We start from the raw sequence: 105,861 nt of genomic DNA on the forward strand, positions 1-105,861 counted from the left end.
AAACAGCCAAAAAGAAAAAAAAGACAAAATAAAGATACAATAAAAAAAAACCAACCTTAATATAATTCCCTTTCTTAACTTATTTCCTTGACCTCCTCACACCTCCCCTCTTTGTATTCTACTTCAAATAGATATTTCAGCAAATCCTTCATCCTTGTTTTTATCCTTATAACTTATCTTAATATACTGTAATTTTCCATTCTCTCTTTTACCAATTAGCCATCCACTTTTACTTTATTTAATCTTATTTCTCATTTAAAACCTATATATCTGAACTTATTCTCTTAAGACGTTTCCCCTGAGATCTAAAATGTCTCTATATGTAAACCATTTTCTTTTATTATTATTATTTTTTATTGATACTGCTTCTATTGGCGACAACCACAACAGAGTTTTCTGTTCTAGTTAATCTTTATATCTTTCCCAGACTGTTAGAAATGATCTCCTAATTATATGGTTATCCTTTGTGCACTTTCCCTTTGTCATACCACAAGTACGCATGCCATCCCAATCTATTATCATGTCCTTCAAGGTTTAGCAAATCTGTATTTTCTAATTTAATCCAGTCCCGAATCAAAGCAATACAGGCAGCCTCATAATATAGTTTCAGGCTGCTTCAGGGGGGATCTCGACTCCCTGACGCGAGTGCGATCCTTCTGCTCATCTGAAGGGGCGCTACTCTGAGCTGCGACTGAGCGAGGGCAGGCTCTTCCTCTGAACATGGTGGGATTGTAGCTTCCAGGTTGCCAGGGTCACCTTAGAGAACAAAGAGATGTTGGTCATTGTGAGAGATTAAAAAAACCAGGATCCTTTAAATAAAATGATCTGGACAAAATTGGTGAAATAGGAAAATTTTATTGATACACACTTGCATAGAGCAAGCAGAGTTTACAGCATATCTCATGGGTAGGCAAACTAAGGCCTGGGGGGCGGATCCGGCTCAATTGCCTTCTCAATCCTGCCTGTGGACTGTCCAGGAATCAGTGTGTTTTTACACGAGTAGAATGTGTCCTTTTATTTAAAATGCATCTCTGGGTTATTTGTGGAGCATAGGGATTTGTTCACCCCCCCCCCCAGATATAGTCCTGCCCCCCACAAGGTCTGAGGGACAGCGGAATGGCCCACTGCCGAAAAAGTTTGCTGACCCCTAGCATATCGCATTTACCTTAATAACATATTATCATTCCACTTCCTATGTTACTCATTGTGCAAATATGGCCAAAAGCTGCCCCCCATATAAATTTATTGATGTATAAGCACTATATTTTTATTGCAAGATTGTCCTAATTACATACATGTTGACCGCAGGCTGTCTTACTTATCACATGTTAACCATTTGTTCCTAATGTGCTGGACTGAACGCTGTGGAGGCCCCTAGGCAGTCAAAATCTCAGTGGCCCCCTTGCAAATTATCTCCTAATACGTTTCTGTAATTTTCTTGCAAGCTCAAATCAATATCATTTTAATCTGTTGGCGCGTGCCTATAGACCAATACCTATTTGGTAAACTGGCACTGCCAAGTCCCTCAGGCGACTCACAGCATCTTGACACCTTTCACCAACAACTGGCAAAAGTAAGGAGGAGCCAGGGACAGCTATTTTGCCGGGGACGGGGCTCCTTGTTCCTTCCTGGCTGACGAGGGCAGCTGGGACTCAGCTCTACAGCTGCAAATAAAACATTTTAAATGTGTTGTAAAGTGCATTATACAAATGCAACACTAGAAGGCGATGCTGAGTCATGGGAAATTCGATATATTTTTCAAAACGTTTTTTTAAAAAAGTATTTTCACGTTTCTTAAATATGTGTCTAGATTCCACCCCGGTTTCAGCAAGAAGCTTGCCCACCTGTTGGACTTTTGCCAAGATCCCCAGAGCTCTTTGTGGAAGGATGTGGGTCTGTAGCAGAGAGGACACCCGCCCTGGCCTCCCGAACTCCAACGGACGTTGTCAGGGGTTCAGGAGCAGAGGCACAGGGAAGAGAGGAGATGGAGAGCGAAGGGGAAGGATCCGAGGGGAGCGTAGGAGAAGAGGACAGTGGACCGAGGGATTCCATGAGCCTCTCCAGCGAATCGGAAGATTCACAGAAGGGGGCGCCAGTGGCCAGGGGTAGGGGGTTCCCAAGGGGAACGCCCCAGGAGCAAGGGGGCAGCAGGGACTCCCAGAGCAGCAGTTGGAAATCAGGACCAGCTTCCCCACCAGAGCAGAGTGGGGGGGGGAAGAGTCCCAAGGATCGGGGCCAGTGCATTCCCCACCAGGGAGAGAAGATAAGGCAGGGCTGACCACAGCTCCATCGGAGAGTCAGACAACGGAGGGGAGGTCAGATCCGGCCAGTATCCCGGAAGAGGGAAGCAGTGACAGAAGTAGTGTAACGGTTAGGAGAAAGGTCACTGGGTTGGCGCGAGAGGCAAGTTCAAATGTACAGGAGCGCGGGACAGCAGAGAATGAGGATTGGGAACCGGGTCCTAAAGCCTGCCGGAGGGAGGGGGAGGAGCTAAGCGACTCAGCGTCGGAAGAGTCCAGAAAGGGCAATGCCCCAGCGGGCAGGAGGACCCAGAGGAGGAGAGAGCAGCGTAAAAGGTGGAGCCGGGCTAGGATCTTAAACTGGTGTCATAGGGGAGGAGACTCAGACGGTACTTCGCCGGTCTAGGCTTTAAGACGTAGAGCTGCGCGCTGCGGCTTTGAAATGGAAACTGAACCTCAATAAAGACTTTTGTACATAACGGCAGCCTGGCGTTGGTCCTCTGTGAGCTGGGACCTAGAGGCAGCTCTGACAGACGTGATGTGTTTTGTGGTCACGACAGGTTGCAGTTGTGGGGACTTGGCCCTGTGCTGGGCAGTCAACCATCCGGCGACGTCTCTGCAGGATGGACTCCAGCTGGTTGTCTGTGAGCTTCCTCTGGCTGCCTTGACGTCGGCTTGATCTCCGCACCGGATTCCTGGTGCGGCTCTGAGCCTGAGAAGGTCGGAATTAATTAAGAAAATGGGCGCAGGATCAAGGAACAACATCAACTCCTGATAGCTGGAACATGGGAAGTTATCAAAAAATGTTTAATTTGGAACTGTTTAATTGGCTCTTTTGATTGTATTGTGATTTGGTATTGTATTAGTGTGGCCTCCATTGGATTGTTATTAATGAAAAATTGGGTAAAGGTAAAGGGACCCCTGACCATTAGGTCCAGTTGCGGACAACTCTTGGGTTGTGGCGCTCATCTTGCTTTATTGGCTGAGGGAGCCGGCGTACAGCTTCCGGGTCATGTGGCCAGCATGACTAAGCCGCTTCTGGTGAACCAAAGCAGTGCATGGAAACGCCGTTTACCTTCCCGCTGGAGCAGTACCTATTTATCTACTTGCACTTTGATGTGCTTTCAAACTGCTAGGTTGGCAGGAGCAGGGACCAAGCAATGGGAGCTCACCCCGTCACAGGGATTCGAACCACTGACCTTCTGATTGGCAAGTCCTAGGCTCTGTGGTTTAACCCACAGCGCCACCCACGTCCCTTATTTAAGAATATAGGTAAAGGTAAAGGTAAAGGTACCCCTGCCCGTACGGGCCAGTCTTGACAGACTCTGGGGTTGTGCGCCCATCTCACTTAAGAGGCCAGGGGCCAGCGCTGTCCGGAGACACTTCTGGGTCACGTGGCCAGCGTGACATCGCTGCTCTGGCGAGCCAGAGCCGCACACGGAAACGCCGTTTACCTTCCCGCTGGTAAGCGGTCCCTATTTATCTACTTGCACCCGGAGGTGCTTTCGAACTGCTAGGTTGGCAGGCGCTGGGACCGAGCAGCGGGAGCGCACCCCGCCGCAGGGATTCGAACCGCCGACCTTTCGATCGGCAAGCCCTAGGCGCTGAGGCTTTAACCCACAGCGCCACCTGCGTCCCATTTAAGAATATATATAGCCCTTATTCTCAACAATAATGGAACTCACAGGTAGCAATTACTTCTATTTTTTTATATATATATCCTTATGATTAGGGAATCCTTGTATTAGTAAATACTTGATGAACTGCCTTCTCAGTAGTTGTGCCCACCCTATGGAACGCCTTCCTGTCAGATGTCAAGGAAATTAACCACTATCTGTATGGGGAAGTTTTTAATGTGTGATGTTTTATAATTTGTTGGATGCCACCCAGAGTGACTGGGGCAACCCAGTCAGATGAGTCCCCCACCCAATTATTATTATTATGATTACTATTATGATTACTATTATGATTGCTATTATGATTACTATTATTATTATTACTATTATTATTATTATTATTATAGTTCTTTGTCCTTCCAGCCTTTGATGCTTTATGGTTTGAATTTTTGATTCTTTTTTTTAAAAAATAAATTTTTATTAAGATTTTAAAGGTTACAGAAAAAAAGGGAAAAGAAAAAAGAGCAAATATATATATATATACATAACAATAGAAAAAACAATACATATAGCATCAAAAAACAGAAAAAAAGAAATAAGAAATAAGAAACAAGTCAAACCTTTAAATCACTTACTTACATTCACTTATTTCCTTGACTTCCTCACGCCTCCCATTTTTGTATTCTAATTCAGTTAGATATTCCAGCAAATCCTTCCAACTTTGTTTTTTATCCTAATAATTTATCTTAATATACTATAATTTTACATTCTCTCTTTCACCAAATCATTTTTACTTAATCCTTTATATCTTTTCTGCCAAAACCACATAATTTCCCCCCCAACATCTTTCTAACATTCCTTAATTTTACAATATTTCTGAAGATAAACTTTAAATTTCTTCCACTCTTCTTCCACCGACTCCTCTCCCTGGTCTCGGATTCTGAATTTTTGATTCTTTGTCTCTGTCTCCCTCCCTTTTCTATGTTTGCTCTTTGTTGTTGTTAATAAAGAGCAAATCAATGGCCAAATGTATTTGGTTAATTATTAAATGACCCAAGGCACCCCCCCCCCGCCAGCTTTGCTGCTGCAGTGCTGGACCCCATCCATTACTATTATTATGATTATGATTATGATTATGATCCACACACAGAGGCAATTCTTACCAGGAGACCCTGCAGCTCCATCGTGGTGCTCCGGCGCTTGTTCACGACGGCTGCCTGCAGGTGGAGAAGACATGGATGAGGAGCCCGTTAGGAAATAACTTGTTCCCATCTCCTCCTCCAAGGAGAGAGGCAGTGTGGAGTAGCAGCTAGAGCATCCCTTGAGGACAGGGGAGACCAGGGTTCAGATCCTCACTCAGCAAGGAAGCTGATGGAGTGGACTTGGGCCAGCCATTGTCTCCTCTCACACTTAGGTGAGGAATCATATGATTATATGCTGCCTCAGAGTATTTAATTTGATTCAACACATGTAATTATTATTAATATTCATTATTTTCAGTTGTTATCTCTGAGAAATGTAGAAAATAACAGGATATATTTATACAAATTCTTCAAACTTACACGACGCCTTAAAAATTAGGTAAGGAAACAAATGTTGTATAATACTGTCTTATGATTTATGACTGTTTTATAATTTATGATAATTTGGAATTTAAATGTATTTTCATGTAATATTTGATACTTCCAGCTGATGAAGGTGAATACATCGAAACAGGGCCCTGTCCTGGTTTCTGATCCATAATTGACTTCTGGATTGAAACTCAGATCTTCATGTAGAATCTGACTATAGACTAATATGAATTTATCTCTACTCATAAACTCTTATCTTTAATTCTGTAAGAAATTATTGTGTTATACATATCCTTATGAGTTTGAGTTTGTAATCTCTGTTTGAGTTTGTAATCTCTGTTTGTGTTTGTGATCCTTGTCAGAATACATACTTTTGAATGGATTAGTTTTTGTTACAACTGACTATTGATTTACGAGTAGGGACCACTCCCACTACTGAAACTTATATTGGTCTGAGTTCTTGGTGTGCTTTCTTTTTGGTATATTTAATAACAAGAAATCCGAATTATTTAACGCTGTCTCCTCTCAGCCTAGCCTACCTGGCAGGGCCGTTGTGAGGAGAAAGAGGAGAAGAACCACGGGCCGTGGGATGTGATCCATGAGAGGCGGTCAAGTACAACATTTCTTGTAATGCTAGAGAAGACATGCGAGGGAATGTTTGGTCCAGCCATTCGAAACTTCCTGTTCCTCCTGGCTGGAGCATCCTTCCTTTTGCATGTGATAGAAGGTGGGCTTGACCTTACCTGTCCAGGTAACAAAAGGACGAGTCACGCAGCACACCTCTCTCTTTTTGACTTCCTTCTTCGTTTGACCAGTTTCTAGCTAGGACTGCTCTGCTAGCTCTCAACTTGCAGAAGCACTGGGATTATTCCCCCATAAGGGGTAGATCCACATGTACATATTTGTAACTAAGTCTGCCTTCAGGAATCCAACTGTGAACTGATGTAAGTAAACTTCTTTTATTGGCTTTGAATAAGATTGTGGAGTCTTTATTCTTTTAAGAGAGATTCAAGGGAACTTACAAGGAACATACAAGACAGATTGAATTGTATAATAGTCAGAGGCTCACACAAAAAACCTGGGATTGCTGCTGCCAATCTAGGTAGACAGCATTGAGTTAGATGCGCCAATGACTCTGATTAAGGCAGATTTTTATGTTCTGCGCTCCCACTCTGCTTCTTTACCTTGAAGAAGTCCCCAGTGCCCTTTCTGGCTGGCCTCAGGACCACACCGCTTTTGATCCTGGCCATCATTTCTTCCACCGCTTTCGATTTCACATCATCGGTGCAGGAATTTGCTGCTGCCCAGAGGGAAAAGGGATATTTATTTTTCATGGGGTGAAAGGTAAAAACCCAGCAATAAAGTCTTTTCCCCATCCCATGGAGCCTGGATGCATCCGAAAGGGTCTCCTTCAAAGGGCCTCCTTCCCCATCACCAGTTTGAGACTTGTACCGCAAGCAGGGGGTGGCGCTGTGGGTTAAACCACAGAGCCTGGGACTTGCCAATCAGAAGGAAGGCGGTTTGAATCCCCACGATGGGGTGAGCTTCCATTGCTCGGTCCCTGCTCCAGCCAACCTAGCAGTTCAAAAGCAGGTCAAAGTGCAAGTAGATAAATAGGTACCACTCCGGCGGGAAGGTAAACGCCATTTCTGTGCGCGGCTCTGGTTCGCCAGAAGCGACTTAGCCATGCTGGCCACATGACCCGGAATCTGTACGCTGGCTCCCTCGGCCAGTAAAGCGAGATGAGCGCTGCAACCCCAGAGTCAGTCACGACTGGACCTAATGGTCAGGGGTCCCTTTACCTTTACCTCAAGCAGGAGGGCTTGGCTTAGAATCTGGGATTGTAGAGTCGGAAGGGACCCCCCAAAGTAATCTAGTCCAACCCCCTGCAATGGGGGAATCACAGCCCTGACAGATGTCTTCTAAAAGTATGGTAGTTGTTTTTCTCTTTGACATCTGGTGGGAGGGCGTTCCACAGGGTGGGTGCCACCACCGAGAAGGCCCTCTGCCTGGTTCCCTGTAACTTGACTTATCGCAGCGAGGGAACCTCCAGAAGGCCCTCGGCGCTGGACCTCAGTGTCCGGGCAGAATGATGGGGGTGGAGACGCTCCTTCAGATATACTGGACCGAGGCCGTTTAGGGCTTTAAAGGTCAGCACCAACACTTTGAATTGTGCTCGGAAATGTACTGGGAGCCAGTGTAGGTCTTTCAAGACCGTTGTTATGTGGTCTTGCCGGCCACTCCCGGTCACCAGTCTAGCTGCCGCATTCTGGATTAGTTGGTTTCCGGGTCACCTTCAAAGGTAGCCCCATGTAGAGCACATTGCAGTAGTCCAAGCGGGAGATAACCAGAGCATGCACCACTCTGGCGAGACAGTCCGTGGGCAGGTAGGGTCTCATCCTGCGTACCAGATGGAGCTGGGAGACAGCTGCCCTGGACACAGAATTGACCTGTGCCTTCATGGACAGCTGTGAATCCAAAATGACTCCCAGGCTGCGCACCTGGTCCTTCGGGGGCACAGTTATCCCATTCAGGACCAGGGAGTCCTCCACACCCGCCCGCTTCCTGTCCCCCCAAAACAGTACTTCTGTCTTGTCAGGATTCAACCTCAGTCCGTTTCCTTGGTCGCATCCAGACACCTTCTGGCTACGGGGCCACTGCCCTGCAGCTGAGCTCGGTGCAGGTAAGTGCTTGAGGAGGACGCACCCAAAAACCTACCTCCCTCCCTGATCCGCTTACCGCATTTCGCTTGCTGCCTTCCCTTCCTCTGCCTGAGGGCCATCAGGGGGCTAAAGAGATGGAAGAACGGAAGAAGAAAAGTCAAGACCGGCCCAGGTACATCAGAAGAGCCCTGCAGGATCAGGCCCATAGTCCGTGTCACCCAGCATCCTGGTCTTACCGTGGCCAATGTGATAGGAATTTTGAGGTCTTAGATATATGTTAAATGTTCATAAGTGTACCAACCAAGCACATACATAGATCAGCACAGGAAGACCGACCTGAAACCATTTTTGATTCCCAAACTGACCTCAATTATTTCTCTGCAAGGTCAAAGTGGGAAACTTCCCCGTTGTCTCTTTCCTCACAAATCCTGTCTTAAGGGCACATTTAAGATATGAATAGGGTGTGAGCCTGACCTGGCTCATTACAAAAGACTGGCCAGGCTCCCCAGGCAATCCAATCAAGTGACCATTAAACAGGTAACCTGGCAAACAGGAGGTGAACAAGGCACTCAGATTTCTGCTGTAGACCACCCTTTCTGTGATGTAGGTATGATGTGTCCGGGGGGTGGTCTTGATCTACAGGGTGGCAATTTCAAAAGTCTATATAAGGGCTTGCACACTTTGGTTCCGGGTTCCTCCTGCGTGTGGTGAGGGGAGCACCCTGTTGCAACAGATCACTAAAGATCAGGCTTACTAGCTGCTTTGCTTCTCAATATTCTCTGGTTGGCCTCTGTTATTTTCTCCTACCAATGGGGAACCCATGTAAGGACTCTATATGGGCTCTTGGATACCCCATAAGGGAAAAGGGCAGACTTTGTTTACAACACCAACCAGGTGCCCACCATGGGAAACCAGAACATGAGCACGAGAGCAGGACTCTCCTGTCCCGTAGTTCCCAGCAACTGGGATTCAGAAGAATCGCTGCTTCCAACTGTGGAATCATAGAATTGCATGATTGGAGAGTTGAAAGGGACACCCAGGGGCCATCTAGTCCAACCCCCATAACAGGTAGAACAATGATGCTGTTGGTCTCCCCACTCTGCCATCTGCTGGCCACCTGCCATGGAGAGGGTTGCCATATTCCCCAAACTGAAAATCCAGACACAGAGTTGTTGAACTTTTCTTTTGGGGAGTTTTATTTTTGGGGAACATCTCCACCCCCTTAAAAAAAAAACCATTTGGGGCTTTTCTTTGATTTTCAAAATGATTTTTAAAGATGTCCATGTTTTCCAGGACATTTTGCCCATTCAGCAAAAATCCGCCCGGATGCCAATTTTCTGAGCGATTCCCAGACATTTCCAGGAAAACCCAGACATATGGCAGCCCTAGTCATGGATGCTTAAGCTGAGATTTCTGCCTTGAAGCGGGTTGGACTAGATGACCCTCGGGTCGCCTTGTTGTTGAGAAGAGCCTGTCCAGACATGCAGAATTTTGATCTGTGCTTCAATTGATTTCAGTTAAAGCACAGATCAAAATTCTGCATATCTGGACAGGCTCATCTCATCAGCCTGGATTGGAATGGAGCCACAGGAAGCTGCGCTGGCAAAAAGACAGTTGAAAAAAGATATATATACAAATAAAGCTGTACTCGATGGATGCAAGGATATATGATGACTGACATGACTGAGAACCGGAGAACATGACTGAAATGACACGGAGAGGTAGGATCGAGATTTGGAGCTACGCTTGAAGGTCCAGACTATGGGAAGCCCCCCAAAATTAATGATTATAATTTGGATGATAATTTGGTCTTTGTTATTTTAGTTTTTTATTTTAATTGGATTATGATTTGATATATTAATTGGATGTTTTTTATTGGAAAATTAATAAAAACAATTTAACAAAAAACATTGTTTTCAAGTGTTTAGAACAGTTGCTTTTATCTGTGTTCATTGATAAGCTTATGGTTTCGCTCTCCATTTCAACTGCTTTGATGGTTTTTATTATATTCAAGCAGCATATCAAGTTTATGAATAATAATAATAATAATAATAATAATAATAATAATAATAATATTTTATTTATATCCCGCCCTCCCCAGCCGAAGCCGGGCTCAGAGTGGCTAACAACAGTAAAATGATATAACATTCTAAAATCATTTCATTAATAATAATAATAATAATAACAATAACAATAATATATGGCAAATGATACTTACTCCACTGGGACATGACATGCTGGAGGGAGAGGAGGGGGAGGAGGAGGAGGAAGGGGAGCCTCAGGACATGTTTTGGGAGACGGGGTCCCAGTCGCCTTCGCCTCTTCTTCCAGGGATTTCACTGCAATGAGAAAGGCAGGGTCTCAGGCCCCCACAAAGAAGGTGGCCTTTGTTTTGTTTTTCTGCAGGGTAGCAGCCCTTGATAAGGATGTGCGTGGCTGCGCATAGCACTGATTGGCCAGTCCTTGTGCGTCACCCACCCACCCACCGCAATCCTTGCAACGGTTTTGCACTTTTGCAGCAGTTTGAAGAACGGAAAAGGGAAAATAAGGGGTCATCTCCCTCCAGAAAGACACACTGAGAGAGGCCGGCTGCACGGCAGAATGACGCAGTACAGCAATACAGGGAAAGTGGCTTTGGAAGTTCTTTAAGCAAAATGACATCTTCATTTAGGAACTGATGCTTTATAAATGCTCCTTTTAAAAAATGGATGTACCTGTTATTTCCTGATACCGAGGTGAGAGTAATGATTAATGTTATTTTTTTCTTTATTATTGGAATGGCTTAAACACTTTGTCTATTTTATTTTGTGGAAAATGAGTTTTAAGTAATATGTTGATCTTTTTTGGATCCTGAGGTTCTGAAGTCGTAGAATCACAGAATGACAGAAGAGTAAATTTGGAGGGCACCTCCGAAGGTCATCCAGTCTGACCCCTGCCATGCCATCATTGCAGCGAAAGAATCTCTGAGAGGCTGTATCTATACCATAGCCTATCCTGCGTTTCTAATCTATGCAACCGAAAATGCCGTACCTCTCTCTTCCAGAGCCGTGTTCCTCTCCTCCGCTCGGCGAAGCCTCTCCCCCAGGCGGACCTTCTCTTCCTCTGCTGCCGCCAGGGCAGCCAGGAGCCTGTGGAGTTCTTCCGCCTGCGGCCGTCCCAGCAGCTGGGCCTCCAGGTCCTTCACCTGGAGAGCAAGGAGCAACGTGAGCAGACTGGGAGCCCAAAGCCAAGCCCCTTCCCCCAGGACATCAGAGGGACGTGGGCCAGGAAAGAGGCTTTCCTCTTGGCAACACTTGAACTCAGGACTCACCCCCCCCATTAGGCAAGGTGAGGCAAGCTGAGATGCTGAGAGGGGCAACAGGGATAGAGCCCCCTCTAAGGATGCTGCCCCATCACCACTTCTGAAAAAGCATTCCTTGCCTTGCAGGGGTTTGGGCTAGATGACTTTGGGGTTCCCTTCCAACTCTACAATTCTATGATTGTTGGGTTGGGTTTTGCCCAGGCAGCGAAATGTCCTGTGCCAGCTCACCATACCTCACCATACCTCTGCGGATGGGCAGGAGATTCAGGAAAGACAAGACACAGTCCTTCCTTCGCATGCTGCAGAGTTGACCTCTGGAACTCCCTGCCACATTCCAGTCTAAACCGATAAGGTTGAGGAAGGGAGTCTGCCTCTCTCAATATTCACATTTAGGCATAATTTTAAAACATTTCCTGTTCAGTCATTTGATGGCTGAAAGATTCTGCTCCCGGCAACCTTCATATCATGAGCTGTGAGGCTGTGTGTCTGTTTTTAAACAGTTTTAGGCAGTGGGTTTTTTTTCCTAAAAAAAACCACACCGTTTAGGGGTACTCTCCTTTTGACTCAAGAAAATCACCATTTTGTAGTTCAAATCAGAAAAAATAAATACAGTAAATGGACCAAAGTATGAAGATTCACAAAATGTTTAGGGGTATGCGTACCCCGGCGTACCACCCCAGAAAAAAGCACTGGTTTTAAGGGTTCTTAAGGGTTTTACACGTTTTAGATTTTCTTAATTGTTTTAAAGAATGTTTTAATTTTAATTATATGTGTATGGGGTTTTTTTAAAAAGTGTAATGGTTTTTAATTGTTTTAATATGTGCAACTATTTTAATGGTTTTTACATATACAACTGATCTATGCACTTTTAAAGATGCATTATGAGATTGCTTTGAGATGCGTTATATTCATATCATTATGATTTCTTAAATTTCTACACCACCCTTCATCCGAGGATAACAGGGTGGTTTGCAATATAAAAACACAAAAATGTACACCATGGTAACAAACGAAAACATTGCCCGCCCCCAGTTTAAAATGCCCTAGATTGCTTAACTAGCCCAAAGCCTGGGAGAAGTGGAATGTTTTTCCTGGAGCCTAAAGATATATGTGCTGGAGGAGACTCTTGAGAGTCCCATGGACTGCAAGAAGATCAAACCCATCCATTCTTAAGGAAATCAGCCCTGAGTGCTCACTGGAAGGACAGATCCTGAAGCTGAGGCTCCAAGACTTTGGCCACCTCATGAGAAGAGAAGACTCCCTGGAAAAGACCCTGATGCTGGGAAAGATGGAGGGCGCAAGGAGAAGGGGACGACGGAGGACGAGATGGTTGGATAGTGTTCTCAAAGCTACCAGCATGAGTTTGACCAAATTGCGGGAGGCAGTGGAAGACAGGAGTGCCTGGCGTGCTCTGGTCCAGAGAGTCACGAAGAGTCGGACACGACTAAACGACTAAACAACAACAACAACAAAGATATATAATGAAGAAGTCAGATGAGCCTTCCTGGGCACTCTTCAAGCCATTACAGGAAGTGATCCATAAATGAAATCAATTAATTCATTAATATTTTTTAATTGCAATGTTTTTGCAGCTCTGGTGTTTGATGTCCTGGGCTTCTTTGCGAAACAGGCAGGCTGGACAGAAAATGAATGGATGCTGGAAATGTAAGGAAAAAGAAGGCACCTTTTATCATATGTGGTGGAAATGTAAGGTAGTAAAAGAATTTTGGGAAATAATATATAATGAGTTGAAAAAAAATGTTTAAAACATTTTTTAATTGTTGTTAAAAAGCCTGAAGCCTTCCTTTTAGGAATTCTAGGTGCCGAAATCCGAAAGGAACAGAAAAGACTATTTATGTATGCGACCACGGCTGCATGGATGTTACTGGCCCAGAGATGGAAAGAAGATCAGGTCCCTACCAGAGAAGAATGGAAGATCAAGTTGATGGACTATGCTGAAATGGCTATAATGACTGGAAGAATCAGAAATAAGGAAGAAAAGAATTTTAATAAGGAATGGGGGAAATTTATAACTTATCTTAAAGAGCATTGCAAACAGTTAAAATCGTTAGTAGGATTGGAATAGCACTTGTAGTTTAAGGTTGAATTCTAGACATAATGGAAGAGGTGAAGGATTTGGAGTATCATAAAAGATGCGGGAGGAAAGGATTAATTAATTAATTAATAGGACCCACAAAGGGGAGGATGGAAATCCAGGAGATTCCTTGGAATCTCGTTTTTTATGATTTATGTTTGGTATATCTCTGTAAAAATTTAAGCTGGAAAACCAAATGAATAAATTTGTAAACAAAGAAAGTGGATGGATGGATGGATTGAAAGGGCAGGAACCAGTCTCTGCTGAGGTCCTTGGGCAAGTGGAGCCCCAAACCCACCTTAGCCTGGTGCTCTTGCTGGGCTTCTTCCAGTTCCCGGGTCATCTTGGCCACCTCCTCCATGGCTTGGAGAAGCTGGGTCTCTGGCCCAATATTCTGCATCAGGATCATGCTCTGCCGGTTGGCTTCCTTCTGCTTCACCAGCATCTGTGACATGAGAAAAGGGGGTGGGAGTTAAGTGGTTAGAGCAGGAGCTGCAATTTAGAACCAGTCACTTCCAGAGTTGAACCCTTATCTCAAATAAGCCATGAGGAACATTGAGTGACTGCCGGTCAGCTTCCTGAAGTCCAGAGTACCAAATCATAGAATAGGAGTGATGGAAGGGACCCCCAAGGGACATCTGGTCCAACCCCTGCAATGGAAGAATCTCAGCTAAAGTACCCATGGCAGATGGCCACCCAACCTCTGCTTGAAAACCTCCAAGAAAGGAGAGTCTACCACCTTCCAAGGGAGTCCGTTCCACTGTTGAACAGCTCTTACTGTCAGAAAGTTCTTCTTATGTTTCGTTGGAATCTCCTTCCTTGTAACTTGAAGCCATGGGTTCGAGTCCTACCCTCCAGAGCAGGAGAAAACAAACATGCTCCATCTTCAACGTGGCAGCCCTTCAGATATTTGAAGATGGCTCTCCTATCTCCTCTCAGTCTCTTCTTTTCCAGGCTAAACGTACCCAGCTCCTTCAACCGTTCCTCATCAGGCTCGGTTTCCAGACCCTTGATCATCTTGGTCGCCCTCCTCTGCACACTTTCCAGCTTGTCAACATCCTTCTTAAATTGTGGTGTCCAGAACTGGACACAGTATTCCAGGTGTGGTTTGACCAAGGCAGAATAGAGTGGTACTATGACTTCCCTTCATCAGGACTGAAATATACTCAGAGTCGCAAAGTGATTTCATGCTCTTTATTCAGCTCATAGTGGTGAGGAGGAATGAATGAAAGTCCCCTCAAAGTATCTGCTTTATATAAATTATTTACACAATGGGCTGCACATGATTGGCTAATTCTGGAATTCTACTGTAAGCCAATCAGGTTGTGAATTCACTTATATCTGGAGCATGATTGGGTGGTTCCTGCCAACCAATCATACTGCTGCATTGTTCTAGGACCAATCAGACTGCTGCAATTTGGATCCTATTGTTCTAGGACCAATCAGACTGCTGCAGTTTGGATCCTATTCAACTCAGTACATAACAAGGACACTAGCCTTCTATTGATGCAGCCTGGAATAGCAGCAGCTTTTTTTGCTGCTGTATCACGTGGTTGGCTCTGTAAGGAGCTCAGCCTACACTCGAGTAGGACCCTGGCAGAGACACATGCCCGACTGGCATGTTCTCTCCCTCCTGGTCGATCGTTCGGGAGCTTCAAAAGCTTTCTTCAGCCCGAACATCACAGCGACCGATACCAACCGACACCGGCACACATAGGGATCCACAGAGTTTGTGCAACTTGCGTGTGACAGACCTCAGCAACTCAGCATTTTGGCTAATCTACTTTATTTACACATAAACACACACGGAGCACTGCAACGTGGCTCCCTCTCTCTCTAGCATCAGACAGCAAAGAGAAAAAAACAAAGGACAATAGTCCCACTTCACGGAACACAGGAACACAAACATCCTGTCTCCATCACATCCCACTCTGTGGAGTCAAAACATACACCGTCATGTGAAAGACAATAATCCCATGACTGCAATCACGGAGCAGGAATTCTAACAGGCTCATGGTTGCCAGAGGAAAATGAAGCATGATATTGTGGAGAAAGGCTTGCCGCTTGAATTCCTACCTGGTGGGCAAAGGTCTCTGCTTGCTGCCTCAGTTCCTCCTCCAGGTCCAGCTGTTGGGACACCTTGCCGTACTCCTCAGTGAGTAGCCGGGACACTGGGAGAGAGAGGGCAGAAGAAACATCAATCACCTGCGAATCAAATGAAGGTTGGGGAGGGAAAGGCGTGTGTATCCCTGGAGCGAGCAGAGGCTGAGATGCCCCTTCCTAGCTCCCACTTTACTTTGGCTTGAGTGACATTTGCTTGGGTGCAACTTCCTCTATCCTCCCCACAAACAAATGGGAATGAATGCAAGTTCAAAGAGCCAACGTCGTTTAATCTCCCTGCAAAGAGATCAGCTCATCTGGAAGCTCTGCCTCCACAGTTGGGGGCAGCCATGCTTCTGAATACCAGGAAACCACAGGAGGGGAGCGTGGCTTTCGCACTCGGATCCTGCTCGTGGGTTTCCCATAATGGGCACCTGGCTGGCTGCTGCGAGAAGAGGGTGCTGGACCAGGTGGGGAAAAGGAAGTCAATGCCTGCTCAAGAAGGGAGGGAGCTCTGGGTGCAAGAATAGGCTCTTCCTGTGACCTTTCCCCACAACTCACCTCGTTTGACCCTCTTCAAAGCCCTCTGGCGTTCCACCACCAGAGCCTGCAGAGATTGCTTCTCAAACTGCTCTTCTTCCACCTTTGCACAAAGGAGATATTGCTTCTGTTTCATTTTTATTTATGATTTTCAGTTATATACATTTCAACAGTTCTACAATCATTCTAACATTTCGAAACTTGACTTCGAGTTGACTGGGGGGGTCAAAAGAAAGCAACTTAATTGGGCCAGAGATTTTGGCTATAACATACAATTTGAGGATTGGGAAAAATTATGGAAAGAAAATTTAAAATTTACAGCATGTATGATGTTAAAAGAAAATGTTATGAAAATGTTTTACAAATGGTATATAACACCGGTAAGATTAGCGAAAATGTATAAGACATGTAACAAATGTTGGAAATGTAGAGATAAGGAAGGTTCTTTTTATCATATGTGGTGGGAATGTAAGAAAGTGAAAGGCTTCTGGGAAAGGATATATAACGAATTGAAGACGATTCTAAAATATACTTTTACAAAGAAACCAGAGGCCTTTCTGTTAGGAATACTAGGAAATGAGATAAAGAGAAAGAATTGTAAATTCTTCCAATATGCAGTGACAGCTGCAAGAGTGTTACTGGCCCAGAAATGGAAACAACAGGAAATACCAACGGTGGAAGAATGGAGAATGAAGCTGTTAGACTATGCTGAGCTGGATAAATTGACTGGGAAGATTAGATATTTAAGAGACCAAAAGTTCATCGAGGACTGGGGGAAATTTGTGGAATATCTGGAAAGTATAAGTGAGGGACAGATAACACTAGAGGGATTTAAAGAAGCACTGTGAAAAATTGAGAAGTATTGTTTAAAGGGAATAGAAAAGAAGGGTATAAACAATGACAATACAAACCTAAGGAATGGGTAACTTAAATAATGACTATGGATGATTTACGGAAAAGCTGAAGGAAGTCCAGAAAAGAAACAATTTGTGAAAAATTGGATGTGAAATTAGTATGTCTTTTTGTTTTTGTTGTAAACTAATAAAAATTATTTCCAAAAAAAAAAGAAAGCAACTTAAAACAGCTGCTCTTGAGGCATTTCATTCCGGATCTGCTAGACAGAGCCAGACAGAGGATGCTGACAGGTGGTTGTCTTGTCCCTGCTAACATAAATCCTGGCTGTGCCCATGGAGTAAGCCACAATACCTGTTCCTGGAGCTGCTGGACCCGACCCTGGAGCCCCATCACTTGCACGGCCAGTTCCTTCTTTTCATCCAGCAGCAGGGAAACCTTCGCTTGAAGGTCTGGATAAAAAAGAAGGAGAAAGGGAAAGGTGAATTTGAGCTCCTTAGAGGAGAGACTGTTGCCAATGAAATATACTCGGAGTCGAGAGTGGATTTCATGCTCTTTATTCAGCTCATAGTGGTGAGGAGGAATGGAAGTTCCCCCAGAATGTCTGCTTTATATACATTATTTACACAATGGGCCCCACGTGACTGGCTAATTCCGGGATTCTCCTGTAGGCCAATCTGGTTGCAGATTCATTTCCACCTGGAGTTGGATTGGGTGGCTCCTGTGGACCAATCAGACTGCTGCATTCTGAACCCTATTGTTCTAGGACCAATCAGACTGCTGAATTCTGGACCCTATTGTTCTAGGACCAATCAGACTGCTGCCTTTTGGATCCTATTCAACTCAGTACATAACAGCCAGCTTAGCAGCCAGACCACAGGACAGACTCTTGGGACTCAGCCATACAGCTGAAAATAAAACATTTAAAGTGCATTATACAAATGTGACACTAGATGGTGATGGTGAGCTTATGGCAAATTCAATATATTTTTCAAAAAGCATTTTTATATGTGTCTAGAGTCCACCTCGACTTCACCTCCTGGCAGCTGAAAGTTGGAAAAGTCGGGACAGGTAAAAGAAAGTTCTTCACACATTGCGTGGTTAAACAGGGGAACTCCCTGACACAGGAGGCAGCGAGGGCCACCAACGTGGATGGCCTTGAAAGTACAACCCACTGCAATGCAGGAATAAACACACACACACAGTTGCATGTGCAGAACAGAAGGCAAGAGGAAGGGGGCACCAAATTTGCTGAAATTTGAAAGACCTGAGTTCTGCCCTGTAGGTGTCAGGAGTTCAGCCTACACTCGAGTAGGATCCTGGCAGAGACACATGCACGACTGACATGTTCTCTCCCTCCTGGTCGATCGTTTGGGAACTTCAAAAGCTTTCTTCAGCCCGAACATCACAGCAACTGATGCCAACAGATATCGGCACACTTAGGGATCCACAGAGTTTGTGCAACTTGCGTGTGACAGACCTCAGCATTTTGGCTAATCTACTTTTATTTACATATAAACACACATGGAGCACTGCAATATGGCTCCCTCTCTCTCTGCATCAGACAGCAAAGAGAAAAAGAACAAAGGACAATAGTCCCACTTCACGGAACACAGGAACACAAACATCCTGTCTCCGTCACTTCCCACTCTGTGGAGTCAAAACATACATGGTCATGTGAAAGACAACAGTCCCATGACTGCAATCACGGAGCAGGAATTCTAACAGTAGATCCCCTCCCATCTGGCAATGCTGGAGCAAGTGGGAGGGGAGTGGCAGCAACTATCAGAACCTCGGACAGCACTGCAGAGCTGTTGTGTTGCAGCTGGGCACTGAAGGGGGTATGAGATCTAGTACAGTGGTATCTCAGGTTACATACGCTTCAGGTTACATATGCTTCAGGTTACACACTCTGCTAACCCAGAAATAGTGCTTCAGGTTAAGAACTTTGCTTCAGGATAAGAACAGAAATTGGGCTCCGGCGGCGCGGCAGCAGCAGGAGACCTCATTAGCTAAAGTGGTGCTTCAGGTTAAGAACAGTTTCAGGTTAAGTACGGACCTCCAGAACGAATTAAGTACTTAACCTGAGGTACCACTGTATACCTGAAGGTCCTGTAAACCTAAAGGAGCATCTCCACCCCCATCATTCTACCCGGACACGGAGGTCCAGCGTCGAGGGCCTTCTGGCGGTTCCCTCACTGCAAGAAGTCAAGTTACAGGGAACAAGGCAGAGGGCCTTCTCAGTGGTGGCGCCCGCCCTGTGGAACACCTTCCCACCAGATGTCAAAGAGAACACAACTACCAGACTTTTAGAAGACATCTGAAGGCAGCCCTGTTTAGGGAAGCTTTTAATGTTTAATAGGTTATTGTATTTTAGTGTTCTGTTGGAAGCCGCCCAGAGTGGCTGGGGAAACCCAGCCAGATGGGTGGGGTATAAATAATAAATTATTGTAATAAATTATTATGAGAAGCATCTCTTGAACGCCGCCTCTCCATCCTTAAGGAAGCTGCCTCTCTTCCTCCAAGGTTGGCCTTCTCCACTGCTGCAGGATCAGTGCATTTTGCAAAGTCCCTGCCCAGACCTCTCCCTGCAGCAGCAGCTTCCCTTGGTGGCCTTTGAGCCAGAGGGGAAGTGACAACATGGCTCACCTTTGATTTGCTGCAGGTATTGGCCCACTGGATCCAGGACTTGCTCGGTGGGGATCTCCTCCTCGTTGCCTGGGTCAATGAGGTCCCCCGGGAGGTGGGTGAGCATGGGCAGCAAAGCCGCGCTGATGCGCTTCAGCTTCTTGTTCTCTCTGCTCACCTGCAGGAGTCGATATGCAATGGCAAAGGTAAGCCCAGGATGATCACAGTGGAAGGGTGGCTCAGAAACTGGGCTGCAAACCAAGGTGTCTTGCAGGACAGATAAAAGAAAGGGTTCAACTATGGAACTCACTTCTGCAGGAGACACAGGGCCAGATTTAGGTTTGATGAGGCTCTCAGCTACTGAAGGTAATGGGGCCCTTTATATGTCCAGCTGTCCTTTGTCAACAACAAATTGTCCCTGTTTTTTGTGTTGAATATATGCTATATGGTAGTTTGTGGACCTAATAGGTATCTAAAGTCATTTGCTGTATGTGAGATTGGAACAGGGATTCTTTGCATGCAACGCAAGGGCTAGACTCCTGAGTTACAGCTGTTCCCCAGGTTAGACGCCTTGCTACGTCCACCAGCTCGCCTGTCTCACCTGGGCTGCGTAGGCTTCTGCCTGCTCTCGGCACGACTTCTCGATTTCATACTCTGCTTCCAGGGTGGACAGCTCAGCGAGCAAAGCCTGTGAAGCTGGGAATGAAAGGAGGGGGAAGGCTGAAGATCATCTGTTTCCCCAGACTTTCCCCACTTGGTGACATAAATTCATCCTCAATGCCCGTGAGCCTACCCTGCAAAAAGCATCCTTCAGAATGGCAGTTTGCACGACCCACTAAGGAAGATAACTGAAGTGTAGGTGGGTTCCCACGAGCCAAGAACCTTTATTGAACTACATAACTGGGAAGCAGGCAAAGCAACTGCTTATATACATTTCTGAAAGCCTGGGCCGCTCCCACTCTCAACGTGATTGGCTGTCTAAACTTCCAAGCTGCGAATCACGACTCAGAGTTCAAGGGCCAATGGCAGAGGCCCAAATCCGGAAATGTTCTGTGATTGGACATCATGTATTGAATCAGAACACAGGAGCTCAGATTCCTTAGTGGAGATTCAAGCTCAGGCCAACACAGGCCATTGAATACATAACAATAATAATACACAATCAAATTCAAAACAGAAACCATTAATTGCACATTTATTTAAACTATTCAGGTGTTGTGAACCACCCTGAGATCTGCGGATGAAAGGCGGTATACAAATTCAATTAACAACAACAACAACCAAGCAAACAAACAAACCATATTAATTTACACATTAAAACTATTCTGTTTAATCCATTGGACAAAACTGGTGAACTTGATCCAATGATACCAGCTTTCCAAAGTTTGATAGTCTTGCCTCTTATTGCCCCAATAATAATAATAATAATAATAATAATAATAATAATAATAATAAAATAATTTTATTTATTCCCCACTCTCCCCGGCCAGAGCCGGGCTCAGGGCGGCTAACACCAGTAAAACTACAGTAAAAGCATACCAGTAATGGGGGGGGGGGACCAATTTAAAACACCGGTTAAAATGCAATTTAAAATGCAGCCTCATTTTAAAAGTAGCCCATAGATCAAAACCATAAGGGGAGGGAAACATGAGGGTCAGACTGAGTCCAAACCAAAGGCCAGGCGGAACAGCCCTGTCTTGCAGGCCCTGCGGAAAGATGTCAAGTCCCGCAGGGCCCTAGTCTCTTGTGCCAGAGCGTTCCACCAAGTTGGGGCCAGTACTGAAAAGGCCCTGGTCCTAGTTGAGAGCAATCTAACCACCTTGCGACCTGGGACCTCCAAAGTGTTGTCATGAGTCATGTTGTTGTGAGTCCCAGGCTGCATAGGGAATCCTGAAGCCCTTTCAGGGGTTGCTACTGCCCACTGTCCGCTGCCAACAACGGAAGTGTCCTGAGCACATCCACAAATCCCATATGCCTGGGACTTGGTTCTGCACCCGGTTCCAAAAACGCCCGATCAGAGTCCTCTGAGATGCCCACAAGCCGGACACGGGTGCAATCGCCCCCTCTCATCCTGAGGTTCACCACTGTGAATAGTCGGGAGCAGGAAATGCAGGACACAGCTAGGCGCCCCCCCAACCTCCGAGCAGTCAGAGGCTCCAGGCCAGGGGTCAGCAAACTTACCACACCTCGGGCTGGTGTCTCCAGTGCTGATCACGTGGCGGGCCGGAGGGCCTGGGAGCGTGTGCCCATACGTGTGCACACACGCTATTTCCGGCGCGTTTTGGGGTCGGAGGAGCACCGGAAATAGCTTGTGTGCATGTGCACGGGCCTTCTCCAACCCGGATGTGCACCAGAAATAACACTTGCGCATGCGCAAATAATGCTTGTGCATGTGCACAAGTTATTTCCGGTGCTCCTCCGACCCAGAAGTAGGCAGCTGCACAGTGCAGCGCCGGTAAAAGCAGGCGGCGGGGGTTGCCGCGGGCAGGATAAACAAGTCCCTCGGGCCTTATCCTGCCCACGGGCCTTAGTTTGGGGTCCCCTGCTCCAGGCGTTCAGCAGGTTTTGTTTCCTTGGAATGAGAATCAGCAGAGACTGTGGCATCTTCGGGATTTAGAGTTTGATTTCTACATCTATGCAATCTGAGCATAAGGGGCTCGGAGCATTAACACCCCAGCAGATCATGCTTACCATACTCAAATTCGGCTAGCTTTTTCTTGGCTTCATCCCTTTCCTGACAAGCAGCTGCTTCCTGGAAGATGGAAGGGAACAAATGTTTCTGGGTCACTGATGTTTCCGATTCCAATCCTGCCAGCAGAGTTGCTTTTGCTAAGCAATCATTCCCACCATCCCTATCCTCAGCACAGCTGCTCATGCAGACTTCAAAATTGTTGTCCCCCCCGAATTTAGAATAATAGAATTCTGCAAGGGACCCCTAAAGGTCATCCAGTCCAACCCCTGCAATGAAGAAATCACAACTAAAGCAACCCTGACAGAGGGTTGCCCAACCTCGGCTTAAAAACCTCCAAGGAAGGAGGTGGTCTATTCCACTGTTGGACAGCTCTTACTGTCAAAAAGTTCTCCTTTCTAATCATCTGAATGCACGGGTTCGAGTGCTGCCCTCTGAAGTAAAACAGTGGGAGTGATTAGAAAGCCACAGTGAATGGTTGTGAGAACAGGACTTTCTTTGAGTCACGATTTGCTGGGGCTTCACTCCAGAACCAGACCCTGACACCTATTTCCCATTCTTTCCCCATGAGGACCAGAAGCTTATTTTTTTATTTTTTTAAAAAACCTTTTGTGTGCTTTTTATTGTATGGTTTTTCGTTTTCATGCTTGAAACTGCATCAAATATACAAATATTTTAAAAATGAATTTTAAAAAATGAAAGGACCCACATACCTCGGCGTCTTCATCTTTCTCCGAATCGGAGTCACTGTCAGATTCCAAAATGGCTGCAGAAGAACAGAAAGAGAACGTCGCCACGAAATGCCCAGGGGCAGCACTGAGGCTCTGCTAGACTCCCCCAACCTGGCACCCTCCAGATGTTCTGGACTACAACTCCCATCAGCCCATCAATCCATCTGTCCTTGATCGTCATATCGCTAGTTAGAAATCTCCTCTCTCCTTCTGAAACATTCAGTTCTTGCAGCTCTCTCCCTCTCCACGTTGGGCCTCACCGGCCCAAAGTCATACAGTGGATTTCCTTCAGTTGCGATGCTTAAGACCACATAAACACTTGGGGCCAAGTGGCGTCCGAAGCAGGGACCCTCCAAAGTGGAGTCCGCAGGTGGATAAATTGCACGGGCTCCTACAGAGGCATTCCCCCACCCAGTAGCGTAGCGTGGGGGGTGCAGGGGGGGCCGGCCACACCGGGCGCAACATCTGGGGGTTAGGGTTAGGGGGCGGAAATCCACGGGTTAGGGGGCGCAAATCCACGGGTTAGGGGGCGCAAATTACTTGCCTTGCCCCGGGTGCTGACAACCCATGCTACGCCACTGCCCCCACCTTAGCTTTGCACATGTGTGGAAATTAAGTCTTGCAACAAGCAGAATTGTAACCAAGCCTTATTGCACAAATCAAAAGGCAACATCCCAGACAGGGAGTGAGGGAGACCAAGGCCACGGGTTCATTTATTGGTGCCTGCAAATTCCTTCACACATCTTCACGGCCATCTCGACTTTATACCTTTACAACCTCCTTTCGGCAACATTCTTTTCATTCTTTCCTTCACTGCCTTAGCATCTTAGGTTATCCATCAAGGCAGAAATCATAACTTGCCCACTGCAGTTAGGGCTGCCTGGATTCGACCCTTGTAAACATTGCCCAGGCGGAAATAGCTTGGATGCCTGGGAAAATAGCTCAAAACCTCTTCTCTTTTTTTGAGATTTTGCAGAATAAGCTCAACAACTCTGCCAACGGCCTCTGCCCAGTAGACCTGAAGGAGCATCTCCACCCCCATCATCCAGCCCGAACACTGAGGTCCAGCTCCAAGGGTCTTCTGGCAGTTCCCTCATTGCAAGAAGTGAGGTTACAGGGAACCAGGCAGAGGGCCTTCTCGGTAGTGGCACCCGCCCTGTGGAACGCCCTCCCATCAGATGTCAAGGAAATAGACAACTGTCTGACTAGAAGACATCTGAAGGCAGCCCTGTATAGGGAAGCTTTTAAGGTTTAATGTTTTACTGTGTTTTTATATATGCTGGAAGCTGCCCAGAGTGGCTGGGGAAACCCAGTCAGATGGATGGGGTATAACAACAACAACAACAACAACAACAACAACAACAACAACAACGATGATTATTTTATTTTATGTGTCTGGATTGTCACATGAAAAATGGCAAACCTAAGAACTTTGAGGCCGCGGGAGGATTTGAATCCGTGTCTGCCAGGACCCAGCCTGACACTCTAACTCAGGGGTCAGCAACCTTTTTCAGCTGTGGACCGGTCCACTGTCCCTCAGACCTTGTGTGGGGCTGGACTATATTTTGAAAAAAAATATGAATGAATTCCTATGCCCCCAAATAACCCAGAGATGCATTTTAAATAAAAGGACACATTCTGCTCATGTAAAAACACGCTGATTCCCAGACCATCCGAGGGCTGGATTGAGAAGGTGATTGGGCTGCATCCGGCCCATAGGCCTTAGGTTGCCTACCCCTGCTCTAACCACTATGCCACAGTGTTTACCATGCTTACCCTTTCAGCCTGCTTTTGGGGCAGGCAGATTTCCCATCCTTACCTGCCAGCTGGCTGAGATCCTCCACCAAAGGCTCCATTCTGGTCCGGACTGTCTGTGCTCAGCCAGGATCTGCCTGCTCTGCCCCTTCTCTCCACAGTTGCATGAAAGGGATGAGGTTTCCCCATAGAATTGGGAAGCGAAACCTCTCCTCCTCCTCCTCCTCCAGCATGAGACAAGTCACAAGAAGCCACAGGGCTTTTTATTTTTTTTAAAAAAATCTGCTAGGTTTTTCTTTTTACTGACCTGGTAATTGCATTTGCAACAGCCGCCAGGAGCTCTCTTTTGCAGAAGCTAGCTAGAGGCCAACAGATTTCAGTGCTCATCGAAACTCTGGTGAGAAGATATACGATTTACCGCCTCATATACAATCAAATCAAAAGGCACCTGCTTCTTGGGAGAAAAGCAATGACAAACCTAGACAGCATCTTCAAAAGCAGAGACATCACCTTGCCAACAAAGGTCCGTATAGTTCAAGCTCTGGTTTTCCCAGTAGCGGTGTATGGAAGTGAGAGCTGGACCATCAAGAAGGTTGATCGCCAAAGAATGGATGCTTTTGAATTCTGGTGCTGGAGGAGACTCCTGAGAGTCCCATGGACTGCAAGAAGATCAAACCTATCAAACCGATCCATTCTGAAGGAAATCAGCCCTGAGTGCTCACTGGAAGGACAGATCCTGAAGCTGAGGCTCCAAGACATTGGCCACCTCATGAGAAGAGAAGACTCCCTGGAAAAGACCCTGATGCTGGGAAAGATGGAGGGCGCAAGGAGAAGGGGACGACAGAGGACGAGATGGTGGGACAGTGTTCTCAAAGCTACCAGCATGAGTTTTACCAAACTGCGGGAGGCAGAGGAAGACAGGAGGGCCTGGCGTGCTCTGGTCCAGGGGGTCACGAATATTAGGAGGATATTGTGGATATTAGGAGTACCTAATATTAGGAGTCTGGCACTGCTATCCAGCAGCGTTTGCCAATGGCTTCTGCCTCAGAGTTGCAACTTGGGTGTTTCAGGAAAACCAGGAACTGGGTGCTTTTCTTTATGACTTCTGTCATGGGCACACCCGCCCCCCAACGCCTACCCGTTATCTCCCTGCAATGTCTCATTTCCTCCAAGGAGACTCCATTTCCTCTTTAGACTTCCCCTAAGAGGTCAGGCTTAAGGATTTCTGAGATTTAGCCCCCTCTCCCTCTCTCTCATTTTATTACATTTATCGCCCACCATTCTCCCAAGAAGCTGAAGGTGGAAATGCTTTTCTCTCCTGTCCTGTCTTCACAACAACCCTGTGAGGTAGGTTGGGCTGAGAGGGACTGGTTGGCCCCAGGTCACTCCCAGCGGGGTCTTGGCTGAGTGTGGATTCGAACCCTCCTCTCTCCCAGGTCCTAGTCTGACGCTCTAACCACTACACCACACTGCAGTTTTGATTTTGAGGAAGCAACCTGAGAAAGGCTTCTAAAAATAAAAATTTCAAGATTTGGGTAGACACTTTTATTTTGAATCAGGACAGCAATGACAACTGATTATTTCACGGCAATAAAAGGGTGTGAGTACATCCAGGCTCATATTCCATTTTCTGGAGGTGATGTGTGAATGTCCCCAAAGCCTTGGACCAGGCACCCCACCCACCGCCATGTCAGTTAAGTGGGTTGCGCCCCACCATGGACAAGCCCTGAGGCTCAGAGGGCTGTGTTGGAGGAGCCCTCGGCCCCTCTGGCCTCCCGGGGGTAGTACTCTGCCAGGATATTCTCCGGGATCCGTTTCAGCAGCTCTTTGGGGAAGATCCGCAGTAGCTGCCAGCCAATGTCGAGCGACTCAAATACGGTCCTGTTTTCGTAGGCGCCTGGGAGAAAACCAACATCGCTGGTGGGTTAAGGACAGGAGCCAGCCAGCAGTAAATTGCCAGCAAGCAAGCTGGAATTAACTCTTGATGAGCAAAAGCACCAGAGAGTCAGGCCTAATGAGCACAGCCCCTCATCTCCAGCAGGTCTTGCCCCCATGAGACTTCCCACAGTCATCTTAGTCTCCTCCTCTCCAGGGTTTCCCCCAGGCAATCAGAGACTGTGCCTGCCTGCAGCTAACCTCTCCTTCACCCTTTTCATGCCTCTTCTGGTCCTGGGAGACCAGCAGGGATGGGAGCTGGTCTCAGCAGGAGGGGGAGACACCCGTGAGTCTTCCTCAGCCAGACTCCTCTCTGCCTCTCGGTCTCCCTCCTCTCCTGCTTCAGCTTCTGCCTCTGAGTCTGGACTGTTCTCTGCCACCGACTCTCCCTGCTCACAGAGCGCTGTTACCTCTCCAGCTTTTGACACCTCCTCTTCCCAATCTTCTCCCTCTTCTCCCTCTGACCACTCACTGTTGTCCCACCACCAATCCCTGGGCTCTGAGCCTTCTTCCCTTGGGCAGGGGCGAAACTAGGCTTTATTTCACCTGGGTCAAAGACCCAGTTTGGCACGCAAACCCATGTGCATTTGCACCCACACACAAAGGATGGGAGCCTCAATGGGACCCCTTGGGGGGCTTCATCTGGGGTTCCTCAGCTGGTGCCTCCTACGTTCTTCTGCATCCAGCCAGTCCAAGACATTTAATATTGCACATTCAAAACAAGGAAAAGAAAAAGGTGATGGTTTAGAGGCAACACTACACATTTAAGATCTGAGTGAGGCAGAGAAGGGCTCCAGGTGCATTTACTGTACAGGATGTACGTGGCCTGGTTATAACCTGTCCTCTTGATCATCCCATAAGCTACAGATAAGCCACATTTCCTTCTGAGTAGCCTCCCAGGGGCTGCATGGCAGTGGTGGTCGGGACCAGAGGAAAAAGTGGGAGGAGCAACAGATGTTTAGGGAAGTTTTTAATGTTTAAGTTCTATTCTGTTTTTAATGTTCTGTTCAAAGCCGCCCAGAGTAGCTGGGGAATCAATCAATCAATCAATCAATCATGCTACTTTTTGCACAGTAAGGTTGCTTAAACACCTGGGACTCAGCTATATAGCTACAAATATAACGTTTTAAGTGTGTTTTAAGCGTGTTATACAAATGTGACAGGGACGCGGGTTAAACCACTGAGTTAAACCACTGAGCCTAGGACTTGCCGATCAGAAGGTTGGCGGTTCAAATCACCGCGACGGGGTGAGCTCCCGTTGCCCGGTCCCTGCTCCTGCCAACCTAGCAGTTCAAAAGAACCTCAAAGTGCAAGTAGATAAATAGGTACCGCTCTGGGGGGAAGGTAAACAGCGTTTCCGTGCGCTGCTCTGGTTCGCCAGAAGTGGCTTAGTCATGCTGGTCACATGACCCGAAAAAAACTGTCTGCGGACAAACGCTGGCTCCCTCGGCCAATAAAGCGAGATGAGTGCGCAACCCCAGAGTCGTTCGTGACTGGACCTAATGGCCAGGGGTACCTTTCCCTTTACAAATGTGACACTAGATGGCAATGATGAGTTTAGGGCAAATTCAATATATTTTTCAAAACGCTTTTTAAGAAAAGCATTTTCACAACATTTTTTATATGTGTCTAGATTCCAACGCACGAGAGAGAGAGAGAGAGAGAGAGAGAGAGAGAGAGAGAGAGCTAGCTTCTTTCTCCTTCCAGACAAGCAAGAGGCATTAACCAAGTCCAGAGGCACGTTCCAGCTCTGCAGAAACTTTCAAGGAGGATGCAAAGCAGGGGCAACAGGGGCTTCATCCTGGGGGAAGGGAAATGGCCTGGGGCCAGCTGGAGATACCTGGAGGACCCCATTTGTCCTGAGTTCCCCTCTGCCTGCTCTAAGGCCACAGTGCTTTTTCCTGCCTCTGTGCCGAGCGAGGACAAACTTTGTCCCTCCCAGGTCAGCGCTTCCCGGCCACCTCCATCCCCCGCCTACCTTGTGCAATGAACTGCTTCTCGAACTTCTGCAGAAACTCCAAGAAGAGGAGGTCATCAGCTGACAGGGCTTCCTCACCGACCACGGCCTTCATGGCTTGCACATCCTTGCCGATGGCATAGCAGGCGTACTGTGCGGGAAACCACACGGAGGGCATGAGTCAGGGTCCTGCCCGAGACAAGCGCCCTGACTCCGAGGCAGCCAGGAAAACCCCAGAACCACCCTCAAAAAGAAGCTCTGAAGTCTTAGCTATAAAGGTGTGTGGTTTTTTTTAAAAAAACATGGGCATCGTAGATGCACGAAATCCACCCTCTGCATCAAGGCATCTTGTGAATTTAGTCACGGGGTTCTTATTTGTGGGGTTTTCTACATGTTTGTGGGGTGCCTGGACTGCCCTTCTTAATGCCTGCGTGCCAGACACTGGATTTAGCATATTAAAATCAAGCAAGTCTGGATTTCTGTGTTCAGGAGATCACTTGGGGTGGACTATTAAGGAGAACGACCAGCAATTAGGAATCTCACCAGGGAGATGGACCTTTCCTTCAGCTCAGAGTTAGATTAGGTCAGAGTTTCAGAGATAATTTAGGACTGGGTTTCTGCAGAAAGGTTCCCGTCTGTAAAAGTCAGCAAGTTGGAGAAAAGCTCAGAAGTTTTGGAGCCTGTTTTGAATCCTGGGCTGCGGCGATGGGAAAAGCAAGACTATTTGGGGGTGTCAATGATGTGAGCCCCTCCATCAGGTTGTATATATGCATAAATATGGATATGGATATGTGTATATCATAAAGACTCCACAGTCTCTGCTGTGCCTTGTGATAAGACTTTTAAGGTCTTAAATATATAATAAATGTTCATAAATGTACCAAGCAAACACGTACATAAATATATAACCCACATGTCTGAAGCAGCACAGGAAAACAGCCATTAAGCCATTTTGACTCCCAAACTGACCAAATGTTTTCTCTGCAAAGTTAAAGGAAAATGGAAAAGACTCCCCATTGTCTTTTCCTTCACAAATCCTGTCTTAAGGATATGCCTGTGTATGAATAGGGTGAGCCTGTGAGCTGGCTCAGGAACTAAGTATTTGTCATTACAAAAGACTGGCCAGGCTCCCCAGGGTATCCAATCGAGTAAGCATTAACAGGTGACCTGCCAGACAGGAGGTAAACAACGCACTCAGATTTCTGTTGTAGACCACCCCTTTCTGTGATGTATGTATGATGTATGGAGGGGTGGTCTTGAGCTCCAGAGCAGGGAATTTAAAATGTCTATATAAGGGGGGGCACACCTTTGTTCTGGGTCCTCCTCCTTTCCTGCGTGTGGTGAGGGGAGCACCCTGTTGCAACAGATCACTAAAGATCAGGCTTACTAGCTGCTTTGCTTCTCAATATTCTCTGGTTGGCCTCTGTTATTTTCTCCTACCAATAGGGAACCTACGTAAGGACTCTATGTGGGCTCTTGGATACCCCATAAGGGGAAAAGGGTAGATTTTTGTTTACAACAGCCTCATTTCTGAAAGAAAACACGGACTCCAGGTAAGAGCCTGGAACCTCGGGTGGCAACAATATTTGTCGCTCTCGATGGCTATGCGCTATCACACTCTGCCGTTTGAGGCAGGAATGCTTCTGAATCCCAGTTGCTAGAAACCACAGGAGGGGAGAGGTGGTCTTGTGTTCGAATCCTGCTTGTAGCTTTCCAGCAGGCATAGAATCATAGAAGTTTAGTGCTGGGTTCCCACGGGTCACCTAACCCCAAACCCTGGCAGTTGAGGGGTCCAAAAGACTCCTGAAATGGAAGACCCTTTTCCGCGGAGGCTCAAACACTCACCAGCTGATTGGAGACGTCTCCGTGGTCCTTCCTGGTCATGCCTTCCCCGATGGCCGACTTCATCAGACGGGAGAGGGACGGGAGGACATTGATGGGAGGGTAGATCTGTGGCAAGAGAAAGCAGGCGGGCATCTCTGGTTTTTGGAAATACACTCTGTGTGTGTGTGTGTGTGTGTGTGTGTGTGTGTGTGTGTTTAGCCTAAGGGCCCTCCCATTTCTTGGCTTAAGGGTAGATCCCAGGACCCCCTGTGCCTCCTTGAATTCCTCCTTGCCTGTGCGGCGTACTTCTCCAGCTCTTCTGCCCCACACATTCTCCTCCTTAAATCTGGAAATTCTCTATTTATTTGCATTTATGACCCACCTTTGCTGCAAGGGGTTCAAATTGGTGTACGTGGTCCTCCTCCTGATTAATCCCCACCAGGGCCGTCTTACCCATAAGTGCTAGGGGTGCAGGGCACTCTGGCACCAGGCTCTCAGGGGCGCCGGGCCGAGAGTCTAGGGCCCGAGAGTTGAGTCCGGGGAAGAGCCCGTCTGTTGGTCAGAGTGCCACAGCGGGTTCTTCTGCTGCAGGCGGCTCTGCGCCACGAGTTCGGGGGACGACTGAGCCAGCAAGATGCTGAGGTGGCTGGCCGGCTCCGCCCTCCTGCACACCTAGGACTGGGCAACCTGGGGGGGGCGGCACCGGGCAGATCTTTGCACCCCGGTGCCGCATATGCTTGACAGCCCTGATCTCCATCACAACCCTATGAGGTAGGCCAACTTTGCGGCCACATACACCTGGACAACACCATTGCTGGCCCCAACAACATCAAATGCCAACAGTGCCCTTCAGCTCTCTATATTGGACAAACTGGCCAAACCCTATGCCAAAGGATAGGTAAAGGTAAAGGGACCCCTTACCATTAGGTCCAGTCGTGGCCGACTCTGGGGTTGCAGCGCTCATCTGGCTTTACTGGCCGAGGGAGCCGGCGTACAGCTTCCGGGTCATGTGGCCAGCATGACTAAGCCGCTTCTGGCGAACCAGAGCAGCACACGGAAACGCCGTTTACCTTCCTGCCGGAGCGGTACCTATTTATCTACTTGCACTTTGAGGTGCTTTTGAACTGCTAGGTTGGCAGGAGCAGGGACCGAGCAACAGGAGCTCACCCTGTCGCGGGGATTCGAACCGCCGACCTTCTGATCGGCAAGTCCTAGGCACTGTGGTTTAACCCACAGTGCCACCCGTGTCCCACGGCAAAGGATAAATGGACATAAATCTCACATCAGGAATCACAACATGGAGAAACCAGTAGGAAAGCACTTCAATTTCCCAGGACATTCAATACAAGATCTCAAAGCAGCTGTCTTATTACAAAAGAATTTCAGAAATAGACTGGAAAGAGAAGTTGCTGAATTGCAACTTATTACCAAACTTAAAACCATGGAGAGACCTGGTCTGAATAGAGATAATGGATTCTTATCTCATTAAACATGATAAAGCGATTTTTAGCCACCCCTTGCTTTTCCCTGTAAGACCAATTGTAGTTAACAGTCGTCAACAGGCTCATCACAGCTATCTGCCAATCACCCATTCCCACCACCCTTCTGAGTAATACCCCTCCCCACCCTCTCACTATATATAAGGGTCTGGTGACTTCTGTTTCAGTGTATCTGAAGAAGTGTGCATGCACATGAAAGCTCATACCAAGAACAAACTTAGTTGGTCTCTAAGGTGCTTTTTATTTTGTTCCTGTGAAGTAGGTTAGGCTGAGGGGCAGCAACCAGCCCGAAGTCACACCCGGTGACCTTTCCTGGCTGACTGTGGATTTGAACGCAGATCCTAGTCTGACACCATGGGCTTAGCTAGGGTTTTTGTTAGGGGAGGGGGCAAAACCTCACTGTACCACCACTGGCTCGCAGGGAATCTTGCCGACAATCAATGTAACTCTCTTGTTCGGAATTTATGGAAGGAAGCAGTAATTCCGATAACAAGCAGAGTTCGAGACCAAGAGAAGGAGATTTTTAAGAAAGAACGGGAAGTGGAATACATGAATAATTCCTGTAAACATCATAAAATGCTAGGAGGACTAGAATAACCAAAGCATAGAAAGTTTAAGAAAATGAAACAAGATGAAAATAAAATTGTAAAGGAGCATTTTGCATATGCAGTTGAACAGGGGAAATATTAACGAAACACAGAAAGTGTGGAAGGGAAGTCATGGATAGTGAGATGATTTCAGTAACCATGTATTTGTTGTAAAATGGAAAACTAAAAATTATTTTTTAATATTTTTTTTAAGAAACAAAATTAAAGAGGACAGGGGTTTTCTGGATTCAGGGAGGAGACAGCATGGGAAAACAGGAGGTGAACAACGCATGGGCTGAGGGTTCAAAATCCACAAAGGGTCCCAAATCCACATTAAACCGAGGTGTGGAAGAGCCCTTAGCTGAAACAGCAGGAGAAAAAGTTCTTTAGGAAGACATTATTATTATTATTATTATTAACTGAAAATTTATACTGCCCTATACCTGGAGGTCTCAGAGCAGTTCCCAGAAACTCGCAGGGAGTTTCCTAGAGTGGCTGGGGAAACCCAGCCAGATGGGCGGGGTATAAATAATAAATTATTATTATTATTATTATTAGTGACTCCTTAGCAGGGGAAGCAATGCCCTATGTTCAATATGTTCACTTCAAAGGAAAGGACTTACTTTATAGCCACATTTATCCACATACTCAAGAAAAAGACTTGAGAAAAAATTGTAGTCCTGAAAAGCCTTAATATCCTTGTATTGTCTACCCAATCCGACCGCCCATCCTTGAAGATTACCTGAAGGCTTATAGGATTGAGAGGCCAAGTTACATTGCCCACTCACCTATCCAGTCTTCTACCACACTGAGCCCCTCAGCAAGAAGTAAAGGTAAAGGTAAAGGTAAAGGTAAAGGTAAAGGGACCCCTGACCATTAGGTCCAGTCGTGACCGACTCTGGGGTTGCAGTGCTCATCTCGCTTTCTTGGTCGAGGGAGCCGGCGTACAGCTTCTGGGTCATGTGGCTAAGCCACTTCTGGTGAACAAGAGCAGCGCACGGAAACACCGTTTACCTTCCCGCCGGAGCGGTACCTATTTATCTACTTGCACTTTGACGTGCTTTCGAACTGCTAGGTTGGCAGGAGCGGGGACCGAAAGACGGGAGCTCACCCTGTCGCGGGGATTCGAACCGCCGTCCTTCTGATCGGCAAGTCCTAGGCTCTGTGGTTTAACCCACAGCGCCCCCCGCGTCAGCAAGAAGTAGTCCAGACCAAAGTTTGAAAAGCTCAAGCCCTCACAGCAGCCCAGTTACAGTCTCACCCCTAGACTAGTCAAGAGCACAGAGAACCTTCTCCTTCTCCTTACTTGAATGGACTCTATAACTCAGAAGGATTAGGGGCATATTCTGGGTCTGCACCTTCAAGACATCTCCCACAAGCCTTTCCCTACCGCTAATTTTTGTTACCACTATATGGCATGAGCATCAACAATGTCAACCTCTTTCCAAGGAGGTGTCCTTTCTACAGCAGCCGACTCAGTGGAGGAAGCATCCCCAATATGTCCACTTCCTTTTCCTTTGCAAGGATGGAACCACAGGCAGAGGTGAGGATCAAAGGGGAAAGGGAAGCCCCAGGTAAACCTACCTGTCTATTGTGGAGCTGCCTGTCCACATAAATCTGCCCTTCGGTGATGAATCCGGTCAAGTCAGGAATGGGGTGAGTGATATCTGTAAGGGGGGGAAGCAGGTAGATTAGCCGCTGGCCCTGCTAACATTGCAAGTGAATTCTCCGTTCCCTGGGCTAATCTGGTTTCTCACTAGGGGTCCCTTCAGGCATGTGTGATGCTGTTTTTTTTGCAAGTGCAACTGATGCAACATAAAACATGCAACATGGAACTGATGCAACAGCAGCGCATAGGCATTGGGTTTTGCCCTGAACCATCCACACACCCTTCTGCTTTGTCAGTTCTGCAAGGCTCCTCCAGGGATCACTGCATGATTGCCATCTGGAGGGGCACTGAGAATCACAGAATAGCAGAGTTTGAAGGGAACCCCGAGGGTCATCTAGTCCAACCCCCTGCTGTGCAGGAATCTCAGCTAAAGCATACAGGACAGATGGCCGTCCAACCTCTGCTTAGAAACCTCCAAGGAAGGAGAGACCTTATGAGTGTGGGATGTGAAACACAAGAGCTGTCAAGTACAACATTCCTAGAGCGAACATGTTTACACATGGGGAGGAATGTTTGTCCAGCCAGTAGGTCAACTTCCTGTTTCCTTCTGGGCCCGGACAAACTTCCTCTGCATGTGACTAGAGGTGGGCGTGGCCTCACCTGTGCAGGTAACAAAAGCATAGGACTGGCCGCCATCTCACTCTCTTTTTGACTACATGAGTCGAATAAGCAACATCTGCTTAGCTGAAGATGCTCTCTTGACCTCCAGCCAAGAGAGGACAAAGGGACTGTCTCCTTATGAGATAGTTTCCAGGTGTATGTTACTTTTCTAAGCTAAGTCTGCCTTCTGGGATCCGACTGTGAACAGAATGTGAGTAAACTCTTTTTATACTTTTATAGAAGACTGTGTCGTGTCTTATCTTTTATGAGGGAATAAGGGGAAAATACCAGAACAGTTATTATAGAGGCTTTAGCGAGCCTGAGCAAACGCATCCGCTGTGAGCTTAAAAAGGGGGAATGTTACTCTGCTAAATTGTGAACTTGTTTACACAAGTTGGAAAGGCTATAATCAGACAATATATCCTCTCCTCCATCCCTGAACATTCCCACAATGAGGGCGTCTGTTCCAGTTTCAAACAGCTCTGACTGTTTTACTTGTGCGTTCTGGCACAACCAAAGCAGAACAAAGAAACATGGCATTTGTGGTAGAAAAAGGTATGGGATCTTCGTATGGGATTCGTGTATTGCAGGGTGTTGGACTAGATGACCCCTGGGGAACCCCTCCCAATTCTATGATTTTATGAAACCATCATGAATGCACAATTAAAAAAAGACACCTAGAATCATAGAATCATAGAGTTGGAAGAGACCACAAGGGCCATCGAGTCCAACCCCCTGCCAAGCAGGAAACACCATCAGAGCACTCCTGACATGTGGTTGTCAAGCCTCTGCTTAAAGACCTCCAAAGAAGGAGACTCCACCACACTCCTTGGCAGCAAATTCCACTGTCAAACAGCTCTTACTGTCAGGAAGTTCTTCCTAATGTTTAGGTGGAATCTTCTTTCTTGTAGTTTGGAGCCATTGCTCCGTGTCCGCTTCTCTGGAGCAGCAGAAAACAACCTTTCTCCCTCCTCTACCTGGAGGGTCTCTATGCCATTCTCCCCTTCCCAGTGCCCCCAAAATAAATCCCCATCTTGCATATCCACCTGAATTAGGAAACTTCCCCACAACTGACAAGTCCAAGGAGAGCTCTGTATTCCTCAAGGATACCTGAGCCTTAACTTACCTCTGTTTGCAAATACTTACCTCATATTTTAAGACTCTTAACATCATCCCCAACATTCAGAAACACCTCCCACCCGCTATATTTTACAAGGGTGTGTGTGACTTTTAGAAACACTCATCTCTATCTTATCCTCCCACATCTTCCCCATTATTTCAAATGCCCCTCCCTGTCTCACTTCTTCCCCTGCAGAAATAAATACCTACAGATTTCATCCTAAGGTACCTTTCAACCCCGATGATGACTGATTTCACCAAAGGAACCGAGAGGATGTGTGGAAGACTGTATGAGGAACTAAAATTTGCTTTTTATCGCTTGCTTCTCCTTGATCCCTGCTCAAATTGAAACAGTTCCCTTTCCTTTAAAAAGCTAAGGCAGCCGCTGAGCTGTGGCCAGGAAGGTGGTCTAAACTTGAATGGGCTGAGACAGTTGAAGTGTTTGGCGAGGCTGTGGTTTCTCAGCCAGCAGTGCCTTGAACTGGGAAGTTTGTTTGCAGGAGGCTTTCAAGCAACGCTCCACAATCCAACCGACCCCACTGGACCACTTGAAAAATGCTGAGGGTCTCAGCAAACCACCAAATGATTTTTCACTCTGCAGTGGCAACTGTAATCAACTGTGCTGCATGGTTTTAATCCTGTTTCTGTTGCTTCTTGTGTCCCTTACATCACATTTCATCCTACTGCAATTTGCATCCCACAGACTTCAGGTTGCAATGCAATAAAATTCCATGCAAGGAATACAGGAAGCAGTGCAGAAGGCCTTTGAGATTCAGCGTCGACTTTTGATGCAGAGATGTTGTGGGCCACCTCCTGAGCGAAGATCACAGAAAACTTTCTAAAAGTTTAAACAACAATAGGCTAAAAACGGATTTAAACTTGTACCAGCTTTCTAAACATCTAAAGCTCCCCAAAAAGCTTTTTGTTGTTGTTGTTGTTTAGTTGTTTAGTCGTGTCCGACTCTTCGTGACCCCCTGGACCAGAGCACACCAGGCACTCCTGTCTTCCACTGCCTCCTGCAGTTTGGTCAAACTCATGCTGGTAGCTTTGAGAATGTTGTCCAACCATCTCGTCCTCTGTCGTCCCTTTCTCCTAGTGCCCTCCATCTTTCCCAACATCAGGGTCTTTTCCAGGGTGTCTTCTCTTCTCATGAGGTGGCCAAAGTCTTGGAGCCTCAGCTTCAGGATCTGTCCTTCCAGTGAGCACTCAGGGCTGATTCCCTTAAGAATGGAGAGGTTGGATCTTCTTGCAGTCCATGGGACTCTCAAGAGTCTCCTCCAGCACCAGAATTCAAAAGCATAAAAAAGCACCAAAAAAGCTTTTAGCAGGTGCCAAAAAGAGTACAGCAAAGACATCTGCCTAATGTCAATCAGCAGGGAGTTCCAAAGTGCAGGTGCTGCCACATTAAAAGGTTGATTTCTTACCAACGTGGAGCAGGTGTTGCGTGGCACCTGTAACATTTCCAGTTCTGCCGATCGAAGCAGACCAGCGGGCATATATGGGATTGGGCAATCTTGCAGATCAACTGATCTCAAGTTGGAGTGTATGTGGGATGTGAACACAGAGCAGTCAAATACAACATTCCTAGCATGGACATAAAAAGGGGGTGTCTGGACCAGCCAGTCAGAACTTCCTGTTTCCTCCTGGGCTGGGACAGACTTCCTCTGCATGTGACCAGAGGTGGGCATGACCTTACCTGTGCAGGTAACAAAATACCTCAGTGGAGGCACCCATATCTCTTTCTAAGTTCATTCCTTGAAGAAGCAACATCTCCTTAGCCTGAGATGCTCTCTTAGCTTCCAGCCAAGAGAGGACAAAGGGACTATCTCCTTATGGGATAGATTCAAGGTGTATATATTTTGTAACCCCCATTGTTCTGCCCGGACACTGAGGTCCAGTGCTGAGGGCCTTTTGGCTGTTCCCTCGCTGCAAGGAGGCAAGTTACATGGAACCAGGCAGAGGGCCTTCTCAGTAGTGGTGCCCGACCTGTGGAACACCCTCCCACCAGATGTCAAAGAGAAGAACAACTACCAGACTTTTAGAAGACATCAGAAGGCATCTGTTTAGGGAAGCTTTTAATGTTTAACAGACCACTGTATTTTAATACTTTGTTGGAAGCCGCCCAGGGTGGCTGGGGAATAAATAATAAATTATTATTATTAATATTATAACTTAAGTCTGCCTTCTGGGATCCATTTGTGAACAGAATGTGAGTAAACTATTTCATATACTTTTATACAAGACTGTGCCGTGTCTATCTTTTTATGAGGGAATAAAGGGGAATTACCATGGAAACTTATTTTAGAGGCTTACACAAGCCTGGCAAAGACGTTATCCGCTGTACAAGTTTAAAAAGGGGGATGTTACTCTGCTAAATTGTAGAACTTGTTAACACAAGTTGGGAAGGATATAATTAAGCAATATATCCTCTCCTACCTCCTTGAACATTCCCACAGTGTGTGTGTGCTTTTTTTGGGGGGGGGCATAGACTCCCAGTAAAATTTGCCTTCCTCCCTTCCCCCTTGTCAGCCACTCCTCACTCCCAGCTGCTGTTGCTGCTGGACTTTTTCCCCAAACCACTTTCCCCATAGAAGTCAGTGGCCCAGGCTTTCCCTGAGCCTTTTCCCAGTGCCCCCTCCCCGCTCACCATCATTGGGCATGGTCAGAATGGGGATCTGAGTGATGGAGCCGTTCCTGCCCTCCACGCGCCCGGCTCTCTCGTAGATGGTCGCCAGGTCAGTATACATGTATCCTGGGAAGCCTCTGCGCCCGGGGACTTCCTCCCTGGCAGCCGAGACCTGTGGGGAAAAAGGGGTGAATTATGGGGCACAGAGAGGGGGTCCATTCCCTGCCATGTTAGGTGCCACAGCCCACACCCTCTCTGAGCCGCGGGGTGCCCCTCTGACCTCGCGCAGCGCCTCAGCGTAGGAGCTCATGTCCGTCAAGATCACAAGGACGTGCTTCTCGCATTGGTAGGCGAGGAACTCGGCCGTGGTCAGGGCCAGGCGTGGGGTGATGATGCGCTCAATCCTGTGGGAATGAGGGAGGTGTCAGCACGGGGGTCTGGAGTGCTGAGCCTTGCAAGCCGAACATCCAGTCTTGCCCAAGTCTTCTCCTTACTACATACCCCCCAACAGTTCTCTGATGAAAATAGGACATCGCAACATTTCTCCAATGAAAATAAGGGTGTGCTATTCCATACCCTGAAGGGACGCGGGTGGTGCTGTGGGTTAAACCACAGAGCCTAGGACTTGCTGATCAGAAGGTTAAAGATGTTCTATTCCATACCCTCCTACCTTTCTCAAATGAAAATAAAGATGTTCTATTCCATACCCTCCAACATTTCTCCAATGAAAATAAGGATGTTCTATTCCATACCCTCCAACATTTCTCCAATGAAAATAAAGATGTTCTATTCCATACCCTCCTACATTTATCCAATGAAAATAGGGCCACCCTAAGGGAAAGCGGGACATTTTGGGATCAGATCAGAAACCAGGACAGCTTCTGTAAATCTGACTGTTCCTGGAAAATAGGGACACTAGAAGGGTCTTCATTGCAGGGCTCTGTAGCCATTATCTGCACACACCACTACAATAAGTAGTGGGTTTTTGCATGCAAAAATTACTCCTTGCCTGACATGTCCTGTGCCACAAAAGCCCACGAGGCCCCTGTGCGCTGTTGCATGGATGGGCGGAGAAGTGGTATCAGCTGATGCACAGGTGCTGCCTGCAGGTGGGAGAAGCACACCTGCACTCTGGGAAGAGGCTCCTTCATTCCCACAAGCTGCTGCTTGGGTTGTCTTCCACTGAACTCACAGAAACCCCCAGGCTGGACCGTGATTTAATCAGGGGTGCTGCCAGGCTGTTCTGATTCGTGTATTTATTTCATTAAGTTTATACAATAATAATAATAATAATTTATTATTTGTACCCCGCCCATCTGGATGGGTTTCCCCAGCCACTCTGGGCGGCTTCCATAAAAACCAAAAATACACTAAAATATCACAGATTAAAAACTTCCCTGAACAGGGCTGCCTTAAGATGTCTTCTGAATGTCAGGTAGTTATTTATCGCTTTGACATCTGATGGGAGGGCATTCCACAGGGCAGGCGCCACTACCGAGAAGGCCCTCTGCCTGGTTACCTGTAGCTTTGCTTCTCGCAATGAGGGAACCGCCAGAAGGCCCTCGGTGCTGGACCTCAGCGTTCCGGCAGAACGATGGGGGTGGAGACGCTCCTTCAGTTCTACTGGGCTGAGGCCGTTTAGGGCTTTAAAGGTCAACACCAGCACTTTGAATTGTGCTCGGAAACGTACTGGGAGCCAATGTAGGTCTTTCAAGTTCGGTGTTATGTGGTCTCGGCGGCCGCCCCCAGTCACCAGTCTAGCTGCCGCATTCTGGATTAGTTGTAGTTTCCGAGTCACCTTCAAAGGTAGCCCCACGTAGAGCACATTGCAGTAGTCCAAGCGGGAGATAACTAGGCTTGATTGTAAGAAAACCCCAAAGCAGTTTACAACAAACTCACGTGGGGTCGTTGGCCAGGTTCAGAAAGAGGCAGACGTTCTCCATGGAGCCGTTCTCCTCAAAGTCCGACTTGAAGAAGCGGGCAGTCTCCATGTTTACCTGCCAGCAACGGAACAGAGACTGACTTGTAGTTTGCAGCACAAACCAGATTGGTGAAGAAACAAAATAATAAAATAAAATAAAATAAATTCCCTCCAGTAGCACTTTAGGGACCAGCAAAGTTTGTTATTGGTATGAGCTTTCGTGTGCATAGACACTTCTTCATATACCTGCACACGAAAGCTCATACCAATAACAAACTTAGTTGGTCTCTAAGGTGCTACTGGAAGGAATTTTTATTTTTATTTTATTTTGTTTCGACTACGGCAGACCAACCTGGCTACCTACCTGTAACCAGAGTGGTGAAGGTTTTAGTCAAAGACAGCTAGAGCCAGTTCAGGCATTTAAAGACCCATTTCAAAAACCTACAAACCAACAAATTTGTAAGGATTTCCGACTGCCCAAGCAGCCAACATTCCAGAACAGCACTGCAAATATAAATTGACATCCAAGATCAGTCAGAATAACAGAGGACTGTGACCAAGACATTATCTGTCTTTGGATGGCAACAGCCCTTATATATATAATTTTGTTTCCAGGTCTTAGCAAAATTACAAACCCTTTTAGCCAGTCAGCAAATGTACGCTGGGTTGGCACAAATAAGTACGGTACTTCTGTGTTTAGCCAGAAAATAGGCTAGCTTTGTTTTCTTCCTTTAATATTGTCAAACAGCATTTTCAAATGGAAAGTTAAATGGAGAGTTCCTCTGGTCATTCACAACATCTGCTTAGCCAAAGATGTTCTTTTGGCCTCCAGCCAAGAGAGGACAAAGGGATTGTCTCCTTATGAGATAGTTTCCAGGTATATGTTACTTTTCTAAGATAAGTCTGCCTTCTGGGATCCGACTGTGAACAGAATGTGAGTAAATTCTTTTTATACTTTTATAGAAGACTGTGTCGTGTCTTATCTTTTATGAGGGAATAAGGGGAAAATACCAGGACAGTTATTATAGAGGCTTTAGCGAGCCTGAGCAAACGCATCCGCTGCGAGTTTAAAAAGGGGACTGTTACTCTGCTAAATTGGGGAACTTGTTAACACAAGTTGGAAAGGCTATAATCAGACAATATATCCTCTCCTGCATCCCTGAACATTCCCACACTTCTGAGTCTTATAAAATCACATCCACAAGAGCAGTTGAGGAAAACCTCCCTCCATCAACATGCGGCTAAATATCCTTAATAATAATAATAATAATAATAATAATTCCATTCTGCCTCAGGTGGAGGGCAGAGCATAGACATCACAATTAGCAGCTATCAATAGTCATCTCTTCCTCCATGAATTTGCCTTGTCCTCTTTCAGAGCCATCCAAGTTGCTGGCGATCCCTGCCTCCGGTGGCAGCGAGTTCCATAGTTTAAACTATGCGCTGCGGGAGGAAGGACTTTCTTTTATCCCACCTGCCAATAAAGATGACCTGGGGACCAGCGTCAAAGGTGGGCTGCCAAAAGGAAGTGCTTGCAAGGACGTGGCTGTCCACTAGGGGGGGGCAAGATGCTGCCAATTAGCTGACCTGGCTGCCTGGGAGATGCTCAAAGCCTGAGGATGCAGCAGGGAAGCTTGTCTTTTCCCAGAGGGAGGCCTCTTGCGCCACCAGCCCTGCCGCCTCCGCCGAGCATCCCTCCAGGAAGGTTCCTACATCACGGGCTAGAGCATGATATTTGACATTGTCTCCGCTTATGGCTTTGATCTATAGGCTACCACTAAAACGAGACTGCATTTTAAGCTGCATTTTAAACTGTATTCTAACTTATATTTTAACCAACTGTTCGTTTTGTTTTTAATGTTTTTACTGTATTTATATTGGGTGTTAGCCGCCCTGAGTCTTGGCCGGGGAGGGCGGGGTATAAATAAATAAATAAATAAATAAATAAATAAATAAATAAATAAATTATTATTATTATTATTATTATTATTATTATTATTATTATTACACCAATAATGCCAAGGTTGCTGGTTTGATCCCCAGACGGGACAACTTCTTTTTCCTGCATTGCACAGGGCTGGACTAGATGATCCTTAGGGTCTCTTCCAGTGCTGTGATTCTATGATTCTATGAGATCCCAATGGCTCCTCATGTGTAAATGCAAGGAGCGCAGCCTGCTCTGGTGCAACCTGAATGGGGAGAAAGCTGACCAACAGCTAAATGATGCTCAAACAGGAACAAAAAACTCACCCCCATGGCGGCAAAGACGATGGCAAAGTTGTCCTCATGGTAATCCATGACGTCTTTGGATTTCTTCACCAGCCCTGCTTGCCTGCAGATCTGGGCCGCGATCTGAGGGGAGAGGCAAAAGGAAGGCAAGGCTACCGTCTCAAGGACAGAACAGAGGAGATGGCGCAGCCTCCAACATTCCTCAGGTGAAAATAAGGATGTCACACACCCACACCCCTGACCTTCCTCGACTCCTCTCCCATTTCTTGCACATACCCCTCAATCAGCTGGTGAGTTTTTAACCCTCTGTCCCAGTTTCTGGGGTGTTTTGGACATAACTTTATGACCACTGCTCCACAGATAATTGTTGTTATACACTTCCCTTCACCATATACGGTAGATGGGGTATGTACTTTTGGTTTTATTTCATATTGAATTGTCATTATAGTTCATGTGTATAGGTAAAGGTAAAGGGACCCCTGACCATTAGGTCCAGTTGTGACCGACTCTGGGGTTGTGGCGCTCATCTTGCTTTATTGGCCGAGGGAGCCGGCGTACAGCTTCCGGGTCATGTGGCCAGCATGACTAAGTCGCTTCTGGCAAACCAGAGCAGCGCACGGAAACGCCGTTTACCTTCCTGCCGGAGCAGGACCTATTTATCTACTTGCACTTTGACGTGCTTTCGAACTGCTAGGTTGGCAGGAGCAGGGACCAAGCAACGGGAGCTCACCCCGTCACGGGGATTCGAACCGCCAACCTTCTGATTGGCAAGTCCTAGGCCCAGTGGTTTAGACCACAGCGCCACCCACATCCCAGTTCATGCGTATAGTTTGTAATAATTTGAGTTATTGTAAGTTACCATGTATAAGCAGGTCATTGTTTCAATAATTCATTTGCAGTTTATGAAGCATTTCTGTATCCTTCTGCTGCACTAAAGAAGAATTTTACGAAACAGTGGCTATATCCGGAATCACTGTTCACTGTTCACCACTTTGGCACCATTGGACATCATAAGACAAAGCTTTACGGCTTGTTTTCACCAGATAAGAATCTGACCTATTGCTTCTTTCAGAGACTTGCATAGTCTACAAAGACTTTTTAGAGACATATAAGACTTATGTCTATTTGGTTCTATTTTTTCAAGAGAATCCATCGAGAGTGGACATTTTGTGACTTTCAGAGATTTATAAGATCTCTGTTTATTTGGTTTTTCATATTGTCCAATGTTCTGTATAGATTATATAAAGAGTTCATATTGATATTGCATTGTTGGACTTGGTCATTGTGTTGCCTTGGATATTACTGTGTTTTGGACAAAGACCTATGCATTCCTGCTGCAGGAGAATGAGGAGAGAGAGAACATTTTTTGTGCCATCTTGAGCTCCTTGGAGGAAAAAAGTAGGCTGTGTGCCAAAAACTGTGATTCTTACATTGCAGCGGGGCTCGACCCTTTGCAGTCCTTCCCACAACTCTGCAACTCTACGAAATAAATAAATGAAGGGCTTTTGCTGGCCTCTCAACCCACCTCCCTCCGTTACTCTCCTGTCAGGCAGCGGAGCGTCCAACACTCCAGGTCCTGAGTTTATCATATTCACTCTCGCCTGTCACTCCCGATTAGTCAGAGCTGAGTTTCCACCTGACTTCCTCCCTGGGTGTGTATCTGTGGCAAGGAAACTGGTCTGCTTATTCGTTTATCTATTGGATATATACCCCACCTTTTCCTCCATGGGGCTCAGGATGGCATCATGGTTTCCCCTCTTCCTCATTCAGTCCCCACAACAATCCTGTGAGGTAGGCTGGGCTGGGAGATACAGAGACCCCGTGAGCTGCGTGGCCAAGGATTCGAACCCTGGTCTCTCTCACGGGCTGCACATCCTGCCCCCAGGTGCATTCACACGGAGATGAGCCTCAATGTTTCAACTAGGGCCAGGGCCTTTTCAGTACTGGCCCTGACTTGGTGGAACGCTCTGTCACAAGAGACCAGGGCCCTGCGGGACTTGATATCTTTCCGCAGAGCCTGCAAGACAGAGCTGTTCCTCCTGGCCTTTGGCTTGGACTCAGTCTGACCCTTACGTTTCCCTCCCCTTACGGTCTTGATCTATGGGCTACTTTTAAAATGAGGCTGCATTTTAAATTGCATTTTTACCTGTATTTTAAATTGGTCCCCCCCCCATTATGTTTTTACTGTAATTTTATTGATGTTAGCTGCCCTGAGCCTGGCTCCAGCTGGGGAGAACAGGGTATAAATAAAAGTTATTATTATCATTATTGTTATTAAGTCCGTCAAAGGGCACCGTGGGGCAAGGCAGGCTGGCGTGTCAGCAGAGGTCCAGATTTCCCACCAGGAAAGGGACAGGAGTGTCTGTGTGAACCAGGTCCAAGGTCCTTAAATTGATTTACAAAAAGCCCTGAGCAACATTGGTTAATGGTGCCTTAGGGTCCGCCTGAGCCCTTGTGTCCCAGATGAGATCACCTGCAGGCTGGTTTCAAAACAAGGAGAAGCTGAACCTTGAGTGTCATGGGCGGAGAACTGTAGAACTCTCTGCCACTGGAAATTCTGCAGGCAACTTCCGTGCCAACTTTTAATTGCCTGCTGAGATCTTGGTCCCAGAGAGCATTAATTCTCTAGCGTGTGGCTCTTCGATTTTAAAAACGAACGTGAGAATCCAGACAAAACGGGGTGGGGGTAGGGTTTAGGATCCAGACCGCAGATGCATACGCTTACCTCATTGTGGGGGAGACCTGCGGCAGAGAAGATGGGGATCTTCTGACCCCGGGCAATGCTGTTCATGACATCGATGGGGGAGATCCCAGTCTGGATCATCTCTTCTGGGTAGATGCGCCCGTGCGGGTTGATGGGCTGGCCTGGGGAAAACGAGGCAGGAGGAGGGAGGGGGTCATAGAATCATAGAGTTGAAAGGGACCCCCAGGGGTCATCTAGTCCAACCTCCGCAGTGTAGGAATCGCAGCTCAAGTGCAGCAATCACAGCTGGCCAGTCAGGGATGGGCTAGTCACTAAGCAGAGAGCAATGGTCATATCGAAGCAGAGACTATAAGGCTTTGCTGCCTCGCTGGTGTTGGTAGACCAGCAGTTGCCAACCTGGTGCCCTCCAGATGTTTTGAACTACGTGCTGGGCTGGGGCCGATGGGAGTCTCACCAGTTCAAAGCCTGATGAAAAATGCAGCAGGACCCACAAAACAGTCGCCATTCCTGTCTTGTTAAAAGTGGCAAACACAGATTTAAAGCTCTGTGTCCGAGAACGCCATTCTTTTTTCTGTCCCGGCGCTTTCTTTGCAAAAACCTGCTCTTTATTACTCAATCTGAGCAAATGGAAGAATTGGCATTTGTTCTGATCAAATCCTAAAGAGTGGGTTTTCGTAGGGAAAGATTCAGGCCCCCCAAAAACCCCACAACAAAACCCCAAAAGCTCAGACACAAAGCTTTTAAGTGCAGACTTCACTGGAAAGAGCAATGCCAAAGGTAAATGTGGAGAAGCCCTTCGTCTCATCCTAATCTACCTCACAGGGGTGTTGCAGGGATTAAATAAGAGGCGGGAGAGAACCATGTAGACCATCTTGAGGTATAAATGCAAAAAATAAATAAAGGCTCCCTATACCAGGGACGCGGGTGGTGCTGTAGTCTAAACCACAGAGCCTAGGGCTTGTAGATCAGAAGGTCGGTGGTTTGAACCCCCGCGACGGGGTGAGCTCCCATTGCTCGGTCCCTGCTCCTGCCAACCTAGCAGTTCAAAAGCACACTGAAGTGCAAGTAGATAAATAGGTACCGCTCCGGCGGGAAGGTAAATGGCGTTTCTGTGCACTGCTCTGGTTCGCCAGAAGCGGCTTAGTCATGCTGGCCACATGACCTGGAAGCTGTATGCTGGCTCCCTCGGCCAGTAAAGCGAGATGAGCGCCACAACCCCAGAGTTGGTCACGACTGGACCTAATGGTTAGGGGTCCCTTTACCTTTTACCTATACCAGGGGTACTGAAACCCGCTTTCGTTGCCTGAACTGGGTCCCTCCCTAAGACCCTACTGATTTTGGCATGTTGGCAAAAAAGGAGAGGAGGGAGTAGAGGTGGGGAGACCCCAGCAGCCTGATATAAAGGAAGTACCGGTAGATAAATAAATGTGGGGGAACAGAGAAAAAACCACGGGGGTTTTCTCTGCCTGGAAAAATTGAGTTCCTTACTTATGACCGTGACACTATGGGAGACCCGTTTAAGAGCATAGGGAGGCCAGGGCTTTCATCAGTTCCCTTTGACAGCGTCTTTTTCGGAAGGGATGGGTCAAGCGAAATCCCTCCCCACCTGCACAGATCTGACTCAGGTCTCACCGTTAATGTCCAGGAAATCTTCTGCCATAACGGTTGGTCCTTTGTCGATGGGTTTGGCAGAACCGTTGAAGACTCGGCCTGAGGAGAGACACGGGTGTGAGAAGGAGGGCCTGGTGTGAGACACAACTGCAGGTATGCGCAGGAATCACCTTTGGACATCAATCACCCTAAGAGCACATGGAGAGGCTGCTGGATCCGGCCAATGGCCCATCTAGTCCAGCCTCCTGTTCTCACAGGGGCCAACCGGGTACCTGCGAGAAGCCTATAAGTACAAGACCATCACTCTCCTTCTGTGGTTTCCAATAACCAGCATTCAGAAGCGATTACTGCCTCCAGCCATAGCTGTCAATGTTTCCCTTTTTTAAAGGGAAATTCCCTCATTCCGAATAGGATTCCTCGCAAGAAAAGGGAAAAGTTGACAGCTATGCCTCCAGCTGTGGGCAGCAGAGTAGAGCCATTCCGTAGCCTTATCCAACGGGCTTTGGGGAATTGCCTCTTTTTAAGGAAAGGGCTGGTGATGTGATGTTTTTGCTGCAATGATCGTCAGCTGTTGGTGGTGCTGACAAGGTTGCAGGTTTGATCCATATTCCTGCATTGCAGTGGGCTGGACGACATCATCCTCATCCTTCCAACTCTACGATTCTATGCTTTAATAGATATTTCATACGATCTTTCAATAGATCTTTCATATATGATTTTCTCACTGCACCAGGAGAAATGTCGAAAGCAGAGACATCCCTTGTGCATCGCCTTCATATATATACATATGAAGAATGGTCTATGCTACAATTCAACCCTAAACTGAAGACCCATAATGTTACATCTGCACTTCTGAAGCCAAGCCCATATAGCTCTGTTAACCGATCTTTTAATTTTTCTTATAAACTTTTATGCACCCATTATCTATGCTTAATTAAATATTCTATGTACAGTGGTACCTCAGGTTACATATACTTTAGGTTACATACCCTTCAGGTTACAGACTCCGCTAATCCAGAAATAGTGCTTCAGGTTAAGAACTTTGCTTCAGGATGAGAACAGAAATCGTGCTCCAGCGGCGCAGCGGCAGCAGGAGGCCCCATTAGCTAAAGTGGTGCTTCAGGTTAAGAACAGTTTCAGGTTAAGAACGGACCTCTAGAACGAATTAAGTACTTAACCCGAGGTACCACTGTATATGTTTAAATCTATGTTTGGTTCTTGCTCCTATTTATTTAATAATTATTCATTTAGATTCATACTGTTATGCTATTTATTTAGATGTTTGCGTATGCTGGTCTATGACCATAATAAAGTACTTGACTATCTATCTATCTGTCTATTTATCATCTATATCTATCTATCTATCTATCTATCATCATCTATCTATCTATCATCTATCCATCTATCTTTAATTCTATTAATATTAAACTGTTTTTAATGTGCTTTTTCTCCTATGTTTCTGGTTGTTTCTATTTTATCTGCAGGATGCCTTCAGTAAAGGGGAAAAGGGGGTGGGGAGACATAAATAAATAAATAAATATAAACAGCTAAAAGAGCTGGGAGGCCAGAGGGACCTCGCTGGAACAACTCTTGGGTTGGGGCAACTGGCTAAAATGTTTTACAATGTATTAAAAGGTTCTAATTTTGATTCCTCTCTTTTGTATTTGTCAGATTGGGGTTGGTTAAATGTTTAGCTGGGGTTGGCGGTTATTATAATTTGGGTATAACTGTAAATGGTTTATTATTGTTGTTTTTGTTGTTATTGTTATTACTGGTTTCTATTGATTGATTGGTTGATTGATTGGTTGGTTTGTTGCCTGTATAGGATATTCTGTTTTTTAATGTTTGATGTTTTGTTGTGTTTTTATATATGTTGTAAGCCACCCAGAGTGGCTGGGGCAACCCAGCCTGATGAACGGGATCAATAATCAATCAATCAATCAATCAGTGTGTGAGCTGATAGTCCTGTACAGGATTGTGCAGAAAGCAGCCAAGTTCTACCCCACCAGCAGAGGGGGCTGACTGCGTTTCAGAAATGCCATGGTGGCAGTGACACATCCTGGGCAGGCCTGTGCTTTTGCTGCACCTAATCCTCAGGTGCTGGAGGAGACTCTTGAGAGTCCCATGGACTGCAAGAAGATCAAATGCATCCATTCTGAAGTAAATCAGCCCTGAATGCTCACTGGAAGGACAGATCCTGAAGCTGAGGCTCCAAGACTTTGGCCACCTCATGAGAAGAGAAGACTCCCTGGAAAAGACCCTGATGTTGGGAAAGATTGAGGGCACAAGGAGAAGGGGACGACAGAGGACGAGATGGTGGGACAGTGTTCTCAAAGCTACCAGCATGAGTTTGACCAAACTGCGGGAGGCAGTGGAAGACAGGAGTGCCTGGCGTGCTCTGGTCCAGGGGGTCACGAAGAGTCGGACACGACTAAATGACTTGCAAGCGCAGGACACCTACGGGACCGCCTCTCCTGGTATGCCCCACAGAGGAACTTACGGTCTTCAAATAAAAACATCTTGAAGGTCCCAGGCCACAGAGAGGTTAGGCTGGCCTCAACTAGAGCCAGGGCTTTTTCGGCTGTGGCTCCAACCTAGTGGAACGCTCTGTCACAAGAGACTAGGGCCCTGCAGGACTTGACATCTTTCCGCAGGGCCTGCAAGACAGAGCTGTTCTGCCAGGCCTTTGGTCAGGGCGCAGCCTGACTCCCTCCTTTGGCAATCTTTACAAAACTTTATGGTTGCCATCGATTTTGATTTTAATTAATTTTTATAATGTTTTTATAATGTTGCACTACTTTAGTGTTGTTAGCTGCCCTGAGCCTGGTTTCGGCCGGTGGAGGGCGCGATATAAATAAAATTTATTATTATTATTATTATTATTATTATTATTATTATTAACAACAACAAACCTCAGGAGCAGAGCGTGCAAAGGAGACTGGGAGGTATATGTGTGGAAGGAGTGTCAACTTGGCCCCACAACTGTGGGTGCCCGGGACCATGGTGCCATGCAGCGTGCATGGCGCTGGCACCAAAATTTGTGGCCGGCCCCTCCATGGGGAGTTTTGCGGGTGCTGGGGCACCCAGGGCCCCAGGGATTTGGCATCTATGGTGTGTGTCACTCTGAGCGGCTAAGCTGCAGATCTTGCAAGCGCAGGACACCAGCCTTGTTTTCCGTCTGCAGGTGCTTCGATTGAGCAAAGGTTTCCCTCTGCTCTTTCTCTCCTCCCTTATCCCTCTCTCTCTCTCCTTTTCTTTTTTGTGCTTCAGTGATGTGTGTCTAAGACAAATAGAATGCGTCGTGGTGAATACCAAGCTTACTGGCCTTTCATGGTCCTCTGGCTCTTTCCTCCCATTTCCATCTTGGCATTGATCTTCATTTGCTGTGACAAGGACAGTGCTTTTCTACCGTCCCTCTTAAAGGACCGGAAGAAAGTTGTTGCGTGTTGGGGGGGGGGGGACTCGCTGGTGAGGGGGAGGCAGGGAGGGCGAATGCAGCTGTATTGATTCCTCCCCTGCGGTGGCCGATAGCCAATCTATAAAGAGGAGGTGGTCTGGCGGATGTTCAAGATGGATCTTTGGGCGAAAAGGTTAATTTGGCCACCTAAGGAAATGTGTCGGTGGGGGGCAGAGGAAGAAGATGGATGATGGCTAACAGATTGAGGTTGAATCCTGACAAGACAGAAGTACTGTTTTTGGGGGGACAGGGGGCGGGCGGGTGTGGGGGACTCCCTGGTCCTGAATGGGGTAACTGTGCCCCTGAAGGACCAGGTGTGCAGCCTGGGAGTCATTTTGGGCTCACAGCTGTCCATGGAGACACATGTCAATTCTGTGTCCAGGGCAGCTGTCTACCAGCTCCATCTGGTACGCAGGATGAGACCATACCTGCCCGCTGACTGTCTCACCAGAGTGGTGCATGATCTGGTTATCTCCTGCTTGGACTACTGCCATGCGCTCTCCATGGGGCTACCTTTGAAGGTGACCCGGAAACTGCAACTAATCCGGAATGCGGCAGCTAGAGTGGTGACTGGGAGTGGCTGCCAAGACCATATAACACCGGTCCTGAAATACCGACATTGGCTCCCAGTATGTTTCTGAGCAGCAGCAGCAGAAGAAGAGTTTGGATTTGATATCCCACCTTTCACTCCCTTTAAGGAGTCTCAAAGCGGCTAACATTTTCCTTTCCCTTCCTCCCCCACAACAAACACTCTGTGCGGTGAGTGGGGCTGAGACTGTTCAGAGAAGTGTGACTGGCCCAAGGTCACCCAGCAGCCGGATTCCCCAGATTACGAGACTACCGCTCTTAACCACTACACCACACTGGCTCCATTCAAAGTGTTGGTGCTGACCTTGAAAGCCCAAAATGGCTTTGGCGCAGTATACCTGAAGGAGCATCTCCACCCCCATCATTCAGCTCAGACACTGAGGTCCAGCACCGAGGGCCTTCTGGCAGTTCCCTTGCTGCGAGAAGTGAGGTCACAGGGAACCAGGCAGAGGGCCTTCTCGGTGGGGGCGCCCGCCCTGTGGAACACCTTCCCATCAGATGTCAAGGAATAAACAACTATCTGACTTTTAGAAGGGATCTGAAGGCAGCTCTGTTTAGGGAAGTTGTTACTGTTTGAGGTCCTATTGTGCTTTTAATTCTGTTGTGAGCTGCCCAGAGTGGCTGGAGAGGCCCAGCCAGATGGGCAGGGTATAACTAATGAATTATTATCATTATTATTATTATAGGTGCAGGAGATGCGGCCGTGCGCTGAAGCTCACCTTGACTCGGGTGCTCAGACCAGCCCCTGCTCTGCCCACCTGGACCTGGTGGCCTTTGCAGCAGTAGCGTAGCATGGGTTGTCAGCACCCGGGGCAAGGCAAGTAATTTGCGCCCCCTAACCCGTGGATTTGCGCCCCCTAACCCGTGGATTTGCACCCCCTAACCCTAACCCCCAGATGTTGCGCCTGGTGCGGCCGGCCCCCCCTGCACCCCCATGCTACGCCACTGCTTTGCAGAATCAAGCCAAAGATCCACCTGGTCCAGGTGGGCTTGACCACCCAAGACCTTCCCCCTCCTACCAAAAGGTATGTCTGGACAACCGTGGTTGGAGGGAGGTGGCAGCTTGGGAGTGGGACAGCCATGGCCCATTTTTGGCCCAGTAGCCTCTGGTCTCCTCCTGTTTTTAGCCATAAGGGCTGATAATACCCACTGGGTATTACCCCTCCTCCATGGTACAATGGTAAGAGCATTGGCTTTGCATGCAGAAGGTGTCAGGTTCAAATGCTGGGTTGGGGACAGCTGCCCCACACCCTGGAGAGCTTTGCTGCAGAAAACACGCTGGCGATGTAGAACCCCGCAGCCAGCTGCAGTGAACCCTGGTGAGCCGTGGGTTCAATCCTGCTGGGTGCTTTTTCTCAGGCTCTTCTTCCGCTCCTCATTTATTTATTTAGAGCTTTTGAACCCAGCTCTTGAGCCAAAAAGGCTCTCAGAGCATCCATACAATCTGAACACAGCAGTCCTTACCCTGCAGGCTTACAATCTGTTTTTAAAAATAGAATGGCACGCCATGCCACGACACACAAGGAAAGGAGCACTGGGATGGCAGAGGAAAACCAAAAGTCAGGCTCCAGTTTCTAAGCTGTTGTTCCGATAATGGGCAGCTGGCACAGTCCAGAGGCAAGGAGGTGCTCGATGCAGCTGGGCCTCCAGCAAAGGTGATGAAATTAGAAGGGAAACTGATGGGATGGCTGCGCCTGAGGCCTGATGGAGCTAGCCTTTTCACAGTTCATTCATTCATTATATTTCTATGCCAATATTCACTGACATAAGACAGAATACAATATGGCTTACATACAATAAATTGCATTATTATTATTATTATTATTATTATTATTATTATTAATTTTATTTATACCCCACCCTCCCCAACCAGAGCCAGGCTCAGGGAGGCTAACACCAATAAAATCACAGTTAAAACATAATTAGGGGGGAGACGGGGGGGGGGGGGAGAAAAAAACAAGCAAACCCCAATTTAAAATACAGGATAAAATCCAATTTAAAATGCAGCCTCATTTTAAAGTTGCTGATATATCAAGACCACAAGGGGAGGGAAACATAAGGGTCAGACCGAGTCCAAACCAAAGGCCAGATATAACAGAACATCACAACTGCAACATGAACCGTGTAAAACAATTACGAACCATCAGTAAAACTAACGCCTTCTATAAAACACATTGCAAAATGGCTTAAAAAATAGGCTGAACCGCACAACCGCAAGAAAAGTCCTATTACGAACTTCACAAACCGTTACAGCACTCATAATCCACAAAGCAGCATTGACAACGTTGGCAAGCTAACAACCCACAGGAACCCAGCCCTGCTTAATTCACACTCCCTCTCTCTCCCTGCCGCCATGCCTCATAATCTTCCACTCGGTGCATCAAAAGACAGATCCATAGCACAGCAGAGCTTAGGATGGAGGGTCTCAGCTTCCCAGTTCTCCCACTACTGGAATCCTCAGCTACACCCCAAGGAAGGAGACAGACCAGCCTAATCCCAGGGTCAGTGCCTAGGCCAGCATTTGCCAACCTGGTGCCCTCTTAATGTTTGGGACGACAACTCTAGGGCTGCCATACATCCGGAATTTCCAAGACATTACCGGGATTCGGCTGTTGGAAACAGTGTCTGGGTGGAAATTGCTGAAATGTTCAGGAAAATCTGGGCGTAGGCCAACCCATGTTGGAAGTGTAGATTTTGGCGAATTTACTTAAAAATAGATCCAAAAATTCTTCTTTTTTTTTTTTTTTCAAAAGTTCTGGCAAAACTTTAAAAAGCTCCACAGCTTTGGCAGCCCCAAACAACCTTTGGGTCTGGATTTTCACTTTTTGAAATATGGCAATCCTAGACAACTCCCAAGCCATCAATGCTTATCTGAAATTCCTGCATTGAAGGGGGTTGGACTAGATGACCGTCAGGGTCCCTTCTAGTTCTACAGTTCTATGATTCTAACTCCCTTCAGCAGCACCCCCCCATCAAGCATCGCTGGAATGAACCCCCAGATGACTCCTGGGGGGCAGGGAGGGGCAGCTGTCTCCCAAATTAATAAAAATCAATAAAAACACATTGCAGGCTTGATTATTGTAACTCGCTCTATGCGGGGCTGCCCTTGAAGCTGACCCAGAAACTCCAGCGGGTGCAGAATGCCACGGCGAGACTCCTTACGGGGTCCTCGCCACGGGATCACATTCATCCAGTGCTTTACCAACTGCACTGGCCCCCGGTGGAGTACAGGGTCAGGTTGAAGGTGCTGGTTTTGACCTTTCAAGCCCTATGGGGCCTAGGACCCACGTACCTACGGGACCGCCTCTCCTGGTATGCCCCGCGGAGGACCTTAAGGTCCACAAATAACAGAACCTTGGAGGTCCCAAGTCGCAAGGTGCTTAGAGGTCTCCGCTAGGGCCAGGGCTTTTTCAGTATTGGCCCCAACACTCTGTCACAAGAGACCAGGGCCCTGCAGGACTTGACATCTTTCCGCAGGGCCTGCAAGACAGAGCTGTTCCACTTGGCCTTTGGTTTGGACTCAGTCTGACCCTTATGTTCCCCTCCCCTTATGGTTTTGATCTATGGGCTACTTTTAAAATGAGGCTGCATTTTAAATTGCATTTTAACCTGCATTTTAAATTGGTCCCCCCCCCATTATGTTTTTACTGTAATTTTACTGGTGTTAGCCGCCCTGAGCCCGGCTCTGGCCGGGAAGGATGGGGTATAAATAATAATAATAATAATAATAATAATAATAATTAAACTGAGGTTCTGCCCCGCCCCCCCAACAAAAATTCTGGCTATGCCCATGGCTCCTATGGCTCAGAGCCAGTTCATGTCTCCCACTCCGGCACCCGAAAGCCTCTCCCTGCTTCAACTCCTTCGATGGCAGCCAGGGCCATCTCCCGGTGCCCTTTGGCCTTTCCCTTCTCTTTCCTTTGTTCCTGCAGCCTCTGGCGGCCTTTTCGCTCCCCCGACGGGATTAGCTCACACTTCACTTTGCAGCTGTAGCAACGCATTACCCGAGACGGATTCCTCCTCCTCCCCGATTCCCCCGTTTTTTTACGTACCAAGCATGTCCTCGGAAACAGGTGTGCGGAGAATGTCCCCCGTGAACTCGCAGGACGTCTTCCTCGCATCGATCCCAGATGTTCCTTCGAACACCTGCAAGGCAAGGGCCCCAGAGGGCAAGGACCCAATTACGGGCAATTAGGGAGGATTAACGGCAAATGAGGCCAGGCAGGTCCAGATGGGAAGGGAGCAGGGAGAGGGGGCTGTGGTTTGCGCTGGGCGATCTGCGTTTGGAGGAATTTTCGCCAGCAAGATGAAAAGGAAGCATCTCTCTTATTGCCTCTTTTGCTCCTCCTCAGAGACTTTGGCTCTCTGGGTCTCAATCTCCCATTTAAGCCAAAGAACATAAAAACAGCCAGTGGCTTGTCTAGTCCAGCAGCCCGTTTTCACAGTGCCCAAACTCTAGGGTTGCTATATTTTGAAGAGCAAAAGAGGACACATTTGCCGACTTTTACTTATAACTATGGGAGGCTGGTGGCGCTGTGGGTTAAACCACAGAGCCTAGGACTGGCCGATCAGAAGGTCAGCGGTTCGAATCCCCGCAACGGGGTGAGCTCCCGTTGCTCGGGCCCTCCTGCTGTCCACCTAGCAGTTTGAAAGCACGTCAAAGTGCAAGTAGATAAATAGGTACCTCTCCGGCGGGAAGGTAAATGGCATTTTCGTGCGCTGCTCTGGTTCGCCAGAAGCGGCTTAGTCATGCTGGCCACATGACCCGGAAGCTGTACGCCGGCTCCCTTGGCCAGTAAAGCGAGATGAGCGCCGCAACCCCAGAGTCAGCCACGACTGGACCTAATGGTCAGGGGTCCCTTTACCTTTACCTTTACTTATAACTATGGATTCTCCATACAAAAAGGAGGGTGTGTCCTGGAAAAGGAGGACATATGGCAACCCTACCAAACTCCCCATAGAACCTAGGAATCTCATTATTGGCACAAAAATGGAAGCAAGAAGAATTACCGACAAAAGAAGAATGGCGGATGAAATTGATGGACTATGCAGAACTAGGTAAATTAACAGGAAGGGATTGAAACCTGCGGGATCAAAGATTCTTAGAAGATGAGTAAATATACGAACTATTTGAAAACTAATTGTAATGAACAGATTACGCTAGTAGGACTGCAATAAGTTTTGTAAGGAGGATTATTTGAAATATTGCAAGACAGATTATGAGGAGAATTATTAGTTAATGATAATTAAGAGTAATAGAGAAATTAAGAAACGCAGACTAAGTGATAAGAGCGAAAAATCATCAGAGGTATTGATGGAAGTCTAAAACATTGTATAAGAAAATAAGGTACGTTATACAGTGGTACCTCAGGTTAAGTACTTAATTTGTTCCGGAAGTCTGTACTTAACCTGAAACTGTTCTTAACCTGAAGCACCACTTTAGCTAATGGGGCCTCCCGCTGCTGCCACGCCGCTGGAGCACGATTTCTGTTCTCATTCTGAAGAAAGTTCTTAACCTGAAGCACTATTTCTGAGTTAGCGGAGTCTGTAATCTGAAGCGTATGTAACCTGAAGGTACCACTGTATGCTTGTTGGAAATGATATGTTTAAAAAAACAATAAAAATGTGTGTGTGTGTGTGTATTCTCACTGTGGCCAACTCCACTCCTTGATGTCTCGAAAGACAATGGAGTTTGCCTCCAGGGGTGAAGTGAAATCGCTGTGCTAGCAGCACCAAAGTGGCTTCATGAACACAAGGGTAAATAATATCAGGGCTGCAGCAATGTCTGAGTATTTTACCTCCAAGAGTGGAGGGAGGAGAAAGGACCCCGGTCCTGAATGGGGTAACTGTGCCCCTGAAGGACCAGGTGTGCAGCCTGGGAGTCATTCTGGACTCACAGCTGTCCATGGACGTGCTGGTCAATTCTGTGTCCAGGGCAGCTGTCTCCCAGCTCCATCTGGTATGCAGGATGAGACCCTACCTGCCCGCAGACTGTCTTGCCAGAGTGGTGCATGCTCTACTTATCTCCTGCTTGGACTACTGCCATGAGCTCTACGTGGGGCTACCTTTGAAGGTGACCTGGAAATTGCAACTAATCCAGAATGTGCCCAGCTAGACTGGTGACTGGAAGTGACCACAGAGACCACATGACACCGGTCCTGAAAGACCTACATTGGCTCCCAGTACGTTTCCGAGCACAATTCAAAGTGTTGGTGTTGACCTTTAAAGCCCTAAATGGCCTCGGTCCAGTATATCTGAAGGAGCGTCTCCTCCCTCATCGTTCTGCCCAGACACTGAGGTCCAGCTCCGAGGGCCTTCTGGCAGTTCCCTCACCGCGAGAAACCAAGTTACAGGGAACCAGGCGGAGGGCCTTCTCGGTAGTGGCACCCGCCCTGTGGAACTCCCTCCCACCAAATGTCAAAGAGATAAACAACTACCTAACATTTAGAAGACATTTGAAGGCAGCCCTGTTCAGGGAAGCTTTTTAATGTTCGATGCATTACTGTATTTTAATATTTTGTTGAAAGCTGCCCAGAGTGGCTGGGGAAACCCAGCCAGATGGGCAGGGTACAAATAAATACTAATACTAATACTAATACTAATACTAATACTAATACTAATACTAATACTAATAATAATTTCCTCTCAAGTCTCCTCTTTCCCAGGCTAAACACGCCCAGCTCCTTCAACCATTCCTCATCAGGCTTGCTTTCCAGACCCTTAATCATCCTGGTTTCCCCCCACCCTTTTTGCCTCCACAGCCCCCACCCAGTTGGTTGCGTAAAGAGGGAAACTGAGGTGTGCAGACCCCATTGGGTGGCCCAATTCGCCCTCCTCTCTCTCCCACACATGATGCGCTACGTTTGGAGCAACTGGCCTCAGTTGCTTGGTGCCGCCTGGATCCTTCCTGGCACCCTTGGTGGAGAGGGGACCCGTGTCACCAGCATCCCTTCTGACTTGGCATTTTTGGAAAACCACTTCAATGGAAGGAGGACCCCAGTGCTGTTGTCATGGCCAATGCAGGCCTCGGTTAGCCGGAGGGAAAAGCACCTTCTAATTCATAGCTGCCCACTTTTCCCTTTTCTTGCGAGGAATCCTATTCAGAATAAGGGTTTTTGTTGTTTAGTCATTTAGTTGTGTCCGACTCTTCATGACCCCATGGACCAGAGCATGCCAGGCCCTCCTGTCTTCCACTGCCTCACATAGTTTGGTCAAACTCATGCTGGGCTCTTCGAGAACACTGTCCAGCCATCTCGTCCTCTGTCGTCCCCTTCTCCTTATGCCCTCCATCTTTCCAAGCATCATGGTCTTTTCCAGGGAGTCTTCTCTTCTCATGAGGTGGAGCCTCGGCTTCAGGATCTGTCCTTCCAGTGAGCACTCAGGGCTGATTTCCTTCCGAATGGAGAGGTTTGATCTTCTTGCAGTCCATGGGACTCTCCAGAGTCTCCTCCAGCACCAGAATCCAAAAGCATCAATTCTTTGGCAACCAGCCTTCTTTATGGTCCAGCTCTCACTTCCATAAATCACTACTGGGAAAACCATAGCTTTTACTATACGAACCTTTGTTGGCAAGGTGATGTCTCTTCTTTTTCAGATGCTGTCTAGGTTTGTCATCTCTTTTCTCCTAAGAAGCAGGCGTCTTTTAAGGGAATTTCCCTTTAAAAAGGGGAAACATTGACAGCTATGTTCTAATTGGATCCAGCGTGCCTCCCCCTCCCCTATCCATTCTGAAGGGACCCCCGAAAGGCTCCCTTTGATCGGAATAATATTTGACACCGTTTGAAGGCAGTGACCTCCGGACCACTGCTTTAATTAGATCCGTGTGGCCCCTTGTGAAAGAATGTTCACACGTCGGCCAGCTGTTGCGGCAGGGCGGGATGGGGGGCTGGGAAGGGTGGAATAAGCCCCCCACCCCAGCTCCGTGTATATCAGGCTTTCCCTAAGCAGCTTCTGCCAAAGGCCGGGCAGGGGGTGCCGGCGAGGCTGACTCCCTAATAGGATTAGAAGGGCCCTGCAGAGGTCTCCATGGCATTAGAGGGCTGAAGTCTGGCTGCTCGCCAGCAGAGGTCCCCCGCAGGTCATCCCCGCGGGTCCCTCACCTCCACAGGGCTACTGGGCTCAAGGCGTTGGTCATCAGAGCAGGGCAGGCGGCAAAGGGCATTTTGCGCAATCCCAGAGGGCGAGGAAAGGTCAGGGGGTTTAGAGCGGCGAGCATCCCCGGGGAGGCACCTGCTTCTCCGCTTCTCCAGCAAAGAGAAGAAGACCCTCTGCCTTGCTGGGCCTAAGTCCTGTGCTTAGAGAGGGTCCCCTCCTTTCATGGTCTGGTCCTCTGGATAGAGCTGCTGTGAGGTCACGGAATGCGAACAAACATTCTGGGTGCTGGTGAGGGAAAGGTCCGTCCTCATACATTGACGTTGTGGAAGGACAATTTGGCTGGAAGAAAACCTGCAGGGTTGAGATTGCCAACTTCTTTCTTTCTTTCTTTCTTTCTTTCTTTCTTTCTTTCACGGGCGCCACTGCCTTTAACAACAGCCAGATGGTGGAGGGAATTTAGCAAGGAGAGCTGTTGTCTCCAAGTGAGGTCTAGCTAGCTTCATCAGCCAAGTCTCCACAGGTCGGGCTTCTGTTAGAGGCATGGCAGCACTGCTGGAGAAATAGTTGGCAACCCTCTCAGGAATAGGAGGGGATACGCTTGTGAGGGACGGGCACAGGCTGGAAGATTGGGGTAAGAAAGGGAAAGATGGGTGGAGCTGAGGCAGCCGAATGAGAGGTACAAATGACTAGGAGAAAAGCAACCTATTATTATTATTATTATTATTATTATTATTATTATTATTATTATTTATACCCTGCCCATCTGAGTTTCCCCTGCCACTCTGGGAAGGTCCCAATCGAGTGTTAAAAACAATACAGCAATAAATATTAAAAACTTCCCTAAAGAGGGCTGCCTTCAGATGTCTTTTAAAAATAAGGTAGCTGCTTATTTCCTTGACATCTGATGGGAGAGTGTTTCACAGGGCAGGCGCCACCACCGAGAAGGCCCTCTGCCTGGTTCCCTGTAACCTCACTTCTCACAATGAGGGAACCGCCAGAAGACGAGAAACTTATTTTTTTTAAAAAAATGGTTGCTGTTTTTTGAAATCTCCCCAGTGCCCCAGTTCAAAAGTCGCCCCCCACACCCTGGGCCATGTTCCGCTGTCCTGTGTGCGCGCCTCTGTGGAGAGACTTGGCTTCCCTTACAAAGGGCCTGCCCACTTTTCCCTCTGGCCCCGCACACAATGGCTATGTGGCCCCCGGAAGGCTACCCTGAAAGGGATGTGGCCCGAAATCTTCCCCACCCACCAACATCCTTTCTGGCTTCCTGGTTTCTCTATCTGCGCTAGAGCTTTCGATTTGACTCCCGGAAATCTCAGCCTTCAATTTGCTTCTCTGAGTCTCAAGTCAGTTTCCCTCTAGCGCATTATGTATTTATGGCCCTTGTACTTCCAGGTCTTCCTCACATGCCCAGGTGTCTCAGCCTTGACTTTTGGCTTGCAGTTCAAGAACAACATGAAGCATCAGCTTCTCTTTGCTGCAGAGACGTCTTAAGCAGAGAACGAACCGCATCCTGAAAAGGCAAAGGGCCAAGGCTGCTGCCCTGTCTGCTTTTACTAGGGAGTAAGGAAGGGGAAGAATTCTGTCCCAAAGGAAAACAGAAAACTGCCGCCATTTGGATGGACAGCATTCAAACCTCCGGCAAATTGCGCTTTTTGAAAAGGTATCCCACAGACTAAAAAGTATATGTTATTTCTTATACGAATATTGCGTGTGGCTCATTTAAATCTTATTGTCAATAATGGAGCTCATGGGGGAAATACTTTTATTTTCATTCATCTTTTATTATTTGTAAAGGGGATCTTTGTATGAACTGATACTTCTACTATCTCTTTGGAGCTGTGCTGGATCTTTGTATTTTTGTCCTCCCCCCAAAATGGTTTCAATCTGCCACAATCTGCATGCTCCTAAAAGAAGCTTTCGCTGCCATGATTTTCTTCGGAGCCTTCAAACGTTCTGTAAATAATTACGTTATTTTCTGCATTGTTTTTGACGTATCCCTGCCACTGGAATGTGTTGAAATGGTCATAATTAATTATGTTGGCTCGGCCGTAGCAGATAGGGAGAAAACAGCATTGGTTTTGGCAGAAGGAAAGTTGTAAATAAAAATATAAGAGCATTGCTCGATCAGGCCAAAGGGACCCATCAGGTCCAGACTCCTGTCCTCACAGTGGCCAAGCCAGTGACGTAGCGTGGGGGGTGCAGGGGGGGCCGGCCGCACCGGGCGCAACATCTGGGGTTAGGGCAAATCCACGGGTTAGGGGGTGCAAATCCATGGGTTAGGGGGCGCAAATTACTTGCCTTGCCCCGGGTGCTGACAACCCACGCTACGCCACTGGGCCAAGCAGATGCCTGTGAGAAACCCACAATCAGGATTCGAACACAAAACCGACTCTCACCTCCTGTAGTTTCCAGAAACTGGTCTTCAGAAGCATTTTTGCCTCTGATTGTGGAGGCAGAGCGGAGCCAAGATGGCCGGGAGCCATCAATAGCCCTTTCCTCCTCCATGAATTTGTCCAGTCCTCTTTTAAAGCAAACAAAGTCAGTAGCCATCCAAAACCAGTGGAGTTTAATATAAATGGTAATGGGAACCACTGTGGTTCAGTGGTTAGACTACTGGGAGAGAGCAGGGTTCAAATGCTCACTGGACGGGCTTGGGCCAGGCACTGCCTCTCAGCCTAGCCTACATCACAGGGTTTTTGTGGGAATTACCGTATTTTTCGCTCTATAAGATGTACCTGACCATAAGACGCACCTAGTTTTTAGAGGAGGAAAATGAGGGGGAAAAAATATTCTGAACGAAACAGTGGATGTATGATTTTCGTGGTTCATGATGTGGCCACAGACATGTGATTTGAAGGTGAGTTTGGGGTGACCCAATGCAAAAATCCTGTGGATCCATGTGGGTCCGTGCTTTGTAACCATGTTTTTGCACCATTACGGCCCCAGGAAACAGTGGATGTGTGATTTTTTTGGTGCAGGCTGTAGCCATGGACATGCTATGTGATCTGATGGTGAATTTGGGGTGACCCAATGCAAAAATCCTGAGGATCCGTGGGCTTCTCCGTCCCCCACCCAGACAGCCTCCTTTATCGCTAGAGTCCCTTATCTCCCTCCCAATCGCTTGCCGATCAGCTGTTTCCTTTCAACACCCCCTTCCCTCTTGTTTGCCTTAGTGTCTTTTCATTAGCTGGAGCAATTTTTCGCTCCTCCTTTTCTTCTAATTTCTCTCCTCATTCCTTTAGTCTTCCTGTCTCCTCTCCTTGCAAGTTTGCTGTCTTTACCTCCCCCCTCCCAGGCAGCCTCCTTTATCTCTAGCATCCCTTATCTCCCTCCCGATCGGCAAACGATCAGCGGCTTTGTTTCAACACCCCCTTCCTTCTTTCTAAAAAAAAAAAAAAAAAGCATGATCTGCTTTTCTCCCCTGGGTAATTTGGCTCCAGGGACCACACATTCGCTCCATAAGATGCACAGACATTTCCCCTTACTTTTTAGGAAGAAAAAAGTGCGTATATGGAGTGAAAAAATACAGTAAATGAGGATGTGGGAGAATTCAACTCTCCTTCCTTGGATATTTTTAAGCAGAGGTTGGATGGCCCTCTGTCCTGGATGCTGTAGCTGAGATTCCTGCACTGCAGGGGGTTGGACTAGATGTCCCTCAGGGTCCCTTCCAACTCTCCAGTTCTATGGTCCTCTGATTCTGTGTACAGCACCTTGCGCTTCTTAGAGAGAAGGTGGGGTATAAATGCAAAGCAATGGCTGTGCTCTGTCAAAATGTCCCAAAGGTGAGCAATGAAAGCAGGGAACAGGCTTATACCCTCCAACCTTTCTCTGATGAAAACAGGGATGCCCTATTCCGCCATGATCATTTTCCTATTTATACCCCACACAGCTGACTGGGTCGCCCCAGCCACTCTGGGTAGCTTCCAACATATATAGGTAAAGGTAAAGGGACCTCTGACCATTAGGTCGAGTCGTGGTCGATTCTGGGGTTGCGGCGCTCATCTCGCTTTACTGGCCGAGGGAGCCAGCGTACAGATTCCGGGTCATGTGGCCAGCATGACTAAGCCGCTTCTGATGAACCAGAGCAGCGCACGGAAACGCCGTTTACCTTCCCGCTGGAGTGGTACCTATTTATCTACTTGCACTTTGACATGCTTTTGAACTGCTAGGTTGGCAGGAGCAGGGACCGAGCAACGGGAGCTCACCCCGTCGTGGGGATCCGAACCGCTGAGCTTCCGATCGGCAAGTCCTAGGCTCTGTGGTTTAACCCACAGTGCCACCCGCGTCCCTCAGACATATATAGAAACACAATAAAACATTAAACATTTAAAAAACCTTCCCTCTACAGGATTGCCTTCAGATGGCTCGGGGGGTTGAATAACTCCATCCCCTCCAATGAAAATAAGGGCGTCCTAAGGAAAAGTGGGACATTCAGGGATCAAATCAGAAACTGGGACAGCTTCTCTAAATCAGGGACATCCCTGGCAAATAGGGACACTTGGAGGCTCTGGTTCAGATCGAGTCCCACTGAGACACGGGGTCAACAGAGTCGGTCTCACCCACCTGGATAATGGCTTTGGAGCCGGACACCTCCAGCACTTGGCCGCTTCGCTGCGTGCCGTTCGGGAGGGTGAAGTTGACAATCTCTGCATACTGGGCAAACTGCAAGGAGAGAGAAGGAAGGCAAAGGTTAGAGCAGGGGTCTGGTGGAATTGTAATGTAATCAAAAAAAAATTGGGAAATGATATATAATGAATTGAAGAAAATGTTCCACTTAACATTTGTTAAAAGACCTGAAGCATTTTTGTTAGGGATTGTAGGGAAAGACCTGCCAAAAAAGCTGGAAAACATCTTCATGTATGTGACAGCACAAGGATGGAAGACGGAAGAAATTCCAACCAAAGAATCATGGCAAGAGAAACTGATGGACTATGCAGAGCTGGCAAAATTGACACATAAGCTACGGGACAAGGATAACTGTGACTTCAAAGATGAATGGGAACCCTTTACAAAGTATTTGAAGCAGTGGCGTAGCGTGGGGGTGCAGGGGGGGCCAGCCGCACTGGGCGCAACATCTGGGGGTTAGGGGGCGCAAATCCACGGGTTAGGGGGTGCAAATTACTTGCCTTGCCCCGGGTGCTGACAACCCACGCTACGCCACTGATTTGAAGAGGCAACAAAGTGAATTGGACTCCTTGGCAGGTTTTGAATAAACACTCACAAACTCTTCATTGACAATAAGTTAGATTACTTTTTATACAATTTTGTAACATGCAGAGAACAGCATTTACAGAGAAACCAAAGATTGGAACTGAGGGAAGTCGGGGGGTGGGGTTTGTATGGGAGGGGGGGGGAAATTGGGGACACACACCAAAGATGACATGTTTTTGGAAAATACCTTTTGTTTAAATTTTTAATAAAATTTTTTTTTTTTTGAAAAAACAGGTTAGCGCAGGGGTCAGTAAACTTACTGCGCCTCGGGCCGGTGTCTCCAGCGCCGATCGCGTGGCGGGCCGGAGGGCGGGGGAGCGCATGCCCATACGCGTGCACACAAGCGATTTCCGGCGCACTTCCGGGTCAGAGCAGCACCGGAAATCGCTTGTGCACATGTGCACGGGAAGTAACCTCCGACCCGGATGTGCACCTGAAATAACGCTTGTGCATGCGCAAATAATGCTTGCACATGCGCACAAGCTATTTCCAGTACTCCTCTGACCCGGATGTGGTCAGCCGCGCAGTGCAGCGCCAGTAAGAGTGGGCGGTGGCAGCGGGCGGCGGGGGTTGCTGCAGGCTGGATAAACAAGTCCCGTGGGCCTTATCTGACCTGTGGGCCTTAGTTTGGGGACCCCTGGGTTAGAGGAACGGCAGGAGCAACGAGGCTGCCAGAAAGAGCCAAAGATGGTAGCAGGGGGGTCATACTAGTGCAGGCATAGGCAAACTCGGCCCTCCAGACGTTTCGGGACTACAACTCCCATCATCCCTAGCTAACAGGACCAGTGGTCAGGGATGCTGGGAGTTGTAGTCCCAAAACATCTGGAGGGCCTAGTTTGCCTATGCCTGTCCTAGTGAAATGACGCTTCCATAGGAGGAGCCTGCAGGATCAGGCCAATGGCCCACCTAGTCCAGCCTCCTGTTCTCACAGTGGCCAGAAAGATGCCTTGGGAAACCTGCAAGCAGGATTCGAACGCAAGAGCAGGACTCTCCCCTCCTGCAGTTTCCAGCTACTGGGATTCAGAAGCATTGCTTCTTCCAACCGTGGAAGCAGAGCAGAGCCATCCTGACTCTTAGCCCATCGATAGCCCTCTCCTCTTCCATGAATTTGTCTGATCCTCTTTTAAAGCCACCCAAGTTACTGGTCATCACTGCCTCATGTGGGAGGAGGTTCCGTAGGTTAACTATGCATAGACTGACTGCCGAGGCTGGATGAAGAAAACAAGGGCGAAGATGTGAAGCAGCGGCGCCTCTAGTGATTTTAAGGCACAAACAAGCTCAGGAGCTCTTTTTCATAGACTTGGAAGGGACCACGAGGATCATCTAGTCCAACCCCGTGCAAAGCAGTGATCTTTTGCCAAACGTGAGACTCGAACCCACGACCTTGATATTACGAGTCCCATGCTCTCCCAACTGAGCTGTCCCATGCTCCAGATCGATGTTTTAACGGAGACTGACTTTAATCACGTTGCGGATTTTGTTGTTGTTGTTGCAAGGCTTTCGGAATGACAGGAGGGCTGCATACTTTAAACAAACATGTTGCAATATTTTAAAGAAATGCACTGACGCCCTCAAGGAGTAGTCAGAGCTCCTCACCCCATGGCTCTCACAAGCCAGCCATGAAGGTGGAAACTATCCCGTTGGCCCAGGCTATCTAAAGGACCACATTCGCGTCACCCCCCCCCCCAACCTGCCTGGGCTCTAAGCTCTTCAGGGGAGGCCTTGCTCTCGGTCCTGCCCCCCTCACAGGCACACCTGGTGAGGAAGCCGGACAGGGCCTTATTGGAGGTGGCTCCCAGACATTGGAATTCCTTCCCTAGAGAAGCCAGCCAGACTCCTACTTTGCTGTCCTTCCTCCGGCAGGTGAAGACCATTTTATTCCAACAAGCCTTTGGGAACTGACAGTTTGTTTGTTTGTTTGTTTTTTAAAAAAGAAACGGCCTTTTTAATAGTGCTGTGCTGTCTTTTAACAGACCCATTTTTATATTGTTTTCATTCTGCTTAGTTTAATTGCTCTTTCACTATTATCTTTCGTAAGTTTTTAGATACCGTGCTGTTTCAGTTTGCGTAAGGTGCCTTGAGTCCCTGTCATGAGAAAACGCAGGGTATAAATAAATAAACCTAGACAGCATCTTAAAAAGCAGAGACATCATCTGGCCGACAAAGGTCCGTATAACAAAAGCCATGGTTTTCCCAGTAGTGATGTATGGAAGTGAGAGCTGGACCGTAAAGAAGGCTGACCGTTGAAGAATGGATGCTTTTGAATTCTGGTGCTGGAGGAGACTCTTGAGAGTCCCATGGACTGCAAGAAGATCAAACCGATCCATTCTGAAGTAAATCAGCCCTGAGTGCTCACTGGAAGGACAGATCCTGAAGCTGAGGCTTCAAGACTTTGGCCACCTCATGAGAAGAGAAGACTCCCTGGAAAAGACCCTGATGTTGGGAAAGATGGAGGGCGCAAGGAGAAGGGGACGACAGAGGACAAGATGCTCGGACAGTGTTCTCGAAGCCACCAGCATGAGTCTGACCAAACTGCGGGAGGCAGTGGAAGACAGGAGTGCCTGGTGTGCTCTGGTCCAGGGGGTCACGAAGCGTCGGACACAACTAAACAACAGCAGCAAAATAAATATAATATTGATGATAGTTATTGACACTTTGCCCCTAAAACCAGTTACTCAGTGGTATAGTGCACTGGGGTTTGGAGGCTTTTTTGGGCTTTAGCCACCCACAGATTGCGCCTTAACTCTTGGCATCTACTCACACCCCCAAGTTTAGCCTCGTTCTGCCTTCCTCCATCCTCCCAAACGTGCCCCTTTTCTGCCGAGCCTGTACTTTGGACTTTAAGCCTTGCCAACCACTACAACGGAGGGGGGAAACCTCTGTGATCCGGCTCTTTAATTGATCTTATTAATCCCCCTTCCTGCACCTATCAGGACGAAAGGGCTGCATAGAAACGGTGTATTGTGCTGGGCACGGCCCCACAAAGCTTCAATTCATCCCAGAGCACATTCCCTGCTTGAATTTGGAATGTGGGTTTTTTAACTGGCCGTATCATAGCTCACTTGGAGACCTGTCAACTGGGCAGGGAGTGCCAGGAATTAGGTCCTTTCTACATTCCTACTGTTCCTCACTCGGGGACTAAACAGATTTGTTGGGATGTAAGCCCCTTTGATTTTAATGGAACTTATTTCCACGTAAGCCTGCTCACCTGCCACCCACTACAACCCTTAGTGGCTGCCAGTGAATAATAATAATAATAATAATAATAATAATAATAATAATAATAACAATAATTTATTTATACCCCACTCATCTAGCTGAGTTTCTCCAGCCACTCTGGGCAGCTTCCAACTGAATGTTAAAAACAGTACAGCATCAGACATTAAAACTTCCCTAAAGAGGGCTGCCTTCAGTTGTCTTTTAAAAGTAAAATAGTTGTTTATTGCCTTGACATCTGGTGGGAGGGCGTTCCACAGGGCAGGCGCCACTACCGAGAAGGCCCTCTGTCTGGTTCCCTGTAACCTCACTTCTCGCAATAAGGGAACCGCCAGAAGCCCTCAGCGCTGGATCTCAGTGTCCAGGCTGAACGGATAGAAGTTATGATGGCTCAGTGGAACCTCCATGGCCAGGGGAAATCTATCTTTGCACCCCAGGCACTGCGGACAAAGGAAAGGAGCAATTCATGCCCGGCTTTGCAGAAGCAGCTGGCTTGCTGTGGAAGGGAAATGCTTGACCATTTGGAACCCTCTGGCTGGGCTCTTTTGACCAAAGAGATTTTTAGCCGATAATGTAACTACGGTTGACAATAATTGTTCTGCCTCGCTTTTGGCTTGGAATCAACTTGATACCCTTCCCCTCTTTCCTTTCTCCTTCTGTGATGGAACTCCTATTTGGGGAATTCCCTGGCTTTTTTTCTGGCCCACGTAGGACCAGTCTGGATAGTTAGCCTTGGTGAAGATTTGACGTTTTCATCCCCAAAAAGTTTTTGATTTGAGTTTCCATTGAAATGAGGCTGCATTTTAATGTTGTATTTTAATCTTGTTTTTAAGTTGTATTTTAATCAATTGTTTTTATATTTGTTGTTGGCTGCCCTGAGCCCAGTCTTGGCTGGGGAGGGCAGGGTATAATTAATCTTCTCCTCCTCCTCCTCCTCCTCCTCCTTTTTCTTCATGACCACCTGGACATGAATGCCCCTTTCTTGGGCAAGGTGGTGGAGAGAGTGGTGGGCAGAGCAGTGGTAGGAGTTTCTGGAGGATAGGGGCCATCTGGATACATTTCGAAGTGGGTTCAGGCAGGGTTTGTATGTAACCCGAGGTACCACTGTAGTGATGTATGGAAGAAGGCTGATCGCCGAAGAATCAATGCTTTTGAATTATGGTGCTGGAGGAGACTCTTGAGAGTCCCATGGACTGAAAGAAGGTCCAACCTCTCCATTCTGAAGGAAATCAGCCCTGAGTGCTCACTGGAAGGACAGATCCTGAAGCTGAGGCTCCAAGACTTTGGCCACCTCATGAGAAGAGAAGACTCCCTGGAAAAGACCCTGATGTTGGGAAAGATGGAGGGCCCAAGGAGAAGGAGACGACAGAGGATGAGATGGTGGGACAGTGTTCTCGAAGGTACCAACATGAGTTTGACCAAACTGCAGGAGGCAGTGGAAGACAGGAGGGCCTGGCGTGCTCTGGTCCAGGGGGTCACGAAGAGTCAGACATGACTAAACAACTAAACAACAACAACAGTTAAACCTGGGTTGGGGGGGGAGGGGAGCTATGTCTGAATCAGAAAACAAAAAGATTGAGATGCAAGCGAGGTAACAGGACAAACAAGAACCCAGATCTTCCAGTGGAAGAAATTTTGAGCGAAGTCCAGCATTGGATAGAGAATTCCCAAGTTTGAATTAAAGTCAGAAAAATAAGCAACTGGGAGGACTTCTGTTATTTTTATCAGACTGCTGTGATTGCTATTCTTGTTAGATGTGATTTTTTGCAGTTGCATTTTTTGTACTTGTAAGCTTTTAGAATTGTTTTCAATAGTGTATTTTCAATTGCTTGGGTGAAGAGTGGGTAATTAATAAAATAAAAACTAAAAACAATGCACTGCTTATTATGGAATGTATTTATATAACGGTTTGAATTCTCCTGTGTTTTATGGGTGTCATGGGATATTATGCTATTTATTGGATGGATATTATGCTATTTATTAATGTATTTCTGGTCCACACTTCATTCCAAGTGATCCCAGGGCGAAGCACAGCAACTCAGCTTAAAATTAGTTTAATGCACCTGCTTTAATTTAAATTGAATACACCTGCTTGTATGGTATGTTTCTCTTATTATGTCACTATGTCGTAGACTGCCCTGTGGCATTTCAGTGAAGGGACGTGAATTAATTATTTAAGTAATTATGAAGAAATAAATCAGGACTCTGCATGTGCTCATTTACTTGTTTACACAGCTCATTGTTAAACTATGGAAATTGCTCCCATTCTCTGATTCTATGGTTTCCACATTCATCCACGAATTTTTGTTTAAACAAGTCCTTGTGAGAATTCGGCAGCATTTCGGTACAAATTTCTCGTAACATACGCATCTTTGCATAAAATCACCCCAATACGCACATTTCTGCAGCACAATTGACCCTAAAATAATGCACCTCTGCATGTTATTTCTGGAAATATGTGTGTGTTGATATGCACACTTTACCATTGCAGAGACATTATGGTACATGTTGCTTAGCTGAAGAAATGCACTGCTAAAAACTGGAGAGGTGAGAATTTTGAAGGATGGCTCTGCTTCGATTCACACATTGCTTAAATAGCTTTAAACAGCAGGCTAATGAAAACATCCTGTATGAATAACTATAAAATAACATTAAGCAGTCTATGGATAAATCATAATAAAGCTTAAGAATAAGATGACAAAAATAAAGGCAAAAATAGTGCATCTCGCAAACTAAGTCTGGATTCCAGCAACCACCCCATATAATTAAAGGTTTCCATTTGCCTGCTGTTTATGACAAATTATTTAATTATTAGCCATTTGATGACATTTATGTGCTGCTTGATTGTAGAAAACCTCAAAGCGGTTTGCAAATAATTTAAAATTTCTTATGTCTTGTAACCGTTTGCGAATTATATGCAAGTTTTTCAAACCGCTTTGAGCGTGGAAAAGCAATATACAAATTGATGGTGATGATGATGATAAATATGCAACATTCCCCCATTTTTTACTCCCCCCCCCAAATAATTAAGATTTATCGAATAGCCAGTTGGTCCATTAAAATGCAACTTTTCCTTCCCTTGATGAGGCATGGCTGTCTTTGGTCACTAGAGGTCAGTCTTTCAAACCAATGTGTTTTTTTGCCTTCTTAAAATACAGGTAAAGCCCAGATTGTGTCCAACAGACCTGGCTGAGATCACTACAGAAACCAAGCTTCCTTTTTTGGTGGGGAGGGGGACAAGAGGGCTAGATTCCCACTTTATCCCAGTGGAAAATTATTCTGCTCTGAGGGAAGCCCCTGCAGCTATACAGCCAGAGCTTAGCACCAGTAGGGTTTTAAACAATGAGGGGCTGGTGGTGTTTTCTGCAACATGCTATGGATGCATTTGTGGGGGGGTTTTATACTGCACCGTCCACACACAATTCCGCTTTGTTAGTTGTGTTGCGAGGCTTTCTCGGTGTTATGACATTATTGCCCTCTGGAGGGGAAACCTGCGATCTATAGCTGGACAAAGATTAAATCAGGACACTTGCGGTTTAAAAGGATGCAGGATTTCAGTAGTAACTTAGGGGCCACGCAGGGCCGGATTTAGGTTTGATGAGGATGGGGCCCTTTCTATGTCCAGCTGTCCTTTGTCAATAACAAATTGTCGCTGGTTTTTGTTGTTGAATATATGCCGATCAGAAGGTCAGTGGTTTGAATCCCCGTGACGGGGTGAGCTCCCGTTGCTCGGTCCCTGGTCCTCCCAACCTAGCAGTTTGATAGCATGTCAAAGTGCAAGTAGATAAATAGGTACCACTCCAGCAGGAAGGTAAACGGCGTTTCTGTGCACTGCTCTGGTTCGCCTAGCAGTTCAACCTTTCGAACTGCTAGGTTGGCAGGAGCAGGGACCGAGCAACGGGAGCTCACCCTGTCACAGGGATTCGAACCACTGACCTTCTGATTGGCAAGTCCTAGGCTCTGTAGTTTAACCCACAGCGCCACCCGCGTTCCAATCCATCATTAGGAACGCGCAATAAAGAGGATGTCTGGATACAAACAAGTATTTTTAAAACGACAAGAAAAATAAATGAAAATTGAATATACATAAAATTATTATGATGAAAACTCAGACAGAAATCAATAGAACTTTTTTAAGGAATATAAGTAACTCAGTTATGTGACTGGGCAGGTAAAAGGTAAAGGACCCCTGGACGGTTACGTTCAGTCGAAGGCGACTATGGGGTTGCGGCACTCATTTCGCTTTTTGGGCCAGGGGAGCCGGCGTTTGTCCACAGACAGCTTTCTGGGTCATGTGGCCAACATGACTAAACTGCTTCTGGTGCTACGGGATACCGTGACAAGTGCCAGAGCGCACGGAAACGCTGCTTATGAATGTTTTCAGAACTCACAGGGTTAAAGAGTTCTGTGTGACGTCCCTCAATTCCTGTCGCGTGACTCGAAAGGAGGGAGGAGTTGTTCTTCACTGTTCCGTCTCCGCAGTTGAGGGAGACGGTGGCCATGGCTGCTAGCAGTTTAGCTTCCCACAACGGCGGTACCTATTTATCTACTTGCACTGGTGTGCTTTTGAACTGCTAGGTTGGCAGGAGCTGGGACAGAGCAACCGAAGCTCACCCCGTCTCGGGGATTCGAACCGCTGACCTTCCGATCGGCAAACCCAAGAGGCTCAGTGGTTTAGACGACAGCGCCACCTGCGTCCCTACCATATCCATATATTTATCTCAAATGGCATTTGAAAGGGAAGGGTCTCGTACCTTAACATTGTCCAGGACAACCAGCGGTCCATTCACGCCACTCACGGTCCAGTAGGCTGTGGAGAGAATGTGAAGAGATAATTATGGGGACGTCCGGAGAGGAAGGAAAACATGCACAGATTGGGGGGGGGGGAATAAAAAAAGTAGCTGTGTCAGGCAGCGGCGGAGCAAGCCAATTGGGCACCTGGGGCGGCGCACCTGCTCTGAGCCAGCTGTGGGTGGGCATGTTCAGGGATGCAGGAGAGGATATATTGTCTGATTATAGCATTTCCACAATTTAGCAGAGTAACATTCCCCTTTTTAAACTTGCAGCGGATGCGTTTGCTCAGGCTCGCTAAAGCCTCTATAATAACTGTTCTGGTATTTTCCCCCTTATTCCCTCAAAAAAGATAAGACACGACACAGTTTTCTATAAAAGTATAAAAAGGTTTACTTGCACATCATTCTGTTCACAATCGGATCCCAGAAGGCAGACTTAGCTTAGAAAAGTAACATACACCTGGAAACTATCTCATAAGGAGACAGTCCCTTTGTCCTCTCTTGGCTGAAGGCCAAGAGAGCATCTTTGGCTAAGCAGATGTTGCTTCTTTGATGCATGTAGTCACACAGAGAGAGATGGCTGCCCTGTGCTTTTGTCATTACCTGCACAGGTGAGGCCACGCCCACCTCTAGTCACATGCAGAGGAAGTCTGTCCCAGCCCAGAAGGATACAGGAAGTTTTCCTGCTGGCTGGACAAACATTCCTCCCCATGTGTAAACATGTTCACTCTAGAAATGTTGTACTTGACTGCTCTTGTGTTTCACATCCCACAGCCAGCTGGGGCAGAACGCACTGTGGGGCCTCCAAGGAATCTGCCTGCCTCCTCCCACTCAGCCACCCTACAGCTGGGGGGAGGCGGTGGGTGAACTGTCTGGGGCATTGTGGAGCCTGCGGGTGCCCAAGCCACCACGTGACTCCCAGGAGAGATGCGTGGCTCGGGCGTGCTGCAGGCCCCGTGGTGAGTGCCGCACAGCATTTTGTCACCCCACAAAGTGGTGACACCTGGGGCAGCCCACCCCCACCGCACCCCCTTCCTCTGCCCCTGGTGTCATGCACCATAGAGGTGATTTCAGGAGGACTAAAATAAGGGGAATAAGGAGGCATTATATGAGAAGAAAAAGAAGTAAGCATTAGGGAGCACTACAGAGGTCCAGCTCCAAGGGCCTTCTGGCGGTTCCCTCCCTGCGAGAAGCCAAGTTACAGGGAACCAGGCAGAGGGCCTTCTCGGTGGTGGCGCCCGCCCTGTGGAACGCCCTCCCACCATATGTCAAAAAGAAAAATAACTACCAGTCTTTTAGAAGACATATTTTAATGTATTTTTAATCTTTTGTTGGAAGCTGCATAGAGTGGCTGTTATTATAGCCCTGTTTAGGGAAGCTTTTAATGTTTGAAGTTTTATTCTGTTTAACATTCTGTTGGGAGCTGCCCGGATGGGTGGGGTATTATTATTATATTATTATTATTATTATAGCAGAACTGAATAGGTAAGTTCAGAGGACAGAGGAGCTTTGCATTTTGCATGAATGTACATGGCACTTTCTGGGAAATGAGTTGAAGAAAAATGATTAAGATGACTTTTACGAAAAGAAACAGAAGCTTTTCTTTTAGGTATAATCCTTGGAGAAGTACTCAGCGAGTAGAAAAAAATTCTTTAAGTCTGCTACCACTGCTGCTCAAGGGATTTACGCCCAAAGATGGAAGGAAGGAAGGAACAAAGGAAGATTGGCAACTAAAATCCATGGAGTACGAAGAAATGGCGAGACTCACCGGAAGAATAAGAAATCAAGCAGAGAAGCTTTTAAAAATTGAATGGGGGAAATGTATTAATTATTTGAAGATACATTGTAAACAAATCCAAACATTAGTGGGATTGATATAAACACATGCAGTAAGAGATACTTAAGGGGAAGATAAGGGGAAATTGGCTAATAGATTTGAATTGGATACGCAGGAATAAAAATATATTAAATGAATAACTACAGAAAGGAGGGAAGGGAAGACGAGGGGAAGGTATATATATTGTTCCATTATTGCATCCATCAAAACTTATTTACGCTGCTGAATTGATCTTAATGCTGCCAGCGTTTTCAAGCATACACAATTTCCCCCCATATATTCAATAAACGTTTTGCGATCTGCTCTAAACACATGTTCTTCTCTTGTTATATATGTTAAGTCTGCAAGCTGCGCATATGTGCAGCTGTATGATATATGATTTATTCCCCCCCCCACACACACATCCTGAGGGGTTCACAGCATTGACACCCCAAGAGGGTTTTGCTTCTCCCGCCGCCATGGCCTTGGATGTGAGCAGAAATCAGGCATGTCTCTCCCTCACAGCCTCCAGCCTGCTTCTTCCTCCAGCCTGTGGCCCACGGAGGCCGTTTAACCAGCCCCTGAGCCGCCCCCGAACAGAGCTGCCCACTTGGCGAGTCCCCAGCACAGCACGGGGACTCTCTTCCGTGGCTCCGGAAATCGCTTCTGCGCATGCCCAGACGCCAGAAATTGCTCCTGCGCATGCCCAGATGCCGGAAATTGCTTCTGCGCATGCCCAGATGCCGGAAAACGCTTCTGCGCATGCCCAGACACCAGAAATCGCTTCTGCGCATGCCCAGATGCCAGAAATCGCTTCTGCACATGCCCAGACACCAGAAATCGCTTCTGCGCATGCCCAGACGCCAGAAATTGCAACTGCACATGCCCAGATACCAAAAATCACTTCTGCACATGCCCAGATGCCGGAAATCGTTTCTGTGCATGTCCAGACACCGGAAATTGCTTCTGTACATGCCCAGACGCCGGAAATCACTTCTGTGCATGCGTGATTTTCGGCGTCTGGGCATGCGCAGAAGCTATTTCCGGCGTCGCACTGCGCTGGCCCGGCCCACGTTGGATCTCCATGGGAGTGATCCGGCCCATGCCTGGCAAGTCTTGCTGACCCCTGCCCTAGATGACACACAGGCACAGCTGCTGCAAGCAAACCCGCTTTGATCGAGCTTTGCCCGCCTTCCAGTTCCCGGAAGGAAACCCCCACAAAAAAAGACAAGATCCCTTGCTTATTTATTGACACCGTTTGCTTCCTATCCGGTGACTTTCCAAGCTGAACCGCGATGGGGCTCTTGCGACCGAAGGCCGCTCCTCTCGATTTGCCGCAGCAGAAGGCGCACGGTGACATTTTGAAGCGTGCGCAGCTAATCTCTCACCCAGTCACTCCACTGTCACTGCAAATGATGTCACCAGAATCCTCAGCGCAGAGAGGAATTTGTGTGTGTTGGGAGGGGGGGGGACATCGTTGAGGAGTGCTAATCCCACGTTAATTACACATTAGGCAATTTGGCCAATGGCGGGGGTTGTGGGGGGCATTTGTGGCGGTGGAATGTGGGCGCAGGATGGGGCACATGGTGCTGTGGCCCTTTAAGGAGAGGGCCGGTGCTGAGGCTGTTTATTTACAGTCATACCTCAGGTTGAAGTAGCTTCGGGATAAGTATTTTTGGGTTGTGTGCTGCGGCGACCCGGCAGTAAGTAACGGAGCGCGTTACTTCCGGGTTTCGCCGCTTGTGCATGTGCAGACGGTCAAAATGACATCATGCGCATATGCAGAAGCAGCAAATCGCGATCCGTGCATGCGCGGATGCGGGTTGCGTTCGCTTCTAGATGCAAACGGAGCTCCAGAATGAATCCCGTTCGCATCCAGAGGTAGTACTGTATTACCCTATTAAATTTGTTAGTCGCTTTGGTTCGATGTTTCACTGTGTTTTTAATTTGTCAGGGCAACCCATATAAATAATAACTTACTATTAATATTATTATTACCCAAGGCATCCCAATGTGACTTACAAACAAGCAAGCCAAGCCAAGCCAACCAACCAAAACAAAACAAACTCGTTATAGATTGATAGCAAGATAGATAGATAGATAGATAGATAGATAGATTCTATTAATGCTTAATTGGTTTTTAACGTTGACTTCCCTGCTGCCTCTCTGCTTTTAGTTGTTTCTGTTTTAGCAGTAAGCCCTCCCCACCTTGAGGGGATGGGGGAAATGGGATATATATATATATCCCATTATATACCGTATTTTTTGCTCTATAAGACTCACTTTTTCCCTCCTAAAAAGTAAGGGGAAATGCAGGCTGCGCAGCTATCACAGAAGCCAGAACAGCAAGAGGGATTGCTGCTTTCACTGCGCAGCGATCCCTCTTGCTGTTCTGGCTTCTGAGATTCAGAATATTTTTTTCTTGTTTTCCTCCTCCAAAAACTAGGTGCGTCTTGTGGTCTGGTGTGTCTTATAGAGCGAAAAATACGGTATATCGTGCTCCAGCGGCGCGACAGCAGTGGGAGGCTCCCTTAGCTAAAGTGGTACTTCAGGTTAAGAACAGTTTCAGGTTAAGAACGGACCTCCGGAACAAATTACGTTCTTAACCGGAGGTACCACTGTAAATAAAATCAAAACAAAAACAAGAACCCAATAACACCCCCCCCCCAAAAAAAAGAGCCAGCATTTTAGAAAGGGTATAGGATGTAGATAAAGTCAGGCAAGGTAAAGGTAAAGGCCTGGTTAAAAAGGAATGTTTTTGCCTGGTGCCTAAAGGTGTATAGTGAAGGCGCCCAGCGAACTTTCCTGGGGAGAACATTCCACAAACGGAAATAATAGAAATAGAAATATAGAAATAGAAATAGAAATAGAAATAGAAATAGAAATAGAAATAGAAGTAGAAGAAATAATAGAAAAAATAGAAAAAATAGAAAAAATAGAAATAGAAATATGGATAATAATCCAGAGAGGCCACACTCTCCGTTTATTTATGGGAGGGACAGAAGCAAAGCCCTTCCTCCAGAAGCGCCAGGGAAAATGCGTCACCCCAAAAGCGCATGTGGGATCCTCCCGGGCCCTCCGTCCTTCTGGCCTCTGGCCTCCTCTCCGCGGGGCAGTCTAGGCTCCAGCGCGCAGATGTGTGAGCTCAAGGAACCTGGCCTTGCTGAGCCCCACTGAGCAGGTTACGACCTTTACAGAAATGGTGGCTGTACGTGTCAGGCCTAATGGGGCTGAGGCTGCGAGACGCGGGCGGACGGATGGAAGGGGGGGGGAGCTGCCCGAGAAAACGCGCCTCCCCGGAAAGTCCCCAAAGGCCAGAGGAATTTCTGGGACACAGGGCTATTATCGTTATCGTTATCATTATCATCATTAACCCCTGAGATGAAAGAGGGGGTGGATCCACCCAACTCTTTTTTCCCATTTCTATCTGGCAAAAGAACAGCTCTCCATTAGGAGAGCTCCTCTTGGAGACCTTTGTAATCTCTTTGGGTTTTAGCAGCCCTGAGCAATTTGGGAGCATCTGCAAAATTTGCCACTTCCCTGCTCACACCCAACTCAGTGGAACAGTCTCCCTTGGGGGGTGGGGGGGGTGGACTCTCCTTCCTTGAAGGTTTTTAAGCAGAGGTTGGATGGCCATCTGATGCCTGAGTTGAGATTCCTGCATTCTTCTTCTTCTTTGGCGATCCCTTGTAGCTGAGTAAGATTGTCTTCCATAAACACGGTTTTAACAATGAGTCTGTAAGTGACTGTGGAGGCCAATTCTGGATCCACACGTCCTTCCACAGTGGGGACATTGGTTTCTGGGCAGGAGTTGATCACAGTGTGGATTTGCCAAGCGTGCCTTCCTCTTAGCACGTTTCTCCCTTGCGTCCTGAGTTCGAGCATCTTCAAAGACCTTCTTGGTGGTGGCACCGGCCCTGTGGAACACTCTCCCATCAGATGTCAAGGAGATGGGGTTGCAATACGTCCGGGAAAACCCAGACATGTCCTCTTTTGGGAGGGCCAACATGCCCATCTGGGTGAATTTTTACATTTTAAAGGAAATGTCAAGGTTTTTCTTTTGGGGGTTGGGGGTTGGGCTTGGGCTGCTCTGCATGTTGCAGCCACTGCCAGCCTAAGCTGGGGGGAAAGGCACACCTCTGTCCCTGTCTCAGGCGGGCAGCAGCCCAGACTGCCCTCTTTTTTGCTCTTCAAGGTAGGGCAACCCTAAAAATAACTATAAAACTTTTAGAAGACATGTGAGGGCAGCCCTGTATAGTTTTTAATATAATGATGTTTTATTGTGTTCTTGTATCTGCTTGAAGCCGTCCAGAATGGCTGGGGAAACCCAGGCAGATGGGTGGGGTACAAACAATAAAATTGTTGTTGTTGTTGTTGTTGTTGTTGTTGTTGTTGTTGTTGTGCTGTTTTAGACACCGGCTGAAAGTTTTCCTGTTCCAGGAATCCTATCCAGACAGGATGATTTAATTAAAGCTTCTTTTAAATGATTTACTGATATTTTTAACAATGCAAATTTTGTTTTTTAAAAAAATTGGTTTGTGCGTTTCAGTCATGTTTTATATATAATTGAATATTTGTATATAATTGAATCTCCTTGTTGTCTTTCCACCAGCAGGAGAAGACAATTTCCTTTGGGAACTGACAGTGATTTAAAGGTAAAGGTTGATCTACAGATGAAGGGCAGTATACAAATTCAATTAATTACATTAATGCTATTCATATTATTAATAATAATAATAGTGCTGTGCTGTTTTTATTATCTGTATTTTAATTGATTTGGTTTTTTAAAATCTTGTTTTAACTATTCAAATTTAATTACTTTTTAATTACTACCTTCTATAAGTTTTTAAACTTCTTGCATTTTATTTTATTTAGCTGTTTTTAACTTGCGTAAGCCACCTTGAGTCTGGGGAAAAGGCAGGCTATAAATAAATATAATCATGATATGAATGACAGGCAGCTTGGAGGATATTATTTTCCCTCCCTCTCTTTGGAGCAAGCGCTTTATAAGTGTTGGCCAAATATACCCAAAGCAGATAAGCCGTAGCAACGGGACTTCATGGCCCAATTCAAATCCCCACCCAGCAAATGTTCAGAGGGAGAACCGCTCTTCTCCATGGGAGACAAAGTCGCGAGACGGAAATGCCCACAGGGCTGGATTTTGCAGAAGGAAGATTTTCCACTTTTCATTTTAAAGCAGGAAAATGAGGCGGGGAGAAGGCCCCCCCCCCACAGCCCCACCGGAAAGCACCAATTCAGATCATTAAGGGCTTGAGCCGCTGCGAAAAAGAAAAAGAGGATTTGAGGCTTCCTGGGGGCTGCAGAGTGGGTGGGCCGTGGGCTTCCTTGGCAGAGGTGAAGGGAGTCAGGGGGAGAGGGGAAAAGGTGTCTCCAAAGCTGTTGGGCCCAATTGTGGATGCCATAAAAAAAAATTTAAAAAGGGAAATGTGTGTGTGCACGCGGGGTGTTTTTTCTCTCCCCCCCCCCGGAGGCTGCCCTCTGCCCGCCTCCTCCTCCCTGAAATTCACAGCTCCCATCCTTGACAATCTGAATTAACCCTGACCATTGTGTCCGATTAACTCCCATGGGGCGGGAGGGAGAGGCGAGGGGGGCAGAGCAGGGAGCAAAGGAAATTGACCGTGCTGACAAAGGGGGCAACCAGCCCAATGACACCAAGTCGCTAATTGCTTCCACTCCGCCAGCCCCCCCTCTCCTTCCCCGGCATCTGTTGGTTCGGTCCCCCCTTCTCAAACAAGCCTAAGGGGTCCTCTGCAAAGTTCAGGCTTCCCTCTAGGCCAGAGAACATCTCTTTGTGCTTTCAGCAGGGGCACCCGGACTCTTCGTCTCATTTTTTTTCTGGAGAGGGCCACATAATTCAGGCCACTTGGCGATTTTAACCTGCTGTTACTTGATTCGTTGCCTGGTTTTTGAACCAGCTGTATATTGTCTCCCTGCTTATTTAACTTATATGCAGAATTCATCATGCGAAAGGCTGGGCTGGATGAATCCCTAGCCGGAATTAAGATTGCTGGAAGAAATATCAACAACCACAGATATGCAGATGACACAACCTTGATGGCAGAAAGTGAGGAGGGTGAAAGAGGAGAGCGCAAAATATGGTCTGAAGCTCAACATCAAAAAAACTAAGATCATGGCCACTGGGCCCATCATCTCCTGTCAAATAGAAGGGGAAGAAATGGAGGCAGTGAGAGATTTGACTTTCTTGGGCTCCATGATCACTGCAGATGGTGACAGCAGTCACGAAATTAAAAGACGCCTGCTTCTTGGGAGAAAAGCAATGACAAACCTAGACAGCATCTTAAAAAGCAGAGACATCACCTTGCCAGCAAAGGTCCGTATAGTTAAAGCTATGGTTTTCCCAGTAGTGATGTATGGAAGTGAGAGCTGGACCATAAAGAAGGATGATCGCCAAAGAATGGATGCTTTTGAACTATGGTGCTGGAGGAGACACTTGAGAGTCCCATGGACTGCAGGGAGATCAAACCTCTCCATTCTGAAGGAAATCAGCCCTGAGTGCTCCCTGGAAGGACAGATCCTGAAGCTGAGGCTCCAAGACTTTGGCCACCTCATGAGAAGAGAAGACTCCCTGGAAAAGACCCTGATGTTGGGAAAGATGGAGGGCACAAGGAGAAGGGGACGACAGAGGACGAGATGATGGGACAGTGTTCTTGAAGCTACCAGCATGAGTTTGACCAAACTGCAGGAGGCAGTGGAAGACAGGAGTGCCTGGCGTGCTCTGGTCCAGGAGGTCACGAAGAGTCGGACACGACTAAACCACTAAACAACAACAACAGTCAACTTTAAATAATTCTGCATATCCCCAAAACTTCCGTGCAGGTGATCTTTGGGTGCTCTCGAACCTATCACTCCTTGTCAAACAAAAAGTTTCCATTATCAGGAGAGCTAAAATGGCTTCAGTTAAACAACTGAATTTTTGAGTTGATTAAGGGGCTGGGAATAAAGGTTGACTTTGGTGGCCTGGTTTGCAAACCAGGTCACAAAACCGTACTGAATTTCTGAATTCTGGATCTCTCGCCTTCTTTTTTTTGGCAGTGAAGTATTTACAGGCAGTAAAAGCACAATACATTTTGTGGTAGATCAATGCACTTTCTGAATCAGTGGAGGAGAAGTTCAGTTCTTAAAAGAGAATCGAACAAATTTGCTCTTCCAGAAACGATAACCTGAAACACAGCCATCCTGTAAAATTCGCACTTTCTTGAATTTTGCAATGCAATTCCCCGTCTGACTAATGCATCGTATTAAAAAATGCAGGTATTAGTGTGCACATAACTGCTTATATTGGTAAAGGAGGGGAAACAGCATTGCAAAAATGTCTACATTGTGCAAGACTGTGTACAAAAATGTTTGTGCGTGAGATAAAATTCACAGTGTTGATCTGCATCAGGGATGATTGAATTCATAAACTGATGCGAAAGGGTGGAGAGCTGAATTGATGATTGTGAAAAAATTAAGGCAACCAGAATGGACAGGTTTGTCCTTCCGTACTCCAGGCATCCCACAAAAATGGCTGCTCTGCGCTCCTTTCCCGACTGCTACCATATTGGAACACCCTTGTCTATCGAGAGCAAAACAAGCACCGTCGTCTCTCCTGCCCAAAGTTGGAGGGGATGTTTTCTGTCAACGCTGCTTCTTGAGAATGATGCACTTAAGCACCATGGATTTCAAGGGGGCTTAAGGACACTTCATCTGCCTGGAACCCGAGATGCTTATGCCTTCGCCATGAATTAGCTGGTATTCAGCCTGCGGAGGTTTCATTTACTCAAGAGGCAGGAGGAGAGGAGGGTCTTGGCCGCCACCTCTTTCCATGGTTCTTATTTAGGCTTGCCATGTGTCCGGAATTTCCCAGACCTTGCAGGGATTCGGCCGTTGGAAACAGTGTCCAGAAATCACTTAAATGTTTGGGGAAATCCAGACGTATGGAAACCCACGTCGGAAATGTCGGTTTTGGTGAATTTCCTTAAAATTTGCTCAAAAAGGTTGGAAGATTTAGGACAGAAAGGATTTATTATTCACACAGAGAAGAGTTCAACTATGGAACTCCCTGCCACTGAGTGCAGTGACCTAGATGGCTTGAAAAGAGGATTAGACAAATTTATAGCATCAGGTTGGCCATTGCAAGAACAGGATTCTGGGCTAGGTATGGGCTACTGAATGGATCCAGCCGGCTCTCCTGGTGTTCTTAAAGGGCCATGCAGCCCAGGAACAGTTTTAATATCTGATCCTGACACTATTCTGTCCTGACAAGACTTAGAAACTTAAGGGCCTGTATTCAGTTATGGCTGCAAGAATACTGATAGCCAGAAGTTGGAAATGTGAAACAACACACACAATAATAGATTGGCAATCACTCATGCTAGAGTTCTTTCAATTAGCAAAGCTGGCCGGAAAAGTCAGAGGACTCCAAATCAAAAAATATTCAGAGAATGGAGACTATTCAAAGAATATATAAGATTATATTGTAAAAATGACATTATCCTAGCAGAACTGAATGATATTTGTATATAATAAACAAATGGAATAAATATACTAGATAAATATACAGGAAAAGCTATAAAACAAACTGTGCGATAAAATTAAGACAAAGCTATTTCTGACCTGGGAGGAGAGAGGGTTGCGGGCTAATTCCTCCCACACACGCGGCGGGCCGGGGAGGCGGGGCCTAGCCTATTTAAGGCCAGGCACGCCCGGGGACCACCCTCTTTCCCCTTTCCAGCCGAGCGGTTTTCCCATCCCACCCACCCCTTTAGGCTTAGCTAGCTATGACCTTGCTATGGACTTCGGTTGGTCACCGCAAGGGGCCTGGTAGGAATTTTTCCAATTTGACACACTTCCAGCCTTTTGGTTTTTTCGCCTACCTCGTAGCAAACGTCACAACTTCCGCTGTATTGGCGGTTAGGCATTGGCAGGGGTTAATTGTTATGCAAATGAATGGGGGGAAGGAAGCGCCATCACCTTCCCCCAATGGAAAGGGTAGTCTGGTAGAGGACTCCGGGGGGCGTTGCCTTGTCCGAAACCTAGGGAGGTAGGGGCCTCTGGCACACCCCCGAGCGGTGACACCCGTGGGATCCTAGTTGGCGTACTTCAACAGGACTCCCACGGCTTGTGGATAACCTCCATGCCGGGTAGTCGATAGGAGCCAATGCCTAAGGCCAATACCTTTCAATTCTGTAATCAATAAAGTTGTGGCCTTTTTATGCCCATTAACCTTAAATAATGTGTCCAGTGTCTTCATTTCACATGGGGGAGGGGACTTGCCACGCAATAGAAAAAGTACATCGAGAATGATTGGAAGTTTCTTTCAGAAGACTTTATTAGAAAAGACAGGATGTTATAACCAATATTCATTTCTTATTGTTAACTCTTCTTTGCATTTTATTTTTATTTTATTTATCTTTTTTCTATTATATTTTTGAGCTTAATTTTGATGTAACTATTTGTAATATATATGTAAGGTGATATTTTAAATCAATAGAGATGAATTATAAAAAGAAAAAGAAACTTAAGGGTCTGCTGAGGCAACACAACCAGATGGACGGGGTGTTATTATTATTATTATTATTATTATTATTATTATTATTAGCCCATGCATTTAAGCTTAGTTGTATGGAAGAAGTTAGTTATTGATTATTGCGCTCTCTCTCTCTCTCTCTCTCTCTCTCTCGCTCTCTCTCTCTGTGTGTGTGTGTGTGTGTATGTGTGTACATACACACAATTACCTTGGGAAAGCATTATAAAACTGTGTTGAACAAATAAATATATGAGTTGCATCAAGAGCTACTCTCTACCCACCCCAGAATTGAGGCCTGCGTGAGGATCCACAGGAGTTTAACTCTTCTTCCAGCTGTATCCCTGAATACACCCTTGGGCTTTCTCCTATATGTATGAATTGCATCTCTTCCAATGGGCTGCCCCCTCTGGCACTGGGGGGCATGTTGCTGCCTTCAATGAGAAGACCTATTGGGAAGAAACGCAAAGGGCTCCTTGCTGCCTGGTGACCATTTGATCACCTGCATGGTATTTTCACATTGTTTCTGCATCTTCATCCTTGAGGTCTGATGCTTTGGGGATTTCCTGTTGCTTTGAGTGATGGTCAGAAAAGTTGTCTCCATTGCAAGCCAACAATTAAATTAAGCCTCTTGTATTAATCTCTTAAGGACCCTCCTTCCTTCCCCAGGCTCCCCAACTTCAGATGCTAGGTAGGTGGTGAGAGGCCTTTTCTATTTTCAGTCACCTAATAAGTCATAGAATCATAGAACTGTAGAGTTGGAAGGGACCCCCAAGGGATATCAAATCCAACCCCCTTCATTGCAGGAATCTCAGCTTAAGCATCCATGATAGCCAGCCATCCAACCTACATCCTCTTTGTTCTTTCCATGCTTTCCATGCATCTAAAGCCCTTAGTGACTTTCATTACTCATTTTCCCTGTCAGCTGTTTTAATATTGTATTTTACTGTCTTTTAGCAAATGGGAGCTTCAGGCTTGTTGTTGTTTTTGTTGAGTCGTTCAGTCATGTCTGCCTCTTCGTGACCCCCTGGACCAGAGCACGCCAGGCCCTCCTGTCTTCCACTGCCTCCCGCAGTTTGGTCAAACTCATGTTTGTAGCTTCGAGAACACTGTCCCACCATCTCGTCCTCTGTCGTCCCCTTCTCCTTGCGCCCTCCATCTTTCCCAACATCAGGGTCTTTTCCAGGGAGTCTTCTCTTCTCATGAGGTGGCCAAAGTCTTGGAGCCTCAGCTTCAGGATCTGTCCTTCCAGTGAGCACTCAGGGCTGATTTCCTTCCGAATGGATCAGTTTGATCTTCTTGCAGTCCATGGGACTCTCAAGAGTCTCCTCCAGCACCATAATTCAAAAGCATTAATTCTTTGGTGATCAGCCTTCTTTATGGTCCAGCTCTCACTTCCATACATCACTACAGTGGTACCTCGGGTTACATATGCTTCAGGTTACATATGCTTCAGGTTACAGAATCCGCTAACCCAGAAATAGTACCTTGGGTTAAGAACTTTGCTTCAGGTTGAGAACAGAAATCGTGCGGTGGCAGCAGGAGGCCCCATTAGCTAAAGTGGTGCTTCAGGTTAAGAACAGTTTTAGGTTAAGAACAGACCTCCAGAACGAATTAAGTTCTTAGCCCGAGGTACCACTGTACTGGGAAAACCATATAAGGTAAAGGTAAAGGGACCCATTAGGTCCAGTCGTGACTGACTCTGAGGTTGCGGCACTCATATTGCTTTACTGGCCGAGGGAGCCGATGTACAGCTTCTGGGTCATGTGGCCAGCATGACTAAGCCACTTCTGGCGAACCAGAGCAGCGCACGGTAACGCCGTTTACCTTCCCGCCAGAGCGCTACCTATTTATCTACTTGCACTTTGACGTGCTTTCGAACTGCTAGGTTGGCAGGAGCAGGGACTGAGCAATGGGAGCTCACCCCGTCGCGGGGATTCGAACCACCGATCTTCTAATCAGCGAGTCCTAGGCTCTGTGGTTTAACCCACAGTGCCACCCGTGTCCTGGGAGAACCATAGCTTTAACTATAAAATATTATCATTAAATAAAATATTATTATTATTAAATAAAATATTATTATTATTAAAAGAGTTGGTCCATATGCAGCTGAATACCGCCTACTCTGACTGGCAGCTCTCCGAGTTGCCACCGCGCGGGACTGAACCCAGGAATTTCTGCGCTTGCAATGCGGGTGCTCCATCACCGCCAGCGACATCTCCATCCTCCCCGGCTCGCCATCCAAAACTTTCCCGATGGTCCCTAGTGGCTCCGCTTTTCCTCCGCCTCCCTCCCCGGCGCAACCTGCTCATTGTGCGATGTGTCACTTCGCGCAGCGCTGTCAAACACATCGGCCTGTCCCAACCGAGCGGAGCTTGTGAAAGGCCCAGCGGGGGGGCTGCACATTATGCCACTAATTAGGACCCCGCAGCAGAGGGTTCCCATACACACCTGCACGGTCATGTGACTCTACGGGCTATTTCCCCCCCCTTTTTGGAGGGGGGGTGGGGAGGTTGCAAAGAATGAAAGAAATGTGCTGGGCTGCCAAAAAAAAAAAAAGAGAGAGAGGAAGATCCCAGCTTTTCCAAAAAAAAAAAAAATTAATGCAATAAAGAATTTGTTGCGCTCACTGCGGCGTTTCCAGGGATGCAAAACTTTCCTCCGGACATTGAGCTGCGGGAGGTGGGTGCGTGTAACGGATTGGGGCCCTTCCCCCAGCACTTGGCTCTGAGGAAAGGACAGAGTCAGGACAGGTAAAAGAAAGGAATTCTTCATGCAAACGCCTAGTTCTGTGCACCGCCCCGAGACCTCCGGGTATAGGGCGGCGTAAAAATTCAAGAAATAAATAATAGTTCATCTGTGGAACTCGCTGCTGTAGCCTGTTTCTCCTTTGTTACTGATATCGCTTTCCTTTAAACCATCTCCACGAACCAAGAACTTGTACACTGACCGCTAATAAGGAACTGTTACGTTGTAGATATCACTGCAAATTTATCGTGCTATTTTTGTGATGTACAAATGACATAGAAGAAATGGTCTGTTTATTTGTCTCATTTAAATAACTCCTAGGATCCCTGTTTATAAAACACACTAAAAAGCTTTTTTAAAAACAAACAAACAAACAAACGTATTTTCAGTGCCAGGTAAAAACGTATATCTTACCCCAGGCATTGGACAGGTTGGGATAATTTTTAATGGCATATTTTTTGCTGCTGCTTTTTTTGGTTCTGTTCTATAGGCAATTCCATGGTGCTCTCTAGATATAATACCTCAACAACTTTGCCAAAAAAAAAAAAGCTAAACAACTTTTGCATCCGGATTTTCACCTTTTGAAATACTACAACCCTAGGTTATGACCCGTAACAGTGGTTCCCAATTAGTTAATTACTGAGGAAGCCCCTCTTTTTCAAAAGCCAAGCCACAGACCCCCTACTTTTGAAAAGTTTGATAACTCTATGGTAGTTATCTCTGCAAAGCAATTTTTGGAAGAAAATGTGGGGTAGCCCCTAATAAGCAAATGGTTTTAGGTATACTAAAAAAACAGAACAGACCACAATTTTTTATATATATTAGTGTGCAAAAAATGCTGAAAATCAGTTGGTGGGGAAGGCAAGGAATGGGGCCGCAGACTCCCTGGGTGCGTTCCTGGGACCCCTAATTGGGAACCACTGAATCATAATGCCCTATGTGGCTTAAAGGTAAAGGGGCCCCTGACTCTTAGGTCCAGTCGTGGCCGACTCTGGGGTTGTGGCGTTCATCTCGCTTTATTGGCCGAGGGAGCCGGCGTACAGCTTCCGGGTCATGTGGCCAGCAGGACTAAGCCACATCTGGCGAACCAGAGCAGCGCACGGAAATGCCGTTTACCTTCCCACCAGAGCGGTACCTATTTATCTACTCGCACTGGTGTGCTTTCAAACTGCTAGGTCGGCAGAAGCAGGGACTGAGCAACGGGAGCTCACCCCGTTGCGGGGGTTCAAACTGCCAACCTTCTGATCGGCAAGTCCTAGGCTCTGTGGTTTAACCCACAGCGCCACCCGCATCCATCCAGGCTATTTGAAATACAGTATTCCTTGTACAAAGCTGCCTAGGTTCTGAGATCTTTAAGAGTGGCCCTTTCCCCAAGTGGCGATGCAGAAGGGGGTCTTCTCAGTAGTGGCTCCTCCCAGGCAACTTTGGCACTCTCTCCCGAAAGAACTTTGACTGGCTCCTTCCTTGCTGCTCATTTGCCAGACTTTCTATTTCTGACAGGCTTTGGGCGGCTGTCTGGTTTCAAGTAAAGGACTTTTAATAATGCTTCACTGTTTTTACTATCTGTATTGTAATAGATTATTTTGTATGGAGTTGCATTGTTTTAATTCCATTATTGTTTAATTACTAGGTAACTATTATCTTTTATATGACTTTAGCTTTCTGTGTTGTATGCCTCAAACCCCAGTTCTGGGGAAAAGGTGGAATATTAATATTATTATTTTTATAATGATAATCTGCACACAGAATTAAATTTTTTTTCTCTTTTTTGAGCAAGTCATTTCTACATAATAATAGTACCATCGTAATCATAATTTTTACTGTTATGTGTAAAATCTCATGGAGAACATACAGCGAATGCTGTATGCTAGTTATTTTAATGTTTTGTTTTTCTGATTTTAAGTTCTGCTTTTTGCTTTTACACTTCTCTTAAATTGCTTGTTCTATCTATTTATTTTGTAAAACCTATCCACCACCTGATTGCAAAACGAAAAACCTCAAGGCAGCTTATAAAAAGAAAACAAGAGCAAAACGATCAGTAAAACCAGCTGAAAGCAACAATTTAAAATATTCAAAAAGGAAAAACTCGCACCATCTCTCTAAACTTGTGGGTGGGCGTGTCTAAACGAAAATGCTTTTAGCAGGTGCCGAAAAGACTGCCAAGAAGATGCCTGCTTGATGTGAATAGGCGGGGAGTTCCAAAGTGCAGGTGCTCCCACATTAGAAGTTGATGTTCTTAAAAATGTGGAACAGGTATTATGCGGCCCTGGGTCAGTTTTGCTGATCAATGCAGTTAAGTGGGCATCTGTGGGGGAGAAGTTGTGAAACCAGCTCTCTAAACTTGGCTGGAATTCTGAATACCATCCCTCTCATCGTCCACTAGGAGTGTGTGACTGGGGGGGGGGGGTGCCCGGGTTGTGCATGTGCATAGCCCTAGCGCCAAAATGTGTGGGTGACCAGCCCCTTCATGGGGAATTTTGTGAGTGCTTGGACACCCAGGGAGCTGGCACCTACGTCCTCCACGCACATCGAGGGTGCCAATGTTGCCCTCCGTTTTTGGTGGTTCTGGGGATCCGGGACAACTAAACACAAAGGGTTTTTTTTGGCAAGGTCTGGCTGTGTCTCTTCTGCCAGCCCAGATTTGACCTCCTGGGCCTTTGAGCTCTCCTGGGTGCCCCTTGCCGCTCTTCCTCCTCATCCTCCTTTACGCTAGTGTGAATGCCTGCCCTTGAAGGGGAGGGGGTTTCAATTGGAAAGACACATTCTGACACAGTCGTAACCCCCTGACCCTGCCGTGGCTGCACCCATTAAGAACAGTGTGTGCCTTCACGCCTGGCAGAAGACAGGTCTCCGGGGTTAGGGGGAATGGAAAGGGAGGGAGGAATGTTCTTCCACTCACCCATGCACGATCCTTGCCTGCGCCCAGGGAGAAGAAGCCTATGCACACTTCCTTCCCTACACACCTATAAACTCTGCCTTTTTGCCGGGGACACAACTCCCAGCATTCCTGGTTCATCCCACCCCCTCTTTGTGGGTTAGCCTTTGCTTCTGCTAGAGTTGTTGCCCATCTGCCATGCATGCTTCAGATCATAGAAATTAAGGGTGTTTAGATTAGGGCAGGGGTCAGCAACCTAAGGCCCATGGGCCGGAAGCGGCCTGTGGAGGTTGTTTGACCGGCCCACAAGCCACCCTGAACCAAGCTGCCTGCTCGCGCATGGCGCTAAACCAGCGCAGCATGGGGACTCGCTTCCATGGCACTGAAAATTGCATTGGCACAGATGCAGATACCGAAAATCACAGGTGTGCAAACCCAGACGCCGAAAATCACAGGCGCACACATGATCCGGCCCACAGAGGGATCTCTGCAGGACCGATCCAGCCCAGGCAAGGTAAACCTTGCTGACCCCTGGATTAGGCTTTCCATATTTCAAAAAGAAAATATCCAGACACAAAAGTTGTTGAGTCTGACATGGGTTGCCATACAGTCGTACTTTGGAAGTCAAATGGAATCTGTTCAGAAGTCCGTTCAACTTCCAAAGCAATCAGAAACCAAAACATAGCTTCTGATTGGCTTCAGGAAGCTCCTACAGCTAATCGGAAGGCCGCGGAAGCCCTGCCAGACATTCGACTTCCAAAAAAACATTGAAAATCGGAACAGTCACTCCCAGGTTTCGGTCACTCAGGAGCCAACCAAGGCATTCGACAAGCAAGCTATGACTGTACTTCCAGATGTTCCCGGACATCAGTGATTTCTGCCTGGACACTGTTTCCGACTACCGCAATCCAGCTATGTTCAGGAAATTCTGGATGTATGACAGTCTTAGTAGATGTTAAATTTCAGAACACAGACTGGGCACAGCTGAGGGTTACACAAACCCAAATGCAAGGCCCAACTTGACACATCACTCATTGCAGCTGCCCTGGTCTGCTTGTTTGTTTATTATTCATTTCATAAATTTTATACGCTGCTTTATGGTTAAAAAACCAACCCCAACACAGAATTGCTATGTATAGCACCCGGCACCCGTGTGGAAATCAAACAGTGCCTGAAATAACAGCAGCAGCAATATTCTGTTTCTCCCTCTCCCTCTCACGCCCCAGCCAGCTTGCCTTCAAGACCTGGGGGGGAAATACCAGGCCTCCTTGTGACTGGAGACTCCGCCTGTTTGCTGTGGTTAATAATAAAACCCTCTGAGCCAGCCAGAGCCCATCCGACCAAGTTGGGCTGGGGCAGCTCAGAGCTGTTTCTGACCTGCTGTGCGAGATGGAGACAGGCTGGAACTGCAACCGGGAGATTTCAGGCCAAAGCTGTCACCTCGGCCAAGGTCATTGGGGAATTGCCTTACCATGTGTTTGTGTGAGCTTGGAGACCATAGGTCTTCAATTTTGCTCCTTGACTTTGTGGGAGCCCAACCCCACAAATATATTATAAGTCCAGTGTTGCAGACAGGTCCCTGTTCTCACATGTATGGAGTTGGTTTCTTCTGAGGCAGCCCAGCCAGATGGGTGGATGATGATGATGATGATGATGATGATGATGATGATTATTATTTCATGTTTTGTATTCACACAAGGAGGCATGAGCAGGCAGGTGAACTGAGAAGAAATACTCCTAAGCTACCCAGCCAGGGACACTTGATCCACAAAGAATAAAACTCAGAACAATATCTGTGTTCCAACTGGATGAGGCACATGGGAGCCAGTGTGGCCTAGTGGTTAGAGTGTTGGACTAGGACCAAGGAGACCAGGGTTTGAATCCCCTCTTGGCTATGAAGCTCACAGGGTGACCTTGGGCCAGTCACTGCCTCTCAGTCTAACCTACCTCACAGGGCTGTTGGGATTAAATGGGGAGGGGAGAGAACCACCTATGCCAACTTGTGCTTCTTGAAAGAAACTTGTGCTTTTCTTGGAAGAAAAGGGGGATACAAATGTAAAATAAAAATTACAGGGGCTACACCCATGCCACCCTCACCCTCACCAACACCTATTACTGGGTGGACTTTTTCAGCAATACCCAGAAGTGTGTTTGTGATTATGCATCTCCCGCAACACACCTCACAAACCATGGGCAAGCTGTGGCAACTGGGGAACAGGCCTTCGAAGGCAGACTCTGAAAGAACTGCTCTGCTCTGCTTGGCTGCTCTGCAGACCCCAGTCCCAGATCCTCCCTCTCTCGTCACGGTGCAAAACCTTTCCTGGGGTTTGGAATTGGGGGCGTCATTTCTTGTTCTCCTCATTTTCCAGGCAACATATGAACACATGGGATACTAGGTCCTCAGGCACCCAGGCTACCTGAAGGAACGTCTCCACCCCCATTGTTCTGCCCGGATGCTGAGGTCCAGCGCTGAGGGCCTTCTGGTGGTTCCGTCCCTGCGAGAAGTGAGGTTACAGGGAACCAGGCAGAGGGCCTTCTTGGTGGTGGTGCCCGCCCTGTGGAGCACCCACCCATCAGATATCAAAGAGATAAACAACTACCTGACATTTAGAAGACATCTGAAGTCAGCCCTGTTTAGGGAAGTTTTTAATGTGTGACATTTTAATGTATTTTTAATCTTTGTTGGAAGCTGCCCAGAGTGGCTGGGGAAACCCAGCCAGATGGGCAGGGTACAAATAAATAATAATAATAATAATAATAATAATAATAATAATAATAAGGTGCTGCCCAGGAGGCAAAGGCTGAACAGCACCGAGAGAGAGAGAGAGAGAGAGAGAGAGAGAGAGCGAGAGAGAGAGAGAGATCTCCTGCCCTAGTTTCTCACACTCTTCCTCTTCAGTTTAATAATATGTTTTCCATTATCCTCAGCATCCCGGTCTTCTCCCCTCCCAGGCACTCTCCCCCAGGAGAAGGAGGAAGCCACGGAAAGTGGGATAAAGTGGGCAGTTTTGGAGACGGCAAGGAGGAGAACTGGATCCTGCAAATGAGAGGCTTCTGGATCTCCTCCGCTTGAGATCTTAAGCAGACCCACAGCCTACCTTTCAAGCGCATTTAAGGCATATCCCTCCCCAATTCTGGGAACTGTAGTTTTTTAAGGGTGCTGGGAGATTCGCCTGACATGCCTTTTCTTTGGGTAAGTCTTAGCAATCGCAGCATCCTTTTCGAAGTGTGCACGGGCAAGAGATTTCTCGAGCTCCCTGTCTTTTTTCTGACGCCTCCCGAAAATACTCACTCAGTCTCGGGTGGGTGATGTAGTTTCTGGTCACTGCTTGGACGTGCTCTCGTGCCCCGGCCAGGACTCCTCCCGGGTGTCCGTTGACCCTCACTTCCACCTTGGTGGCCATGTCCTTGGGGAGTCGACGCGAGCCGAAAAGCAAGAGCTGGTCTCTGAAGTTTTTGTACCTGATCTGCCTGACAGAGGCCAGCAGCGGTGATCTGCCTCCTCCTCCTCCGTGTTGTCCCTGAACACAGAGTTATTTGTTGCCTGTAAACTGTCCGGCAGCTGCAGGTTTGAGATGCATGTTGCAAAGGTCTCGCTGAAAAATCTGGGGCGTGTAAGGCTCCCCCCCCCCCCAAGCAGCGATATTCTCTCTCTTTTTTTTTAAATATTTATTAGGTTTTTCCAAATTAATACAAAACACAAGCAAAAAAAAAAAAAAAAGCATGCACAAAAAATGGCAAAATAACAAATATAATTTTCATTACTTATTCCATTATCTTATTTCCCGGACCTCCGCTCGCCTCCCCCTTTTGTATTCCAGTTCAAATTCTTAACTCAACAAATCCTTATTATAACTTATTATGACTTATTTTAGCTTATTACTCGCCCTTCACATTACAGCTGGAAACCAATTAATTTCTGTCCAACATCAATCTAACATTCATTAATTTTGCAATATTTCTGCAAATAGTCCTTAAATTTCTTCCAATCTTCTTCCACCGACTCTTTTCCCTGGTCTCGGATTCTGCCGGCAAGCAGCAATATTCTCACTGCCATGGCTTTATTCAGGAAGGGGATTGTGAAGGTTCAGAAAAGGGCCAGCGAAATGATCGAAGGGATCCCCTAGGAAAAGGTTGCAGCCCTTTTTAAAAGAGTAAGAGGTGACGGGATAGGAATTTACCTCTCTTTTAAATCGGAACCAGTGAAGGCAGTGAAGGTCCTGTGTGAGTGTCTGGAGGTGGTTGGAGGACGGATGGCGGCTAACAGATTGAGGTTGAATCCTGACAAGACAGAAGGACTGTTCTTGGGGGACATGAGGCGGGCGGGTGTGGAGGACTCTCTGGTCCTGAAAGGGGTAACTGTGCCCCTGAAGGACCAGGTGTGCAGCCTGGGAGTCATTTTGGACTCACAGCTGTCCATGGAGGTGCAGGTCAATTCTATGTCCAGGGCAGCTGTCTCCCAGCTCCACCTGGTACGCAGGATGAGACCCTCCCTGCCTGCAGATTGTCTCGCCAGAGTGGTCCATACTCTAGTTATCTCCTGCTTGGTAGATTACTATAAAAGATGCAGTAGAAAAGGTTTAATAATGGGACCCACAGAGGAAGAGGAGGGAAGTTCAGAGATTCATGGGAATCTTGTACCTGTGGAAAGGTGTTGTGGTATGATTGTAACCTTTAGTGTGTAAAATCAAATAAACAAATTTGTAAAAAAGAAAGAAAGAAAGAGGTTTATTTTTTCTTTTGTCACACGGCTGGTACTGGGCAAGCAGGTCTGGCAGGTTCAACCAGGTTGGGCAGGAGTGACCTAGCCAGTGTCTGGATGCGACACCCGCCAGAAGCCCCCACCTATGACCATCTTGAGCTCTGTGATGGGACAAAAGGTGGGAGATAATTTGATGGGGACTTGTGGTGTGTGTGAATCCTTCCAGCAAAGGTCAGTTGCATCAAGCGGTGTTGCTCCTTCCAGAGGGAAATACTAATCTTTCCTTGACAATGTACTAAGCTTGGGATGTTGGAAGTATAAACAGCACATGTTGTGAACGCAAAATATTGTTGTTGGTGGCAGTGGGTGCCAGAGGGGGAAGGAGCAGCACAGAGGAAACAGAGAGGAAAGAAGTGTCCATATTTTCCAGAGACATCCCTGATTTGGAGAATCTGTCCCGGTTTCTGATCTGAACCCAGAATGTCCCGCTTTTCCTTAGGATGTCCTTATTTTCACTGAAGAAATGTTGGAGGGTATGGAGTTATCCGACCCCCGAGCCATCTGAAGGCAATCCTATACAGTGGTACCTCAGGTTACAGATGCTTCAGGTTACATACGCTTCAGGTTACAGACTCTGCTAACCCAGAAATAGTACCTCGGGTTAAGAACTTTGCTTCAGGATGAGAACAGAAATCACTTAGCGGCGGTGCAGCGGCAGCAGGAGGCCCCATTAGCTAAAGTGTTGCTTCAGGTTAAGAAGAGTTTCAGGTTAAGAACGGAGGTCCAGAACAAATTAAGTTCTTAACCCGAGGTACCACTGTATAGGGAAGTTAATGTTTTACAGTATTATGTTTTTATATATGTTGAAAACTGCCCAGAGTGCCTGGGGCAACCCAGTAAGTTGTGTGGGATATAAACAGGAAAATTATCATTATGGAATGGGATGTCCCTATTTTCATCAGAGAAATGTTGGAGGGTGTGTGTTTGCAGACATCTTTGTAACACAGAGTTGGTCTGCCAATGGGCCTGGTGCCTGAAGTCTGCTCCCCACAGAGCCCCTCCTTGGGGATCCTGCCATCATATATATAGTTTCTTTGAATCTTTTAGAATAAAACACAGCATCAGAGCTGCAGGAGGCATTAGCACTGCTGTAGTCTTCCTTGCAGAGGAGCTGATCCTCTCCTCCCCTGCTACGGAGGAGATCTTAATGTATCTTAAGGGTTGCACTAGGCCAGCAGAAGGAAGGCGTCTTTGCCCAGGAATATTATCTCGTACAGGGCTTTGCTTTTAGCACTTTTTCCAGCAAGGCGCCCCATTCTGCTACAGACAATGCCAGAGGAGGAACGGGCTGCCCACTCAGCCATGAGGTAACTTCAACCTCCAGCTGGACCACCAAACCGTTGTGCTAAGTGGCTTGGCAGTACCCGTGTTCCCTCTCTAACTTGATCCCAGGAGGGGAAACGCTACAAACTCTCTCTGCTTTCTGCTTTCTGTTAAACCACCAGCTGATTGCAAATGCATCCTTTCTTCTGTTTGCAAAAGAAAACACCAAACAGGGATATTTTGGCAGCATACCTTGAAAGACTTGGGGGCTTTGTACATCCGCTGCTGTTGGTTAAAAATTCATGGAATTCCCAGGCAAGGAATGACAACATCCCTCTCTTTCTCTGCTCCTGAAAAGGCCAGGGAATTTCCTTAAATTATTACTATGACAAAAGTTATATTTCTTTCACTGAGACAGAGACTGGCAGCCTGGTCTTGCAAAACAGAGGAGCCAAAGGCAGGATTGTATCTGGGCTTTGAACACTGCAAGCTTTCGAATTGCCCAGAATTCTTCATCTTCACATCAAGCAAGAAAACCTCTCATTCGGATCTGTTTCGCATGGTGTATAATTCCTCTGTGGAAGCAAGTTGTGTGATGGTTGCCATGCATGATTGTGACAGCTGCAGAGTTTCAACGGCCTGCACATGGTTCGTTGCTCATGCTTTACGGGTCCTGCTGACGGCTGTTTGTCTCTGCACAGAGATGGGAGAGGCTGGAAAACGTCATTGCATGCACCCTTTTTGGTGGTCCAGCTGACCACGAGGGTCTTCAGAGAAATGCGGGTAGCAGAGAAACATGCCCGCCAACATTTCTCCAATGAAAATGTTGTTGTTGTTTAGTCGGTTAGTCGTGTCCGACTCTTTGGGACCCCCTGGACCAGAGCACGCCAGGCACTTCTGTCTTCCACTGCCTCCCGCAGTTTGGTCAAACTCATGCTGGTAGCTTCGAGAACACTGCCCAACCATCTTGTCCTCTGTTGTCCCCTTCTCCTTGTGCCCTCCATCTTTCCCAACATCAGGGTCTTTTCCAGGGAGTCTTCTCTTCTCATGAGGTGGCCAAAGTCTTGGAGCCTCAGCTTCACAATCTGTCCTTCCAGTGAGCACTCAGGGCTGATTTCCTTCCGAATGGAGAGGTTTGATCTTCTTGCAGTCCATGGGACTCTCAAGAGTCTTCTCCAGCACCATAATTCAAAAGCATCAATTCTTCGGCGATCAGCCTTCTTTATGGTCCAGCTCTCACTTCCATACATACTGGGAAAACCATAGCTTTAACTATACGGACCTTTGTTGGCAAAGTAATGTCTCTACTTTTTAAGATGCTGTCTAGGTTTGTCATTGCTTTTCTCCCAAGAAGCAGGTGTCTTTTAATTTCGTGACTGCAGTCACCATCTGCAGTGACCATGGAGCCCAAGAAAGTAAAATCTCTCACCAATGAAAATAGGGACATCCTATTCCATCATCATCATCGTCATCATCATCATCATCATTGTATTGTTTATACGCCACCCATTAAACATTAAAAAAACCCTTCCGTATACAGGGCTGCCTTCAGATGTCTTCCAAAGGTTGTACAGTTACATATCATAGCTCCTTCGCTTGAGGGTCACATAACTCCATCCCCTCTGACATTTCTCCGATGAAAATAGAGACGTCCTAAGGAAAAGCAGGACATTCTGGGATCAAATCAGAAACTGGGATGGTTTCTTTGTTCATTTGCTCTGTTGCTGCTGTTCAGAACAATGGTGAGAGGCTTATGTTGTGGGTGAACAGTTCATGCCCCTCTGGGTGAGAGTCTGGGTGGGTTGGAGGGTGGAGAGTCAGGGTGGGGGCAGTGAAAGGTGTTAAGCTGTTCATAAGCTGCCAAGAGCCTGTTGACCCATTGGGACCCTCATTGGGAGAGAGACAGGCAGGAAGTGCCCCATGTGAAAGATGCAGGGGAGGGGACTATTGCTAAAGCCATTTTGGTTGTTTGAGTCAGATAAATGTCCTGTCTTCTCTACAACCAGGAAACTGGAAAAACTGGAGATTCCTCTCCTCCTCCTCCTCCTCCTTCTTTATTCAATTTGTATACCGCTCTATACCCGCACATCCTAGGCCAGTTCACAACACAAAACCACAATATAAAATACAAAATACATAACAAAAATGAAGACAACCCAATAATCTTCCCTTTCACTGCATGTTTTAAAAGGGCATTAGATGTTTTAAAAATGGTCCCCAACTGGTTTTTTGTTGGTTTGGTTGGTTGTTTTTTAATAATGTCATATTGAGAAGAATCACAAACTCCTTAATGGCAAGAGCCAAATTTTATAAGGCAAATGTAAAAGCGTCTACTGGAGAAGGCTGGCTGTTTCAGCTATCTTTTATTTTATTTGTGTGCATCCTGTTAATTATATTTAAGATACTGCTTATAAAAAACTGAAATAAGAACCTGGTATAATGGAATTTAAAATTTAGGAATGTGACCGGTTAAGCTGAACATAGTAGTCATTTATCTGGTTAGCAGTCATTTAACTAGTTGGGTCGACATCCAGGGCTTTATTGAGTTGTGCTGATTTATTTATCTCATTCGATAAAGTCCATTTTCCCTGTTTTATATGGTGACGGTCTATAGTTATAAGTGACATATGAACTGAAGTGAAACACAACTTGCGTTGATATGTAAGATGATGGCAGGAGAGGCATCTTCCAATATTTGAAGGGCTTTCGCAGGGAAGATGGAACAAGCTTGTTTTCTGCTGCTCCAGAGCGAAGGACCTGAACCGATGGATTCAAACGGCAAAAAAGTAAGGAGATTCCAGCTGAACCTTATGAGGTTTTATTATAGAGGTTGGACTCTGTCATGGCTTTGTTAGCTGCATTGCATGGGGTTGGACTACATGACACTTGGGGATCCCTTCTGTGGGATGTATTGCAAGAGCAGTCAAGTACAACATTTCCCTGTTTCCTAGAGTGGACACTGTTAGCATTCACTCCTCTGTTGCTGCAGATGAGATTGTTGTAAATCACATGCCTGTCTGGGACGGCTCTGCAAAAGGAAGACAGTCTTATCTCTTCCACTGCTGGTACTATTACACTGTACTTTCGCTTTTATTTCTTCCTGTTTGTTCTCTCGGAGCTGGAGAGAACGGACGCCATGATGCTTTTGTCTGTACATAGTGTGTAAATAAATAGTAGATTAGCGCTACGATGTCTCACTCTTCTTGCTGTGTTATGCCAGAAGATTAGTGTGCATATACCAGCTGGTGTCAGGAGTTCAGCCTACACTCAAGTAGGACCCTGTCAGAGACACATGCCTGACAAGCATGTTCCCTCCCTCCTGGTCATACATTCGGGAGCTTCAAAAGTTTTCTTTAGCCCGAACATCACAGTGACTGATGCCAACCAACACCAGCACACTTAGGGATCCACAGAGCTTGCACAACTTGCGCATGACAGACCTCAGCAACTCAGCATTTTGGCTAATCTACTTTATTTACATATAAACCCACACGGAGCACTGCAACATGGCTCCCTCTCTCTCTAGCATCAGAGAAAAAGAACAAAGGACAATAGTCCCACTTCACAGAACACAGGAATACAAACATCCTGTCTCCGCCATTTCCCACTCTGTGGAGTCAAAACATATACCGTCATGTGAAAGACAACAATCCCATGACTGCATTCACGGAGCAGGAATTCTAACAGCTTGTATATGTCACTAGGAAGTGCACTGGAAGAGAAGGGAGATGCCTTTTCCAGAGCTGCGCATACCAGAGGATGCTCAGGGATTTGGGGGCCTGCAGGCACCCCCAGGGTGTGGTGTTTTCCCAACAATTGGTGGCAGAGGATGTTTCCGGGCCATTGCCCTCTGGGACAGCGACACCTGGGGGATCCCTTCTGTGGGATGTATTGCAAGAGCAGTCAAGTACAACATTTTCCTGTTTCCTAGAGTGGACACACAGGGGAATGTGGCTCCAGACAGGGAGGACTTCCTGTCATACCTGCTGTGGAGCGTCCTCGCCTTGGATGTGACCAGGTAGATGGATGTGACCCTAGCTGACCATGCAAAAGGGCTGGCCATGCAGCTATCTTCCCTTTGGGACTTCCTCTTCGGGGTCTCTACAGCTCCTGGCTCTTAACCAGCACGTGGCTCATCCTTACAGAGGATGGAAGGCACAAGCAGAAAGTCTGAGACCTTGCTCAAACTTCTTTTCTCTACAAATGAAACTGTAACCACAAGATAAAGCCTGCCTTCAGATGACTGCTGGGAACTGAATGTGCGTAAAACTTTATTGTCATTTCTCAAGAAGGCTGTGTTGTGTTATTCTTATTTTAAGAGGGAAATAAAGGGGAGATTTACCAGGAACAATCCAGACTGGACAAGCCAGACTGGATTGTTTAATTAAAAGGGCTTTGGCAGGATGTTGGGTGACTCCCTGCTTGAAATTGAAAGTGGAATTTTGCAATCAGAAGAGTTAAGAACAAAGAAAGATATCACTCCAGAGTAACTTCGAGTCAAAAAAGCCATAAGGCAGAAAAGGATCAGGAATAACTAATATGGACGTAATATTTTATAAAGAATTAGAGGAACAATTGATGGAAATTAAAACCTCACCCAGGAAGAAGAAAGGAGAACTTCACTTGCGAATTTACAAATTATTATATGTGTTAATGCAGATTGAAGTTAATTATTGTAGCTGTGGTATAAGGGATTTTATTAAGAGTGGATTATATTTGGTTTGAGCAATAGTCTGGAGGCAGAATTAAAGGGAATTAGACCTTGAAGTACAGCATGTGGGAAGCCACAAAAAATTATAATTGGCTATGTAATTGGTTTGTATTTGAATTGGCATTGCTATTTGGTATTAATATAATATGGTGCATATTGGATTCTTATAATTGAAAATTAATAAAAATTAATTTAACAAGCTTAATTCTTATTTTAACAGGCTCTAGTGAGTCAACGAGGGACGTGGGTGGTGCTGTGGGTTAAACCACAGAGCCTAGGACCTGCCGATCGAAAGGTCGGCGGTTCGAATCCCCGCGGCGGGGTGAGCTCCCATCATTCGGTCCCAGCTCCTGCCTACCTAGCAGTTCAAAAGCACCCCTAAGTGCAAGTAGATAAATAGGGACCGCTTTCTAGCGGGAAGGTAAATGGCGTTTCCGTGTGCGGCGCTGGTGCTGGCTCGCCAGATGCAGCTTAGTCACGCTGGCCACGTGACCCGGAAGTGTCTTCGGACAGCGCCGGCTCCTGGCCTCTTGAGCGAGATGAGCGCGCAACCCTAGAGTCGGTCACGACTGACCCTGATGGGCAGGGGTACCTTTCCCTTTACCTAGTGAGTCAACGGCTTCACTATAAGCTGCAAGGCAATGTGCTCTGCTGTTTTCTCACTAGCGTGAGTGAGGAGAGATAATAGCAAAACAATAAATGGCCTTGGCCCAGTATCGCTGAAGGAGCGTCTCCACCCCTATCTTTCTGCCCAGACACTGAGGTCCAGCTCTGAGGGCTTTCTGGTGGTACCCTCACTGCGAGAAGCCAAATTAGAGGGAACCAGGCAGAGGGCCTTCTCGGTAGTGGCACCCACCCTGTGGAACGCCCTCCCACCAGATGTCAAAGAGAACAACTACCAGACTTTTAGAAGACATCTGAAGGCAGCCCTGTTTAGGGAAGCTTTTAATGTTTAACAGGTTATTGTATTTTGGTGTTCTGTTTGGAAGACGCTCAGAGTGGCTGGGGAAACCCGGCTGGATGGGCGGGGTATAAATAATAAATTATTATTATTATTATTATTATTATTATTATTATTATTATTATTATTACCCCTCCTACCTTCCTAAACATTCCCACACCTTCCAACTGTGTGATTCTATGGTATTCACTTTACCCTGATTATGAGATAAACTTTCATCTCCTGACAGCCCTGCAATTGCTCTCCACTGAGATGGGGATTCCTAGAGAGTTGTGTATCATGGTAAGTTATCATGTGGCAGGCAACCACCGTACTTTTCACTGCCCACTGGAGAACCTCATGTGGATTGCATGGACTTTTATCTTTTTAATCCATTCCATTTTTCTTAATGGTTCTGAGTCAAATCTCTCATTCCACACTTACTTGCTAATGCTTGACTAGCCACCGCCCAGGAATGGAGGACTAACTGAAGATCGTCATCTTCAAACATCTGTAGAGTTGTCACAAGGAAGGTGGAGCAAACTTGGTTTCCTCCTTCTCCAGAGGCAAGGACCTCCAGAGATTCTGACTAAACTTCAGGAAGAACTTTCTGACAATTGAGGCTGGGACATTGCGCTCTGTTCTTCCCCTTCAGATTGTCTATCCTGGGATGTTGAGCAGGACGTTGATTTCAAACTGACTCAAACAGTACCAAAATAGGTACCAACTAAGTAAAACCTGATCAGCTCAGCCTGTGCCAACCTGGTGCCCTCCAGCCATTGTTGAACTACAACTCCCATCAGCCCCTGGGCATCACCCAGTAAGGTTCTGCATGTGCGTCTCTGTGTGTGCTCTACACCTTTTGCTGTGTTACTTCCCTGCTGGTTCCTGATGTTTTGTTGTATTTCAAACTGTTTTTCTCCTCTTTTTTATTTTAAGTCACAGTAAGCTTCCTCGCACCGACTTTTCTTAGACAGGCAAGGCAGCAATCCTAGTATAAATAAAAGATTGGATGAATGTATAATGAAACTGCAGCTTGCTTGTCAGGGGCAAGGATTTGGAAAATGGATACGTCGTGATGGGCAGAGATTGCAGCATGAATGGAAAGGAAAGGCAGAGCCTGATAGTGGTATCCTGCAACTGATGCCAGGATTAGGGCCCCAGTAGGCATGGAAGTTGTTACAGAGTTTGCCCCAGGATGCGAGTTTGCTACTGGGGAGAGTCTGCTGGAACCATCAAGGGCAAGTTCCTCCACTTGCCTTGCCCCACACCCTGCTGTGTGGGGTATTGTTTTTGCTGCTGTGTGTATATGTCATACTTTATTGATGGGGCTAGGCATTGTTTCATAAGAACATAAGAAAAGCTTGCTGGATCAGGCCAATGGCTCATTTAACCTTGCGTCCTGTTCTGGAGATGCTTCCATGGGAAACCCGTAAGCAGAAACCAGCAACAGGAGTTCAGGAGCAATGCTGCCACTGACTGCAGAGGGCAGCACACAGACATCTTGGCTAGGAGCCATTGTGGGATGTGAAATACAGAGCAGTCAAGTACAGTGGTACCTCGGGTTAAGAACCTAATTTGTTCCGGAGGCCCATTCTTAACCTGAAACTGTTCTTAACCTGAAGCACCACTTTAGCTAATGGGGCCTCCCGCTGTCGCTGGAGCACGATTTCTGTTCTCATCCTGAAGCAAAGTTCTTAACCCGAGGTACCATTTCTGGGTTAGCAGAGTCTGTAACCTGAAGCGTCTGTAACCCGAGGTACCACTGTACAACATCCCTAGAGTGGACATAAAAAGGGGATGTCTGGACCAGCCAGTCGGAACTTCCTGATTCCTCCTCGGCTGGGACAGACTTCCTCTACATGTGACCAGATGTGTGCATGGCCTCACCTGTGCAGGTAACAAAAGCATAGGACTGGCCGCCATCTCTCTCTCTGACTACATTTGTCGAAGAAGCAACATCTGCTTCCAGCCAAGAGAGGACAAAGGGACTATTGCCTTATGAGATAGATTCCAGGTATATTACTTTTGTAACTTAAGTCTGCCTTCTGGGATCCATCTGTGAACAGAATGAGTGAGTGAGTAAACTCTTTTTATACTTTTATAGAAGACTGTGACGTGTCTATTTCTTTTATGAGGGACCAAAGGGGAAATTTGGGTGCGGGTGGCGTTGTGGGTTAAACCAGAGAGCCTAGGGCTTGCTGATCAGAAGGTCGGCGTTTCGAATCCCTGTGACGGGGTGAGCTCCTGTTGCTCGGTCCCTGCTCCTGCCAACCTAGCAGTTCGAAAGCACGTCAAAGTGCAAGTAGATAAATAGGTACTGCTTCAGTGGGAAGGTAAACGGCGTTTCTGTGCGCTGCTCTGGTTCGCCAGAAGCAGCTTAGTCATGCTGGCCACATGACCCGGAAGCTCCCTCAGCCAATAAAGCAAGATGAGCGCCGCAACCCCAGAGTTGGTCACGACTGGACCTAATGGTCAGGGGTCCCTTTACCTTTACCTTTAAAGGGGAAATTACCAGGCAACTTATTTTAGAGGCTTTAGCGAGCCTGAGCAAACGCATCCGCTGTGCAAATTTAAAAAGGAGAATGTTACTCTGCTAAATTGTAGAATTTGTTAACACACGTTGGAAAGGATATAATCAAACAATATATCCTCTCCTGCATCCCTGAACATTCCCACAGCCATCGACAGCCCTCTCCTCCAAGAATTTGTCTAATTCTCTTTTAAAGCCATCCAAATTGGTGGCCACCAGTATTTCAGCATTTATTAACATGAGATATTTGTTTGCCCTGTTGACATTAGCGTGTTTTTCTGTTCTGTTTTGTAACTGTTAATTCACTATCTTGAATTGTTGCTATATTTTATTCTCTGTGTTGCTGGGTGCCGCTTTGAGTACGGCTCTGCTATGCAAAAACAAGATATAGAAATGTTTGAAAAATGCATAACTTGGCAGGGGGAGGGCAGTAAACATTTTTTGGCCCCTTTCCTCCCATTGCAAGTAGCTGGTAAGGGGGGGGGATGATTCAAATCAGGATGGCAGCAAGAGCAAAGGGTTAAAGCCCCCTTTTCATACAACACAGTCTTGAACCAGGTGTCGGAAGCTGAAGGGGTAACAGGGTTTAGTGAGCGGGGAGAGTCTGTTGCAGAGAGAAGTACAGAATCAGAGGCAGAAGCTGAAACTGAAGCAGGAGAGGAGGGAGACCAGGAGGCAGAGAGGAGTCAAGCTGAGGAAGAGTGCTGGATGTCTCCCCCTCCTGTTGAGACCAGCTCCCATCCCTGCTGGTCTCCCAGGACCAGAAGAGGCATGAAAAGGGCGGAGGAGAGGTTGGCTGCCGGCAGGCACAGTCTCTGATTGCTTGGGGGGAAATCTGGAGAGAAGGGGACTTAGATGACTGTGTGGAGTCAGGGACCTTTTGTCTCAGCAACTGATCCATGGAGCAAGACCAACTGGGGATAAGCTGCTGTGTTCATTGGCCCAACACTCAGCCAAGTCTGTGCACATTGTGTTTTTGATAATAGTTAACTCCAACTTGCTCGGTGTGATTTAGTGCTGGCTTGTTCCTGACACCTGTTGGGACTGATAGGGCAGAAGGCAGGGTGACCGACAGCAAGGGGAGCCAGAGCAGGAAACTCGGGTGGTGTTTTTGGGTATATGTGCCATCTCCAGAACAGAACCCCCGGGCATGATGCAATCATACTGTATAGGAACACAGGAAGCTGTCTTGAGTCAGACCATTGGTGCATTTCGCTCAGTGTTGTCTTACACTGGCTGGCAGCAGCTCTCCAGAATTTCTGGCGTATCTCCCACCACTATCTGGAAGTAGCAGGGATTGAACCCGGGACCTTCTGCAGGCAGGGCACGTGCTCTACCAATGAGCTAGGTCCCTATGGGAACCTGCTTGCACCAGGTTAGGCTACATAGAACTATCAAATGGTAGAGCTGGAAGGGACCCTGAGGGTCATCTAGTCCAACCCCCTGCCATGCAGGAGTCTCAATGCATGATCCCCCATTATATAGTGAGCTCAGTACTACCAGCCTTGGCTGGCAGCAGCTCTCCATATTTTCAACTGGAGGTTTTCACCACTACACACTATCTGGTCCTTATAACTGAAAACACCGGGGATTTGACCTTCAGCCTTCTGCATTCCAAGGAGGTGCTCTGCCCGCGAACTGAGGCCCCTTGGTCTGTTAGCAGCAGGCCAAGAGAAGCCATTTGCTTTTTGGGGAACGGGAGAGAGGGCCTAGGGCAGCCTTTCCCAACCTGTCATTCTCAAGGAATTTTGGGCTTGGGAGTTGTAGTCTAAAACATCCAGAGAGCAAAAGGTTTGGGGTGGGGCTGGATTAGGGTTTCTAGCGCTTGTGCAGACTGATCCTGAGAGAATCACAAATGCCCTTACCTGGGTCCATATGGGCCGAGGGGAAACCTCATGAGGATGGCTTGCACACCCCACCATTTTGCTGTGATTCCTGCCTTAAAAACACGAGAAGTCTGCAGAATCAGGCCAAGGGGCAGCCCCCTGTTCTCAAGCAGATGCCCCCATGGGAAACCAGCAAGCAGAATTCGGGCACTTTGACACCTTTCCCATCCAAGGCCCCATTCTGCCAACTGGGACTGTTTCCTGCTGCTAATATACTGAAGGAACTTTCAGTTGTTGGTTTTAATGCTTTCTGCAATTCCTCAAAGTCTTCTGATGCACCTGCCATCACCTGCTTACACTTTTTGCCAGAATTTTGTGTTCCTTTTTGCAGAAGAAGACTTCAGTTTTTTTGAAGG

General features: G+C 47.0%; 2 protein-coding genes across 2 annotated transcripts; both read right to left on the reverse strand.

The window, feature by feature from the left end:
* Window positions 1-392: 392 nt before the first annotated feature.
* On the reverse strand, window positions 393-24,961 carry LOC307224233 (shootin-1-like). The gene is given in 18 exon segments (XM_079990921.1): window positions 393-756; window positions 1,845-1,939; window positions 2,773-2,813; window positions 2,815-2,952; window positions 5,020-5,073; window positions 6,612-6,727; window positions 8,167-8,216; window positions 10,309-10,429; window positions 11,121-11,274; window positions 13,785-13,931; window positions 15,563-15,657; window positions 16,148-16,229; window positions 17,333-17,430; window positions 19,628-19,784; window positions 20,208-20,302; window positions 22,298-22,358; window positions 23,009-23,061; window positions 24,846-24,961. Coding segments are annotated over 18 exon segments (1,734 nt in total). The 5' UTR covers window positions 24,883-24,961; the 3' UTR covers window positions 393-616.
* A 1,394-nt stretch (window positions 24,962-26,355) lies between these two features.
* Window positions 26,356-92,977, reverse strand: ATP6V1B1 (ATPase H+ transporting V1 subunit B1). The gene is made up of 14 exons (XM_079990945.1): window positions 92,703-92,977; window positions 72,386-72,441; window positions 63,768-63,866; window positions 55,160-55,253; window positions 47,084-47,161; window positions 45,473-45,612; window positions 42,769-42,870; window positions 40,497-40,594; window positions 38,878-39,001; window positions 38,619-38,769; window positions 34,168-34,250; window positions 30,519-30,623; window positions 28,695-28,824; window positions 26,356-26,678 (listed from the first exon to the last, which is right to left on the reverse strand). The coding sequence occupies exons 1-14, from the start codon at window positions 92,812-92,814 to the stop codon at window positions 26,515-26,517; spliced, it is 1,536 nt and encodes a 511-aa protein (XP_079847071.1). The 5' UTR covers window positions 92,815-92,977; the 3' UTR covers window positions 26,356-26,514.
* Between the last annotated feature and the right edge of the window lie 12,884 nt (window positions 92,978-105,861).

This window comes from Podarcis cretensis (assembly GCF_951804945.1).
Source record: "Podarcis cretensis genome assembly, chromosome: 9".
Lineage (NCBI taxonomy): Eukaryota > Metazoa > Chordata > Lepidosauria > Squamata > Lacertidae > Podarcis > Podarcis cretensis.

Excerpts from the sequence above, each read along its gene's own strand:
- ATP6V1B1 (XM_079990945.1), bottom strand. The coding sequence starts at position 92,814 with ATGGCCACCAAGGTGGAAGTGAGGGTCAACGGACACCCGGGAGGAGTC. Across the intron at positions 34,251-38,618 it reads TCTGACCATGCCCAATGATG|ATATCACTCACCCCATTCCT; the intron begins GTGAGCGGGGAG and ends CCCCCCTTACAG. Across the intron at positions 28,825-30,518 it reads GAGACGTCTCCAATCAGCTG|TACGCCTGCTATGCCATCGG; the intron begins GTGAGTGTTTGA and ends TTTCCCGCACAG.